Raw genomic sequence first — 144,179 nt, 5'->3', positions numbered from 1 at the left:
AAAAGATATATGAACAGTTCATTTAACGCATATTACAGCGGATAAAATGTGACAAAATACACGCCGTGTGAACAGGGCCCTATGGAGCGGTGTTATGCGACACAGAAGTACGGACGTAGTCGGGCTTTATTCTATTCTACGTCTTTTTTTGACAAACAATGAGCAGTTTACAAACCGTGTCGACGGGAGGGGAGTATTTTTGGAGAAGTGAAAAACGTGATCGGACATTCTGAAGGGTCGAAACGGGAGAAATAATGTGAAAATACAACAGTCGTGGTCACATTTTTCGCAGAGACACCTTGGTAGTGTCAATCCGAAGGACAATGTGCATTTGTATGAATCAAAATGGATATGAAGTCAGTAATGGCGGTTCCTACGCATCAGCTCAGATCAGGGTTATATTCACTTATTACTGTGTCCGACGCGCTAAAGGGCCGCAGCAATCTTCTATAAATGAAGCTTTATCATTGGACAATGAAGAGTTCAACTTTTTAATATATTTTGAGTTTCAATTCCTAACAATTTTTCAGAACGCAGCTTGTGGTCAGTGAATGGAAACCTTAACATCCAGTGTCAAACATCCCTACAGGATAAGGCCTTGTTTGCACATTAGGGTATATTCACATGGCGCTTTCAAATACAGTTTGCCACCATTTTATAGAAATGGTGGCAAAAAAACCGCACGTTGAATGAACAATGAGCAGATTTCCCATTGAAATGAATAGTGTGCGGTTTGCTGGTGGATTTTGTTGTGGCCAATTCCGCACTGATATCCACGAAAAAAAAGTCTGCAGTGTGAACGTGGCCTAATGAGGTTGAAAAAAAACCCCCAAAAAAAACGGCACCACTTCTGCAGCGAGTACATAAAATTTGGAAAAGTCACGATAACTTAAATTGCTGGTATATTTAGAAATTCACAAATACGCAACAACTCTGGCACGTCTGAACATGGCCGAATACTTCAGAGTAGTGGATTTGTTTCCGTCTTTCAAGTTGAAGTAATCTTCTTATCCAGACGGATACATTTTATATACACAGATACAATGTAGCAGATATCAGGACAGGAGAGAGGCTCGCACCGCTGATGCATTTAGTGAAGGCTTCGTTCACATCTGCGTTGGGGTCCCGTTCTAACGTTCCATCTGAGGTTTCCGTCAGAACGGGACCCTGAACAGACACAAACTGACTGACGACGCTATTGCTTCCGGCAAAACGACGGGTCCGGTGCACAACAGAGAAACGGAAACCACGGGCACTGGATCCGTCACCATTCAAATAAATGGTGATGGAAACAGAAACCTCTGGTCAGTTTGTGTCTGTTCAGGGTCCCGTTTTGACAGAAAGCGCCAACGGAACGTCAGGACGGGACCCCAACGCAGATGTGAACAGAGCCTGACAGAGGATTGTCAACACGAATACACTAAGTAAGGCCTTATTTACACGAGCGTATCCGTTTTGCGCGCATAAAAAAAGCAACGCGTTGCGTGCGTTGCAGTTCAGTGCGACATCTGTGTATGGTGCGCGTCTGCGTTTTTTACGCGCGTATGTCGCACGTTTTTTACTTCAGCAAAAAAAAACTGAAGGTGTTCTTTTTCTAAACATTTCTTTAGCAACTGTTGCGTGAATCACGGACAGGACACAGATGGGGACCCCCTGAAAAAGCTGACGGTGAAACGTACGTCGGGGTGTCTGGTTGTGGTTTGTGGTTGGTCTATTGAGGGGCAGACATGCAAAATACGGGTTGGTATTCCATATGAATTTGATCTTTGATCATTCCTTCACCTTTCACCTGTACCTCCTATCCAGTGGCGACACATTTATGGATTAATACCTATATACTATACTGCCCTATCACATGTATATATAATGTGATGCATTTTTTGACTCCTCATACCACTGCCACACTTTTATTGTTTGTTGTCTTACATCTTGTGTGATGGTCTATGTAGGTTTTTATACAAATATTTTCTAAATAAAGCTATTTTTTGATATATTGGTTAGTGCTGTATTTGTACTACTGGTGATTTATATTCTGGATTTATTGTCTATATATATTATTTATCTTGATAGGTATTCCATTTCTAGTGCTAATATATATGGACATTACTGCTGAAACAGGTTTTCTGTCTGGCTTGGAGCTTATAGGTATTGATGAATTGCCTAGGTCGGCGTGACGTCCGTTGTTTTAACGCGCGTAACACCGACGTGAAATCCACTCGTGTGAATAAGGCCTAAGTACACAGTAAGGCCTCATTCACACCAGCATGAATCACGTCCTGGGCTTCGCACGGAAATCACGCGCACACACGGACTCATTGATTTCAATGGGGCCGTTCACACATGCGTAAGTTTTCACGCAGCGTCTCCCCGCTGGGTGAAACTCACTGCATGTCCTATATTGGTGCGTTTTCACGCACCTACGCGCCCATTGCAGTCTATGGGTGCGTGAAAACCACGGACAGGACACGGACGCACATCCGTGTGCATTGCGTGATTTGCGCATCAATTCAATTTAAAAAATAAATAAAAATGATGTGCTTTGCGAGTGCGTGAGTAACGCATGCCCCTCGCAAAGCACACTGATGCAGAACGCAACACACGGACCAGATTCACACGCGTTTTGTCACGAGCGTGAATCTGATCCGCTCGTGTGAATGAGGCCTAACAAATCCTCAACTGTATGAGGACGGGAGTTTCAGGCTCTGAATGTAAACTATTTTATTAACAGTCTATTCGGAGCTTACAGAACTTCTCCGTATACAAGGATTAGGTTTTATTTATAGAGGACTGGACCTCTGCAGGGGGATTGTGGGATTTGTAGCTCAGGAGGGGCACATGTTACAGGAGAGGTAACCTCATCCCCGTCCACATTCAGCGCTGTAAAGTGGGATTTTTTGGGAATGGGTTTGGCCTCGACTGTTTACTGAACATGTTGACTTTTCAGGGAATCTGCCCCCTGTCTTCCCAGAATTGACCATCATGTGGTCTCGGGGTCATCAGTAGCAAAGTGTGACACAGCAGAACAAGTACACAGGACGTAAACCGAGGCCACAGCCAATCACAGGCCAGGAGAGCTCTGACATGGCTCCAAACTGGAAATATCAGGAAGTGATGACTAACGGGAGCGCAATGTATCAGCAGAGTAACCCCATTAACTCTTACAGCGCTGCCAGGACCAGAGCGCAGCCTTTTCCCGTACAACCCCTTTCATTGTAGAATTATTTGTTCTGCAACTTTCAGGAGCTGTGCTTGCTCTCAGTGAATGAGCACATTCCTGCTTAATTTTAGAGGTTCTCACAGCCGACAGTTTGTTATAATTGTATCCAGTCTAGACAATCCAAAGTGAGCTACACACAGCAGCAGCAGCACAAATTTCTAGTCTGCTACAATGTATCAGTGCAAGTAAAATGTATCAATCTGAAGTCCATGATGTTTATCTCCTAGATGATTGTCTAGACTAACAAATAGAACAAATCCGAAGGCTTCATTCACATCTGCGTCAGGGCTCCGTTCTTGCGTTCCGTCTGAGCTTTCCATCCGGGGAACCCATGAACGGAGCCCTGACAAACAAACAGAAGCCATAGGTTTCCATTTTCATTGATTTCAATGGTAACAGATCCGGTGCAAATGGTTTCCGTTTATCTCCATTGTGCAAGGGTTTTCGTCATTTTGACGGAATGAATAGCGCAGTCGACTACGGTATTGCTCCCAGCAAAACGACGGAACCCTTACACAACTGAGACAAACGGAAACCATTTGCACCGGATCCGTCACCATTGAAATCAATGAAAATGGAAACCTACGGCTTCTGTTTGTTTCAGTCAGGGCTCTGCTCATTGGTTCCCTGGATGGAAAGTTCAGACGGAACGCAAGAACGGAGCCCTGACGCAGATGTGAATGAAGCCTTAGCCGTAAAAGAGTATTAGGCCTCATGCACATGACCGCCTTGGTTTTGCAGTACAGACCACAAAATCCCTTTGTTGTGCATTTGTGTGTCATCAGGACTCACGGATCCACAATCATTTCACCAGTAATGTGAACGCACAAATCCAGACTGTAAAAGGACTTGTCTTGCGTTTTTGCGGTTTGAATTCGCGCCCTCCGCACAGATCTGTGAAACTCAGTCATGTGAAAGGGACCATAGAAATTAATGGGTCCAGAATTTATCAACAAAAAAGCGGAAAAATGGTGGATACAAACGCACGTTCGTGTGCATGAGACCTTAAGCCTATGCCTATTTTGAGCTTCGGGGTGTTTGAGGGTTCTCCCATTCACGGACAGTAGAGGAATTTAAATTGTGCGGAACTGATATACGTGATCTCAGAACTGTTCAATATTTAAGACTTATTTAAATAAAAGCAGAAATCTAATAGAGGGTCATCCACTGTGGTCACTATTTGGGTTGCGTGCCCCATGGTACATTCTATGCGCTTCTCTCTGGCCAGCTGATAACCCAGAACTCGTCAGGTTCTGTAATGACTGGAAATAAATCTACAGTTTTTGGGGAACGATCAAATAAAAAATAACCAAGAAACACATTAAACGGACACATTGTCGCAATTCATTTCTCTTCAACTTTTTTTTCTCTATTACAAATTGCGGAGCAACCCATACGAAATAAACCCTAGTGGCAAGTCCAGACGGGGGTCGTCTTCTGCTGGACCTTTGGGGCACATTATGGTGTTAGAGCCGAGGCCTAAAGGAGGATCCTCTGGAGTTCTATTGGGGGGACTGACCCTGGATATACGGATACCAGCCCTGTGCCGCCTCATGGATCCTGGCACCGCAGTTTGCAGTGGTCATAGACTGGCAGAGGTGAATGATGCTGCAGCTCACGTCTATACATTCAGTCCCTATATAAACACCATGATAGTCCCTAACCATTGTGCCCTATAAAGTCCCATCTTGTAGGATCCATCATAGAAGTAGGTATTTCTTCAGCTCTGTCTACAGTTCTACCATTATGTAGAGGAACTGTAACTTTTTAAAGTATTTTAGTTAAAAAAAAAAAAAATAATCCACCACCACGTGATCGTATAATCACCAGTCATGCAACGCTCTAATATACTTGGTCTTTCGATTCCTCAAGATTTTCACTTGTGTATATTCAGAATCTGAAAACCTGTCCTGCTTTTAAAGCTGTAGGGCTTGTTACAGTGTTAGGCCCCCTGCACACAACCACACCTGTAATCAGGGTCCGTGATTACAGGCACGGCCGGCCGCGGACAGCTACCCGCATTTTCAGCCCGTGCTCACATTGTAAAGTTTGGGAGCAGGGTCCGTAAAAAGCAACAAATAGGACATGTCCTATCTCTTGCGGAGCCTTTCTACGGCACGGACACCTTCCCGTAAACAAACAGGAAAGTGTCGGTGAAGCCGGGTCATTGCGAAGAGAAAATACATTATCGTGAATGCCACTACTCCTCTGTCCTGCCCGCATATGAGGGATTGAGGGTCCCGGGGCGAAAGGATTTATTTCTTGTTGCTTTTATAGCGCCAACGTATTCCACAGTGCTGTACAGAGATAGTAACCATTCACCTCAATCACCGTCTTTAATGGGATGCAGACAGTGGCGTAACTACCGCCGTAGCGGCTGCTACGGGGCCCGCGGCACGGGCCCCCACCATGGCCGGTGGCTCCGCTAGCAGCCGCTATGGCTGCTACAGCGGGACGCCACTGAACACTACGGCAGAGCAGGGAGGTATCTCCCCGCTCTGCCATTAAACATAAGACATGTATCCCCCTCTCCACAGGACATGTATCCCCTCCTCTCCACAGGACATGTATCCCCCCCTCTCCGCAGGACATGTATCCCCTCTCCGCAGAATCTCCACAGGACAGGGGATACATGTGTGATCGCTGGCACTGATAGGGAGGACGGAGTTCTCCATCACAAACCTCGGACTTCCGGGGTCTGTGTCGGCAGCTCCGTAGAAATGAATGGAGCGCCGGTCGTGCTTGTGCGCATGCGTGACCAGCGCTCCTTTCATTTTTATTGAGCTGCGCAGACGCCGGAAGTCACAGGTTAGTCATGGAGAACTTCGGGGGACTTTCGGTCCCCCGTTCTCCCTATCAATGCCAGCGATCACACATGTATCCCCTGTCCTGTGGAGATCCTGTGGAGAGGGGATACATGTCTTTTTGTTTAATGGCAGAGCGGGGAGATACCTCCCTGCTCTGCCGTAGTGTTCAGTGGCGTCGCGCTGTAGCAGCCATACAGCCCCCTCTGTAGAGGACGCCATACAGCCCCCACTGTAGAGGACGCCATACAGCCCCCACTGTAGAGGACGCCATACAGCCCCCACTGTAGAGGACGCCATACAGCCCCCACTGTAGAGGACGCCATACAGCCCCCACTGTAGAGGACGCCATACAGCCCCCTCTGTAGATGACGCCATACAGCCCCCTCTGTAGATGACGCCATACAGCCCCCTCTGTAGATGACGCCATACAGCCCCCTCTGTAGATGACGCCATACAGCTCCCTCAGTAGGTGACGCCATACAGCCCCCTCTGTAGATGACGCCATACAGCCCCCTCTGTAGATGACGCCATACAGCCCCCTCTGTAGATGACGCCATACAGCCCCCTCTGTAGAGAACGCCATACAGCCCCCTCTGTAGAGAACGCCATACAGCCCCCTCTGTAGATATCTACAAAGGGGGCTGTATGGCGTTATCTACAGGGGGGGGGCTGTAAAAAAGGCACCATCTACAAGGGGGGGGGGTTGTGTGACACCCAGGGGAGGGGGGGCCCCAGTCAAAAGTTTGCTATGGGGCCCAGTCTTTCCTAGTTACGCCCCTGGATGCAGAAGCTAATCTCCCCCACACATACATGCTCCGGTTACTTCCATAGGAAGCCATTTATTCTACCAGTATGTTTTTGGGGTGTGGGAAGAAACCAGAGAACCCCACGAGACCACGGGAAGAACATGCAAACTCCACGCAGACGGCGTCCTTGGTCAGACGACTTCAAGCTCTGCATCCCCTATAGCTGGTTCCCATGTGACATCCACTGCCCCCTCCTCTTCCTGCGGGTGCAGTCCTGAGGAAGAAGCACAAAGTCTTACACAATATCTCCTGACTTTTTTTCAGAAAAGGGAAGGTTTATCAGCAGATTGTAGTAAATGTGGCTATTTTTGGGGGAGCCCACGCATTTCTGAGGAGATTGCAAAACAGTAAAGAGAACCACAGAAGTCAGCAAAAGGGAGCGGTGTGAGGGGAGGATGACGACGGGGCGCGGGCACATCATCCTGGACCACGTCTCTACTGGATGGAAGATTCCAGCACATCACAAGCTCTGCTCACGGCCAACTCAGAAACACAGCAACTGATGCTGGTCTCACCAATACCCTGCTGGGCCGGAGGAACGAAACGCTGTGTCTGGTGATCAACCAACAAGGCAACTTATTCATCATGGCAGAGGCGGGTGCTGATCACAGTGGAAGGAGCAGGGTCCCCAGCAGCACAGAATATTTCAGGAGAGGAGTTTGCAACTTAGCCTTTGACCTCCCACAAGATCAACATAGTGCAAGGAGTAGATTCCCCAGCAGCACAGAGTATTTCATGAGGAGTGCACTGATCTTGCGGGAGTCACAGACAGAGTTACATAGAAGGAGGAAGGAACAGGATCCCCAGCAGCACAGAGTTTTTCAGGAAAAATGTTAACCAATACAAATAGCTGAAAACAGTCACTATCACAGAGATCAAAGTTGCAAGTCCCCAGCGCCATTGTGCCCCTCCTGTGCTGATCACGCTGCATTAGTTGGCAGTTTTCATTGACTAACACATTAATAATCTAAAAACATAAATCCTTTTATCTGTTTGACTGAAGCCAAGCGATGGACCTGCCAAAACATCCCCCACAGGCTGAAGACTCCAGGGAAAGCGACGCTGATATCATAACATGGATGTTGGCGGATGCGTCCTCGTAACACAGAGACCCTAATAATACACATGTCGTCTATGTACTGCACCTCATGGCCCCAGGAACTCGCAATCTAATATTCCCATCTCAAAGTGTTTTACTCCCATCATCCCTGACCAATAGTAAAGCATGGAATGGGGCTCACTCTGGTCCCCATTCTGTCCCGTGTCTTTTCCCTCCTTCCTTGCTCGTCCAGTGACATACATTTTCCCACTCTTGCCTTCCGTCATCTGTTATCACCGGCTGCACCTTACCTCGGAGTGCCTCTATAATCGTGTCACAGTGTTTATGTAATACTGGCAAATAGTTCCTATAGAATAGTGCCATGCAGTGAACATATAACCGAGCCGCACAGACGTCACATTTCTTGGCCTATGTTTAACATATACGCAGAAGCCTTAACAGTGGATACGTCGCCCCTAGACTATAATAGTAACCGTTTAATGGATACCTCATAAAAACCTATGAGATATATGTTAAACATCTACCTGTGATGGGTGCCAATCAGCGGCATCCGCCACCCATAGACTCACGGGCCGAAAACAGCCCGAACATACCCTTAGGCTATGTTCCCACACACCGGATACGATGCAGATTTTCTGCATAGAAAATCTCCAGCAGAATCTCTAGAAAAACGCCGGTAAATCTGCCACAGAAATCCACACCAAATAGTGCGTTTTTCCTGCTCATATTGCTGCGGTTTTACCTGCGGATTTAGTGTTAAACATTCGTTCTAGCAGAGTATATATGTGCACCTGCGGATTTCCAGCGTTTTATTCTGTGTTCTGCGGAATTTCTGCTCTCCATTTAAGTCTATGGGCCAAACCCGCAGCATAAATGGACTGCTGTGAATTTTTTTTCCCCGCAGCGAGGGCTGGAGATTTTCTATTTCTCATTCACTTTGCTGCTACTTTCCTCACAGAATTATGCTGCGGAAATTCTGCAGTGTTTACACTACGTGGGAACCCAGCCTTAGACGCCATCATGCTATTGGAGCCCTATGGGAGCGTTCCCAACAGTGCCATGTAGTGCACAAATAACACTATACAGCGCATCCTACCACAATTGCTGCTGCCACGTGGGATTAGAGAAGGCGGACCACCATTGAGCCGCCCTATTTTATATATTACAAGTGCACCATAACATTCAATTCATTATTTCATGTCTGTAAATTACACAAAATACAGAAGTCGTGACCCTCCCCGGATGGGTTAGTTGGGTCAGATGGACATGCTCGATCACTTCCCAGGGTCGGTCACGCCTAATCTTCGGGTGTCTTAAATTAGCGCATGCCGGATTATAGAAATGTCACATCTTCCCTGAATTTTTACCTTTCTGCCATATTTTAGTTTCAAAGTAATTTATTGAATTACAACACAAATCGGATATGCATACTTCTGAAAACTCAGCGAGTCACATGGGCTGGTATAGAAACACTCCCAGTGTAGACCAAAACGACAAATCCCTGATAACCGGTAAGGCAATTTCTGCCATATTTTACTTTTGGTTATGTTCAAACAGGGCGGATACGATACGTAAAAGTACACAGCGTAACCATCCTGGCGGCCGCAGGGAATTCTGTCCGAAAAAAAGGGCACCAAATTGTAGTGCAATTTTTGGCTGGAATGTATGCTGCAGAAAACAGCAGGTAAAAAAAAAAAAAAAATTAAAAAAAAAAGTCTCCTTACCAGTAGCCATGGCGGCGCATCCCTCGGACATCCTGCAGCCCGGCCTCCCGGGATGTCTTTTCATCCCATGTGACTGCTGCAGGCTGTGATTGGCTACGGCAGTCACGTGGAAGGGAACGTCATCCCAGGAGGCCGGGCAGGACGCGGAAGCAGAGATCTGGGTAACTAGAACTTTTTTTTTTTTTTTTGGAGAGTTGCGATTTTTGCATCAGAATCGCAGCTTTTCCACCGCTAAAATTGCAGCATCTCAATAGGGAAAACAACCCGCCACAGAAAAACAGCGAATCAGCAAATACACTTGACTATCATGCGGATTCAAAAAACGCACCACTGGTCAACTTCTAAATGTTTTTTTCGGCGGGTTTTTTGATGCGTGTGGATGAGATTTATTCAGATAAAATCTACTCTGCGGCTACTGCGTTATGCTGCCCACTTTCTGAAATACGTTGTGGTAAATCTGCAGTCTTTACGCTACGTGTGAACATGCTCAACCTTATTTTTCTTTTAAAGAAGTAGAATGAAAAATTGCACGTGCTTGGCAAACAGCGGCACCTTTTTTTCTTTAAATCCCAAAATTTGTCCTTCATTTATTTCCAATAAATCCAATCAGTAAATTAGTTATGTCAGCTATTTCTACATGGCAAGGAAGAGCGGAGATACCAGCAAGCAATAAACTAGAGCACATGGGAATTTCCCCGAGCCAGACAATGGGGGATGAGAGTGGTTATCCTTGGCACGCAAGCCGGGCACAAGACATTCTCCGACAGCTGGCACAGACCATCTGCTTTGCACATCTTCTTTCAATCAGGACTTGAGGGCCAGAATGTATGAGAACTGTAGTCATAGGACTATTAGTGGAAGTACATGAAAAGGTCTTTAGTCCAGCATCGGACGTCAAATAATAAAAAAAATCTATTCAGCCCATTTTATTCATATGTGCTGGGTGCCAACAAACATGGCTGCCTTCACAGTTCCTGCAGTGAACGTAGCAAAGCTTTTCCAGCAGCACCATCAATATTGGGGTAGGGAATATTCAGGATTCCAGGAAAGCAGAGTGACAACTTTTGTGGAAGTCACCAAGACTGATCAGCCAGTAGAGAGATTTGTGCTGATGCTGGCCCTAAACCGACAATTTATAGCAAACCCTCAGCTGTGAGAATTATTCTGTCAGGACAAGTTTTCAGCTACTGAACGTAAACAAGAATGTTACCATTCAATGTCAGCAAGCAGATATCTTGCAAATGATGAAGAAGTGAAACACAAAGTCGATTAGAAAGTCACAGAATGAGTCCTTTACGATTCTTCAGCGCTTTTCTATGGACCATAAAGCACGTGGTATCTCATGTAGGAGATTTCTTAATCCTTCCTCACAACTCTGGGGGTCATCTCAGATTTCCATACTAGATGAGGTTCCCCCATAACATCTGGCCGCAGGTTCCCCACTAGCCATGTCCTGCAGATTATTCAGTTTCTCTCTCATTTTAGTCCTGGAAACAAGAGAAATGATCTGGATTCGTTCCCTTTCTTGGAGTTTTGGAACATCCTTTGTACTCATCACATGGAGCTTTCCAAGATAACACTTTCTCCTGTCCAAACTGCTGGGAGTGTAACCTCAAAAGTCTCTGATGAGGATCCAGCCCGGAGCTTCACTCTGTGCAATCAGTTTATTATCTAGAGACGAGCTGTTTGTGAGAAGAAAGTCGTGTTCTGCAGGACCTGGACACAGATACAGAGACGACGTAGAGCGCACTTCTGTGGCCACCAGAAAGACATTCAGACTTGGCGCCCACACCCATCTACTGGGCATAAGGGTGAATGTCTGCCCACCAATACCTGGGACTACACAACCAGTTTACTACTGACTGCGCTATTGATTCCGTAGAAAAACACGGAAACCTGCCGGAATGGTGACAAACAAAACCATTAGAAATGTTTCCGTCACCATTGATATCAATGGTGATGCAAACGGAAGGTAAGGTTTTCGTTTGACTTTCCGTTGAGGGGTTCACCCGACGGAAACCTCCAACAGAACCCCTGAACGGAAAGCCAACGCTGATGTGAACAGGCCCTTACACGCGTAAAACCGCTGTGTGTTTTGCACACGATAAATGTACACGCTCATGTGAATGTAGTCCAGGGCAGAGAAGGGGCAGGACTCAAACTACAGCTTCCGCCATCTCGAACAGGCTTTTTAATACGTTTTTGAAAAAATAGATTTATGGTGAAAAACTTAGTTAAATAAGCTCTCTCCCTTAAAATATATAACCCAAATTTTGCTGATCAAGTGGCAACATTTTCCGTAGAGTTGTACAGCGACACAGGATCGGCGGAGCGTCATCACTAGATTGCCGGGGGAGGAGTGGGGGGGGGGGGTATACAGATATGTTTTGCGCCACTTTTTTTTTTTTTTTTAACTCACAAGTCGGACCACCCCTTTAAGCTGAAGACCTAAAACACCTGAGTCGGACTAGGGACCCACTGCTGGACAACTCCTATATAGAAAGATTCTGCAGTTGTTGCATTATATCCATAGCAACCAGACAGGACTCAGTGGTTCGGCTTAAAGCTGGATGGTCCCTATCTGACAACCGAGCAGATCATAAGCCGCAGAGAGACCAGGCCAGTCGCCAGCTCAAGCTGCTGAATTCAAATATTTCTAAAATTGATAAATCTACGTGGAGAGCCCCTTTAAAGGCAGTCGGGCTGTCTATTCGGACGTGGGTTTATTTCATAGTAATCAGACTCTTAATAAATGACATCCATGGTTGCAAGAACGCCCAGCGACAAGATACAATGGCTGCAGAATTCTTTTGATCGGACCAGGCATGACTTTAATGGCATTCCAGCAACGTTTGACTCGGCTCGAACATTTGGAAAAAGCCAGTGTGGTAGAAAGTTCCCATCTCTGCAGGAACTTGAAAGGATCTCTCCTGAGTTAAATTATAAGGTGCCTGACGGCCTCCTTTGCTGTGTGACAGCTTGGATCGGAATGCAAACAGAGCGGGAGATAAGACTGGATTTTTATACTTTAACCCCTGCACAGACAACATATGGACCGGAGTGGGCAATGCGGCCCGTTCCTCTACCCTCAGTCCTGCTGCAATCAGTCCACTCTTGTTAGTCGCTGATGGTACTTGCAGACCGATCAGTATCTTTAGCATTTCCATACTGGTCAGTGAAGACTTCTGGCACGACACCGTGCCGCCATAACATAATGATCTGAATAGTGACGATCTGCGGCCGTTTCTTTGGCACAATGGACTGCGCCTCTTTATCTGGCAGGACACAGGACCATCAGGCGAGCAACGCGGTTATGTAAAAGACACCTAAAATCACGTCGCGGGAAGCAGCGCTATCATTATTGTGGTCATGGCTTTCTCACATCATATGGAACTATTATAGAAGCCGCATCTGGATCTCATTCCTGCTTAAAACACGTTCAAGTAAAACGTTTCCAGAAAAATACAAGCAAATTCTGGTTATGATAAAGAAACTGAATGTGAAGAATGACACCCTCCCCTCTCAGTTTGAGGTGGTCGACTACTTACTGAAAAAGGAACGAAATGATAGAAAATAAAGAAAAGCCACTCAAAAGTACCAATTATGTGGCAAAAATAATAATTTACATAAAAGGTGGAGTCATTGTGTACATACATTACTGATCCTGTATTATACTCCAGAGCTGCACTCACCATTCTGCTGGTGGAGTCACTGTGTACATACATTACATATCCTGTACTGATCCTGAGTTACATCCAGTATTATACTCCAGAGCTGCACTCACTATTCTGCTGGTGGAGTCACTGTGTACATACATTACATTACTTATCCTGTACTGATCCTGAGTTATATCCTGTATTATACTCCAGAGCTGCACTCACTATTCTGCTGGTGGGGTCACTGTGTACATACATTACTTATCCTGTGCTGATCCTGAGTTACATCCTGTATTATACTCCAGAGCTGCACTCACTATTCTGCTGGTGGAGTCACTGTGTACATACATTACATTACTTATCCTGTACTGATCCTGAGTTATATCCTGTATTATACTCCAGAGCTGCACTCACTATTCTGCTGGTGGAGTCACTGTGTACATACATTACATTACTTATCCTGTACTGATCCTGAGTTATATCCTGTATTATACTCCAGAGCTGCACTCACTATTCTGCTGGTGGAGTCACTGTGTACATACATTACATTACTTATCCTGTACTGATCCTGAGTTATATCCTGTATTATACTCCAGAGCTGCACTCACTATTCTGCTGGTGGAGTCACTGTGTACATACATTACATTACTTATCCTGTACTGATCCTGAGTTATATCCTGTATTATACTCCAGAGCTGCACTCACTATTCTGCTGGTGGAGTCACTGTGTACATACATTACATTACTTATCCTGTACTGATCCTGAGTTACATCCAGTATTATACTCCAGAGCTGCACTCACTATTCTGCTGGTGGAGTCTCTGTGTACATACATTACTTATCCTGTACTGATCCTGAGTTACATCCTGTATTATACTCCAGAGCTGCACTCACTATTCTGCTGGTGGAGTCTCTGTGTACATACATTACTTATCCTGTACTGATCCTGAGTTACATCCTGTATTATACTCCAGAGCTGCACTCACTATTCTGCTGGCGGAGTCACTGCATATGTACATTACAGATAACAGATGACATATTCTGCAAAACTGGAACTTGATACATTTCTAGTCCTAAATGTAGCACACAAGTCGAGGGATTTGCAGATGGAAAAGGGGTTGAATTACTTGCGGAGACCATGCACTGACCTCTGCACCACACAAGCTTGCATCTGTTTACCTAAGACAAACACTATTTTCAAGGTACATTACACACAAGTGTTTGTTAAGCACAAAGTCAGGTTCGTGCTGGACAGGATACGAGGCAAAGGTCGGCAGTTTACTGTCCGAGTATCTACAAAACAATTACTAAGCAGCTCCCCCAGTGGAAATCGCATACTCGGACCAGGAAAGTGTTTTTGGGCTATTATTTCAGTGAATGATTTGTGTTGCGCTCCCTGGTTACCCGTACTTCAGTATGAACCATTTTCTTCGGGTTTCTATTGGACGAGATGCTGGAAACTAATGCAAAGCTTCTCAAAACCGAATCCACAGATAAGAAGCGATGAAGCGCCTCATTAGTATAAGGGTATGTTCACACGCTGTGTTTTCAGGCGTATTTCAGGACGTAAGCGCCTCGAAATACGCCTGAAAAAACGGTAGCTAAACACCTTCCAGCATCTGCCTATTGAATTCAATGGGAAAAATGGAGTTTCGTTCAGACGGGGCATTTTTTTTATTGCACCTTTTTTTAAAAACGGCCGCCGGGTGCGGACTCTTCCGTCGTCACGGCATCCCTGTCCATATATGGACAGTGACGTCAGGAGGAGAGAATGAGTCCCAGGCAGAGTGCTAGTAGTGCTCTGCCCGGGACTATGGCTCTCTGGTTACCCCTGACAACACTGTCCATATATGGAGAGTGACGTCAGGGGTTTCTCCTGAAGCGGAATCCCCAGCCAGAGCGTCGACAATGCTCTGGCTGGGGATTCCACTCCTAGAGCGAACCCCAAGGGTGCTACCTACAGGGAGGGTGGCTGTGCGGCACTACCTCGGGGGAAGGGTGGGGCTGCGCTGCACTACCTGGGACAGGGGGGGGCTGCGTGGCACTACCTGGGACAGGGGGGGGGGCTGCGTGGCACTACCTGGGACAGGGGGGGGCTGCGTGGCACTACCTGGGACAGGGGGGGCTGCGTGGCACTACCTGGGACAGGGGGGGCTGCGTGGCACTACCTGGGACAGGGGGGCTGCGTGGCACTACCTGGGACAGGGGGGCTGCGTGGCACGGTCTACAGAGGGCATTAAATTGATGGGGGCACAAACTGGGGGCCTAACTTTTATATTGGGGCATAAACAGGGCCGAACGTCTATATGGGGGCACAAAGTGGCGTTTTTTGCCATCTTACTCCCGCAGTGAGTTCCCCGCAAAGGGACCTATTAAGTCTGTGTCACCCAAGCGCCCACATAAACCTGGAGACGGCCCTGCCAGTATGACTCATGGATTGTAGTTAGGACGGCCGAATTGCTTACTGGTGACCGTTAAAACACAAACTACACATTCATGTCACTTTTCTACGTCCTAGCCCAATTTGTTCATCTTATCTTCCTGGTTCATGAATATAACATAGAACAACTGACACTTACACAGGCAGGGCGATGGGAGAGAAGGAGCAGAAGAGGGTTTCGTCTCACTGCATGTTCATCATACTGGGACAGTGGAGAGCTGGGTGAGAATAGTTATGGATGATGTTAGTAGTAGTCACCCAGCAGCTGTTACCGATGCAGCAGAACAAGAAAACGCGGCTGAAGGGATAGTCTTATTTCACACTAGAGCCTTGGTTCTCAACTTGTGCTATGGATTTCCCAGGGGGGTACACACCACATCTCTAGGGGGTACTCACAGTCCTCAGACTGTGCATGAATATGGAGTACTGTGTCGTCATAGCCTTGGGGGTACTTTGAAGTAATTTATGTGAGATGGGGGGGGGGGGTACTTTGCTTAGAAACGCTGCACTGGAGTATCATCCCGAGCCACCATTCATGGTTGGTGCCAAGTTCACAAAATTCCATGACTAGGCTCAATTTTCCGACTAGGGCTGCTTGCTCAATGTGTAGTCACTGGGGACTTGGCAGACTCTGCAACCTAATTTGGTGGATAGGAACGCCCAGAGTACTCCCCATGATTAGGTTTTGCCGTTCTGCAATAATCCTGTCTGAAGCATCATGGCCCAGACCAGACAGAAAGTCACAGCGGGTTCAGTACTGACGAAGGTCGGGAGTTAGAGAAACCCCCCGGGTGGTAATTTCTGTATGAAACTGCATCCTATTAATGGGTCAAGTGTGCAGGTCATCTCTATGTCAGTCCCCTTATTACTACACATGTCTGGATCGCCTCAGTGGTCACTTGTCAGGTCTTCTTGACATTCAGTAAAAAGTTTGCCCAATTCTGAAAAAACAGAATTACATATTCCTCTCCGGAACACGACGACATCACACCAGGGAAGAGAAGGGGGATAGAAGGGGGATAGCAGGGGTTATAGGGCTTCTCCACCCAAACCTATTTTAATAGACGTGTCAGCGTAGAGACTACATTGGGATAATGTTCTTGTTCATGTGGTGGTACCGATAGTGCAGGAAGCAAATGCCTCTTTAATAAGGGCCCAGACCCCATAACAACCGTTGTAGATTTCCACCAGGGTAAGGGAAAACAAAACAAGACCCTCAACCCGCATTAACCTGTGCCTGGCAGTGGCAGTAATAAAAGATAATTGTCTATCATTGGCTCACACACTCAATCATTACTGAAGAAACACCAATCATAATCAACTGGAAACACAAAGAAAAGAAACTGATTGTGCGTTCCAAGGTAAATGTTAAGGTTTATTTCCAGAAGGGAGTCTCCAGGTAAAATAACGATGCTATACTGATTTCTGCTGAAACCCAAGTAGGAGGAGAAGCTAGCTACTTCCTTAATCAATGCTGTCACCAGTGAGCTACACTTTGCCTAGAAGGCTACAAGATGACAGGTTTGCAGGATAAATCCATTAAGTAATAAGGAAGCAACAATTCAGTGCCAGGTAGGGTTCACCCAACTCATGGTGCCAATATACTTCCTCTTAATTTGTGCAGGAGGCCTCAGTCAGTACTTTTTAATCCCTGTGGGCACCAATGCTCTAATATGGACCAAAATCCAGCACACGTAGAAGTCTTCGGGGCCATACTGTACCGCCATATGTGCCACGTTCCATCAGATGCCGTGTAAGGCACCATGCACATGACCTTGCCCGTAATTACGAGCGGTGCCGGCCGTGGACAGCCGTCCGTATTTATGGCCCGTGCTCCCATTATAAAGTATGGGAGCACGGTACATCAAATAAAAAAAAATTAAAAAAAAAAGGACATGTCCTACTTTTTTTTTCGGAACGTTTCTACGGCACGGACTCCTTCCCGTAAGTATATAGGAAGGGGTCAGTCGGCTATAGCAAAGAATGGGCCCATAATTAGGCAATTTTACGGTCGGGTGCATAGGGCTTACAGGGGGATTCAAGGCACGGCTTCTAGAGGTGAATAGCTCCATAATACGACATTGCAGGAAGGCGCCATACAGCAGCACAGAACATGGACTCAAACTGCCATAATAGTGGTAAAAAAAAATAAAAAAAAAATAGGTGCCAGCGCAAAGGCAACAGAGGAGAGGCAGTAGTCACACCAGGACAGTCCTCATCTCAGGCTGCAGAAACTGAAGGCAGGAGAAGTCTGGGGAACAATCAGCTGAGGTTAAACACGTTCTCTGCTTTGGACAATTGATACTTGTAACAAGGGTTTCTTGACAAATTGTTAACAAATTGCCCCCCTCCTAGGACCCCCAGCAATCATCTGTGATCTGTGGGAAACCTGGCACTAAGTGTTCAATTTCCCTGCAGCACCACCTCAGGAGACATGACGTATTACACAGTGTTCATTCATATCAATGTGTTGTCTGTGCAATGCAGGAAAGGACAGGTCCTCCAGAGACGCTCTATGTAACCGCTCTCTACTCTGACCAAGAGATGAGGATCCTGAACAGAGGATCTATAAACCCAGAATTCCCTATGGTGTATTAACCCCTTCCCGCTCCTTGACGTACTATTACGTCATGGCAGCTGTATCGTTCGCGCTCCATGCCGTAATAGTACGTCTCGGGAGTAACGGCCGTTTCGGCCGTCCTCCCGACACATACAGGAGCTGTGACGCTGCTGTCTTGTTCAGCAGCTGTCACAGCTCCTACAGCGGGGACCGATCGCTGTGTCCCCGCTGATTAACCCCTTAAAAGCCGCGTTCTATAGAGATCGCGGCTTTTTAGGGGTTAAGCTGCCATCGCCGGCCTGCTACGCGATAGCGGCCGGCGATGGTGACTATGGCAACCGGACACCAAACAATGGCGTCCGGCGATGCCATAGACGGAAGCCTAGTGGGTCCTGACAACGTCAGGACCCACTATGCTTGCTGTCAGTGAGTAGCTGACAGTTCTAATACACTGCACTACGCATGTAGTGCAGTGTATTAGAATAGCGATCAGGGCCTCCTGCCCTCATGTCCCCTAGTGGGACAAAGTAATAAAGTAAAAAAAAAGTTAAAAAAAGTTGTGTAAAAATAAGAAAATAAAAGTTTTAAAAGTATTAAAAGTAAAAATCCCCCTTTTTCCCTTATCAGTCATTTATTATTAATAAAAATATATAAACAAACAAATAAACTATACATAATTGGTATCGCCGCGTCCGTAACGGCCTGAACTACAAAATTATTTCATTATTTATCCCGCACGGTGAACGCCGTAAAAAAAATAAATAATAAACCGAACCACAATCACAATTCTTTGGTCACTTCACCTTCCAAAAAATGGAATAAAAAGAGATCAAAAAGTCGCATGTACCGAAAAATGGTCCTGATCGAAACTGCAGTTCGTTACGCAAAAAATAAGTCCTCGCACGGCTTTATTGATTGAAAAATAAAAACGTTCTGGCTCTTAGAATAAGGTAACACAAAAAGTGAATGATTTTTTACAAAACGTATTTTATTGTGCAAACGCCATAAGACATAAAATAAAACTATAAACATCTGGTATCGCCGTAATCGTATCGCCACGCAGAATAAAGTGAATATGTCATTTATAGCGCACGGTGAACGCTGTAAAAAAAAACGAAAAAAAAAACAATCGTACAATTGCTGTTTTTTAGTCACCACGCCACCTAAAAATGGAATAAAAACTGATCAAAAAGCTGCATGCACCCCAAGAAAACTACAGTGGATTCCTCAAGGGGTCTAGTTTCCAAATTGGGTCACTTTTGGGGGGTTTCCAATGTTTTGGCACCACAAGACCTCTTCAAACCGGACATGATGCCTAATAAAAAAGATGCTTCAAAATCCACTAGGTGCTCCTTTGCTTCGGAGGCCGGCGCTTCAGTCCATTACCGCACGAGGGCCACATGTGGGATATTTCTCTAAACTGCAGAATCTGGGCAATACGTATTAAGTTGCGTTTCTCTGATAAATCCTTTTGTGTTATAAAAAAAATGGTATAAAGAGGATTTTCTGACAAAAAAAAAATTTAAAATTTCACCTCTACTTTGCTCTAAATTTCTGTGAAACACCTAAAGGGTTCATAAACTTTCTAAATGCTGTTGTGGATACTTTGAGGGGTCTAGTTTCTAAAATGGGGTGTTTGATAGGGGTTTCTAATATATGGGCCCCTCAAAGCAACTTCAGAACTGAACTGGAACCTAAAAAAATAAATAAATGAGGCAATACTTCGCTTCTTACATTATACTGATAATGAGCCGTGCCCACTCCGAGATGACCCCAGTTTTGACCGTTTGTATAAACGGAGACCCCTATTAGACCGTTCCAGTGCCCGGTTTTCCCAAGCATACACCCCCGAGAAGTGTATTTCTATTGAGGAGTCCCTGGTACATTTTAAAGGGAGGGTTCAATTCCGCCAGTACCTGCCGTGTAAGAGGGCAAGGTATGGCGTGAAGATGTATAAGCTGCGAGAGTGCATCAGGGTATACCTACAGGTTTAGGATATATGAAAGAAAGGCCACCCCCAAACCAGACTGCATCCTGGACTACAATAGGTACATGGGAGGGATGGACTTGTAAGATCAAGCCCTGAAGCCCTACAGCGCCATGCGGTGTGGTATAAGAAGCTGGCCGGGCACATCATACAGATGGCATTGTACAATGCGTACATGCTACGTCGATGTGCAGGCCAGACGGGAACTTTCCTGGAATTTCAAGAGGTGATTATCAAGAACCTAATCTTTAGGGACCAAGAAGGGGGGGCACCCAGTACTTCTGGAAGCGAGCCCACACGCATCGTACCAGGGCAACACTTTCCAGGAGAAGTTCCCCAAACTGGCAAGAAGGGAAAAAGTCAAAAGAGGTGCAAAGTCTGCTATAAGAGGGGGTAAGGGAGGACACAATATATCAATGTGACACGTGTCCCGAATAACCAGAGCTCTGTATGAAAGGGTTTTAAAATTTATCATACATCCCTTGGTTTATAATTTACCCCAATTTTACTTACCCTGATGCACTCCACACAGCTTATCCCCCCTCATCTTTCCCCTCTGGGCCCTGCTGTGTGTCCAGGCAGCTGATAACAGCCACATGTAGGGTATTGCCATATCCGGGAGAACCCACATTACAGTTTATGGGGTGTAGGTCTCCGGTCAAAATGCTCACTACACATGTAGATGAATGCCTTAAGGGTGTAGTTTTTAAAACGGGGTCACTTCTTGGGGGTTTCAACTGTTCTGGTACCTCAGGGGCTTCTGCATACATGACTTCGCACTAGAAAATCCCCAGTAGGCCAAATGGTGGTCCTTTCCTTCTGAGCCCTCCCATGGGCCCAAATGGCAGTTTATCACAACAAATGGGGTATTGCGGCCCTCAGAACAAATTGCGCAACAGAATGGGGTATTTTGTTTCTTGTGAAAATAAGAAATTTTCAGCCAAAACTACATATTATTTGAAAAAAATAATTTTGTTTTCATTCCCAGCCCAATTCAAATAAGTTCTGTGAAAAAACTATGGGGTCAAAATGGTCACAACACCCATAATTGAAGTCCTTGAGGGGTGTAGTTTCCAAAATGGGGTCATTTGTGGTTGGTTTCTATTGCTTTGATACCTCTGGGGCTCTGCAAATGCGACATGGCACCCGAAAACCAATCCAGCAAAATCTGGACTCCAAAGAACACACAGCGCTCCTTTCCTTCTGAGCCCTCCCATGGGCCCAAACGGCAGTTTATCACCACAAATGGGGTATTGCCGCACTCAGGACAAATTGGGCAACAGAATGGAGTATTTTATTTCTTGTGAAAATAAGAATTTTTGAGCTAAAATGACATATTATTGGAAAAAATATATATTTTTTTAATTCCCAGCCCAATTCAAATTAGTTCTGTGAAGAAACTATGGAGTCTAAATGGTCACATTACCCATAAATGAATTCCTTGAGGGGTGTAGTTTCCAAAATGGGGTCACTTCTGGTGGGTTTCCATTGCTTTGATACCTCTGGGGCTCTGCAAATGCGACATGGCACCCGAAAACCAAACCAGCAAAATCTGTACTCCAAAGAACACACAGCGCTCCTTCCCTTCTGAGGCCTCCCATGGGCCCAAACGGCAGTTTATTGCCACAAATGGGGTATTGATGCACTCAGGAGAAATTGGGCAACAAAATTGAGTATTTTGTTCCCTGTGAAAATAAGAAATTTTGGTAAAAAATTACATCTTATTGGAAAAAATGTCATTTTTTTAATGTGTCAGCCCAATTGAAATAGGTGCTGTGAAAAAACTGTGTGGTCAAAATGCTAACAACAACCATAAATGAATTCCTTGAGGGGTGTAGTTTCCAAAATGGGGTCACTTTTGGTGGGTTTCCATTGCTTTGATACCTCTGAGGCTCTGCAAATGCGACATGGCACCCGAAAACCAATCCAACAAAATCTGGACTCCAACAAACATATAGCACTCCTTTCCTTCTGAGCCCTCCCATGGGCCCAAACGGCAGTTTATCACCACAAATGGGGTATTGCCACACTAAGGACAAATTGGGCAACAAAATGGGGTATTTTGTTTCTTGTGAAAATAAGAAATTTTGATCACAAATGACATTTTATTGGAAAAAATGACATTTTTTTCATTTCAGAGCCCAATTCAAATACGTGCTGTGAAAAAACTGTGCGGTCAAAATGGTAACAACAACCCTAAATGAATTCCTTGAGGGGTGTAGTTTCCAAAATGGGGTCACTATTGGGGGATTCCTACTGTTTTGACACCTCAGCACCTCTTCAAACCTGGCATGCTGCCTAAAATATATTCTAATAAAAAAGAGGACTCAAAATCCTCCAGGTGCTTCTTTGCTTCTAGGGCTTGTGTTTTAGTCCACGAGCGCAGTAGGGCCACATGTGGGACATTTCTAAAAACTGCAGAATCTGGACAATACATATTTAGTAGTGTTTCTCTGGTAAAACCTTCTGTGTTACAGAAAAAAAAATGAATAAAATTGAAATTCAGCAAGAAAAATGAAATTTGCAAATTTCACCTCCACTTTGCTTTAATTCCTGTGAAATGCCTGAAGGGTTAAAAAACTTTCTAACTGCTGTTTTGAATACTTTGAGGGGTCTAGTTTTTAAAATGGGGTGTTTTATCAGGGTTTCTAATACATAGGCCCCACAAAGCCACTTCAGAACTCAAGAGGTACCTTAAAAAAAAGGCTTTTGAAATTTTCTTAAAAATATGAGAAATTGCTGTTTATGTTCTAAGCCTTGTAACGTCCAAGAAAAATAAAAAAATGTTCAAAAAACGATGCCAATCTAAAGTAGACATATGGGAAATGTGAACTAGTAACTATTTTGGGTGGTATAACCGTCTGTTTTACAAGCAGATGCATTTAAATTCTGAAAAATGCAATTTTTTCAAAATTTTCTCTACATTTTGCAATTTTTCACCAATAAACACTGAATATATCGACCAAATTTTACCACGAACATGAAGCCCAATGTGTCACGAGAAAACAATCTCAGAATCGCTTGGGTAGGTTTAAGCATTCCGACGTTATTACCACATAAAGTGAAATATGTCAGATTTGAAAAATGGGCTCTGAGCCTTAAGGCCCAAACTAGGCTGCGTCCTTAAGGGGTTAAAACAGGATCTGCTGTTGCCACTTCATGTTTGCATGAAAAGGTTACTATGTAACAGCCCAGGAAAATTCCACTGTGTAACCTGCTTCAGACATGATGACCATAGTCGAAAATCAAATACGCAAGGTTTTCAGTGGAGTTCACCTTTAAGACGCCACCTTACCGCAGCTTCTGCACTTATATAGGAATGTAATCCCGGCTTGCGTCACTATATGTTCTGTACTCGGTCTCAGACATTAACAATCATCTCATTGTCATCAGGAGCAGAACATTATTTACTCTCTGTATTCCACGTGTGGATGCCTGGGGGCCACAAACCTATTAGATAATCTGTGTGTGGCTTCCGAACAGGGAAGACAATAGGAGCCCAGACAGATGTTCTTAGAGGGAAACCGCTGCAATATGAAGGAATGTGAGCAGGGAAGCCCCAGGCGTGGAGAGCAAAGGATTTATTCATAAGCAGTTGTGCCCATGCCGTCCCGCTATCCAAAATCACATACTTCATGCAGCAAACGTGGAGTAAAAAGCCTAAAGACATGACAAGGGAACCAAACTGGCAAATAAAGACTTATACGAGAGACCAATTTGGTTATGAGCGCGGATCTTTAGTTATATCAGGTTTTATGATCCAATCACTTCCAGAGCTGCATTCACAATTCTGCTGGTTGCTGTTAAAAAACAAGCTGCTATAAATCTCCCCTCTGCAGACAGTCATGTGACCTGACATTGCCCACCATCCAGTGCTGCTTTGGATGTGACTGGAGTAGAAGAGATTAATACGAACTTAAACATTTAAAATTGACAGGAAACTATTGCTGAAAAATCCAAAAACTTAGTTTCTGAATTCTTAAAGTTTGTGATACATGTTTCCGGTACCGCCAAAGGCATCAGTGTGACTAAGCAAAACCCCAAGAATTGAGGGTGGGGTGGTAAGCAATTATGTAAATAAGGAAAGCGCTTGTTTAATTAATGATAGATCCAGTATGTATAAGGAAGCGGAAACAAAAGCACCAGGTAAGGGTTACCCAGCTCATGGTCCTACACCCATAGGAATTAACAAGTGCTGACTAATTGTGAAAAAATAAATACAATTTTCACACCAGACGTCAGATACATAAACCTCTAACCAGGTTATCATGAAATGATGCGTCGTGTGTCCCAACAAATCTAATAAATAAGGGATTAAATAGGTGTTTGCATTTGCGTCGGAGTGTCCACTCGGAGTCAAAGTGTCAAGTTTCGTCAGATTTAACAGGAAGACTGGCGCGGTTAGTCAAAACTATGGAACCCGAAACGGTACTTGACAGACCCCATTAAAAGTCATTTGGGTCCCTTGGCCACTAATTGTATTCGCTGTATGAAGGATCCGACACTGCATCAGGACTTCTGTTACAAAGGCAAGACGGAGAGGTGTACAGAGCCAGCGTCGTAACGGCCCAAACATCAAGCTGCATCTGTCCGGCCACGGAGCAGAAAGCCATTGACTCCCTGCTCCGTGGCTTACTCTTGTAGGCCAGTCTGTTTAAGGCCTACTAGTGGTTAGGAGGACATCGCAGAGCCGGCAACGCGATGATGCCACTGCGACGGGGGCGATGAAAAGGGATACAAGGGGGCCTTACCACTATATAGGGGCAAAATGGGGGCCTAACTACTATATAGGGGCACAAAAAGGAACTACTGTATAGGGGCACAAAGAGGGCCTAGATACAATATAGGGGTACACAGGAGGCATTACTTCTATATAGGAGACCAAAGGGGGCCCTAACTACTATATGGGGGCAAAAAGAACATGCTATTACTGTGTGGGCCTATAGGGGGCACTATTACTGTGTGGAGTAAAAGGGGGGCACTAATACGGTGTGGGGCACCAAGAGGGGGCATTATTTCGATCTGGCAAGTTATTGTAAAAGGTGGGGAATAGGTGGGGAGGTGCTGGAAAAACCAGTAGCCAAAGAGGTTTGCGTTGGAAATTCTGCAGAGGTGACTTGTGGCTGAAATAAGTCATCATGTCGATCTGGGCCGGATGCCGAAAAGGAAAAGTGAACGACTCCAATCTGAGAAGATGTCACCTATGAATCACTGAATTTTACTGTACTGTATTAACTTACGGTCCGCAGAGCACCTGTGTAAAACTGGTGTCTACCACTGTATGGTGGTAATATTTTGATTGTGTAGTAAAACAAAGACAGAGTGGTCGTATTATTTCTCTATAGCTGAAGGGGGGGGGGGGGGGGCTCCAGTAACGATTTCCTTTGTTGGGCACAAAATACAGCAGAACCGAACATTCCTATTCTATGGGTTTTCAAGCACGATCATTCCTGGTGATCTAAGGGGGGGGGGGGGGGCAGGGTACATGAATATAAAATCACATAGTGGCTTTTGCTTTAGACTCCCTTCCACTTCCCAGGTGACCTATTAGGGAATGAGAAGTTAATTGACTGACACATCTGTGGATTACAGAGATAAGTTTATCATTAAAGGACCATTTAAATAGAAAGAGCTTGTGAAAACGAACCACCTTATGCAGTGGTACAGAAATCTATAGTGTGACTGCCCTTACAGTAAAGAACCCTTTCCTAAGCTAATGGTGTAACGGTTTCCCCTAGATGTAGTGGATGCCCCCCAGGTCTGGGTATAATTAATCATCAGACCGTTTCCTATATGGACCGTTCATATATTTCCATAGTTATTAGGAATCTTTGTTCCTGGTAATGTAGCCCATATATAAAACCTAGAAGTTGTTTTCGGTTCTCCTTCCTAATAAAGTTGTGCAATCAAGTAATTTGTGCTCTCTGCGAGAATCTGGCACATGGTCATATAAAGCTCTGCATGATCCCTACCTAGAAGTTTGTGGGAACATCAGCGATTTACTCCTTGCAGCCAGTTGCCTCAATTTGCAGTACAATTACATGAGTTTTCCCATAAACAACATTTATCACCATGTTGGATCGCTGGGGGTGCAACCAGCGGACTGAGCCCAGCAATCATACATTGGTCCTCTATCCTGTGGATAGGCGATAAGTGATGTTTGTGGGAGAACCCCTTTAAATCCAATCTACTGTCCCCTTTTACCAGCCATTTCACTCTGTGGAGAGGCCGACTATAGAACAGGTAAATACAATCTATTGTTCTCTGTTATCAGACATGTCAGGCTGGGGGAGGATGACTGTAGGACAGGTGAATACAATCTATTGTTCTCTGTTATCAGACATGTCAGGCTGGGGGGGGGGGGAGTATGACTGTAGGACAGGTGAATACAATCTATTGTCCTCTGCTATCAGACATGTCAGGCTGGGGAGAGGATGACTGTAGGACAGGTGAATACAATCTATTGTTCTGTTATCAGACATGTCAGGCTGGGGGAGGATGACTGTAGGACAGGTGAATACAATCTATTGTTCTCGGTTATCAGACATGTCAGGCTGGGGGAGGATGACTGTAGGACAGGTGAATACAATCTATTGTCCTCTGCTATCAGACATGTCAGGCTGGGGAGAGGATGACTGTAGGACAGGTGAATACAATCTATTGTTCTCTGTTATCAGACATGTCAGGCTGGGGGAGGATGACTGTAGGACAGGTGAATACAATCTATTGTTCTCGGTTATCAGACATGTCAGGCTGGGGGAGGATGACTGTAGGACAGGTGACTACAATCTATTGTTCTCTCTTATCAGACATGTCAGGCTGGGGGAGGATGACTGTAGGACAGGTGAATACAATCTATTGTTCTCTGTTATCACACAGGTCAGGCTGGGGAGGATGACTGTAGGACAGGTGAATACAATCTATTGCTCTCTATTATCAGACATGTCAGGCTGGGAGAGGATGACTGTAGGACAGGTGAATACAATCTATTGTTCTCTGTTATCACACAGGTCAGGCTGGGGAGGATGACTGTAGGACAGGTGAATACAATCTATTGTTCTCTGTTATCAGACATGTCAGGCTGGGGGGGGGGGAGGATGACTGTAGGACAGGTGAATACAATCTATTGTTCTCTGTTATCAGACATGACAGGCTGGGTAGAGGCTGACTGAAGGACAGGTGAATACAATCTATTGTTCTCTGTTATCAGACATGTCAGGCTGGGGAGGATGACTGTAGGACAGGTGAATACAATCTATTGTCCTCTGCTATCAGACATGTCAGGCTGGGGAGGATGACTGTAGGACAGGTAAATACAATCTATTGTTCTCTGTTATCAGACATGACAGGCTGGGTAGAGGCTGACTGAAGGGTACTTCATCGGGATGTAAACCCCCTGCCGCTACTACTTCATGGCACATATCTCCAGTGCTAAGAACCGACTCACACTCCCATAATCCTTTTCACGTTTGTTTCGGTTCTGATTTGCTGTAAACAGGGAAATGCAAAGCACCAGGACACCTTCAGATTTCCTCATGACTCGGTTGTGAAAAAACAAGACAACCCTACAAGAGACTATTCCTTGTAAGGAGATTGAAGAGTTGGACAAGTTAAATCACAGCTACATGGGAGTCTCATCAGATTAATATTAGGAGCTTCCAAATTCCATATTCAGCCCTTACTACAACGCCAATCAAGTCCTGCACTATAAAGTGTACAATGGGTATAGAATGGAGCCATCAACAAATGGTTTACAACATTCTGTTTCCTCCTACACAGGTAATAGATATTTTGTGACAAATCTAATATCTGACCGTGTATTGCCCATAGTGGTTGGTACGTTTTTCACAAATCCTGAAAGGCCTACAAATCTGCCTTATTATAGAGCGTTACATTCCCTCTGCTCTGTCATTTATTTTGCTCTACCTGTGTCAGTTCATACTGCAGCGCTGGCATTTTATTCATTAACCAGGAAGTTCAGGATAAACATAGCAAAAGGCCCATCCCAGATAGTGGAGAGCTGCAGTTAGAGGCTAAACTTGAGGCTCCTGGGCCCCAATGCAAAATGTGTAACAGGACCCCCAAATTATCATGCATCATTTATAGTACTGGTCTCCTCATACGGGGTAGAGACCATTTGGGCCCCTCTTGCTCCAGGGCTTGGAATTGTGAGAGGACACAAAAAACATGAATTCAGATGCCAATAGAATGAAATCTGATCATCAACATCATCGTCATCATTATTATGTAACGCAGGAAGAAATCTATTTAAAAACTAAGGCATTTTGCTATAAATATTAGGGTATGTTCACACGTAGTGACCAAAAACGTCTGAAAATCCAGAGCTGTTTTCAAGGGAAAACAGACCCTGCTTTTCAGACGTTTTTCGACCAACTCGCATTTTTCGCGGCGTTTTTCGCGCCGTTTTCTACGTCCGTTTTTGGAGCTGTTTTCATTGGAGTCTATGAGAAAACAGCTCCAAAAACGTCCAAAGAAGTGTCCTGCATATAATGTATATAAGTGTCCTGCATATAATGTATATAAGTGTCCCGCATATAATGTATATAAGTGTCCCGCATATAATGTATATAAGTGTCCTGCATATAATGTATATAAGTGTCCCGCATATAATGTATATAAGTGTCCCGCATATAATGTATATAAGTGTCCCGCATATAATGTATAGAAGTGTCCCGCATATAATGTATATAAGTGTCCTGCATATAATGTATATAAGTGTCCTGCATATAATGTATATAAGTGTCCTGCATATAATGTATATAAGTGTCCCGCATATAATGTATATAAGTGTCCCGCATATAATGTATATAAGTGTCCCGCATATAATGTATATAAGTGTCCTGCATATAATGTATATAAGTGTCCCGCATATAATGTATATAAGTGTCCTGCATATAATGTATATAAGTGTCCCGCATATAATGTATAGAAGTGTCCCGCATATAATGTATATAAGTGTCCTGCATATAATGTATATAAGTGTCCTGCATATAATGTATATAAGTGTCCTGCATATAATGTATATAAGTGTCCCGCATATAATGTATATAAGTGTCCCGCATATAATGTATAGAAGTGTCCCGCATATAATGTATATAAGTGTCCTGCATATAATGTATATAAGTGTCCCGCATATAATGTATATAAGTGTCCCGCATATAATGTATAGAAGTGTCCCGCATATAATGTATATAAGTGTCCTGCATATAATGTATAGAAGTGTCCTGCATATAATGTATAGAAGTGTCCTGCATATACTGTATATAAGTGTCCTGCATATAATGTATATAAGTGTCCTGCATATAATGTATAGAAGTGTCCCGCATATAATGTATATAAGTGTCCCGCATATAATGTATAGAAGTGTCCTGCATATACTGTATATAAGTGTCCTGCATATAATGTATATAAGTGTCCTGCATATAATGTATAGAAGTGTCCTGCATATACTGTATATAAGTGTCCCGCATATAATGTATAGAAGTGTCCTGCATATAATGTATATAAGTGTCCTGCATATAATGTATAGAAGTGTCCTGCATATACTGTATATAAGTGTCCTGCATATAATGTATATAAGTGTCCTGCATATAATGTATATAAGTGTCCTGCATATAATGTATAGAAGTGTCCTGCATATACTGTATATAAGTGTCCCGCATATAATGTATAGAAGTGTCCTGCATATACTGTATATAAGTGTCCTGCATATAATGTATATAAGTGTCCCGCATATAATGTATATAAGTGTCCTGCATATAATGTATATAAGTGTCCCGCATATAATGTATAGAAGTGTCCCGCATATAATGTATAGAAGTGTCCTGCATATACTGTATATAAGTGTCCTGCATATAATGTATATAAGTGTCCTGCATATAATGTATATAAGTGTCCTGCATATAATGTATATAAGTGTCCCGCATATAATGTATATAAGTGTCCTGCATATAATGTATATAAGTGTCCCGCATATAGTGTATAGAAGTGTCCCGCATATAATGTATATAAGTGTCCCGCATATAGTGTATAGAAGTGTCCCGCATATAATGTATATAAGTGTCCCGCATATAATGTATAGAAGTGTCCTGCATATAATGTATATAAGTGTCCTGCATATAATGTATAGAAGTGTCCTGCATATACTGTATATAAGTGTCCCGCATATAATGTATATAAGTGTCCTGCATATAATGTATAGAAGTGTCCTGCATATACTGTATATAAGTGTCCCGCATATAATGTATATAAGTGTCCTGCATATAATGTATATAAGTGTCCTGCATATAATGTATATAAGTGTCCCGCATATAATGTATATAAGTGTCCTGCATATAATGTATATAAGTGTCCTGCACTTCTTTTGACGAGGCTGTATTTTTACGCGTCGTCGTTTGACAGCTGTCAAACGACGACGCGTAAATAACAGGTCGTCTGCACAGTATGTCGGCAAACCCATTCAAATGAATGGGCAGATGTTTGCCGACGTATTGTAGCCCTATTTTCAGACGTAAAACGTGGCATAATACGCCTCGTTTACGTCTGAAAATAGGTCGTGTGAACCCAGCCTAACGCAGCGTGTTTCCGATGTTCAATATTTTGGGTAAAAGTGGCTTCTATTTTAGGCTGACAATGCGCCTCGGTGACATCTCTGGATGCATTGGTGGAATGTGTCATTGTCTGTAATGTTTGACCTAATATTACATCAGAGAGGAGGAATGACAGCGCGGTCACGAGACGCAGATCATCATAAGGTGACTTACCTCGGGCTCCTATAACCGCCGGCTGCCGGGGGGGGGGGGGGGTAAACTCAACCATCAGGACCGGATATCACACGTGACGTCATGACTGGGGAATGCTGAACATACATGTCTATACATAGCACAAGCAGCGTTTACTGTCAACACATCCCCTGATCTTCCACAGCAGTATATATTTATTATACATATAAGTATGTGTATATAGATATATACATACATATGCACAGTATGTACCTAAGCGTCCTACACCATATATAAATAAAACTTCCATAATACACAATGACCGGGGATTTTCAGTCTTCTAGAAATAACTATTGCTTATTTTAGGACTCGGTCAGGACATACATGTTTCCATTCACTGACAGCAAGCAGAAATCTTGAAAATGATAAAAAAAAAAAAAAAAAAAAAAAGTGTACAAATTAGAAAGTTGCAGAACTTATTATTATTGCTTGTGACTCGGCTTTTTTGAACTCTTCTAGGTGGTGATGACTCTCCGGCTCTTCTGTGTGTCCAGCAGTCATTCTAAATGGCAACTAACTCAAACTGTTGAGAAATCGTGTGAGATCAGCCACACATGGACATATGTAGTAGTGAGGGTATGTTCACACGGCTTATTTTTGGACTTTTTCAGGCCGTATACGCCCGAAAAATCGTTAGCAGAACGCCTCCAAACATCTGCCTATTGATTTCAATGGGACAAACGCCGTTGTGTTGCGACGGGCCGTTTTTTTACGCGGCCGTTTTGAAAAACGGGCACGTAAAAAAACGGCCGCAAAAAAGAAGTGCAGGTCACTTCTTGGGACGTTTTTGGAGCAGTTTTTCATTGACGCTATAGAAAACTGCTCCAAAAACGGCCGTAAAAAACGCTGCGAAAATCAAGAGTGGCTTAAATAAAAGTCAAAATCAGGAGCTGTTTTCCTTTGAACCAGCTCCGTATTGTCAGACGTTTTTAGTCTATCGTGTGAACATACCCTTATGGTGAATCGCTGACATGTTTCGGTTGGCTCCAGATTAAGGCTTGCGCCGAAACGCAGGGCAGTGTTGGCACCATCCGGGTGACTTATTATAAGATCTTGCTGCTCATCCTCTATAGTTGTGGCGGTCACAGATATTATGCACTATTGCACTTTATTTCTAGTTGGACCCACGTCGTCTTTGCTGGTATTATATTATGCTGCATTTTTCCTGCAAGAAAATACGCGCGGCAAATCTGCATGTAATACGCATCATGTGCATTTGGCCTAAGTCAGATGTTAAACTAGAGCTGTACAGTAAAGACAGGATCAGAGGCATGGACAGGGCGGTCGCCTGGCATCACATTTTCAGTAACTACAAGTTGCAGTCACCAGTTACTGGTAAACAGATGAGGAAATGATGCGTTACCTAATCAAGTGCCTGTTGATGCATCAAGTCTCAAGAAGAGAGAAGTCAGATTTTCTAGGTATTCAGTGTGATTGTGCTGGGAGAGTGACTGCGTCACCAGTGACCGTTACCCTCAGAAGACACGCGCACGTGATGACCCAACGACCTGCGCCACGTCACATCATAACCCCAGTACCCTTTACAGTTTACCATTACTGCCATTCGTGTTCCACATCTTACTGCCCCCTATCCAGGAATTATAGGACTGTATGTGAGGATTAGCTGTCTGAGTCACCATGGACTGCCATATTGGCTCTTATGCATCTGCTGTTCCGGTCACTAGAGTTCTACTCGCTCACTTCTCCCTGGCAGTAAATTAGGGTTGTGGTACATTGTCCTCCACCTGCCGGGACTGGTAAAGCTTTGTTCACATCTGCGTCAGGGCTCTGTTCCGACGTTCCGTCTGAGCGAAGCCCTGACTGACACAAACCAGACGTTTCCGTTTCCATCACCATTGATTTCAATGGTGACTGATCCAGTGGCAATGGTTTCCGTTTATCTCAGTTGTGCAGGGGTTCCGGCGGGTTCCATCGTTTTGACAGAATCAATAGCGTAGTTGACTACACTAATGATTCCATCAAAACGACGGAACCCCTGCACTACTGAGACAGACGGAAACCATTGGGCACCGGATCCGTCATTTGTTAAATAAATGGTGATGGAAACCTCTGGTTTCCGTTTGTGTCAGTCAGGGCTCCGTTCCAATGCAACGTACAATAACGCAACGCACAAGGACCAGATTTACGCGCGTTTTATACCTGCGTAATTGAGTCACGCTTGTGTGAATGTAGCCTTAATGCTGCCAACGCCTCATAGCCTCAATGGCGTAAAAGGTGGCACACGAGACCTTGCAACTAGTGCAAAATTTTCAACTATGTAGGAATATTTGTTGACTGTGGCACGTTATTTTTTGGATTTCTTTTTTTAATAAAATGTTTTTCTTCACCATTTTCAACTTTTTTTTTTTTTAAACTAAGAACACCGAAGGAGAAAGGGACGGGGAACGGTCGGAAGGGAACATATGATAATACGTGGAAGTCCACGTGATTTATTTTAATTAGCCTTACGTATGACATTAATTCACAGTGTAACCGCAGACTATAGGGGGGGGGGGCACTGGCACTTGAAAACTTTCACAAGATATTTGTATCTTCTGAAGGGGACAGATGCGCCACAAACAAGCATTACACGAGGGCCCCATGCACACGACCGTATTTTTCTTCCATCCGTAAATATGGATCCGTAGTTATTTATAGTTATCCGTAAATCATCCGCATATATGGTACGGTGTTGGTAAATACTGTCCGTATTGCATACGTATTTACGGATCCACAAAAACAGGGAGGAATCTTGGGTAATCTCCTGGCGTCGCATAGCAATGCTCCCGTAATTACGGACGGCTGCACATCCGTAGCCGTCCGTTTTTACGGAAACGCCCATGCACTTCTGTAGGGAGCCCGTGCCATAATTATGGACAAAAATAGGACATGTTCTATAATTTCAACGGGACGGACACCCATCTGTTAAAATATGGAAAAAAATGCCCATACAAATGAATGGGTCTGTAATTACAGATGAAAAATACGGCAGTGTGCATGGGGCCTAAGAAGACATCGCAATCATGGCAGAGCATTCTGCTTACATTACATCACATAAAGGATGGGTCTGCAGGACAGGAATACACCATGAAGCCTGCAAACGTCTTCCGGAAGCATTCACACATATAAGAGAGATGCAAAGAAGAAGCCTTTGTGGGTGCCAATTGAAGAACATTATAAATCTCCTAGAATGGGTGAGGAGGAGGTCGGGAGCAGCTTCACAGTTTTAGATAGAAGACGGCTCTACACAACTAAATAAAAGGCCACACGGTGGGACCCTGACACGGTCGCAACGCACCCAACAACCGCGCTGGCACTATGTAGGAGCCGCTGTCAAATACCTCGTTTAGGATTATTCCAGTTACATGCGCACTGACGCTCCTTTCATTCTCTATGGGAGCGCCAGAGACAGGCGAGTGCGGTGTTCGGCTTTTTCCGGCGCTGCCATAGACAATGAATAGGGGGTAAGTTGTTGTAATTTGCAAAATCGTGCGGCCATAAAGGGTTTATTAATGCATGGCCGCATGATTTTGCAGATAAAGGGACGGTATACCCGCATTAACGTGCGGTCACTAATCGGCTATTTGACAGCCGCACCGAACATGGTGCCTGTGCGGTTATTAGCCGGGTTGAAACCGTGTCAGGGCCGCTCCGTGTGGCCTTACCCTTAGAAGACCACAATATGGCTCATTATGGGATGCCACATGTCTCTCAAGATAGAAAGTGAAGACCTCCATGTAGGGGTTGTAAATGAGGAGTCCGTTCCATTAGGACATCTATTCACATTGGCCAAGAGGGGTCAACAGCAAAATCAAATCTACAATGTGTAGTCCAGTGAAACATGAATGACTACTTCCCCCTCACTCATTTAAGACAAGTCATGGGGGGGGGGGGCTTCAAAGATATGGAAATCTCGACAGTGGCTCATTGCATGGCGTTCAACTGAGCTGTAAGGCAGCCAATATTTGCACTGCAGCCGCTGATGAGGAATGCCCAGATTAGGAGCCGACTATATTAGAGCTACTGGTGACCTCGTACTAACACATATGTCCTGTGATTCCAATGAGCGGCCTCACTTTCCCTGCAGAGTCTCTCTCGTCGTAATGAAAGTGGGTCCTAATAGCTCAGCTTGTACAAAGGATAAAAAGGAGACGTCTCCCATAAGTGAACACAACTAATGTGAAGTTCAGGGACAGAGCGGCCGCACGTCTAGCACTGCTCTAATTCCGCTTTCCTTGGCTGTTTAAAAAAACTAAATACACAGAAATTTCCTTGTAGTCGGGATGTGTACAATATTGTGCAAGATGGACTTAGTTCCTCTGCCCATTGACTGGAAGTAGCAGACGGTCAACTTCTGCCTACAAGTGCGAGGCCACGACACAATGAACATCAGTGTTATTCCCATAGTTTACTACATCTGCACTGGGACATCGGGTTTTATCAGCATAGAACTTGTATTTGTATGTTTTCCTAAAAAAATAAGAGCGGAAACTGAGAATCACACCCAGTATACAGGACAGGAGAAGTGGTACTGTGCAGTGTCCATACATACAGAATAATACAGATACTGAGAATTACACCCAGTATACAGGACAGGAGAAGTGGTACTGTGCAGTGTCCATATATACATAATAATACAGATACTGAGAATTACACCCAGTATACAGGACAGGAGAAGTGGTACTGTGCAGTGTCCATATATACATAATAATACAGATACTGAGAATTACACCCAGTATACAGGACAGGAGAAGTGGTACTGTGCAGTGTGTATATATACAGAATAATACAGATACTGAGAATTACACCCAGTATACAGGACAGGAGAAGTGATACTGTGCAGTGCATATATATACACAGAATAATACAGATACTGAGAATTACACCCAGTATACAGGACAGGAGAAGTGGTACTGTGCAGTGTCCATACATACAGAATAATACAGATACTGAGAATTACACCCAGTATACAGGACAGGAGAAGTGGTACTGTGCAGTGTCCATATATACATAATAATACAGATACTGAGAATTACACCCAGTATACAGGACAGGAGAAGTGGTACTGTGCAGTGTGTATATATACAGAATAATACAGATACTGAGAATTACACCCAGTATACAGGACAGGAGAAGTGGTACTGTGCAGTGTCCATATATACAGAATAATAGATACTGAGAATTACACCTAGTATACAGGACAGGAGAAGTGGTACTGTGCAGTGTCCATATATACAGAATAATAGATACTGAGAATTACACCCAGTATACAGGACAGGGGAAGTGGTACTGTGCAGTGTCCATATATACAGAATAATAGATACTGAGAATTACACCCAGTATACAGGACAGGGGAAGTGGTACTGTGCAGTGTCCATATATACAGAATAATACAGATACTGAGAATTACACCCAGTATACAGGACAGGAGAAGTGGTGCTGTGCAGTGTATATATACAGAATAATACAGATACTGAGAATTACACCCAGTATACAGGACAGGAGAAGTGGTACTGTGCAGTATATATACAGATACTGAGAATTACACCCAGTATACAGGACAGGAGAAGTGGTACTGTGCAGTGTATATATATACAGAATAATACAGATACTGAGAATTACACCCAGTATACAGGACAGGAGAAGTGGTGCTGTGCAGTGTATATATACAGAATAATACAGATACTGAGAATTACACCCAGTATACAGGACAGGAGAAGTGGTACTGTGCAGTATATATACAGATACTGAGAATTACACCCAGTATACAGGACAGGAGAAGTGGTACTGTGCAGTGTATATATATATACAGAATAATACAGATACTGAGAATTACACCCAGTATACAGGACAGGAGAAGTAGTACTGTGCAGTGTGTATACAGAATAATACAGATACTGAGAATTACACCCAGTATACAGGACAGGAGAAGTGGTACTGTGCAGTATATATACAGAATACAGATACTGAGAATTACACCCAGTATACAGGACAGGAGAAGTGGTACTGTGCAGTGTATATATATATACACAGAATAATACAGATACTGAGAATTACACCCAGTATACAGGACAGGAGAAGTGGTACTGTGCAGTGTATATATATACACAGAATAATACAGATACTGAGAATTACACCCAGTATACAGGACAGGAGAAGTAGTACTGTGCAGTGTATGTATATTATATATTTATATATATATACATACAGAATAATACAGATAGTGAGAATTACACCCAGTATACAGGACAGGAGAAGTGGTACTGTACAGTGTCCATATATACAGAATACAGATAGTGAGAATTACACCCAGTATACAGGACAGGAGAAGTGGTACTGTGCAGTGTCCATATATACACAGAATAATACAGATACTGAGAATTACACCCAGTATACAGGACAGGAGGAGTGGAACTGTGCAGTGTACATATATATATATATACACAGAATAATACAGATACTGAGAATTACACCCAGTATACAGGACAGGAGAAGTGGTACTGTGCAGTATATATATATATATATATATATATATACATATACATATACATATACATACACATACATACACAGAATAATACAGATACTGAGAATTACACCCACTATACAGGACAGGAGGAGTGGTACTGTGCAGTGTATATATACATAATAATACAGATACTGAGAATTACCCCCAGTATACAGGACAGGAGAAGTGGTACTGTTCAGTGTATATATACATAATAATACAGATACTGAGAATTACCCCCAGTATACAGGACAGGAGAAGTGGTACTGTGCAGTGTCCATATATACAGAATAATACATATACTGAGAATTACACCCAGTATACAGGACAGGAGAAGTGGTACTGTGCAGTGTCCATATATACAGAATAATACATATACTGAGAATTACACCCAGTATACAGGACAGGAGAAGTGGTACTGTGCAGTGTCCATATATACAGAATAATACAGATACTGAGAATTACACCCAGTATACAGGACAGGAGAAGTGGTACTGTGCAGTGTCCATATATACAGAATAATACAGATACTGAGAATTACACCCACTATACAGGACAGGAGGAGTGGTACTGTGCAGTGTATATATATACAGAATAATACAGATACTGAGAATTACACCCAGTATACAGGACAGGAGAAGTAGTACTGTGCAGTGTGTATATACAGAATAATACAGATACAGAGAATTACACCCAGTATACAGGACAGGAGAAGTGGTACTGTGCAGTGTATATATATACAGAATAATACAGATACTGAGAATTACACCCAGTATACAGGACAGGAGAAGTGGTACTGTGCAGTGTATATATATACAGAATAATACAGATACTGAGAATTACCCCCAGTATACAGGACAGGAGGAGTGGTACTGTGCAGTGTATATATATACAGAATAATACAGATACTGAGAATTACACCCAGTATACAGGACAGGAGGAGTGGTGCTGTGCAGTGTTCATATATACAGAATAATACAGATACTGAGAATTACACCCAGTATACAGGACAGGAGAAGTGGTACTGTGCAGTGTCCATATATACAGAATAATACAGATACTGAGAATTACACCCACTATACAGGACAGGAGGAGTGGTACTGTGCAGTGTATATATATACAGAATAATACAGATACTGAGAATTACACCCACTATACAGGACAGGAGAAGTGGTGCTGTGCAGTGTTCATATATACAGAATAATACAGATACTGAGAATTACACCCAGTATACAGGACAGGAGAAGTGGTACTGTGCAGTGTCCATATATACAGAATAATACAGATACTGAGAATTACACCCAGTATACAGGACAGGAGAAGTGGTACTGTGCAGTGTCCATATACAGAATAATACAGATACTGAGAATTACACCCAGTATACAGGACAGGAGAAGTGGTACTGTGCAGTGTCCATATATACAGAATAATACAGATACTGAGAATTACCCCCAGTATACAGGACAGGAGGAGTGGTACTGTGCAGTGTCCATATATACAGAATAATACAGATACTGAGAATTACACCCAGTATACAGGACAGGAGAAGTGGTACTGTGCAGTGTCTATATATACAGGATAATACAGATACTGAGAATTACACCCAGTATACAGGACAGGAGAAGCGGTACTGTGCAGTGTCCATATATACAGAATAATACAGATACTGAGAATTACCCCCAGTATACAGGACAGGAGGAGTGGTACTGAGCAGCGTTCTTCCTATTCTATATACTGCGCAGTCTGTTAAATTACAGGAAAGGACACAGCAATGAGACTACAGGACATTCATCTGAGGTACAACGTAGCAGAGCGGACACAGAATGAAATGGAAACCGACGCTGAATGATCAACTGATCAGAATGAAACTTGTAGCTTTGCCCAACCCCGACTTCCAAGAAAACACCCAAGAGTATTTCAGTCACTGATTTGCATACAGTTCAGTGAATATGAATAGTGAGTTCACAAGACGCTTTTATGGTTTTCCTCAGCCGACCTCAACTTTTAGCTCAATAAATCAACCTGATAGGGAAGCACACAGAGCGACGACCAGGACGCTCACCTCTATCCTCAATAATACTGTATGGGGGAGATGTACTGCGCCAGACTTCATAAAAAAGGTGGAATAAGATGCGCCAAATTTATTTAGAGGTAACACGCCTTTTTAATATATTTGGTGCAGCTTCGGCTGTCTGAATCTTCACTGAATGCGATCTATGCCAGCCAGGAGCGGGTGTATGGTTCAGCTAGAATTCACACCATTTTGTGGTGTAAATTGTAGAAAATGCGTCGGCTTGTGGGTGACATCACCTCTTCTCCGAAGCGCCACACGCTTTTTAAGAAGGTGGGAAAAAAAACAAAAAAAACTCTTTGCGACTTATGGGCCATTAGTGACATTTCTACACCAGAAAACTGGTAGAGAAACATTGTTAAATTCCTCCCTTAGGGCACGTTCACGCGGCGCTGAAAAAACCCGACGTGTAAGCGCGACAAATACACCAGCGTTTCTGGTGAAGCGCTTTTTAAAACAGGCGTTTACCAGTTTTCCATGTGTTGCATTTGTGTGCGCTTTTTGGCACGCAATTAGGACTCCCATTGGCTATGGGAACATTTGGCGCATTTTAAGAGTCAAATAATTAACCTGACTTATTTTTTTTAAACAAAGCGTTTTTTTCAAATACGCTTGGGTAAAAAAAAAAAAAAAAATGCATTGTATGTTTTAACGGTGTGCTTTACCATTGATTTGAACGGGAAGCTTAATGAAGCGTTTGACACGTATTTCGGTGCGTAAAATGCACCAAAAACACAAGTCGTGTGAACAGGGCCTTAGTGCATTTATACAATCCGATTTTGTGGTTTGTTTTTAGACAATGTTGCGCAATCGCGACACCACCTATTAAAGAACGGCACATGTAAATATACGCCATCATAAGTACAATGTGGGTGTGGTTTTGGCGGCGTGACCACACAGTGTGGTTTGCCACTTAGGTTTGGGAGCCTCAGACAATGGCTGTCTTTATCTTATAGCCATACATATTGGATAGCCAGTCCTCCAGGACCCCATACACACGCACGCTCGGCTTGGGTGAGCAATAGGGGGGGGGGGGGATATGTTGCTGCCGAACACCTTTGACAGCAACTTATTTCCCCTGAGAACAAATTATCGGGTATGTTGAAATCCAACAATCATTTTTTCCCCAGACGTCGGTCTTTCAAGGGGGAAAGTCAGGATACCCCCCCATGCTCAGATGGTCGGCCGGTCATGAAAAAAAATAAGAAAATATTGGTGGGTTTGGCGGACTCATCTAATGTGTATGTGCAGCTTTATTCAGTGTCCTCTTTCTCGGACCTCTGCTCTTGACTCTTAGGCCCTGTTCACACAGATTTTTTCTTTGCCGGCGGGAAAAAAAAAAAAACGCCACAAAAAAATTAGATCTCTGACTCTACTTCATGTCAATGGGAGGTCAGAAACTGAAACGCCTGAAGACAGGGCATGTCACTTTTCTAGTGAGCGTTTTTTTTACCGCTCACGGGAAAAAAAGGCCTCCGCCTCCCATTGAAGTCAATGGGAGGCAATTTCAGGCTTTTGGCACGGTTTCCGATGAGGTTTCCATGTCAAAAACCGAACCAACATTTTATTTTCCTTTACTTTTAAGCAATGTTCCTTCCCGTTATGATTACTCAGAAGGTCGGTGTACTGTGTGCTCTTCATGGGTTGTGATGCTTACCCTTCGGTTTGGGCTGTGCCCTATTTGTCATGTTTTTTTTATTATGAGACCACATTTTCTCTGAATGTTTCTGCAAATGTTTGTATTAAAACCAATTAAAAAAAATTTAATTGAAAAAAATAAATAAAACCGAGCCAAAATACTCTGAACTAACCCAGGGCTCTGCAGGCTGTAAGTGTGCACATGTGTGGCAACTGGGTGGCCGGGCAAAGGGGGAATTTCCAATTAGTCTTATGCAAAAATATCGGCACTTGCTATTACCGGTAAAAAAATGTTATATTTTTACAGGCCTCCAAGTGAAAATAACTGCTGGTGATTTAGTAGCCTAGTGGCTACCCTAGGCTGGAGCACAACATACAGGAGATGCCATCAGTACATGGACCCACCACCTCCTGACTTTACATGCACCATACTCTACAGAATCTATGCTGGTTCAACTAACCATTTTCTATATGTTCCTCCAGTGCAAAGAGCGACTGTGAAGCTCCTAGCACATTTACTGAAACGTTTGGCCCATCTATTTCACTTGAATGGGACATAATGTAACGCTACCTCTCCTCAGCAGTGACAAGCATACACCGTCAGGTATCCCCTCAGATAAGGTGCCGTCTTTTGCAGGGTCTCCTGACAATTAGCTTTTACGTGTACATTTGTGTAGTGAGATGACATCATTTAGCATTGGTATGAGGTCATCACAGTTCTGGGAACCCCAGGTTTTCAGGCTGCGTAGCAACTACTGTGTCCATAACCACAATATCTTATACCACTGACCGGGTCAGCAGGGAGCTGAATTTATAACATTTTGTTTCTTGCACAAATTTATTTATAAAAACCATTTTCCAGATGAACAATCCACTTCCAGGCTATAACAATAACCTATATACATCTCACTGCTGGTTTAGTGGACTGTGGTTTATAATCATTTTGTCTTTGCTGTAATAAAAATCAACTCTCCATGTACTGACTTCATGCTGAACTTGCGCTTATACTCGGCAGCCAATCTGAACAAGCAGAGCTGCAGTGCAAAGCATGGGGGAGGTAGAGTGGAAGCCTGAATCTCTGATTAGACAGGTCCTGGATTACAGACTACAGTACCTTAGACTGGGACTGATTAGTTGGGCAACGTTTCTGCCCTGGTTTAGCCAAAACACGGCCAAGTATCTCTTATCACATGGCTCAATTTTCTGTCCTTCCTTGGCGATAAGCGTCTTGTATGGGGAGTATATATACTACAGAGGTGCGGTTATTTCCTGAAACATGAGCTCCTGAGACGATCCGTCCTCTGCAATAAACACAGGTTCTATAAAGCAGAAACCTTGAGAACAACATCCCAGAGGATAACAATAGTCGAGTAATGTTACAGAATTAGTGCTGGGAAAATACTATAGGCCTGAAATGTCAACAGGATTACACTGCTTTATTACTACACAAACGTGAAAGCACTGAACCAAAAACTTCCTCTAATGGGAGAGGTTCCCGTGTCTTGGCTGAGGCCCATCGTTATAATGTATATTCCCATCACCATGTTATTTTTAATGGGGTCAGATCCATTTCAGGTGGTGGAGACCATTTAAAGAGTCTCTCCACAATGTCCTCTACTGGGTTTGGCTTCTTCTATTTTTTGATCCCAGGGATCGACTCCATGCCAGTTGTCCTCTTCAACTCTTCCAACCAGAATGGTCTTTCCCAGGTTTTCGAGTCTTCTAATCACGTGTCCAGAAACGGATATATCTTCAGTGTCTTCACCTGTGGTCACGCGGATCGTTTGGCTCGATTTTGTCGAGGTTCCACTCGGGAACTTCCCTCTGTATTATTAAAGTCTCCACTAACATCTTAGCCCTAATGCACACAACCGTGTCTGCCGCACGAGTCCCGTCCGTAAATCCATCGAAATAGAAGACATGCTCTACCTTTCCATGATTTGGGAAGACAAGTCTGTTTTCATGGACCCGATTCACCCACTAAAGTAAAGGAGTCTGTGAAAACTATCAGGTGCCACTCGGATGCCGTCAAAAATGTCCCTAGTGGACCTCAGTCGCGTGCAACAGGGCTAAATGATATCTGTAGATGCGGTTTGCTCTGAGCCAAATCAGATGTCCTCCCTCCTGATATACACTACCGGTGTAGGATACACAATTGGCCACTAGGGGCAGCAAGGAATAATTTGCGTGTCTCCGCTCAATATCCAAAAATGAGGTTTCAATTTCTTGGTTGTGTAGCTGTGATGGAAGGAGCACGGAAATACCTTCTGACTTACAAACTCCTGGTGTCTACCAAATTGCTTGAGAAAGGGGGCGTTTGATTCTTTCTAGTTTCCCGCACCCTAACCTTGCTGCAATCACATTTCTCTGAGTTTATTTATTTTTTACTACAGTGGCGCAACAGATAACACTTACCTGGGAATGTTCTCAGGACGCAACGACTTGTGATTGAGTGGTTGCTCTTATCAGTATGAATCACTCCGTGTTATCTACATGTACTGTGCCTACACACTTATATGATCATGACGAAGACGATGATGTCCTTCCGGGAAGAAGTCCGCCACAAACAACGCAACCGTCGAGCCTTCCTTCTAAAGCTCGCAAAATCTTACAAGGACAATATTCATCAGAGAAGTTTGATGTTGCTCAGAACAGGCCCTATTTCTTACCAAGACCTAAAGCAACCCTAATGGTCATCTACATCGTTGTTCTTTGACCAGACACATCGTCATGGTCCTTAGAATAGATAGAACAAGTTGCCATTGTTTCAATTTTTCAAGAGTCACCTAATTTTTGGTCTGTTCATTCTACAATTCTCCTGAACATTCAAAAAGATTAAAGGCCCTTTCACACAGGCCAATAATCGGGCTAAAGAGCGTTCAGATGACCGTCCTGATCATTGACGAGCAAGCACTCGTTCATCGGTTGATCGTAGCCTTTACAAGACGATCGAGGTCCCACAAATACACTACTGTTCTGAAGTCTGGCATATTAGGGGGCCAGGGAAGTACTTCGAGTTCTTGGTCGTGCTCTTCCAACCACTGTCGGACATTTCTAGCCGTGTGACACGTCACATTGTCTTGCTGGAAGATTCCACCTGCCCCAGGGAAGACAATCAGCATGTAGGGGGGACGTGATCTGGAGCGATGGATTTATACCCAAATCTCTTCAGAACGCATTCCGAATGGGAATGACATTGCCATTCCACGAAGCAGAAAACAGGACTCATCGGAGAAGACAATCCTTTACTAATCATCGGTGGTCCAATTCCGATACTGCTGCGCAATTTAAAGCCTTTTGTTCTGCTGCAGCTTTGTTACATAGGAGCAGTGACCATCCGTCGGCTTCCGAGCCCCATACGCAGTCGAGTTCGCTGAACTGTTGTATTAGACCAGGGGTCTCAAACTCGGCCGGGTAAGAGGGCCACATATAGAAAAAATGTGAAGTTGATGGGCCGCATTACTTTCAAATTGAATACATTACAAAATTATTGTTAGTTATTTGAACTACTATAGCACTATGTTACTGTAATACTACATTACTATAACACTACTACGTTACTATAATAATAGAGAAGGGTTTAAACGGACCGGAAATTCGCGAGAGTTCTCCACGTGCTTATTTCAACAATCCACTTTTACAGTTTAAGTGTCGCTAAATGCAGTCCGGCAGCTCATTTGACAGCGTTTGGCAGACACACATGTCAAAATTATCCAGCCCCATTTTAGATCGTGCCACAGTGCCCTCTGTACATGCTGCCACAGTGCCCTCTGTAGATAATGCCACACACAACCCTTGTAGATCGTGCCACAGACACCCCCAGTAGATAGCTCCATAGTGGCTCCCTCTAGGAGTGGAATCCCCAAACAGAGCGTTGCCGATGCTTTGGCCAGGGATTCCTCTGCTGGAGGAGCCTCTGATGTCACTGTTTATACACAGTGACGCGAGGGGATCCTCCTGGATCGGAATGTGATGTCAGGGGCAACCCCAGAGCCCGTGTCGTAGAGCGGAGCACTAGTATAGGCTCTACTCCGGGAAGCAAGTGTCCATATATGGGGAGCGATGTCAGGGGCTTGCCCAGAGCTGGAGTCCTGGAGCAGAGCCGCTTCTAGCACCCTGCCTGGGATTCCAGCTCTGCACCGGACGTCACTGTTCATATATGGACAGAGATGTCAGGGGCAACCCCAGGGCTGGAGTCCCGGGCAGAGCACTACTAGCGCTACTACTGGGACGCTAGTTCTCCTGAAATCACTGTTCAGTTCTGGGGAATCCCTAGACATCGCTGTCCATATGTGGACAGCGATGTCAGGGGATTCCAGAGTCCCGGAGCAGAGCCTATACTAGCGCTCTGCCCGGGACTCCGCTCTGGGGAAGACACTGACATCGCGTGTCCATTCATGGACAGCGATGTCAGGGATTTCACAGAATACCGGAGCAGAGCCGATACTAGCGGCTCTGTGTCCCGCGGGCAGCAGATGACAGCCTCAGGGGCCGCATACGGGCCGCGTGCTTGAGGCCCCTGTATTAGACACACGTCTGGTAGGCCCCTGGTTGATTTCTACGGTGAGCTACTCCACTGTAGGTGTGTTTGGCCCTCGCGCACCTTTGTAGCAGCCGTTCACCTCTCACATTAATGGCACGTGGTGCTCCGTATTTTCCACATCGGTTATTCCCAATGGCGCCATTTGTCCTCTCACGATACACTGTCACCACAGCAGCACGCGGACAGTTTACCAACTACGTTGTGTGAGAAATACCGCCACCCTGGACCGAAAGCCGATAATCAGCCCTTATAGCAACTCTGATAAATCACCCCTTTTACCCATGACAACGAGTGATATGTGATCAGACTATCGCCCACCTTATATAACCACCAAGCCCACAGAACATCACTTTATGGGTTACGTGCTGCCAACAAGGAAAGTAGGAGGTGATCATAATAATGTGACTCCACTGTGTATAAGATCTGGTAGAATCGGGTCTTAGTCTCCACGTAGTGTTAAGAGAAAATTTACAATCTCAGCAGGTTCTATCTTAATGATTTTCTAAAATACCTGCAGGACGTCCAACATGTGTATCAGACCAGTCACCCCCTAATTCAGCTCATTATTGTACCATGTCTCTGCTGCCGATGTTTGGTATGCCGATTTGAAGTTTAATAAAAATCAAAACCTGTCAAACTGACGATTTCTTTGAGACTCTGCCGGTAATTTTTTTTTATCTGCAATGGTGCAACAGGCAGCAAAGTTATAGAAATGTTGCACAGCACTTATTAACCCCTTAGTGACCAGCCCATTTTAGGCCCTAATGACCAAGCTATTTTATTCGTTTTTCTATAGTCGCATTCAAAGAGCTATAACGTTCTTATTTTTTCGTCTACATCGCTGTATGAGGACTTGTTTTTTGCGGGATTTGTTGTGCTTTTTAATGGCACCATTTTTGGGTACATATAATTTTTATATTAACTTTTATTAACCTTTTTGGGGGGGGATTATAAAAAAAACTGAAATTCCACCATTGTTCTATGCGTTTTTAAATTGACGCCGTTCACTATGCGACGTAAATAACATGTTACCTTTATTCTATGGGTCGGTACGATTACGGCGATACCACATATGTAGAGGTTTTTTTATGTTTTACGACTTTTGCACAATAAAAACACTTTTGAACTAAAATTATTTGTTTTTGCCTCGTCGCTTTCCAAGAGGCGTAATTTTTTTATTTTTCCATCAATGTAGTGATTTTTTGGGCTTGTTTTCTGCGGGACGAGACGTAGTTTTGAATGGTACTGTTTTGGGGTGCATGGGACTTATGGATTCATTTTTACTCTGACTTTTTTGGGGGGCAATGGAAAAAAATTGCAATTTCGCCATGGTTTTTTTGCGTTTTTTTTTTACGGTGTTCACTTTGCGGTTTAAATTACATATTAACTTTATTAATGGAGTCATTATGGTCGCGGCGATACCACATATGTGTACTTTTTTTTTTTTTTTACACTTTTACTAAATAAAACCACTTTTTTATGGAAAAAAATGGTTATTTATTTTTTTACTGTACTTTTTTATTAATAATCTTTATTTCACATTTATTATTTATTTTATTAGTCCCACTAGGGGACTTTACTGTGCGATCTTCAGATCGCTGCTATAATGCTTTGGTATACTTCGTATACCAGAGCATTATTGCCTGTCAGTGTAAATCTGACAGCCAATCTACTAGGATGTGCCTCCGGCGCGTCCTAACAGGCATATGTCCAGGGCAGACCTGGGGGCTTTTATCAGTCCCCTGGCTGCCATGGCACCCCATCGGAGACCCGCGATTTCATTCGCGGGCCGCCGATGGGTGACAGAGGGAGCTCACTCCCTCTGTAAACAAAGTTAAATGCCGCGGTCGCTATTGACGGCGGCATTTAACGGGCTAAACGGCCGCGATCGAAGTAAACTTCGATCGCAGGCGTTGGAGCAGGAGCTCAGCTGTTATCAGACATCAGAGCCCTGGCTCCTGCCTGCACGGGAGACCCGTGCAGGACCTAGACTAGGCTGACGTGAAAAGGCGTCAGCCTACCCTAAAGCCCATTAGTGACCGACGTAAAAAGGCGTATTAGTGGTCACTAAGGGGTTAAATGGGTTTTCACAAAAAAAAAAAAAGCAAGTTTGCCATCTACATCTGCACTGGACGCTCTGTTAGGGGCCTTCGAAAATACCGGAAACAATAGCACAGCATGCTACGCTACTGTTTCTGTTAACACCACGGACACCCTGACGGAAACCCATTAAAGTCCATCGGTTACGTCGGATGCTGATGGTGTCCATTGTACAATGGAACCGGCACGACTTGAATTTTCGTTCTGCTCTGGCAGAGGAGCTGAACAACGGAAACACCAACGTAGGTGTGAACCTGATCTGATCAGTGCCCATTTGGGTCAGTACGATGCTCCCACAAAGTGTGTATGTTACGGCTTAGTAAAACTAGTAGAGATGACGGATCACTTTTTATAGCTACATATTATGTATGGCTTCTGCAGGCAATTGCCCTGTACCTGCTAAGTAAGACTTAACTATGTGTGTTATTATTGGTGGAGGTTAGAGATAGGTGGGCGCATGGACTTTCCTATACTGGAAGGCACCTCTGTGGTTACACAGCCACGTTCTCCTTGTATTGTGTATGGCATATTGTTACGATATGCTTTGTACTTGGATGTACATATGATCTATAAACATTTGCATAAAAACGTGATGTGAAAAAAAAAAATTACTTTACAGAATTCAAAAATCTCCTTCTCGTCTGTATGGTGGAGCAAAACTGATGAGCGACGAGGGAAGAGGTTCCCACCAGGGTGTACTAAGGGTGGCCATGCAGGTAAAGAATTAAAATTACAGGATCCTGGCTCCAAGGGGCAGGAAATTGGGAAGATGACGCTGGTCTCATGGCCTGTGGAGCTGGATCTTTAAGTGGGAGGTGAGGTACTGTTCTCATCTGAATAGGTGTGAATTAGGGGTAAAATTTTTTGTAGATAAGCATTGGTGGCTTAGCAAGGGGGCCGGGGGTGCAGTTTAGCTGCTTGGAGTCGTCATCCACCAACAGCCCCATTGAAATGTTTCTGTAATGTGTTACTGGTCGTGTCCTGTTGTGGGTTAGTGTTAGTCTGATGGTACGGTGACCACGGTGTCCCATTAGCTACATGGCAGGGGACCACGCTTGGGTGGGGTTACAAAAAAAAAAAAAAATGTGCAGCCGGACCCCAGTACAAGGTTTTGGCTCAAGCAGCCATAAAAGTAGATAAGAGGGGAAAGAGTCACCCCAGATGTGCACAGGCAAGATTGGGCTGCAGTAAAAAGTGGGGATCCAGGCATATCGGCCCTGAAGTCACTGCTGTCGGGAGGTTAACATCCCCTTTTGCTGGGGATCCATTTTCAGTTAATGACGAGATGTAAGATGCAAAATGAAATGTCTTTTTCAGGTGATTAGGGTTAATGAAGTCCCAACGGGTGCGCTCCTTACAACCCTTCTAGGCTCCACTAAAGTTCATTAAGAGGGATTAAATGTTTTAGGCCCCATGCACACGAAACGTTGAAAAGTAAATTTTAAAGTACGGAGCCATTAAATTTTAAGGCCGTCAGACACCACCTCGTATATTTACAGGAAAGTACCCGGGCCATAGAAAGGCTCCGCAAAAAGAGGACGTCCTATTTTTTCTATTTTAATAACCATGCTCGCATACTTTATAATGGGAGCACGGCCCACAAATACGAGTGCTTGTCCGCAGCCGGCCGTAGCCGTAATCATGGACTGAGATTTAAGGGGAAATTCCATTTTAAAGTGAATTGTCGTGATAAGACATTTCTCGTTGGTCAACTAGGACCCATTCATCTCAAGTAGAAGACCTGAGGATCTAAGGCTTGAAGAGGAATGGCGCTCACCATTATGCTGGGCATAGTTTAGGGCGCATTAAATGACCTCCCCTAATGTATAAACATCTTATAACATGGCGGAAGATATCATGGGTGTTATAAACAGCACTGGCTCTAAGAAAGAAGGGGCCATGATGCTCAGAGATTTCCATGGCTCCATCTCGGACACAACGCTCTCTAGGGAGTCAGGAGATAGATTTGGGTGGATTTCTCTTTTCATTTAACCTATCAAACAGCAGCACAGAGGAACCAGTGAAGACTACAGAGAATTCCAGGCGGACTAAACCCATATTGTGAATGTATACAGAAGGGAACCTATATACAAATGTTACTACATCGCGGCACTCTTCGGCCACCGCCAAGGTTAGATTGATATATGAGCCCATTAGGACGGATATATACACATTTATTTCCTAGGAAAACAAAACAGAATGAGAACAGTCGTCACAGTCCAAATAACAGCGTTTTTGCGGCGAGTAATGATTTAGTTATTGTGTGAGTTGAATACACAAAACTTGTTACCGTTTATCTCCAATTATAGGCCCCTCGCAGAACAACTTCATCCTAATACCGGCAGTGAGAAGACGGCGGCTCCGCGGCATCTACCGATATGAATACAGCGAAGAGTTCCCGAAAGGGTCACCACCCCCATGCATGATCCACTGACTGGTTCTGACACCATTTTACTTTACTGGAGAGGCAACCATTATGGGCCATAGACATCAGGGCTGATTTTAAGCATTCTCCAATAATGGGTGCAGGTGGCACTCAGAGGGTGCCGTGATAGTTTTAGACGTTAACGCCACTAAGGGTAAGATCTAACAGCGTAAATACTGAAGGTTTTCCATACTGTATTTTGTTGCATAAAATCAGCAGCATAAGGGCATGTTCACACGGCAGCCTCCGTTACGGTTGAAATTACGGAGCGGTTTTCAGGAGAAAACAGCTCCGGAATTTCAGACGTAACGGCATGTGCAGGCGCTTTTCGCTGCGTCCATTACGGACGTAATTGGAGCGGTTTTTCCATGGAGTCAATGAAAAACGGCTCCAATTACATCTCAAGAAGTGACAGGCACTCCGACGCAGGCGTCTTTTGACAGCGCCGTCTTTTGACAGCGATGCGTAAAAAAAAAGACCGTCGGCACAGAACATCGTAAAACCCATTCAAATGAATGGGCAGATGTTTGCCGGCGCATTGGAGCCGTATTTTCGGACGTAATTCGAGGTTAAAACGCCCGAATTACGTCCGTAAATAGGGTGTGTGAACCCAGCCTAATACAGTAGCAGCAGAGTGGGTGAGATTTGAACTAAATAAGTGGATAAAAACTCCAAAATTAACCTTTTTTTTTTTTTAAATGCAGCATGTTAATTCTATTTTCTTGTTGCAGGTTTTCCCTATTATATTCAACAGGGGAGGTAAAACCGGCAACAAATAGCAATGTTGCGATTTTTGTGCAGGAAAAACAGATTCCGCTGCAAAAAAAGGCTTTTACTTAACAGAATGCTGCTTCTTCCTCCAATCCCAGGCTACAGCGGTTTTCCACAGAGGACATTCCAGCCGAAAAACTGCACCCCAAGTTTTTCCATAAACTAGGTTTTTATTAGAAATTTTAACATATACACAAGAAAACAAGCCAAAGAAAACAGCTCAGAATACATACATACATATCATCAGCATTACTCATAGGTAAGACATTAGTATGTTCCGTCATATTTCCCACATACAGTATCCAAGAAATTCACATAGCATATGATAAGTAAGAACTATACCCAGTAACGTCACATCTTAAAATTAGAACCAGGGACTCTGTGTAAAGTGTGTGACAGCTCTCCAGGTCTCACGAAAACTGCACCCCAATTTGGCGCGATTTTTCTGCTGGAACTCCCTGTGGCCACCAGGGCAGATACACTTATCCAACATGTGTGAACATAACCTTATACACTGGCTAGAAGTCTAAAGAACTACTAGTCCTACCATGAAGACCATACTCCTAGCAGTGCCACAGCGCTGGCCTCAAACTTATAGAAGTCATCCTCATAAGGAAGAGACGTTACACTCCGCCTCCTCTTCCGTGTTGGTCTCGGTCATTAGATATTGGCACAGGAGGAGGAGGCTCGTTTACTGGTCCACATAGCAGTCACAGTACAGGGCTTCGTGTCGGGATTTGATGACATCTGCCAAAAAGCTGCCACCTGCAGTTATGTCTTACATCAATCCTCTGCCCCCCTCTCTCTTTGATATGAGAGTTAAGCGGTCTGTACAATTTAGATGATCGCTATTCCTTCCAACTCCTGCGTACACAACACCCTTACCTGAACGAACATGCGTATTCAATGAGGAGAGGGAATAACCCGCTGTCAGACATCGCTGGTGGCGGCTGATCGAACGTTTTAACAAAGAATTCAACATGCCTGATCCTTCTCCCCCCCCAGACAACATCTGCCGAGAGTCACCCTAGGGCTGGATTCACACGAACGTGGCGTTTTTGCGGACGCAAAAACACGGCGTTTTGCGTGCGCAAAAACCATTTGACAGCTCCGTGTGTCATCAGTGTATGATGCGCGGCTGCGTGATTTTCGCGCAGCCGCCATCATAGAGATGAGGCTAGTCGACGTCAGTAAATAGTCACTGTCCAGGGTGCTGAAAGAGTTAACTGATCGGCAGTAACTCTTTCAGCACCCTCGACAGTGAATTCCGATCACAATATCGAGCAACCTGTTTAAAAAAAAAAAAAGGACGTTCGTACTTACCGAGAACTTCCCTCCCGGCCGTTGCCTTGGTGATGCGTCCTTGGTGACGCGTCTCTCTTGACATCTGGCCCCACCTCCCTGGATGACGCGGCAGTCCATGTGACCGCTGCAGCCTGTGATTGGCTGCAGCCTGTTCTTGGCCTGTGATTGGCTGGAGCTGTCACTTGGACTTAATTGTCATCCCGGGAGGTCAGACTGGAGGAAGAAGCCGGGAGTTATCGGTAAGTCAGAACTTCTTTTTTTTTTACACGTTCATGTATATTGTGATCGGAAGTCACTGTCCATGGTGCTGAAACAGTTTAACTCTTTCAGCACCCTGGACAGTGACTGTCTCCTGACGTCGCGTACCGGTAATTTTTTTGCCGGGTTCGGTCAAAACGAGTTTGGCCGAACCCGGTGAAGTTCGGTTCGGTTGTCTGGGTTCGCTCATCTCAAAGACACTCCGTTTGGATGTTTGTAAACAGAAAAGCACGTGGTGCTTTTCTGTTTACATTCAGAGTTTGACAGCTCTTGCGCGAATCACACAGTACGCACGGAAGTGCTTCCGTGCGGCATGCGTGGCTTTCACGCACCCATTGACTTAAATGGGTGCGTGATGCGCGCAAAACGCAGAAAGAACGGACATGTCATGACTTTTTTTCAGCGGACTCACGCTGAGGAAAAATCACGGACATGTCAGCACGGCCCCATAGACACATATAGGTCCGTGCAACGCGCGTGCAAATCACGCGCGTTGCACGGACGTTTTTCCCGTTCGTCTGAATAAAGCCTAATGGGGACAGGAACCCCCATACACATTACATAGGCAGTTGGTCCTGCCAAAACCAGCCGACTCATCGGATGTGTATGGACATTAAGATAACTGCAGGGTCAGGCTACACACAAGGTTTGCATGTATTTATAACCATCGACAGACACAGACACAAGCTGTAGAGACTTCAACTTACGTTAATTTTTTGCTACAGTTGCTCAAGTACTATCCCAAAGGCGGATATGCGGGTGCAAGAAAAATGCTAACGTTTTGTCATATCTAAGTATTTTTAGAAACACTATTTATAGTCAGATTTTCTAAGGCCGTATTCACAGGAACGGGTGTCAAATCGGCCATGAAAAACGTCAGTTTTTCACGGATGATTTGCACCCACGTGTGACCCTTTTTCACAGAACCTTCGTAGACGACTATTGAGGGATCTAGGAAAACCGGCAAAAATAGGACACCATTGAAGAAACGGCCGATTATCCCTGTCGTGTGAATAAGCCCTTACTAATTACTACTCAAGTTGACAGACGTTACATATAAAAACTTAACAAAACAAATACTGCTAGTATATACAAGATATATAACCACTATAATACTGCCCCCTATATACAAGAATATAACTACTATAATACTGCTCCTATATACAAGAATATAACTACTATAATACTGCCCCCTATATACAAGAATATAACTACTATAATACTGCTCCTATATACAAGAATATAACTACTATAATACTGCTCCCTATATACAAGAATATAACTACTATAATACTGCCCCCTATATACAAGAATATAACTACTATAATACTGCCCCCTATATACAAGAGTATAACTACTATAATACTGCCCCTATATACAAGAATATAACTACTATAATACTGCCCCTATATACAAGAATATAACTACTATAATACTGCTCCCTATATACAAGAACATAACTCCTATAATACTGCCCCCTATATACAAGAATATAACTACTATAATACTGCCCCCTATATACAAGAATATAACTACTATAATACTGCCCCCTATACACAAGAATATAACTACTATAATACTGCCCCCTATATACAAGAATATAACTACTATAATACTGCTCCCTATATACAAGAATATATCTACTATAATACTGCCCCCTATATACAAGAATATATCTACTATAATACTGCCCCCTATATACAAGAATATATCTACTATAATACTGCCCCCTATATACAAGAATATAACTACTATAACAATGCCCCTATATACAAGAATATAACTACTATAACAATGCCCCTATATACAAGAATATAACTACTATAATACTGCTCCTATATACAAGAATATAACTACTATAATACTGCCCCCTATATACAAGAATATAACTACTATAATACTGTCCCCTATATACAAGAATATAACTACTATAATACTGCCCCCTATATACAAGAATATAACTACTATAATACTGCTCCCTATATACAAGAATATAACTACTATAATACTGCCCCTATATACAAGAATATAACTACTATAATACTGCTCCTATATACAAGAATACAACTACTATAATACTGCTCCCTATATACAAGAATATAACTACTATAATACTGCCACTATATACAAGAATATAACTACTATAATACTACCTGCTGTGAAACTATATCAGACATGATAGTCAGACCTTAAATACACTGGCTCAGCAGCACTGTCCCTGGAGATTATTGTATAAAGTTATCAGTATTTAAACAGTAAAAAGGAGTAAACTTCAGGAGATAAAAGAGCAGGTCATGCCGATCACACGGTTATTAATAAATTCACACCTCAAATCAACAGCACAGGTGAGCTCCAGATACTGAGTGTGAAGCGCCACCTTGTGGACAACATACACATTTTCTTATTCTGTACTATATAGAGGAGCATTATAAATCCCTTAAAGGGAACCTGTCACCAGCATTTCACCTATTGAACTTCACATATCCCCCACTGGCCGCTGCGATCAAAAGTTAATTGCCATTATCCCCGCTCCTAAACTCCTCCCCCAACTGTAAATAACGGTCTGCGAACATTTTGCGCCTTTTATCGTAATAATCCGGTGTCCCTTTGTGCGCACACACCAGAAGAGGACATCAATGCACTAGCGCGGTATTGTGTGTGCTGGGGAAGGCGAGGAGCTGTCAATCAAAAGTAAGGAGGCGGGGTCAACCCGGAAAGACTTGAGGAATGAAGATTTGACTCTTTTCAAACGAAGATCTGACTCTTTTCTGCTCATTTGCATACGTTGTGGGAACACTAAAAAACTGAATACTAAAGCTACAGAGCCGACTAAGAAGATAATTATAGGTTATATAGAAATGATTTTTCACCCACTACCACCAGGTATTGCTGGTTTTATAGGTGAAATGCTGGTGACCGGTTCCCTTTAAGCATTTGCACTTTAAGACTTTACTAAAACAAAATGTAGCAGTGTTAAGAATATAAGAATACAATGTATACCTGTACGGGGAAAACTACAGTTACCAGACTCCTAGGCTACGCTCACTCAGTGATGGTGAACTACGGCGGCAGCAAAAACAGTCAGATATTCCAATTCAGTAAATCGGATTTGATATAATGCAGATAAAAACATTTAACATTCGTGGATTTGCAGTGATCATTGGTTTTCCATTGACAAAATAAGCCTTGTGAAGCTGCAATCATGGTTTCCATAGAGGCAATTTGAGGAACATCTCCCCTAAACCGTTAAAGAAAAATTGTAAATCTGCACAAAAAGCTGGTGTATGAAAGTCATTTTTGTGGTGCAGTAGTGAGGTAGGTTAGAGTTCTATCTGGATTATACTCCTGAGCTGCACTCACAATTCTGCAGGCTTCAGAGCTGAAATCTCAGCATTCCCTGCTTGTTCGGTGTCTGCACAGAGCTGGTTGTGTCGATTTGCACTTTTGGAATTTGTGCTATTTAACCCAGGCACTGAAGTCATCGGACGTAGCAGAAACCAACTGCCCACCGCACTATAGGTGCTCGGCTGAGCGGTTACAGGGGTGTCTGTCCGTCCACTAGCTTGACTGTAAATACCATCACAAATCTGGTGGTTATTTTTTGGAAACCAAGTTACGGAACCCTTTATATATGCGATATCTATATATAAACTAATCAGAAACTAAGCAGCATAGCGCTCACCCGAAGCACTTCTGCTGCTTAGTTTAAGCGATCGCTAGGGGTCTCTGTGCTAGGACCCCCACAATGAAAACTTCTGACGTCACCGTCCTGTCAGAAGTTTAGTTACCTTAAACAGTGAAATACAGCCCACAACTATGTAAGGAGGCATAGGTACATGTCAGGAGGGCACTAGTGGAGACTGAGCTCTGAACACCACCACTGATTTCCAGAATGAAGAGGTTGTGACTCTTTGCAATGATCTCCTGATCGGTCTTCCATAGGCTTTTAAAAAACCAAGTCTTCTCCCATGAAGAGGCGCATACACATGGCAAGATGGTAGGCGTTAGAGCTGCATCACCGCCACAACTCGGTGTGTAAAGACGTCTAGTAATACATACGGATATTGTTGCATTTTTGTCCTAAAATTGTAATGTAGGTTTTTCCTTAACTTAAAGGGAACCTGTCACCAGCATTTCACCTATTGAACTTTACTTATCCCTCACTGGCCGCTGCGATCAAAAGTTCATTGCCGTTATCCCCGCTCCTAAACTCCTCCTCCGACTGTAAATAACGGTCTGCAAACATTTAGCGCCTTTTATCGTAATAATCCGGCGAGGAGCTATCAAAAGTAAGGAGGCGGGGTAAACGCTGAAAGACTTGAGGAATGAAGATGACTCTTTTCAAACGAAGATCTGACTCTTCTGCTCATTAGAAGACGGTGTGGGAACTAAAAAACTGAACACTAAAGCTACAGAGCCGACTCAGAAGACAATTATAGGTTACATAGAAATGATTTCTCACCCACTACCACCTGGTACTGCTGGTTTAACAGGTGAAATGTTGGTGACAGGTTCCCTTTAAGTGTTGTCCCACAAAACACACGTGTACCCCATCCACAGGTTAGGGTATACATGCGTGATCGCTGGGGGTCCAACCGCTGGGACCCCCAGCGATAACTAGAACGGGGGACCGAAAGTCACCCAAAGTGCTCTATGAAAAGTACGGGACTTCCGGGGTCAGTGTCTGGCAGCTCCATAGAAATGAATGACGCGCAGTCACACTTGTGCGCATGTATGACTGGCGTTCCATTCACGTCTATGGAGCTGCCGGACACACAAGCCGGACACAGTCCCCGGAAGTCCCAAGCTTCGCATGGAGCACTTCGGGTACTTACGGTCCCCCAGTCACCTTATCGCTGGGGGTCCCAGCGGCCCAACCCACAGCGATCACACATGTATAGTGGCACGATCGCCCTGTCAGACTTGTGAATTACAAAGTAACCTGTGGCTGCTGCAGTAAATTAATACTGCTCCAAGAACTGGAGGAAAAAGTAACTACACCCGGAGGTCTGTTCGGGTGACCCTTCTTTCACAGGCAGATATCTTGGACTTGCGGGTCCATACTACGTGTGACTGCCGAGTACAGATGCCGCTATGGAGGACTGGACAGCCCTGCTGGGCACCATGACCCACTTACTTTTTTTCGGCTAATATTTACTGCTGCAGAGGAACAAAACAGGAATAAAAATAACCGTTGTTAACCACATATTGCTGTCACTACAAAAGATAACAGCGTGGATTTCCTCTTCCGTCATTAAGACTATGAGGCAGGAGGAGAGGTGAATGTGGCTGTCTACTGCAAGGACCGTGATGCCACTCGTGGTCGCTGTTTGCAAAACAATGCTGAAGCAGCATGCGCCATTCATCAACCACAGCAGCCGAGCAGCTTCCTGATGACCTAACAGAACCTCAGAAACAGTCCACAACAGAAAAACAAACTAATTGAGTCACAGGGAGCAACGTTATCAAATCATCTCCAGGGACCGTGTATCTAAGACTATCACGTGCGATACGGAGCAGCTGATCCAGTGTATCTGAGCCGATCACGTGCGATACGGAGCTGCTGAGCCAGTGTATCTAAGACTATCACGTGCGGTACTGAGCTGCGGAGCCAGTGTATCTGAGCCGATCACGTGCGATACGGAGCTGCTGAGCTAGTGTATCTAAGACTATCACGTGCGGTACTGAGCTGCGGAGCCAGTGTATGTGAGCCGATCATGTGCGGTACGGTCTGCTGTATCTACGCCTATCATGTGCGGTACGGTCTGCTGTATCTACGCCTATCATGTGCGGTACGGTCTGCTGTATCCAAGCCCATCATGTGCGGTACGGTCTGCTGTATCTACACCTATCATGTGCGGTACAGTCTGCTGTAGCTACGCCTATCATTTGCGGTACGGTCTGCTGTATCTACATCTATCATGTGCGGTACAGTCTGCTGTATCTACACCTATCATGTGCGGTAGCGTCTCAGTGGAGGACAGTGCGACATTCCCCACAATGACGTTTTATTGATCATTATGAAGTACTTTGTTCTACATTTTATCTACAATCAGTACAATGTCATTTTGCGTCTCATGGAAATGTCTGAGCGTCACTCTGCACGGAGCGCCAGGGACAGACAGAGCGCTGGAGAGGTTTGTGTGACGTCACGCACTTTCACACACAGTTCAGCGGTTTCCTGGGTCTGTACACAAATAAACAGCTCCTGAGTGCTGAATCAATGTCACTGCAGCCACACACTGGTGTTTGAGGCTACCGGCAAATGGGACCCCAATCATGACACTGGTGACGAGACACCGAGGCACAAAAATACATGTGTAGCAATTCGATTGTGTATTTTCAGGACATCCGACATCAACGTTTTGTTCTTTTCGGGCTTAGAATTCATAGAAGTCCCCCCCATCCTGCAGGTCTGTGGTCACCATGTCAGCTAAAAATATCCCCAACACTAATCGGTCTCCTGTCCTGATTGCTACAATGTATCAGTGCAGGTAAATAATGTCAGCCTGGAGTCAAGGCTACTCAGATCAGAGAATGATCTAAAATTGGTTCAATTGTAACAAAACCTCAGATGTATTAAAGCAGTTCTCTGGTAAGTATGTTTTACCTTTAATCACACTATAATCATTGAAGACTTAGAGGGCTTATTAATATAAGGTTTATAATAAATCTCTCTCCCTACAACACACACTAAACTGAGCACTGCTGCATGTAAACATCGCAGTCCGCACATCCCCCTTTCAGTCTGTGCAATGTGAGGGACACCAGTACATTGCATGACAGGGTTTTTGGTGTGGCCAAGGCTTTCCCTGCTGTAGCAGTGTCAAATATGTAAATAAAGGTGAGATAGTAAATAAATGTTTCCATTCACTGACAGCAAGCAGAAATCTTGAGAAACGCTGTATAATTGAATGTTGGATTCTACAGGAACCAAATAATTTTGATGTAAAGAGGTTTGCTGGGACTTTCATGTTGATAGTCTATCCTTAGGGGGTTAATAAAAGTTAATCAATAAAACTGCACGTACCTCAATATGCACCTTATGTCAGACTGGCAACTCCCCATTATTTACACAAACTACCTCAAAATGGTGACATTGAAAAATACAACTCATCCGGCAAAAAAGAAGCCCTTAGACACTTGTCGAAAAAAAATAAAAAATAAAATTAGGGCTCTTTGAATGCGACGATGAGAAAAACGGAAAAAAATTGTCATTAAGTGTCAAAGTAGGCCGATCATTAAAGGGTTAATAGTCGGATCACAACTCAAAACAGAATTTAAGCGCAGCGTGTTAGATTTTGCGTTTCCATGCTTCACCATTTTCAAGATCCCCGCTACCAGTCAGTGAATGGTAACATTCTTGATAAAGAACCTATAAACCCATTCTGACCTAGTTCTGCTCAAACAGCTGATGGTCTTGTTGCAATGTATCAGTGCGGAGGCTGAATGCCCATCCAAATCATGTCCAGCACTCCTTACAGATAGCGCTCTGATACACTAACAAGCTTAACATGTGAATATCTTGAGGTGGGGGGGGGGGGGGGGGGTTTGCGATTCTCGCAAAATCGTGGCATAAAAACGCGTTTTGACCACGAGGTGTGAACACAGCCTTCGTGTTTATATTCTTAATGCAATAATAACGACTGTGAACAGGAACAGGCGAGCTGTGTATGAGAGCGGGGCTCATTCTCCACGACGCGGCGGCGTTCAGCCAGGAGAGGTGGAACCCGCGCAGTGTAAAAAGCTTAGATACGTCGGTGAAAATTTTTATTTCGTGTTATGTTTTTTTGCTTTTGCAGCATTTTGTACGGCGAAGCAACATATTTGCGAAGACAGTCAGTGGGCTGCGACTGAGGAGATTTAGAGGAAGGGAGCGCAAGTTGCAGGTGACTCATTTCGGCGGGCAGGCGGTCGCTCCAGCATTATACTCCTCCGCAGTCGGTGGACGAGGAAGATGGAGCTTTGTACCAGCCGGTGCAGGGACACGAGAACCAAGAAGATCCGACCTGCTCTGCTTGTCGAAACGTCTCTGACTCAGCACCCACAGCTGATTATTAAGACTAATTCATCACTGTACAATGATTTACAGGGGTCGTCTGTCTAATAGAAATCTTAATCATTGTATGATGAAACAGTCTGCAAATTTCTAATATAGTTTGTGTATTCATTCCTCCCTTTGCTTGCTGTCAGTGAATGGGAACATACTCATGGCTGTATCCTGTACCAGTCCAACTGGCATTCCACATGGCTTGTTACAATTGCATTCAGTCTAGGCAATCCTGTGTGAGATATATGAGAAATCTAAAAACAACAATATATAAAAACTATTTATGTAAATGTGATAAAAAAAAATAAAACTTAATGTCCGGGACAAAACAAAAAAAATTTAACTATTGGTTATGAGTTTGACCATTCTCAGACTGACCAGCTGCATAGACTGGGCGACCTCACTGCCCCCACCCTGTAACATCCCTGTCCAATCACAGACTGACCTGTAATATAGCCTGTGACATCACTGCCCTCACCGTGACATCATCCAACTACAGATTGACCCGTTTTAGATATTTGCGGATACCGTTCCGTATATGCGGATGACTACAGATCCGTATTTACAGATGGATGAAAATACGGTCCTGTTCATGAGGCCTTACCCTGTAACATCCCTGTCCAGTCAGACTAATCTTCGCTAAAGACTGCGTGACCTCACTGCCCTCACCTTTGAAATCATCCAATCACAGACGGACCTGTTTCATAGACCGTGTGACCTCACTAACTGGCTAAATTTAAAAGTCATAGAAAAAAGCACAGGAAATTGACATCTAACAATTATGCGAGTTTTACCCATTTTGTTATTACTCCAATACAAAAAAAACTAATAAATGAAGCAGCTTTACAAGATAGATTCAAACAAAACCTGTGCCGCGCAATTGTGGAATCACGTCCCGTCGTCTTCATAATCTAGACAGTAAGGCTGGATTCACACTGAGTTTTTTGCCGGAGGAAAATCTGCCTCAAAATTCTGTTTGGAATTTTACTCTGCCTGCACGCTGATTTTGGCTGCGTTTATTGCAGCGTTTTTCCCATGATGTCAATGGGAGGTCAGAGGCGTAGATAGGGCATGTCCCTTTTTCCTGCGAGCCAGTTTTTCTGCTCGCGGGAAAAAACCGCCTCTGCCTCCCATTGAACTCAATGGGAGGCATTTTCGGCAGTTTGGCGCATTTTGCACCACGCCTTCCGCAAAAAAAAAACCAACTGTGTGAACTCCCACTAAGCAGGCAGAGGGAAAAGAGTAAAGGTCCTTTTACACGGGCCATTTATTGGGCAAACAGGCATTTATCTGCTGATCGGATCGTTTTAAATGTCCAAAATATTATGATCGTTGGCCTCACATCTTGGTGTGTAAACACGGAGACGCGCTGCCGGCATGATAACGTATGGGGACGAGAGATCTGAGTAACTACCGCTCGTCCCCATCCATAGCTCCGTGTGACAGGAGCAAAAAGTATCTGAAGGCCTCCTACATACGGCCGTAGCTGTGCGTGACATGGACGGGCTGCGGAGGATCATCCGCGGGCCGACCCCATTCATAGACCGCGCACACACAAGATGTGCATTCATTTCAATGAGCCAGAACCACAAACGCAGATCATATAATAACATGTCCTATTTATTTATTGTTTATTCGTGTGCATTCGTCGATTCTGGATAGTATACGGCCGCACAACTACGGTCATGTGCACGGCACCGGACACATGACTGCGGGGTGAGACTGCGGGAGATCATTTCTAGCCTCTAACTAGAGACACAAATCTTCGGAAGAGCTGGAGATACAAAACTGAATTTTTTTATTTTTTTTAAACAATCCTATTTGCAATAAAAATAAATTGGTGGTAAAAGCATGCATACGCTTTAAGCCCTTCTCATACATATTTTAGGCTCAATTGAATAATTATTGAAAAATCTGCAAATCATACAAATATAACATTAACGCAAACAGGAGGGGCTGAAAAAGGGAATCCCACCCATCCTCTGCTTATCTGTTTGGCGTAATCTCAACAGTTAAATACGGACGCTATACGGACGTGCATCCGTATACACAGTAGTGTTGCTACGCAACATGCTGACATCATTCGCATCCTCACTTTTATTTACGGATCCGTATATACGGATGCAATACGAGCCGAATTTACAGACAGTATTTCGGGATAGATGAAAACGTAGTCGTGAGCATGGGGCCTAAACTGGGCCCTCTGACACCTGACCTACCTTCTCCCACTGTCACTGGGCTTCGGCCACTGAGTTACGAGGTGGCCGTGAATACGGAAACAGCAGAGCTTGTGAGCTATGCTGCTTTCGTAGCTCCCGAAAACCATAAAATAAGTTACAGAAATAAAATATTATGGCGCCAACATATTCTGCAGCGCTGTGCAGAGCTCCTCACTTACTGTCCCCATTGGGGCTCACAATCTAAAAATTCCCTATTGGTATGAAATTATAGCTGTGGATATGCCATAAAGGTCTTAGATGGGAATGCCAATTTAAGAATCCGTACAAAAAAAAGTAATGCCATGTATTTACAAAGTGACTGATACAAACTATAAAATGGTGTTCATAGAGAACATGTGATAGGACCGAAAAATCAACCATAAACAGTAACTCCTGCAATGCAAACAGCAGATTGTGGGGCATAAAAAAAACCCTCGTATTAGTTCATCCTGAGCCAATTGGCTTAAAAACCAATATATTATGAAAGTTATTCAGCACAGAACTTTGGACCTAAAAGTGAAAAGATGTTAAAGGTAAATTTTATACTTTTTCTACACTAACTTTGCCAAGCTCTTTCAAATGTTACTGTATATACTGTAGACCCTGTACAGAGCGACCTATACACACACACACACACACACACACACACACACTGTAGATCCTGTACAGAGCGACCTACACAATATTCATCTATAGGTTAGTCACTGGCGTAATACAGATCAGATCTATCTGGGATGGATCCCACTAATTTATCCAGGTTGGAGGAGTAGGATTAACGACCACAGATCCCGATTACTGATCACAATTGTCATCTCCATCATACGAGACTTCCCAGAATTCACAGACACCGCACAATTCACAGGAATTTTGTCTATTTCTGCAGAAGACAGCTGTGCAGATCTGTAGTAGGTTATCAGATGAAGTGTTCTACTGAAACCTCAGCATGGACAGAACACGTCTCGTAGTGTGGGGGCTACATCAGTCAAGACGTAGAGCCAAACCCTGACACAGAACGGTTAGGAATGGGCAGCAGAGATGATCTGGAGAACACCGCACCCCAATCAAGCAGATATTTACAGCATATCAAATCAATATTCATAGAAAAAATCCTTTAATCATGCAGAGTAGTTGGAGGGTGAGTAAATAATTCTAAAAATAATATGTTCCATTCAGGGTCTGTAGAAAGCTGGGTGAAAAACTCCATGCACTGTAATGGTCACCCAGCGTGTATTACCTATAGGAAAAAACTCCGCACACACGGCTGCTGAAGACCAGAGTAACCTGAACAGACAATGGTGATCTCTCGTGGACTAGATACTGCAGTATACTGGACGTGAGGGTTAAAGTCATGCGGCTGGTCAACCTCTGTCCTAGAGGCCACTGATGGACAGCCAGCGGCCGGTTATTTGTACATCACTTCATGTGTCACGGTCAGCTACATAGGCCTTTGATCCTAGTGATTGCATCACAGAGGCGCAGCCCAGGACATTGACAAAGGTGAGAGCCCCTACCTAAAAAGGTCAGACTAGCCGTGGCTAGAAGACGACCGCTGCATCCTCCGGTTACTGCAGCCAAAGACCATATTCTAACGCAGCGGTGGTAAACCTGTTGTGAACCAAAGCCTCCTGCTCTGAGGGCACGCCGGAAGTTGTAGCTGGGAAGCCACAGGTTTAAAGGGGTTCTCCACGAACAGACAATTGATGATCTATCGGAACGGGTCCGACCACCAGACCCCGCACCGATCCGCTGCCTCCGTGCGCCGGATGTTATGAAGGGTATGCAATCGCTGGTGCAGGAAGCAGATGGCTCCGACTAATGCACAGCGGCCGTGCTGCAGAGCTGCCCCTCTGCTCATATTCACTTGCATACTAAAGTACTGCAGCTCGGTCTCTATTCCATGACTAAAGCCATCTGCTTCTGGCATGGACATCCGGGCCCCAGAGGCAGCCGGATTAGCAGATCGGTGCAGAATCCGGGTGTCGGACCCCCACCGATCATATACTGATGACATATCCTGTGGACAGGTCATCAGTTGTCTGTGCCTGGACAACCCCTTTTAAGACCACTGCTCTGGTATATCTGCCCCCACTCATATGCTTATAACACCGGGCAGGACAAAGTGTCAGGTCCTCGGCTAAGCACAGATCTAATGCATACTCTGCTCTTATCACTGTGTGGATGGGGAACAGGCGAGCAGCATGGTAAACTATTTACAGATGTTCCATTAATGAAATCCAAACACTTTCCCAAAAAGAGCAAAAGTGCTCCCAGGATGGATCCGGCACGCACTGCAGACATTGGCCAGAAACTGTATAGACTTTAATGCAATTACGAAGTATTTAACGCCCGAGTGTCTTGTTAAGATTGACGGTTAAAATGCCTCCATATCGGAATGAGAATCACACGATGATATGTGGGAGTCTGATCCAAAAAAGTAACCACAAAAGAAAAAAATATATATTTTTTTTTTCTTTTATCTCAGGGACCATGTCAAATGGGAAAAAGTAAAATTAAAAAATTAACCAGATACAAAGATTCAGGGTCCCAACCACGGTCTAGTGCCACGAGGAAATCTGGGAACATATATGGATTGTGAGCAGACAGAGGACAGGGATGTACAGATCTACTGTAATACAGAAGGTTCTTAAAGGGAAGGTGTCATGATTTTTTTTTTTATCATATTGCTTTTAATAAAATATAAACAAAATGTATTAGTGTTGTCACGTTCTAATTTTTACTGTGTTCAAACTTTTACTTCTCTATGGGGGCTGCCATTTTTTAACGACACATACAGAGATGGAATACGGCACATACAACCCCATAGAGAATGCGAAATGAAGCCATTCCATTCTCAGAAGTGTACGCGCATGCGCCGACACAGACCAAAACGAAGCTCGTTGGCAGAGCAAAATCTGGTGCCATTTTCATGTGGACCGGAAGCTGCTGCCGGACAGTAAGATGACGACTTCCGGCCGCGGCTTCCGGCCATATGTTCAGGCACAAGGAATAGGAGCGTAGACCAGCGGAGGCGGCAGGTAATTTATGTTACTGTATGATGTGTGTATTATGTTCGTGTGATACTGTCTGCTGAGCCCTGTATCTAATCCTCCTACACCGTGCATTCGCTCAGAAAATGGCGGCACACAGTGTAGGAGGTTTGAAGATTCAAACCCTTCCTTCTCCTGGCACTAGCCAGAATAAGGGAGGGGGGATTGTGTGAGGACACTAGAGCGAGTGTGTCTACCCAAAATTTGCAGCATAAGTCAATGAGGTTGCTTTACCACAGTGACCATGCTGCAATTTTGGGAACTGCTCCCTCTAGTGCCCAGAACACAGAAAGGTTATAAATTAGATTTCCAGACTTGTGAAAAAATTAAAACAGTGTAATCACTCAAATACTAAATTGTTTAACTGAAAAAAATAAAATAATTTAGAGCGACACATTCCCTTTAAGATCTACCGTGATAGAAATGCCTTTTTCACACAGAAAATAAGAGAGTCTTTTGAGGCCATACATTGTACTTGTACTTGGTGCCATTTCTCACCATGTTTTTGATTTCTCATGAGCACACACGTCCCAATCACATTAATCTGCAAATGTTTTCTAAAAAAAAAGCTGGAGCAAAAACACAGTATCTGTTCATAGAAGAATGATAAACAAGACAGAGGTTTCCTGTGGACCATGGTGACAATTTTTGCTACTTTAGTCCAAAACTTTGTGACTGAAGTTCCCTTATTGCTGAGCAAAGGCATGAGTGATCTAATATCTAACTAAACTGTACAGCGTAAAGCAAAGAAGTCGTACCTTGTATAAATTCTACCGAGTGGTGGACCCCAGCAAGAGTTGTCCGTATATGATCAGTCTGTCAGCAGCAGTGACCTGAAACGTAATAAACATCTAATTATACATTAGTCTGATATACTCGAATGCTAGTCCACCTCTGACGTACAGCTCACATATAGCATTCAAATACAAACATTGTCACTGTGTATATACATTACATTACTTATCCTGTACTGATCCTGAGTTACATCCTTTATTATACTCCAGAGCTGCGCTCACAATTCTGCTGGAGGAGTCACTGTGTACATACATTACTTATCCTGTACTGATCCTGAGTTATATCCTGTATTATACTCCAGAGCTGCACTCACAATTCTGCTGGTGGAGTCACTGTGCACATACATTATATTACTGATCCTGAATTACATGTTGTATTATATTCCAGAGCCACATTCACTATTCTGCTGGTGGAGTCACTGTGTACATACATTACTTATCCTGTACTGATCCTGAGTTACATCCTGTATTATACTCCAGAGCTGCACTCACTATTCTGCTGGTGGAGTCACTGTGTACATACATTACATTACCTATCCTGTACTGATCCTGAGTTACATCCTGTATTATACTCCAGAGCTGCACTCACTATTCTGCTGGTGGAGTCACTGTGTTCGTACATTACTTATACTGTACTGATCCTGAGTTACATCCTGTATTATACTCCAGAGCTGCACTCACTATTCTGCTGGTGGAGTCACTGTGTTCGTACATTACATTACTTATACTGTACTGATCCTGAGTTACATCCTTTATTTCACTATTCTGCTGGTGGAGTCACTGTGTACACTGTGGCTTGAAAATGCTTCCATTGAGGAAGTGAAACGTTGCATTTGCTGGGTGAATAAATGTCACATTTTTGTTGTGCTGCTTCTTTGCGCTTTTTTTCTTGTGTACATATATGACATTACTTTCACCACATATACTTGCCTTGCTGTATATATCACAGAGACGCTACAGAAGTGACAGGATTCTGAATACACATCACGTCCTGGCTGGAGGTGATGTCTATTCATTGTCAGGACACTGCAGTAATGTTATAGTGTGTTTATGTGGCTGCACATAGTGATATAACTATATCGCTATGTGCTGTGTAAATGAATGGAGAGAAGTGTATGACACTGATTGGTCAGCGTCATACACTTCTCTCCACAACTCCCACTTGGCCAAAAAGTAAAACACGCCCAGTTCATTAAGAAACTCATTAGCATAAAGCTAATATAGGTCATAACTGCGTCAAAAATGATCGTTTTTTCTAAATAAAAAATACTGCCGTTCTCTACATTACAGCGCCGATCACATCATTTACAATATAGGCTACATATAATGTGGTGACAGAGACTCTTTAAAGAGGCTCTGTCACCAGATTATAAGTGCTCTGTCTCCTACATAGTCTGATCGGAGCTGTAATGTAGAGAACAGAAGTGGTTTTTATTTTGAAAAACTATAATTTTTGAGCAAGTTATGAGCAATTTTAGATTTATGCTAATTAGTTTCTTAATGACCAACTGGGCGTGTTTTTACTTTTTACCAACTGGGTGTTGTACAGAGGAGTGCATGAGGCTGACCAATCAGTGACCAATCAGCGACCAATTAGCGTCATACACTTCTCATTGTTCCAGCCCAGCATGATCCACAGCACAGTGTGATTGTGCAGTGAAAGAAGCTGGGCTGGAACAATGAGAAGTGTATGACGCTGATTAGTCACTGATTAGTCACTGATTGGTCAGCGTCATACCCTCCTCTGTACAACGCCCAGTTGGTCATTAAGAAACTAATTAGCATAAATCTAAAATTGCTCATAACTTGCTCAAAAATTATCGTTTTTCAAAATAAAAACCACTGCTGTTCTCTACATTGCAGCTCCGATCAGACTATGTAGGAGATAGGGCACTTATAATCTGGTGACAGCCTCTTTAAGTAATTTTTATCTCTGCTTTACCGAAAACTGATTTATGAGTGAATGTAAAGAAAATGAGTGCAGGAGGCAGGGGGGGGGTGGAGAAATGTCTGATAATTGGAGAAAGCAGCATCTTTCTTTTTAATATAAGATATATTACAAAGCTTCTCATATTCACTTGTGCCAAAAATTTATTGGAAAAAGTTGAAAGAATGGTTACACTATAAGGCCTCATGCCCACGACCGTAGTGTTTTTCTGGTCCGCAAATTCCAGGACCGTGTTCCGTGAAATGTCCTCCGCAGTTCATCCATATGTAATCCGCAAAATGCGGATGAAAAAAAAAAAGCCTAGGTAAAACAGGACGACGACAGAACTCAATCCCGGTCGTCGCCTAGCAACACTTCCGCAAATCCGCAAACTGCGGTTGACACACGGAGGTGTACCCGTATTTTCCACGGGCCCATTGACTTCTATGGGCATGTCCGCATCGAATTTGTGGGCCGTAATAAGACATGTCCTGAGTTTGTGCGGCACGGATTTGCGGACATGCGGGGACCCGTGAAAACACGGATAGTGTGTATGGGCCCATAGAAATGAATGGGTCCGCAATTCTCCCGTGGATTTTCGGGGGAATTGCGGACGCAAAAACGCGTTCGTGTGCATGGGGCCTAAGCCTTGCTCTTATATTGCTATAAGACGACTGTTAGGGTATGTTCACATTGAGAATTTTGAGGCAGATTTGGACTTGCCTGCACTCTATGCAGCGTTTCTCAGCCACGGCCATTGAGCACCACGGCAAAAAAACAACAACGGAAACTGCTTTCTCTGCTTCACATTGTCGTCAATGGGAGTTGAAACAAACGCCTGAAGAGCATGACACTTTGTTCCCCACAAGTGTTATTTTACCGCACCAAAAAACGGTCAAACTCGCCTCACATTGATTTCAATGGGAGGCCATTTTGGCAGATTTTTTGGCACAATTTCCACGTCAAAAAAAACTGTGTGAACTAGGCCTTAGGAGTAATACGGAGCCCCACTAAAGTGTGAACGTCAGGCTGAAGGAGGAGGTGGTTGTGGGTAAATATGGGTTAAAGAATATGGAATCAGTTATGCAATATTGATGGCTCAGTAACATTAGGAATGGGGGGGGGGTTGCAGAAGAGAAATTGATATTTTTTTGCATATGGATGATTAAGCCAGGGGACATTTGAAATCGCAGGAATTACGACAGTGAAATGTAAAAATCGATGGCGTCATGTTGTAACGCGTCACAAAAATGCAAAAAAATTAATAAAATAAAAGTACACAGAAAATCTGTGCTAGCGCCATTATTTTGAATATTATGTTCATTTATTAGTTCTCATTCATAGCAGCAGCAACTCATCATGGATGGGATCTGCAGGGGCAGTGAAATTTTGTATATCAAGCACGAAAAAAGGACTAATATACAGAATGAAGTACTCTAGTACTAAATAAGCATTTAAAAAAATCCCTTGTATGAACCGTACAGACTGCACCCTGCTGGACATAAGGTGACATTACAGGTCCCAGCAGCATTCCATGGAATATCGCCAGGTACCACCAGACGTCACCCCACAGAGAACACAGTGTACTAGAGTATAATGGACAGACACAAAACAGACAAGCACACCGTCATTGTCACCAGCTCAATCCAAATCCACATCTGGTCACTTAGACTCTAGTTTGCAGAATATAACAGGGGGAGTGATTATATCGCAATTCTCCTATATAATGGGATTGCTAGACACAATACAAAATTGCTACAAATGTGTCGAGGGTAAACAACACTTACAAAGAGTTTCCTTCTTGTTGTTTAGGGGAGTTTATAATCTGCCAATTGGATTCAGAGAGTTGGAAATCAGAACGAGAGGCAGTAGGGAACCTCCAGAGGGCCCGCCATGTTCTTAAATTACTCCCATAGATAATTGGAGCGATCGTGGTGATAAAATTTAGAGGATTGATATGTAACGAATACTATTTTGCACTGTTAAACAAGTTTCTGGATGCAGCCTGCAGTGTAAAGAATGGAGGTTTTCAATCTATTGGAAATGGCTACGTCCAGAGACATACATAGATCTCTGCTGTATTACTGGTATAAAATTAGTCTTACTCATGTAATATAGTGTATAGCAGAACATCCAGTATAGACTAGAGGAGAACTATATGTATAAGTGTATCAGACAGGAACCACAATGTAACCATGGTAAATAGACAACCCCTCCATTCTTTACACTGCAGGCTGCATTTAAAGAACTAGAAAAAAAACGCAAAATAGGCAAGATTTATATTATTACGTGAATGAGGGGAATTTATTACGAGTTCTGCGGCAGTCACAAATGACACAATTCACAATTTCAGAAAGAATTTGAATTATAAGCCGTATACGACACTTTCTAGAAAGTGGGCAGAGCTTACCAGAAAGGGCAGGGCCACCCTCCGCCTGACAAATTTACGCCGGAAACTGGCGTAAACGGTCGCGGATATATAGACCCGCTCGTAACTGGTGTATATTTCCCTTTCTGGCAAGCAGCTATACAAAAATGTGCCTATTTATTAAGAGGCGACCTTCATACGGGGACTAGTATAAGAAACGCCAGTCCTCATACATTTCCCTTAAGGATTTTCTGATTTCAGGACTAAAAAGTTTTAATTATAAGAACGTTTTATACCCCTCTACAGTTCTGAGTGTGAAGACAGAAGTGTAGGTCAATGTCAGCACAAGTTACCCATTAACGTTATTTACCGGCACATCGGAGATGGATGTCTGGCAGGTCAATGTTCCTGATCATACAGGTAATGTCATGTTCCCTGAGTGACATTATAGATGTGCCAAGGTTTCTGTGTCATCCCCCGTCCCAATATGATGTGACCACTAACCATCGGTTCTCTCATTGAGAATCTACTGCAAAACCCAAAATAATTTATTTTTTAGGCTTTGTTCACACTTGCATTGTGGTTCCAGAAACTACGATGCCAAGCTGGAAACGCAGCATGACGGATACCAGCAGTGGCGGAAATGCACCATTGACTTGACGATGGGGTCCGTCAGGTTCCATCGTGGTGACAGTTGTTTTGACGGGGGGGAAAAAAACAAAAAACGCTGCATGCAGCATTATTTTTCACATCAGATTCAACAGAATTTAATTCTCCGACGCAAACAGAACGGAAGTGTAACTGATAAGGCTTCGTTCACATCTGCGTTGGGGTCCTGTTCTGACGTTCCGTCAGAGCTTTCCGTCAGAACGGGACCCTGAACAGACACAAACTGACACGAACGGACACCAGAGGTTTCCGTTTCCATCACCATTGATTTTCCATCGTTTTGCCAGAAGCAATAGCGCAGTCGACTACGCTATTGCTTCTGGCAAAACGACGGAACTGGTGCACAACAGAGACAAACGGAAACCATTGGCACCGGATCTTTCACCATTGAAATCTGGTTTCCGTTCGTCTCAGTTTGTGTCTGTTCAGGGTCCCGTTCTGACGGAAACCTCAGACGGACCATCGGAACGGGACCCCAACGCAGATGTGAACGAAGCCTAACAGCAATACAATAAAAGAAACTAGAAAATAATTGTATTTTTAACCTTTCACTAAGGCTCTATTCACATTATGTTTTACCATTACATTTGGAATTACCGCCATATACAGCAAACATATTCATAGGGATCCATTGAGCAAGTGTAAACGCGTGTCCATTAGGCACGTGCAGAGCCGGTATGTGTAAACGTCTGCTCCGGGGAACCTGGATGTCCATGCAGGACAGGTCAACCTGCATTTAAAAAGGACCGACTTGTAATGCTACATATCCCCTGCAGCGACTAGCAGCCTGGTAAAGACTCTCTTACAGAATACAGGCTGTGGTAATTGGTATCTGCAGAGAAGCGACGGGACATTAGATCCCCTCACAGAGGTACAGGAGTATTATCGGAATCTTTCCCACCTGCAGGAGCAGCTATTCCAATAATGAGGGGATATATACGTCATTGCTTACAACGCATTTCCTAATACAACAGTAAAATCGTCTCCAAAGCGGAGCGTCACTAACCAGAGGAGGAGCAGGGATTTAATAGATTCTCTTGCATCCATTTAAAGGCAGTAATGTCTCATAAAACGTTGGTTCCCTAATATCTCAGCCAGAAGATCGGTCTGAACATGAGGTTCTATTCAGAGATTTATTTACTACATCACGTTTTTCAGTGGAACGAGTGATTTCTGGCAGGGCCTTAACACTCCAGAGAAAGCGAGAAGATGGCGCAGAAAGGAGCGGGGGAGGGGCTGGTCATACACAGGTCAAGGTATCACAGGTAGTAGGACAACACTGACCTTAACCTTTTGGGCTTTATTTCATATCTGCATGAACGTCACATGATTGGTGGTTGGAATAAGTACGATGATGTCATAAAGTGAGGTCATAAAGTGTGTAGCAGGTTAGTGTGTGATTAGATGATGTCATCACAGGGAGAAAGCAATACAATTACACAACAGATCAATCAGTGATCGGCTGAAAGTGTGAACGTTTTTTTTTTAATTTTAAAATACAAAGTCACAGCACAATCAAGGAGGCCTCCTAACACACAAAAATAGGCTGTGGATAGATAGATATTATATACACACTATAATAACCAAGAATCCTCTCCACCCTACACCCGACTGGAGGAAAGGAGAAAAAAATCCACATATCTTGGCAATTTTTTTTTAAATAACTTGGAAAACCCCATTAACTGTTGTAATTGAGATGCCAAAAGATAAGCTAGAAAATCGGGTACTGCAAAACCACCTGAACTGGAAGGCAAAGTCTAGCATATTTAATGTGGGGTCCAAAACCCCTCCATATTAGATTGGAAGCCATTATAAAAAAATTAGGCACCCAAACCAGTGCATTACCAAAAGCATGAAGTACCGAAGGCAGAATTACCATCTTAACCAGATCTTTACGTGAGGCAAAATGGGACAATATTCTATTCCAGATCTTAACCTTCTGCCTCAAAGTTCCAAATACTGGATGGCTGTTCACATGCACATAATCTGTCAATACTCCAGATTTTTATACCCAAGTATTGTATGGCAATCTTATGCTACAAAATTAGGATCAAAGTCCATTAACTGGTGTCAAAGGTTAAGTGCAGTGAGGTCACACAGACTATGTAGCTGGTCTGTGATTGGCTGGTGATGTCAAAGGTTAAGTGCAGTGAGGTCACACAGACTATGTAGCTGGTCTGTGATTGGCTGGTGATGTCACAGTGTGAGGGAAGTGAGGTCACAGTGTGAGGGAAGTGAGGTCACAGTGTGAGGGAAGTGAGGTCACAGTGTGAGGGAAGTGAGGTCACAGTGTGAGGGAAGTGAGGTCACAGTGTGAGGGAAGTGAGGTCACAGTGTGAGGGAAGTGAGGTCACAGTGTGAGGGAAGTGAGGTCACAGTGTGAGGGAAGTGAGGTCACAGTGTGAGGGAAGTGAGGTCACAGTGTGAGGGAAGTGAGGTCACAGTGTGAGGGAAGTGAGGTCACAGTGTGAGGGAAGTGAGGTCACAGTGTGAGGGAAGTGAGGTCACAGTGTGAGGGAAGTGAGGTCACAGTGTGAGGGAAGTGAGGTCACAGTGTGAGGGAAGTGAGGTCACAGTGTGAGGGAAGTGAGGTCACAGTCTATGCAGCAGGGCAACGTGTGGTTATATTTTATCATACAACTATCTTTAAAAGTTCGTAGCTGACCCCAGGAGATGATGCGGCAGCTGAGGCGTTTATGTCCATCTATGCAATAAACTTACCAAAAATGTTGATTTCACATTTATTAAGCCAATTCATTTATTTAAAAGGAGTATTTGTGATAATTGGCCCCCCGTCTGCATCATCGTGGACAGGAATCGATGCACATCTAGTCTCCCAGCTCCATTATCCCGCCAGTTCCCAGTAAACGTCAGGGGTGTTACTCTGGCTCAGCCTCGTCATGGGAAGTAAGAGATTCATGCGAGAGGAACGTCTATTATTCTGTAAGCGGCATCCAATTATTTCTCAGACTAAGTGAACACAAATGGTGCAGACCTTTCCAACCCTGGCAGCGTTGCCACTCTGACTGCCATGCAGGGTGGCTGGGAATAATATACTATAAATACCTTATACAACCCTAAAATCACTCCCATGTTTGGTAAATAAATTCTAGCACATAGTGCCTGGCAGGAGGACAACACTGACAGAGGTTTCTGTGACGCTGCGAACCACAAAAAGATTCACCTGACACCCTCAGTACACACCAGGGACTTAGAGGTTGTCTGGGCATGTGGCGGTTTTTCATTCGGATGACCTTTCCACAGGATAGGTCCTCAGTATATGATCGGTGGAGGTCCGACACCCGGACCCCGCACCGATCAGCTGCTTCAGCTGCCTCTGGGCATCGGATGTTATGCAGTGTTCAGTGCCAGAAGCAGAGGGCTCCATACACTGCATAGCGGCCGTGCTGCAACTCACTGGAGTACTATTCACTGGAGTACTGCAGCACGGCCGCTATACTGTGACCGGAGCCATCAGCTTTCAGCATGAACATCCGGTGCCTGGAGTCAGGCGGAGCAGCTGATCGGTGCGGGGTCCGGTCATATACTGATTACCTATCCTGCGGATAGGTCGTCGGTATGAAAAACGGTCCTGTGCCCGGACAACCCTTTTTAATGCCAGACATTAATAAAGGATTTTCTGGTTCTATGTAAACAAAACAAAAAAAAACAAAGCTGAAAGGACGATTCCCACCTTAGACATTTTCGGCATATCAACGTGGCAGATGAGGGTCACAGCTCTGCACTGGGACAGAGATCTGGTATCAGATATTTATGGCATACCCCGTGGATATTTCATAAATGTGTAAGGTCGCGTTAACCCTTTATTGTGTCTGCAAACTTTTAATAGAGTTTGTATTTCAATTCCTTACCATTTCCAAAAGATCTCTGCTTGCGGTCAGTGCATGAAGACATCTCTGTTTACATTCAAAAGCTTAAAATTTCAACCTGCTCGCACAGCTCACTGCCATTCAGTATGCAGACATAACCCTGCCAAACATAAAGGAGACTCGTTTAGTATCCTGTTATGGGAACTTGCAGTATCCGAAGCTTCTTTGTAATACAATTGTATACGTAAGACATATGACAAACAACGTGATGAGAGCCGACCAGACACTGTTCAATTCTCCACTTGCACTTATTACAGAATATAATATGATTCGTTTGTCTGTAGCAAGGAACAGGTTAAGGCCTAGTTCAGACCTGCGTCGGGTCTTTCCGTTCTGCTCCGTCAGAGGAGCAGGACAAGGGAAAACGGAAGCGACGGTTCCATTGCACCACGGACATCACCAGTGGCAGATGGAACCCATTGATTTTAATGGTTTCCGTCAAGGAGTCCCTGGTTTTACTATAAACCATAGCGCAGTTTCCTAATCATGGCCGAATCTGTGATGGAGGCTCCTAACGGAATAAAGGCTAAGCTGGCCATACACTAATGAAAAGTTGACCCCCATGGAATAAAAAAAAAATAAAAAAAAAAATAAAAAAGTTAACTTGGCCAACAAAACACAGACACCTAAAGGCAGACAGAAGAGATGAGCGTGCTGTGTGAGGCTAGAGCGCCACCTTGTGTACAGAGACGGATCACTACAGGGTATGTTCCAGATATTGGCTTAAAAATACATACATTTAAAAAAAATAAAAAAAAAAAAACACAAAAAAACAAAAACGGATAACCCACTAACTTCCACCACCACAAGACCCAACATAAGAACATTTAGACCTCATGCACACGACCGTGCCGTAATTAAGGTCAGTAAAAGCCGCGCGGGCGGGTTACCGAATGTAACCTGTGGACCTCGCTCACATTAAAAAGTATTTAACTATTTTTTGCGGGTCATTTCTACGACCCGGAGACCTAATCGTAATTAAACGGGCGGGTGTCCACGGACGATAGAAATCAACAGGTCAGTATTTTATCTTTAATTATGGATCCATAATTGCGAATAAAGATTACAATTGTGTTCATGAGGCCTGAGGGTGTAACAACACGTGTAGGTTTTGATGCAGTTTTCTAGAACGCGTTCAAACTTTGCCGTCATATTGCAGTGAGAGGTACATTTCACCAAATCGCTGCAATACTAGGTGACTTTTTGTATCCCCTCCATGCGCATGCAAATACAAGCTAATACTTGTACGGCGCTTGTTAGGGTCTGTTCACACGCAGTGGTTTCAGACGTAATTTGGGTTTTTTACACCTCGAATTACGCCTGAAAAAACGGCTCCATTTCGCCTACAAACATCTGCCCATTGCTTGCAATGGGTGTTACGGTGTTCTGTTCCCACGAGGTGTCATTTTACGCGTCGCTGTCAAAATACGGCGCGTAAAAAGACGCCCGTGAAAAAGAAGTGCATGTCACTTCTTGGGACGTTTTTGGAGCTGTCATTTTTCATTGACTCTGTTGAAAAACAGCTCCAATAACAGCCGTAAAATACGCAGCGAAAAACGCGAGTTGCTACAAAAACGTCTGAAAATCAGGAGCTGTTTTCGCCTGAAATCAGCTCAGTATTTTCAGACGTTTTTTGCTAAGCGTCTGAACATACCCTAAGGGTATGTTCACACGTGCACGTCCGTTACGGCCGAAATTACAGAGCTGTTTTCAGGAGAAAACAGCCCCGTCATTTCAGCCGTAACGGCATGTGCAGGCGCTTGAACGCCGCGTCCATTACGGACGTAATTGGCGCTGCTTTTCATTGGAGTCAATGAATAACGGCTCCAATTACGCCCCAAGTAGTGACAGGTCACGTCTTTGACGCGGGCGTTCTATTTACGCGCCATCTTTTGACAGCGGCGCGTAAATATACGCCTCGTGTGAACAGACAAACGTCAACCCATTGCTTTCAATGGGCAGATGTTTGTCAACGCATTCAAGCCGTAATTTCGGACGTAATTCGGGGGTTAATATGCCCGATTTACGTCCGTAATTAGTGTGTGTGAACATACCCTAAGTGTCTGCGCAGGCATGGGTGGCTTTGGACTCCGCAAATACAGGATTGTAAATTCCATCATGGAGCTACGATACTTTACACACCCGCCCTTCCGCAGGGCACGTTGCAGATCAGATCGGGGATACACAATTTCTGAAGGCATCGTATGAGTAATATTACTTTTTCATTGTTAGGGCAAAATACATCTAGAAAGTGACCGACCCCTTTAATATATCTTTATAGTGGAAGGAGCTCCAGTTTTCTGATACAAAGCTCCAAATCCCCTACATAAAGAATAAAAATCTTAGCAACCTGCTGCCACCACTATTGACATCAGGGGGAGATCTATCACAACTAGTACAAGGCTAAAGTGGAGCAGTTGTCAATACAGGGCGCGCTCTGGTTCTGGGAAGTGTTTTTACACCAGATATGTTATTCCATATATTTACAAAGGCACACGACCGTATTGGTCTTGCGGTTCGCAAAACCACGGTTCTATTGCGGTCCGCAAAAGAACCCCTTGTGGATCCGTGTCTCATAGATCCACAACAATTCAACAGTCTTGATAAATTCGCAAATCCGAACCATAAAATAACTTGTCCTGAGTTTTTTCAGTCCGGATTGGCGGCCCCTTAATCAATCCGTGTAAATCACGATCATGTGCATGGGACCATACAAAAGAATGGGTCCGCAATTTATCTGCAAAAATGCAGATAAATTGCAGCCACAAAAATATTGTCGGGTGCACGAGGCCTTAGTCATCTATTTGCACACATTTTACCCATATATCATAGCTCCCAACCATTCAGCGGGACAGTTCCGGATTGCTGGTAGTGTCCCGCTGTCCCAGGCGGCCAGTGGTGTGTCCCGCTGTCAACTTTATCAACATCCTCAGGACGTCAGCTCCCTGCTTCAGCAGTAGTACAGAGGACTTCCCAGGCACAGCGCTCCAGGCGATGCTCTGGCTGGGGATTCCGCTGCTAGCGGGAACCCCTGACGTCACTTTCCATATATGAAAAGTGACTCCTCATGGAGCGGAATCCCCGGTCAGAAGAGGTAACCCCTGACGTCACTGTCCATATATGGACAGTGGCATCAGGGGCTCTTCCTGGAGTGGAATCCCCAGCCACAGCGTTGGATATGCTCTGGCTGGGGATTCCTCTCCTAGAGGGAGTCCCAAAGGTGCCATCTATAGGGGGTGGTGCCATCTACAAGGGGGGTGGCACAATCTACGTGGGCACTGCGGCACTTTATACGTGGGTGCAGGCAGTTAAGGGGGCATTATAGTGTATGGTGACAGCTAAGGGGGCATTCTAGTGTATGGTGGCAGCTAAGGGGGCAACAGTGTGTGGGAGGCACTATGAAAGCATTATACCGTGTGGGCTTAACTAGGTGTGTATGGGTGTGGCTTAAAAAAAACAAAAACTTGCCTCGTGTCCCTCTTTGCAAAACTTGAACTTTGGGAGGTATGTTCACATCTGCGTCAGAGCTCCGTTCCGACTGAGTCCTGAGTGACGCAAACTGAAACCAAAAGGTTTCCCTTTCCATCACCATTGATTTCAATAGTGACTAATCCCGTGCCAATGGTTTCAGTTTGACTTCGTTGTGCAAGGGTCCAGTCGTTTGGATGGGATAAATACCATAGTCGACTGCGGTATTGATCTTGTCAAAATGATGGAACCCTTGCACAATGGAGACAAACAAACCATCGCTACCGGATCAGTCACCATTGAAATCAATGGTGGCAGAAACATTTGGTTTTAGTTTGTGTCGGTCAGGGCTCCTCTCCGACGGAAAGCTCAGACGGAACGTCGGAACGGAGCACTGACGTAGATGTGAACGAAGCCTAAAACATCTAAAAGGAACAATAGACAGAGAACGGCAAGAAATCTCACGCCGTAAACGGTCACTTAGACAGAACGCTGCCATTCATCAGTGTGAACAAAGTCAGCATTCATAGACATACCAGGGACTGGTGTTCTTAAGGCAGGAGACAGACTTCTATTGTCAGGTACAGTAGCAGCGACAGGTGCCACCGCTCTCATCCACGCCAAGGTTTTACAGTTGACTTCACCAGGAAGCAGTCCTGTTGTATCTACCATCAGGTTGGAAGCTTTTCTTATGTACAGTAAACATAGCTTAAATTACAAAATCTGCCCCTCACAGTCAATCACGTGGCAAGAAAGAGGAGGGGCTGACAACTTCAGTTGTCAGACAACCAAGCTGCACGGAAAAACCTAAAAAGGTACTAAAGGGCAATAGGGCACCTTTTCTAGCTTTTCACTCCATGCTGCCACAGATCAGGCGTTCAGTGTAAAGGAGAAATCGAAGCAACAGAGATGGCAAGATAGAGCAGGGACTATGCATTTGTATAAAGCTTAGGTGACCTTGCATCCATCTAGAAGAGATACGCTTTATGACCTACACCTATAACCTACAGATCTCATCATGTTTAACAATATGACCTGCAGCCACCAGGGGGAAACAAAATTCTTAAAATTTTACTACAGTCTTAACCTAGGTCATTCATTAGGTTGTTTGTAAAGGTGCTGTGTTCAGCTTTGATGCAGCAGAAGGGCTTTTAATGCTTTTTTCCACTGGACTCGTTTATGTTTTGAAAGTTTCTAGCGTAGATTGCTGTATTCCATCCAATGCACAAAAAAAGTTTTTAGAAATATCCCACATGTGGCTCTAGTGCCCTAATAAACTGAAGCACCGGCCTCAGAAGCAAAGGAGCACCTTGTGGATTTTGGGGCCTCCTTTTTTTTTAGATTTAAATTTTAGGCACCATGTCAGATTTGAAGAGGTCTTGCGGTGCCAAAACAGTCGAAACCCCCAAAAAGTGACCCCATTTTGGAAACTACACCCCTCAAGGAACTTATCTAGGTGTATAGTTAGCACTTTAACCACACAGATATTTTGCTAAATATATTGGCATTAGCCTGTAAAAATTAAAATCTACTTTTTTGTCTGAAAAAACGGAAATTTTTAATATTTACAAGAGGAATAAAGAAGAAAAGGCACCCCAACATTTGTAAAGCATGGTCTCCAGATTACAGCACTACCCCATATGTGGTAATAAACTGCTGATTGGACCCACGGCAGAGCTCAGAAGGGAAGGAGCGCCATTTGGATTTGGGAGCACAGATTTTGCTGGAATGGTTTTCGGTGCCATGTCACATTTGTCACGTTTGCCAGGGGCAGCTAGTATACACTTCAGTGGTGTCTGACCATCAGACACCAGTGCCGTCACTGTGATCTACACACCAGTGGGGCTTGTTATGTATACTGCAGTGTGTACTAGCTGCCCCAGCTGTGAATGAATATACACCTCTGAAGATACATCCAGACAAAGGGATGTTGAAACGCGTTAGGTGTCTTACAAATGCAATAGTAGAGAAATCACATCCTCAATAACTAGTCCAGGCAGGGTACAGCTATATCGGCTCTGTTAATCTAGGTTAGGTATATCGTTACATTGAGGCGGCTAGGCTATAGTTACTTGATCCCTGCTTGGTTAGCCTGATATTTTGAATTTTTGGCTAGGTTAACCCAGATTTAAATTTAACAAAATTAAAGAGATTTTAGCAGTCCTATTTCAGGCGGTATCTATCTTATTTAGCATAGAGGACGCAAATTTATGCAATCAGATTTATATGAATTTAGTATTGTAATACATGTATTTAGTGACTAGTAAGATGTGATGCAGGCTGGCGCTGGACTAATGAGCAGCGGCGCCGGCCCTGAGGACCGAGAACATGGAGAGCGCACTGCAAAGCACCCCGCCATGTTCTGTCTTCAGTGCAGCATCTCCCGCATCCCTTCATGCTGATCGCGCAGACAGAACAAGTGTGCGGGCGTGATCAGGAATTGGGCAATGACTAATACACAGCCACAGGGGAGATAAGAGAAACCTCTGATCTCCACCACTATCCCATTGAACGACACGATCAAAACAGATGGCGGCATTCAAGGGGAAAATGAGAAGTGGGAACCCCCCCTTTAATCGAGTCACAGGGAACCCTGGTGACACTATTACCATATATGGACAGACAGCCCAGGGTCCATTGAAGTACCAGATTTCTGGTTAGGGTATATAGAGTGATGCCCTAATAACCGCCTGTGTACTATCAGTGTATAGATATATGCCAGGACATTAAAGCTGAAAAATCTAAATCAAAATGGAAAAATAAAAATCTTTAGTAAAGAATCACACAAATACACGTTTTTTTACACTAAAATATAAGATCTAATACATAAATAACACATATTTGGTATTTTCGTGACCGTAATAACCTGCACAACAAATTTATAGTGCAATTTATGATGATCGGTGAAAGCTGAAAAAAATACAACATAAAAACTGTTTTTTCTCTATATTTGTGCCAAAATAAAAATGTCTATAAAATTAAAACGTTAATGAAGTGTAGCAAAAAGGCAGCTTCAAAAAGTACAACTCGTCCCGCAAAAAACAAAGTCTCATACAACTACGCCGAGCAAAAAATAAAAGTTATGAACGGCGGGACGCAGAGAGGAAAAATTAAAAAAAAATATCCTGTCTTCAAATATCGTTTTGGTATCGAGAATCGTGGTTACACGAAACCGAAAATCTGGTATTGTGACAACCCTACAGAGACGCACGGTGAGGTCTTACAGGATTAGAAAAAGGGGGTCTGATATCTTCGCAGCAGCAGCACTCGTCTCAATGTGCTGTACTGGCCGCTAATGCAGTACAGTTGTATCAGTCACCATAGGACGCCGTGTTAAATATAAACATACTGCGGTAAACTTTTATTCTCTCTTTCCTAGGAGTCCTGTCAGGATTTACTCAAAAATTCTGTTTCAAATCATACAAAACTAATGCATCAGAGAGCTCGGCACCCCTCCCTCAGTCACACGCTGCGTTCAGATATCGCTCCATGTGCTCATATTGTGCGTCCGAGAGGCTCGCAGCTTTTCTCCACGATACATTGGAGTACGCCACAATTTAAATCTAAAGGATTCCATATGAAAACATTGCAAAAAACCATCTGTGCTGGTGTATAAATGAGGCATATGGAGGTGCAGTGTGAGCATATACAGCCAGTCTATGGGTTCTGTATTCCAGATTCTTATTACATATAATACGGCGGAGTGCCTAGGACTTCAGTCTACAGCTCATATTTTTTGCCGGAGAACAGCAGAACTGGAGGATAAAAGTTTTAGACCTCACGCACACAGCTGTATTAGGCCCTGTTCACACAGTTTTTTTTGCAGGCAGAAAAATAAACCTGCCTCGGAGAACACGCAAAATTAAAAACTGCTGTAAAATACGGAGGCTTTTCAGCCGTTTTAAAATCAAACTTTTTTTTTTTGCCATTTTTGGAGTTGTTTTTCTATTGACAATGAAAAACTGCTACAAAAACAGCTCAAGAAGCGACAAGCACTTCTCTTTACGGGGTGTTTTTTTTACAAGCCGTTTTCGCAAATGGCCGCGTGAAAAAAAAACATCCCGTCTGAACCAAACAGCGTTTTTCCCATTGAAATCAACGGGCAGATGTTTGGAGGCGTTCAGCTTCCGTTTATCGAGCTGTTTACGCCCCAAAAGACACCTGAAAATAAGCCGTGTGAACATAGCTTTAGGAATTTTCAGGCAGATTTTGACCTGGCTGCGCTTTATTCACCCGTAGCCATTGAAGCAAATGCAAAAACGCTGTGAAAAACACGCTGAAACAAGCGCCGCACGTTTTTTCTGCTTTGCATTGATTTTAATGGTAGGTCAGAGGCGGAAACCGCGGCAAAGAACGCAGCTCTTCTTTTTTTTTTTTTCTTCCTACGAGTGGCTAAAAGCCGCAGGGGCAAAAAAAGCGCCTATGCCTCGCATTGAAATCAATTTTTAGCAGTTTCCAAGTCAAAAACAGCGCCAAAAAAACTCAGTGTGAACGGGGCCCAAGACTCCTTCCTGAAGGGAAAAAAGAGAATATGATCTGGAACGATGTTAAAGTAGTCCTGAGAAGCACCGTATGCATGTAGGTATATATATATGTATGTATGTAGGTATATATATATGTATGTATGTATGTGTATGCACAGAACTAAAAGCGGCAATAATTACTCATGTACATGTGGTTTTGCACAAATGGCGGCTGTGGTTCTGTTTTTCTCATTCTTAAGAAAGAGGAATTAGGAAAAGTTCCTTTAACGGCTTCTATTGAAAACCACATTCGAGGAGGAAAGACGTATAATTTACCCGCGTCCCTTCCCTCATTTCTTGGTTGAACTTGGACATATGGCTTTTTTCAACCGTACTAATATCTATATAACCGTATGTTTTTTCCATCAGTCCCCCCCCCCGCCCCCAATAGAAGATATAAGGGAAAAAAATAAACGAACAAAGACAACTCAAACAGGAAAGTCCTGGCGCTTTGTACATTTAATGTTTATGTAATATCGAAGAACAGAAAAAATAAAACCGCCACGTTCCATCAGATGCCGCATTAGGTCTCGCGAACACGACCGTCAGAATATGGCGGCTCACAGATGGCATCATAGTCTATTCTGGGTCTATTCACACGTTGCGGACAAGTTACTGAACTACCGGCAAAACAACAGCCGGTTACAGCAATTATACAAAAATCACCGACCGTCAGGAGTCCGTTAACCCAAGAAGTTTGATCACCCAAGATTTATTGCAGGAATGTCTGCAACTGAATAACCCATTCCATAGAGATGATTGGGAGACTCAAATTTCTGCAACAGGTCTGTGAATATACCCAAAATATTTCACACAATCCCAATAGAGGGGACTCTCTGGAAATGACCAATCCCTACACAAAGAAGTAAATCACGATGCTTATAAGGATTTTTACTGGGCTCGTGCAAATTCAGCTCCGTGTTTACGTCAGTTTTCCTGAACGTGCCCCAAACTCTGCGACAGTGACATGACAGTAATAAAACGTAAGGTATCATACTCACAGCACAACCGAGCTGTAGGGAGAAGTAGAACGATACTCATACATGTGTATGGGCCCTTCTTATATCATACGACATGGCTTCTAGAGGTGAATAGCTCCGCACACATGATACCATGTACAGCTTGTACCGCAGCTCAGGAGAGCCAAACAGTCTTCATGTACCTTATCTGCGGTGTGGCTAACCCCCAACAGAGAACTCATAACCCCCTAGAGCTGAGGCCTGAGCTCCACAGACTAAACATCACCCGCACTAAACCCAGGTGAGACCCAGCAGACAGTAATAGAGCAGACACCTGTGCTGAAATACACACCCTGGCATCTATAGTGACCCCTGCAGGAACAAGCCGGTATAACACACGTGAGAAATAGTCTCCTCCTCAGTATATATGATATATGTGTGATATATCATATACACTGAGGAGAATATACATCACACATATATCATATATACTGAGGAGAATATACATCACACATATATCATATACACTGAGGAGAATATACATCACACATATATCATATACACTGAGGAGAATATACATCACACATATATCATATACACTGAGGAGAATGTACATCACACATATATCATATATACTGAGGAGAATGTACATCACACATATATCATATATACTGAGGAGAATATACATCACACATATATCATATATACTGAGGAGAATATACATCACACATATATCATATATACTGAGGAGAATATACATCACACATATATCATATATACTGAGAATATACATCACACATATATCATATATACTGAGGAGAATATACATCACACATATATCATATATACTGAGGAGAATATACATCACACATATATCATATATACTGAGGAGAATGTACATCACACATATATCATATATACTGAGGAGAATATACATCACACATATATCATATATACTGAGGAGAATATACATCACACATATATCATATATACTGAGGAGAGAATATACATCACACATATATCATATATACTGAGGAGAGAATATACATCACACATATATCATATATACTGAGGAGAATATACATCACACATATATCATATATACTGAGGAGAATATACATCACACATATATCATATATACTGAGGAGAATATACATCACACATATATCATATATACTGAGGAGAATATACATCACACATATATCATATATACTGAGGGGAATATACATCACACATATATCATATATACTGAGGAGAATATACATCACACATATATCATATATACTGAGGAGAATATACATCACACATATATCATATATACTGAGGAGAATATACATCACAAATATATCATATACACTGAGGAGAATATACATCACACATATATCATATATACTGAGGAGAATATACATCACACATATATCATATATACTGAGGAGAGAATATACATCACACATATATCATATATACTGAGGAGAATATACATCACACATATATCATATATACTGAGGAGAATATACATCACACATATATCATATATACTGAGGAGAATATACATCACACATATATCATATATACTGAGGAGAATATACATCACACATATATCATATATACTGAGGAGAGAATATACATCACACATATATCATATATACTGAGGAGAATATACATCACACATATATCATATATACTGAGGAGAATATACATCACACATATATCATATATACTGAGGAGAATATACATCACACATATATCATATATACTGAGGAGAATATACATCACACATATATCATATATACTGAGGGGAATATACATCACACATATATCATATATACTGAGGGGAATATACATCACACATATATCATATATACTGAGGAGAATATACATCACACATATATCATATATACTGAGGAGAATATACATCACACATATATCATATATACTGAGGAGAATATACATCACAAATATATCATATACACTGAGGAGAATATACATCACACATATATCATATATACTGAGGAGAATATACATCACACATATATAATATATACTGAGGAGAGAATATACATCACACATATATCATATATACTGAGGAGAATATAAATCACACATATATCATATATACTGAGGAGAATATACATCACACATATATCATATATACTGAGGAGAATATACATCACACATATATCATATATACTGAGGAGAATATACATCACACATATATCATATATACTGAGGAGAGAATATACATCACACATATATCATATATACTGAGGAGAATATACATCACACATATATCATATATACTGAGGAGAATATACATCACACATATATCATATATACTGAGGAGAATATACATCACACATATATCATATATACTGAGGAGAATATACATCACAAATATATCATATACACTGAGGAGAATATACATCACACATATATCATATATACTGAGGAGAATATACATCACAAATATATCATATACACTGAGGAGAATATACATCACACATATATCATATATACTGAGGAGAGAATATACATCACACATATATCATATATACTGAGGAGAATAAACATCACACATATATCATATATACTGAGGAAAATATACATCACATATATATCATATATACTGAGGAGAGAATATACATCACACATATATCATATATACTGAGGAGAATATACATCACACATATATCATATATACTGAGGAGAATATACATCACACATATATCATATATACTGAGGAGAATATACATCACACATATATCATATATACTGAGGAGAATATACATCACACATATATCATATATACTGAGGAGAATATACATCACACATATATCATATATACTGAGGAGAATATACATCACACATATATCATATATACTGAGGAGAATGTACATCACACATATATCATATACACTGAGGAGAATATACATCACAAATATATCATATACACTGAGGAGAATATACATCACACATATATCATATATACTGAGGAGAATATACATCACACATATATCATATATACTGAGGAGAATATACATCACAAATATATCATATACACTGAGGAGAATATACATCACACATATATCATATATACTGAGGAGAATATACATCACACATATATCATATATACTGAGGAGAGAATATACATCACACATATATCATATATACTGAGGAGAATATACATCACACATATATCATATATACTGAGGAGAATATACATCACACATATATCATATATACTGAGGAGAATATACATCACACATATATCATATATACTGAGGAGAATATACATCACACATATATCATATATACTGAGGAGAGAATATACATCACACATATATCATATATACTGAGGAGAATATACATCACACATATATCATATATACTGAGGAGAATATACATCACACATATATCATATATACTGAGGAGAATATACATCACACATATATCATATATACTGAGGAGAATATACATCACACATATATCATATATACTGAGGGGAATATACATCACACATATATCATATATACTGAGGGGAATATACATCACACATATATCATATATACTGAGGAGAATATACATCACACATATATCATATATACTGAGGAGAATATACATCACACATATATCATATATACTGAGGAGAATATACATCACAAATATATCATATACACTGAGGAGAATATACATCACACATATATCATATATACTGAGGAGAATATACATCACACATATATAATATATACTGAGGAGAGAATATACATCACACATATATCATATATACTGAGGAGAATATAAATCACACATATATCATATATACTGAGGAGAATATACATCACACATATATCATATATATTGAGGAGAATATACATCACACATATATCATATATACTGAGGAGAATATACATCACACATATATCATATATACTGAGGAGAGAATATACATCACACATATATCATATATACTGAGGAGAATATACATCACACATATATCATATATACTGAGGAGAATATACATCACACATATATCATATATACTGAGGAGAATATACATCACACATATATCATATATACTGAGGAGAATATACATCACAAATATATCATATACACTGAGGAGAATATACATCACACATATATCATATATACTGAGGAGAATATACATCACAAATATATCATATACACTGAGGAGAATATACATCACACATATATCATATATACTGAGGAGAGAATATACATCACACATATATCATATATACTGAGGAGAATAAACATCACACATATATCATATATACTGAGGAAAATATACATCACATATATATCATATATACTGAGGAGAGAATATACATCACACATATATCATATATACTGAGGAGAATATACATCACACATATATCATATATACTGAGGAGAATATACATCACACATATATCATATATACTGAGGAGAATATACATCACACATATATCATATATACTGAGGAGAATATACATCACACATATATCATATATACTGAGGAGAATATACATCACACATATATCATATATACTGAGGAGAATATACATCACACATATATCATATATACTGAGGAGAATGTACATCACACATATATCATATACACTGAGGAGAATATACATCACACATATATCATATATACTGAGGAGGATATACATCACACATATATCATATATACTGAGGAGAATATACATCACACATATATCATATATACTGAGGAGAATATACATCACATATATCATATATACTGAGGAGGATATACATCACACATATATCATATATACTGAGGAGAATATACATCACATATATCATATATACTGAGGAGAATGTAAATCACACATATATCATATATACTGAGGAGAATATACATCACACATATATCATATATACTGAGGAGAATGTACATCACACATATATCATATATACTGAGGAGAATATACATCACACATATATCATATATACTGAGGAGAATATACATCACACATATATCATATATACTGAGGAGAATGTACATCACACATATATCATATATACTGAGGAGAATATACATCACACATATATCATATATACTGAGGAGAATATACATCACATATATCATATACACTGAGGAGAATATACATCACACATATATCATATATACTGAGGAGAATATACATCACACATATATCATATATACTGAGGAGAATGTACATCACACATATATCATATATACTGAGGAGAATGTACATCACACATATATCATATATACTGAGGAGAATATACATCACACATATATCATATATACTGAGGAGAATATACATCACACATATATCATATATACTGAGGAGAATATACATCACAAATATATCATATACACTGAGGAGAATATACATCACACATATATCATATATACTGAGGAGAATATACATCACACATATATAATATATACTGAGGAGAGAATATACATCACACATATATCATATATACTGAGGAGAATATAAATCACACATATATCATATATACTGAGGAGAATATACATCACACATATATCATATATACTGAGGAGAATATACATCACACATATATCATATATACTGAGGAGAATATACATCACACATATATCATATATACTGAGGAGAGAATATACATCACACATATATCATATATACTGAGGAGAATATACATCACACATATATCATATATACTGAGGAGAATATACATCACACATATATCATATATACTGAGGAGAATATACATCACACATATATCATATATACTGAGGAGAATATACATCACAAATATATCATATACACTGAGGAGAATATACATCACACATATATCATATATACTGAGGAGAATATACATCACAAATATATCATATACACTGAGGAGAATATACATCACACATATATCATATATACTGAGGAGAGAATATACATCACACATATATCATATATACTGAGGAGAATAAACATCACACATATATCATATATACTGAGGAAAATATACATCACATATATATCATATATACTGAGGAGAGAATATACATCACACATATATCATATATACTGAGGAGAATATACATCACACATATATCATATATACTGAGGAGAATATACATCACACATATATCATATATACTGAGGAGAATATACATCACACATATATCATATATACTGAGGAGAATATACATCACACATATATCATATATACTGAGGAGAATATACATCACACATATATCATATATACTGAGGAGAATATACATCACACATATATCATATATACTGAGGAGAATGTACATCACACATATATCATATACACTGAGGAGAATATACATCACACATATATCATATATACTGAGGAGGATATACATCACACATATATCATATATACTGAGGAGAATATACATCACACATATATCATATATACTGAGGAGAATATACATCACATATATCATATATACTGAGGAGGATATACATCACACATATATCATATATACTGAGGAGAATATACATCACATATATCATATATACTGAGGAGAATGTAAATCACACATATATCATATATACTGAGGAGAATATACATCACACATATATCATATATACTGAGGAGAATGTACATCACACATATATCATATATACTGAGGAGAATATACATCACACATATATCATATATACTGAGGAGAATATACATCACATATATCATATACACTGAGGAGAATATACATCACACATATATCATATATACTGAGGAGAATATACATCACACATATATCATATATACTGAGGAGAATGTACATCACACATATATCATATATACTGAGGAGAATGTACATCACACATATATCATATATACTGAGGAGAATGTACATCACACATATATCATATATACTGAGGAGAATGTACATCACACATATATCATATATACTGAGGAGAATATACATCACACATATATCATATATACTGAGGAGAATATACATCACACATATATCATATATACTGAGGAGAATATACATCACACATATATCATATATACTGAGGAGAATATACATCACACATATATCATATATACTGAGGAGAATATACATCACACATATATCATATATACTGAGGAGAATATACATCACACATATATCATATATACTGAGGAGAATATACATCACACATATATCATATATACTGAGGAGAATATACATCACACATATATCATATATACTGAGGAGAATGTACATCACACATATATCATATATACTGAGGAGAATATACATCACACATATATCATATATACTGAGAAGAATATACATCACACATATATCATATATAGTGAGGAGAATGTACATCACACATATATCATATATACTGAGGAGAATGTACATCACACATATATCATATATACTGAGGAGAATATACATCACACATATATCATATATACTGAGGAGAATATACATCACACATATATCCTATATACTGAGGAGAATATACATCACACATATATCATATATACTGAGGAGAATGTACATCACACATATATCATATATACTGAGGAGAATGTACATCACACATATATCCTATATACTGAAGAGAATATACATCACACATATATCATATATACTGAGGAGAATATACATCACACATATATCATATATACTGAGGGGAATGTACATCACACATATATCATATATACTGAGGAGAATATACATCACACATATATCATATATACTGAGAATATACATCACATATATCATATATACTGAGGAGAATATACATCACACATATATCATATATACTGAGAATATACATCACATATATCATATATACTGAGGAGAATATACATCACACATATATCATATATACTGAGGAGAATGTACATCACACATATATCATATATACTGAAGAGAATATACATCACACATATATCCTATATACTGAGGAGAATGTACATCACACATATATCCTATATACTGAGGAGAATGTACATCACACATATATCATATATACTGAAGAGAATATACATCACACATATATCCTATATACTGAGGAGAATGTACATCACACATATATCATATATACTGAGGAGAATATACATCACACATATATCATATATACTGAGGAGAATGTACATCACACATATATCATATATACTGAGGAGAATGTACATCACACATATATCATATATACTGAGGAGAATATACATCACACATATATCATATATACTGAGGAGAATATACATCACACATATATCATATATACTGAGGAGAATATACATCACACATATATATCATATATACTGAGAATATACATCACATATATCATATATACTGAGGAGAATATACATCACACATATATCATATATACTGAGGAGAATGTACATCACACATATATCATATATACTGAAGAGAATATACATCACACATATATCCTATATACTGAGGAGAATGTACATCACACATATATCCTATATACTGAGGAGAATGTACATCACACATATATCATATATACTGAAGAGAATATACATCACACATATATCCTATATACTGAGGAGAATGTACATCACACATATATCATATATACTGAGGAGAATATACATCACACATATATCATATATACTGAGGAGAATGTACATCACACATATATCATATATACTGAGGAGAATGTACATCACACATATATCATATATACTGAGGAGAATATACATCACACATATATCATATATACTGAGGAGAATATACATCACACATATATCATATATACTGAGGAGAATATACATCACACATATATATCATATATACTGAGGAGAATATACATCACACATATATCATATATACTGAGGAGAATATACATCACACATATATCATATATACTGAGGAGAATATACATCACACATATATCATATATACTGAGGAGAATGTACATCACACATATATCATATATACCGAGGAGAATATACATCACACATATATCATATATACTGAGGAGAATATACATCACATATATCATATAAACTGAGGAGAATATACATCACACATATATCATATATACTGAGGAGAATATACATCACACATATATCATATACACTGAGGAGAATGTACATCACACATATATCATATACTGAGGATAATATACATCACACATATATCATATATACTGATGAGAATATACATCACACATCATATACACTGAGGAGAATATACATCACACATATATCATATATACTGAGGAGAATATACATCACACATATATATCATATATACTGAGGAGAATATACATCACACATATATCATATATACTGAGGGGAATATACATCACACATATATCATATATACTGAGGAGAATATACATCACACATATATCATATATACTGATGAGAATGTACATCACACATATATCATATATACTGAGAATATACATCACACATATATCATATATACTGAGGAGAATGTACATCACACATATATCATATATACTGAGGAGAATGTACATCACACATATATCATATATACTGAGGAGAATGTACATCACACATATATCATATATACTGAGGAGAATGTACATCACACATATATCATATATACTGAGGAGAATATACATCACACATATATCATATATACTGAGGAGAATATACATCACACATATATCATATATACTGGGGAGAATGTACATCACACATATATCATATATACTGAGGAGAATATACATCACACATATATCATATATACTGAGGAGAATATACATCACATATATCATATATACTGAGGAGAATATACATCACACATATATCATATATACTGAGGAGAATATACATCACACATATATCATATATACTGAGGAGAATATACATCACACATATATCATATATACTGAGGAGAATGTACATCACACATATATCATATATACTGAGGAGAATATACATCACACATATATCATATATACTGAGGAGAATGTACATCACACATATATCATATAAACTGAGGAGAATGTACATCACACATATATCATATATACTGAGGAGAATATACATCACACATATATCATATATACTGAGGAGAATGTACATCACACATATATCATATATACTGAGGAGAATGTACATCACACATATATCATATATACTGAGGAGAATATACATCACACATATATCATATATACTGAGGAGAATGTACATCACACATATATCATATATACTGAGGAGAATATACATCACACATATATCATATATACTGAGGAGAATATACATCACATATATCATATATACTGAGGAGAATATACATCACACATATATCATATATACTGAGGAGAATATACATCACACATATATCATATATACTGAGGAGAATATACATCACACATATATCATATATACTGAGGAGAATATACATCACACATATATCCTATATACTGAGGAGAATGTACATCACACATATATCATATATACATAGGAGAATGTACATCACACATATATCATATACACTGAGGAGAATGTACATCACACATATATCATATATACTGAGGAGAATGTACATCACACATATATCATATATACTGAGGGGAATATACATCACACATATATCATATATACTGAGGAGAATATACATCACACATATATCATATATACTGAGGAGAATATACATCACACATATAGCATATATACTGAGGAGAATATACATCACACATATATCATATACACTGAGGAGAATATACATCGCACATATATCATATATACTGAGGAGAATGTACATCACACATATATCATATACACTGAGGAGAATATACATCACACATATATCATATATACTGAGGAGAATATACATCACACATATATCATATATACTGAGGAGAATATACATCACACATATATCATATATACTGAGGAGAGTGTACATCACACATATATCATATATACTGAGGAGAATGTACATCACACATATATCATATATACTGAGGAGAATATACATCACACATATATCATATATACTGAGGAGAATGTACATCACACATATATCATATACACTGAGGAGAATATACATCACACATATATCATATATACTGAGTAGAATATACATCACACATATATCATATATACTGAGGAGAATATACATCACACATATATCATATATACTGAGGAGAATGTACATCACACATATATCATATATACTGAGGAGAATGTACATCACACATATATCATATATACTGAGGAGAATGTACATCACACATATATCATATATACTGAGGAGAATATACATCACACATATATCATATATACTGAGGAGAATATACATCACACATATATCATATATACTGAGGAGAATATACATCACACATATATCATATATACTGAGAATATACATCACACATATATCCTATATACTGAGGAGAATGTACATCACACATATATCATATACACTGAGGAGAATATACATCACACATATATCATATATAATGAGGAGAATATACATCACACATATATCCTATATACTGAGGAGAATGTACATCACACATATATCATATACACTGAGGAGAATATACATCACACATATATCCTATATACTGAGGAGAATATACATCACACATATATCATATATACTGAGGAGAATGTACATCACACATATATCCTATATACTGAGGAGAATATACATCACACATATATCATATATACTGAGGAGAATATACATCACACATATATCATATATACTGAGGGGAATGTACATCACACATATATCATATATACTGAGGAGAATATACATCACACATATATCATATATACTGAGAATATACATCACATATATCATATATACTGAGGAGAATATACATCACACATATATACTGAGAATATACATCACATATATCATATATACTGAGGAGAATATACATCACACATATATCATATATACTGAGGAGAATGTACATCTCACATATATCATATATACTGAAGAGAATATACATCACACATATATCCTATATACTGAGGAGAATGTACATCACACATATATCATATATACTGAGGAGAAGATACATCACACATATATCATATATACTGAGGAGAATGTACATCACACATATATCATATATACTGAGGAGAATGTACATCACACATATATCATATATACTGAGGAGAATATACATCACACATATATCATATATACTGAGGAGAATATACATCACACATATATCATATATACTGAGGAGAATATACATCACACATATATATCATATATACTGAGGAGAATGTACATCTCACATATATCATATATACTGAAGAGAATATACATCACACATATATCCTATATACTGAGGAGAATGTACATCACACATATATCCTATATACTGAGGAGAATATACATCACACATATATCCTATATACTGAGGAGAATGTACATCACACATATATCCTATATACTGAGGAGAATATACTGAGGAGAATATACATCACACATATATCATATATACTGAGGAGAATATACATCACACATATATCATATACACTGAGGAGAATATACATCACACATATATCATATACACTGAGGAGAATGTACATCACACATATATCATATATACTGAGAATATACATCACATATATCATATATACTGAGGAGAATGTACATCACACATATATCCTATATACTGAGGAGAATGTACATCACACATATATCATATATACTGAAGAGAATATACATCACACATATATCCTATATACTGAGGAGAATGTACATCACACATATATCATATATACTGAGGAGAAGATACATCACACATATATCATATATACTGAGGAGAATGTACATCACACATATATCATATATACTGAGGAGAATGTACATCACACATATATCATATATACTGAGGAGAATATACATCACACATATATCATATATACTGAGGAGAATATACATCACACATATATCATATATACTGAGGAGAATATACATCACACATATATATCATATATACTGAGGAGAATATACATCACACATATATCATATATACTGAGGAGAATATACATCACACATATATCATATATACTGAGGAGAATATACATCACACATATATCATATATACTGAGGAGAATGTACATCACACATATATCATATATACCGAGGAGAATATACATCACACATATATCATATATACTGAGGAGAATATACATCACATATATCATATAAACTGAGGAGAATATACATCACACATATATCATATATACTGAGGAGAATATACATCACACATATATCATATACACTGAGGAGAATGTACATCACACATATATCATATACTGAGGATAATATACATCACACATATATCATATATACTGATGAGAATATACATCACACATCATATACACTGAGGAGAATATACATCACACATATATCCTATATACTGAGGAGAATATACATCACACATATATATCATATATACTGAGGAGAATATACATCACACATATATCATATATACTGAGGGGAATATACATCACACATATATCATATATACTGAGGAGAATATACATCACACATATATCATATATACTGATGAGAATATACATCACACATATATCATATACACTGAGGAGAATATACATCACACATATATCATATATACTGAGGAGAATATACATCACACATATATCATATATACTGAGGAGAATGTACATCACACATATATCATATATACTGAGGAGAATATACATCACACATATATCATATACACTGAGGAGAATGTACATCACACATATATCATATATACTGAGGAGAATATACATCACACATATATATATACTGAGGAGAATGTACATCACACATATATCATATATACTGAGGAGAATGTACATCACACACATATCATATATACTGAGGAGAATGTACATCACACACATATCATATATACTGAGGAGAATATACATCACACATATATCATATACTGAGGAGAATATACATCACACATATATCATATATACTGAGGAGAATATACATCACATATATCATATATACTGAGGAGAATATACATCACACATATATCATATATACTGAGGAGAATATACATCACACATATATCATATATACTGAGGAGAATGTACATCACACATATATCATATACTGAGGAGAATGTACATCACACATATCATATATACTGAGGAGAATATACATCACACATATATCATATATACTGAGGATAATATACATGTGTGATGTATATTCTCCTCAGTATATATATGTGTGATGTACATTCTCCTCAGTATATATATGTGTGATGTACATTCCCCTCAGTTATATGATATATGTGTGATGTATATTCTCCTCAGTATATATGTGTGATGTACATTCTCCTCAGTAGATATATGTGTGATGTACATGCTTCTCAGTATATATGATATATGTGATGTATATTCTCCTCAGTATATATATATATATGTGTGTGATGTATATTCTCCTCAGTATATATATGTGTGATGTATATTATCCTCAGTATAAATGATATATGTGTGATGTATATTCCCCTCAGTATATATGATATATGTGTGATGTATATTCTCCCCAGTATATATGTGTGATTTACATTCTCCTCAGTATATATGATATATGTGTGATGTATATTCTCCTCAGTATGATATATGTGTGATGTATATTCTCCTCAGTATATATGATATATGTGTGATGTACATTCTCCTCAGTATATATATATGTGTGTGATGTATATTCTCCTCAGTATATATGATATATGTGTGATGTATATCCTCCTCAGTATATATGATATATGTGTGATGTATATCCTCCTCAGTATATATGATATATGTGTGATGTATATTCTCCTCAGTATATATGATATATGTGTGATGTATATCTTCCTCAGTATATATGATGTATGTGTGATGTACATTCTCCTCAGTATATATTATATATGTGTGATGTATATCCTCCTCAGTATATATGATATATGTGTGATGTACATTCTCCTCAGTATATATGATATATGTGTGATGTACATTCTCCTCAGTATATATGATATATGTGATGTACATTCTCCTCAGTATATATATATGTGTGATGTACATTCTCCTCAGTATATATGATATATGTGTGATGTACATTCTCCTCAGTATATATATGTGATGTATATTCTCCTCAGTATATATGATATATGTGTGATGTACATTCTCCTCAGTATATATGATATATGTGTGATGTACATTCTCCTCAGTATATATGATATATGTGTGATGTATATCCTCCTCAGTATATATGATATATGTGTGATGTATATTCTCCTCAGTGTATATGATATATGTGTGATGTATATTCTCCTCAGTGTATATGATATATGTGTGATGTATATTCTCCTCAGTATATATGATATATGTGTGATGTATATTCTCCTCAGTATATATGATATATGTGTGATGTATATTCTCTCCTCAGTATATATGATATATGTGATGTATATTCTCCTCAGTATATATGATATATGTGATGTATATTCTCCTCAGTATATATGATATATGTGTGATGTATATTCTCCTCAGTATATATGATATATGTGTGATGTATATTCTCCTCAGTATATATGATATATGTGTGATGTACATTCTCCTCAGTATATATATATATATATATGTGTGATGTATATTCTCCTCAGTATATATGATATATGTGATGTATATTCTCCTCAGTATATATGATATATGTGATGTATATTCTCCTCAGTATATGATATATGTGTGATGTACATTCTCCTCAGTATATATGATATATGTGTGATGTACATTCTCCTCAGTATATATGATATATGTGTGATGTATATTTTCCTCAGTGTATATGATATATGTGTGATGTATATTCTCCTCAGTATATATGATATATGTGTGATGTATATTCTCCTCAGTATATATGATATATGTGTGATGTATATTCTCCTCAGTATATATGATATATGTGTGATGTATATTTTCCTCAGTATATATGATATATGTGTGATGTACATTCTCCTCAGTATATATGATATATGTGTGATGTATATTCTCCTCTGTATATATGATATATGTGATGTATATTCTCCTCAGTATATATGATATATGTGTGATGTATATTTTCCTCAGTGTATATGATATATGTGTGATGTATATTCTCCTCAGTATATATGATATATGTGTGATGTATATTCTCCTCAGTATATATGATATATGTGTGATGTATATTCTCCTCAGTATAATATGATATATGTGTGATGTATATTCTCCTCAGTATATATGATATGTGTGATGTATATTCTCCTCAGTATATATGATATATGTGTGATGTACATTCTCCTCAGTATATATGATATATGTGTGATGTATATTTTCCTCAGTGTATATGATATATGTGTGATGTACATTCTCCTCAGAATATATGATATATGTGTGATGTATATTCTCCTCAGTATATATGATATATGTGTGATGTATATTTTCCTCAGTATATATGATATATGTGTGATGTATATTCTCCTCAGTATATGATATATGTGTGATGTATATTCCCCTCAGTATATATTATATATGTGTGATGTACATTCTCCTCAGTATATATGATATATGTGTGATGTACATTCTCCTCAGTATATATGATATATGTGTGATGTACATTCTCCTCAGTATATATGATATATGTGTGATGTACATTCTCCTCAGTATATATGATATATGTGTGATGTACATTCTCCTCAGTATATATGATATATGTGTGATGTATATTCTCCTCAGTATATATGATATATGTGTGATGTACATTCTCTTCAGTATATATGATATATGTGTGATGTATATTCTCCTCAGTATATATGATATATATGTGATGTATATTCTCCTCAGTATATATGATATATGTGTGATGTATATTCTCCTCAGTATATATGATATATATGTGATGTATATTCTCCTCAGTATATATGATATATGTGATGTATATTCTCCTCAGTATATATGATATATGTGATGTATATTCTCCTCAGTATATATGATATATGTGTGATGTATATCCTCCTCAGTATATATGATATATGTGTGATGTACATTCTCCTCAGTGTATATGATATATGTGTGATGTATATTCTCCTCAGTATATGATATATGTGTGATGTATATTCCCCTCAGTATATATGATATATGTGTGATGTACATTCTCCTCAGTATATATGATATATGTGTGATGTACATTCTCCTCAGTATATATGATATATGTGTGATGTACATTCTCCTCAGTATATATGATATATGTGTGATGTACATTCTCCTCAGTATATATGATATATGTGTGATGTACATTCTCCTCAGTATATATGATATATGTGTGATGTATATTCTCCTCAGTATATGATATATGTGTGATGTATATTCTCCTCAGTATATATGATATATATGTGATGTATATTCTCCTCAGTATATATGATATATGTGTGATGTATATTCTCCTCAGTATATATGATATATATGTGATGTATATTCTCCTCAGTATATATGATATATGTGATGTATATTCTCCTCAGTATATATGATATATGTGATGTATATTCTCCTCAGTATATATGATATATATGTGATGTATATTCTCCTCAGTATATATGATATATGTGTGATGTATATTCTCCTCGGTATATATGATATATGTGTGATGTACATTCTCCTCAGTATATATGATATATGTGTGATGTATATTCTCCTCAGTATATATGATATATGTGTGATGTATATTCTCCTCAGTATATATGATATGTGTGTGATGTATATTCTCCTCAGTATATATATATGTGTGATGTATATTCTCCTCAGTATATAGGATATATGTGTGATGTACATTCTCCTCAGTATATATGATATATGTGTGATGTATATTCTCCTCAGTATATATGATATGTGTGATGTATATTCTCCTCAGTATATATGATATGTGTGATGTATATTCTCCTCAGTATATATGATATATGTGTGATGTATATTCTCCTCAGTATATATGATATATGTGTGATGTATATTCTCCTCAGTATATGATATGTGTGCTGTATATTCTCCTCAGTATATATGATATATGTGTGATGTACATTCTCCTCAGTATATATGATATATGTGTGATGTATATTCTCCTCAGTATATATATGTGTGATGTATATTCTCCTCAGTATATATGATATATGTGTGATGTTTATTCTCCTCAGTATATATGATATATGTGTGATGTACATTCTCCTCAGTGTATATGATATATGTGTGATGTATATTCTCCTCAGTATATATGATATATGTGTGATGTATATTCTCCTCAGTATATATGATATATGTGATGTATATTCTCCTCAGTATATATGATATATGTGTGATGTATATTCTCCTCAGTATATATGATATATGTGATGTATATTCTCCTCAGTATATATGATATGTGTGATGTATATTCTCCTCAGTATATATGATATGTGATGTATATTCTCCTCAGTATATATGATATATGTGTGATGTACATTCTCCTCAGTATATATGATATATGTGTGATGTACATTCTCCTCAGTATATATGATATATGTGTGATGTATATTCTCCTCAGTATATATGATATATGTGATGTATATTCTCCTCAGTATATATGATATATATGTGATGTACATTCTCCTCAGTATATATGATATGTGTGATGTATATTCTCCTCAGTATATATGTGTGATGTATATTCTCCTCAGTATATATGATATATGTGTGATGTACATTCTCCTCAGTATATATGATATATGTGTGATGTATATTCTCCTCAGTATATATATGTGTGATGTACATTCTCCTCAGTATATATGATATATATGTGATGTATATTCTCCTCAGTGTATATGATATATGTGTGATGTATATTCTCCTCAGTATATATGATATATGTGTGATGTATATTCTCCTCAGTATATATGATATATGTGTGATGTATATTCTCCTCAGTGTATATGATATATGTGTGATGTACATTCTCCTCAGTATATATGATATATGTGTGATGTATATTCTCCTCAGTATATATGATATATATGTGATGTACATTCTCCTCAGTATATATGATATATATGTGATGTATATTCTCCTCAGTATATGATATATGTGTGATGTTTATTCTCCTCAGTATATGATATGTGTGATGTATATTCTCCTCAGTATATATGATATATATGTGTGATGTATATTCTCCTCAGTATATATGATATATGTGATGTATATTCTCCTCAGTGTATATGATATATGTGTGATGTACATTCTCCTCAGTATATATGATATATGTGTGATGTATATTCTCCTCAGTATATATGATATATGTGTGATGTATATTCCCCTCAGTATATATGATATATGTGTGATGTATATTCTCCTCAGTATATATGATACATTTGTGTGATGTATATTCTCCTCAGTATATATGATATATGTGATGTATATTCTCCTCAGTGTATATGATATATGTGTGATGTACATTCTCCTCAGTATATATGATATATGTGTGATGTACATTCTCCTCAGTATATATGATATATGTGTGATGTATATTCTCCTCAGTATATATGATATATGGGTGATGTATATTCTCCTCAGTATATATGATATATGTGTGATGTATATTCTCAGTGTATATGATATATGTGTGATGTATATTCTCCTCAGTGTATATGATATATGTGTGATGTATATTCTCCTCAGTGTATATGATATATGTGTGATGTATATTCTCCTCAGTGTATAGGATATATGTGTGATGTATATTCTCCTCAGTATATATGATATATGTGTGATGTACATTCTCCTCAGTATATATGATATATGTGTGATGTACATTCTCCTCAGTGTATATGATATATGTGTGATGTATATTCTCCTCAGTATATATGATATATGTGTGATGTATATTCTCCTCAGTATATATGATATATGTGTGATGTATATTCTCCTCAGTATATATGATATATGTGTGATGTATATTCTCCTCAGTGTATATGATATATGTGTGATGTATATTCTCCTCAGTATATATGATATGTGTGTGATGTATATTCTCCTCAGTATATATGATATATGTGTGATGTATATTCTCCTCAGTGTATATGATATATGTGTGATGTATATCCTCCTCAGTATATATGATATATGTGTGATGTACATTCTCCTCAGTGTATATGATATATGTGTGATGTACATTCTCCTCAGTATATATGATATATGTGTGATGTATACTCTCCTCAGTATATATGATATATGTGTGATGTATATTCTCCTCAGTATATATGATATATGTGTGATGTATATTCTCCTCAGTATATATATATGTGTGATGTATATCCTCCTCAGTGTATATGATATATGTGTGATGTATATTCTCCTCAGTGTATATGATATATGTGTGATGTATATTCTCCTCAGTATATATGATATATGTGTGATGTATATTCTCCTCAGTATATATGATATATGTGTGATGTATATTCTCCTCAGTGTATATGATATATATGTGATGTATATTCTCCTCAGTATATATGATATATGTGTGATGTATATTCTCCTCAGTATATATGATATATGTGTGATGTATATTCTCCTCAGTATATATGATATATGTGTGATGTATATTCTCCTCAGTGTAATGATATATGTGTGATGTATATTCTCCTCAGTATATATGATATGTGTGATGTATATTCTCCTCAGTATATATGATATATGTGTGATGTACATTCTCCTCAGTATATATGATATATGTGTGATGTATATTCTCCTCAGTATATATGATATATGTGATGTATATTCTCCTCAGTATATATGATATATGTGTGATGTATATTCTCCTCAGTATATATGATATATGTGTGATGTATATTCTCCTCAGTATATATGATATATGTGTGATGTATATTCTCCTCAGTGTATATGATATATGTGTGATGTACATTCTCCTCAGTATATATGATATATGTGTGATGTATATTCTCCTCAGTATATATGATATATATGTGATGTACATTGCTCCTCAGTATATGATATATATGTGATGTATATTCTCCTCAGTATATATGATATATGTGTGATGTATATTCTCCTCAGTATATATGATATATGTGTGATGTATATTCTCCTCAGTATATATGATATATGTGTGATGTATATTTTCCTCAGTGTATATGATATATGTGTGATGTACATTCTCCTCAGAATATATGATATATGTGTGATGTATATTCCCCTCAGTATATATGATATATGTGTGATGTATATTCTCCTCAGTATATATGATATATGTGTGATGTACATTCTCCTCAGTATATATGATATATATGTGTGATGTATATTCCCCTCAGTATATATTATATATGTGTGATGTACATTCTCCTCAGTATATATGATATATGTGTGATGTACATTCTCCTCAGTATATATGATATATGTGTGATGTACATTCTCCTCAGTATATATGATATATGTGTGATGTACATTCTCCTCAGTATATATGATATATGTGTGATGTACATTCTCCTCAGTATATATGATATATGTGTGATGTATATTCTCCTCAGTATATATGATATATGTGTGATGTACATTCTCTTCAGTATATATGATATATGTGTGATGTATATTCTCCTCAGTATATATGATATATATGTGATGTATATTCTCCTCAGTATATATGATATATGTGTGATGTATATTCTCCTCAGTATATATGATATATATGTGATGTATATTCTCCTCAGTATATATGATATATGTGATGTATATTCTCCTCAGTATATATGATATATGTGATGTATATTCTCCTCAGTATATATGATATATGTGTGATGTATATCCTCCTCAGTATATATGATATATGTGTGATGTACATTCTCCTCAGTGTATATGATATATGTGTGATGTATATTCTCCTCAGTATATGATATATGTGTGATGTATATTCCCCTCAGTATATATGATATATGTGTGATGTACATTCTCCTCAGTATATATGATATATGTGTGATGTACATTCTCCTCAGTATATATGATATATGTGTGATGTACATTCTCCTCAGTATATATGATATATGTGTGATGTACATTCTCCTCAGTATATATGATATATGTGTGATGTACATTCTCCTCAGTATATATGATATATGTGTGATGTATATTCTCCTCAGTATATGATATATGTGTGATGTATATTCTCCTCAGTATATATGATATATATGTGATGTATATTCTCCTCAGTATATATGATATATGTGTGATGTATATTCTCCTCAGTATATATGATATATATGTGATGTATATTCTCCTCAGTATATATGATATATGTGATGTATATTCTCCTCAGTATATATGATATATGTGATGTATATTCTCCTCAGTATATATGATATATATGTGATGTATATTCTCCTCAGTATATATGATATATGTGTGATGTATATTCTCCTCGGTATATATGATATATGTGTGATGTACATTCTCCTCAGTATATATGATATATGTGTGATGTATATTCTCCTCAGTATATATGATATATGTGTGATGTATATTCTCCTCAGTATATATGATATGTGTGTGATGTATATTCTCCTCAGTATATATATATGTGTGATGTATATTCTCCTCAGTATATAGGATATATGTGTGATGTACATTCTCCTCAGTATATATGATATATGTGTGATGTATATTCTCCTCAGTATATATGATATGTGTGATGTATATTCTCCTCAGTATATATGATATGTGTGATGTATATTCTCCTCAGTATATATGATATATGTGTGATGTATATTCTCCTCAGTATATATGATATATGTGTGATGTATATTCTCCTCAGTATATGATATGTGTGCTGTATATTCTCCTCAGTATATATGATATATGTGTGATGTACATTCTCCTCAGTATATATGATATATGTGTGATGTATATTCTCCTCAGTATATATATGTGTGATGTATATTCTCCTCAGTATATATGATATATGTGTGATGTTTATTCTCCTCAGTATATATGATATATGTGTGATGTACATTCTCCTCAGTGTATATGATATATGTGTGATGTATATTCTCCTCAGTATATATGATATATGTGTGATGTATATTCTCCTCAGTATATATGATATATGTGATGTATATTCTCCTCAGTATATATGATATATGTGTGATGTATATTCTCCTCAGTATATATGATATATGTGATGTATATTCTCCTCAGTATATATGATATGTGTGATGTATATTCTCCTCAGTATATATGATATGTGATGTATATTCTCCTCAGTATATATGATATATGTGTGATGTACATTCTCCTCAGTATATATGATATATGTGTGATGTACATTCTCCTCAGTATATATGATATATGTGTGATGTATATTCTCCTCAGTATATATGATATATGTGATGTATATTCTCCTCAGTATATATGATATATATGTGATGTACATTCTCCTCAGTATATATGATATGTGTGATGTATATTCTCCTCAGTATATATGTGTGATGTATATTCTCCTCAGTATATATGATATATGTGTGATGTACATTCTCCTCAGTATATATGATATATGTGTGATGTATATTCTCCTCAGTATATATATGTGTGATGTACATTCTCCTCAGTATATATGATATATATGTGATGTATATTCTCCTCAGTGTATATGATATATGTGTGATGTATATTCTCCTCAGTATATATGATATATGTGTGATGTATATTCTCCTCAGTATATATGATATATGTGTGATGTATATTCTCCTCAGTGTATATGATATATGTGTGATGTACATTCTCCTCAGTATATATGATATATGTGTGATGTATATTCTCCTCAGTATATATGATATATATGTGATGTACATTCTCCTCAGTATATATGATATATATGTGATGTATATTCTCCTCAGTATATGATATATGTGTGATGTTTATTCTCCTCAGTATATGATATGTGTGATGTATATTCTCCTCAGTATATATGATATATATGTGTGATGTATATTCTCCTCAGTATATATGATATATGTGATGTATATTCTCCTCAGTGTATATGATATATGTGTGATGTACATTCTCCTCAGTATATATGATATATGTGTGATGTATATTCTCCTCAGTATATATGATATATGTGTGATGTATATTCCCCTCAGTATATATGATATATGTGTGATGTATATTCTCCTCAGTATATATGATACATTTGTGTGATGTATATTCTCCTCAGTATATATGATATATGTGATGTATATTCTCCTCAGTGTATATGATATATGTGTGATGTACATTCTCCTCAGTATATATGATATATGTGTGATGTACATTCTCCTCAGTATATATGATATATGTGTGATGTATATTCTCCTCAGTATATATGATATATGGGTGATGTATATTCTCCTCAGTATATATGATATATGTGTGATGTATATTCTCAGTGTATATGATATATGTGTGATGTATATTCTCCTCAGTGTATATGATATATGTGTGATGTATATTCTCCTCAGTGTATATGATATATGTGTGATGTATATTCTCCTCAGTGTATAGGATATATGTGTGATGTATATTCTCCTCAGTATATATGATATATGTGTGATGTACATTCTCCTCAGTATATATGATATATGTGTGATGTACATTCTCCTCAGTGTATATGATATATGTGTGATGTATATTCTCCTCAGTATATATGATATATGTGTGATGTATATTCTCCTCAGTATATATGATATATGTGTGATGTATATTCTCCTCAGTATATATGATATATGTGTGATGTATATTCTCCTCAGTGTATATGATATATGTGTGATGTATATTCTCCTCAGTATATATGATATGTGTGTGATGTATATTCTCCTCAGTATATATGATATATGTGTGATGTATATTCTCCTCAGTGTATATGATATATGTGTGATGTATATCCTCCTCAGTATATATGATATATGTGTGATGTACATTCTCCTCAGTGTATATGATATATGTGTGATGTACATTCTCCTCAGTATATATGATATATGTGTGATGTATACTCTCCTCAGTATATATGATATATGTGTGATGTATATTCTCCTCAGTATATATGATATATGTGTGATGTATATTCTCCTCAGTATATATATATGTGTGATGTATATCCTCCTCAGTGTATATGATATATGTGTGATGTATATTCTCCTCAGTGTATATGATATATGTGTGATGTATATTCTCCTCAGTATATATGATATATGTGTGATGTATATTCTCCTCAGTATATATGATATATGTGTGATGTATATTCTCCTCAGTGTATATGATATATATGTGATGTATATTCTCCTCAGTATATATGATATATGTGTGATGTATATTCTCCTCAGTATATATGATATATGTGTGATGTATATTCTCCTCAGTATATATGATATATGTGTGATGTATATTCTCCTCAGTGTAATGATATATGTGTGATGTATATTCTCCTCAGTATATATGATATGTGTGATGTATATTCTCCTCAGTATATATGATATATGTGTGATGTACATTCTCCTCAGTATATATGATATATGTGTGATGTATATTCTCCTCAGTATATATGATATATGTGATGTATATTCTCCTCAGTATATATGATATATGTGTGATGTATATTCTCCTCAGTATATATGATATATGTGTGATGTATATTCTCCTCAGTATATATGATATATGTGTGATGTATATTCTCCTCAGTGTATATGATATATGTGTGATGTACATTCTCCTCAGTATATATGATATATGTGTGATGTATATTCTCCTCAGTATATATGATATATATGTGATGTACATTCTCCTCAGTATATATGATATATATGTGATGTATATTCTCCTCAGTATATATGATATATGTGTGATGTATATTCTCCTCAGTATATATGATATATGTGTGATGTATATTCTCCTCAGTATATATGATATATGTGTGATGTATATTCTCCTCAGTATATATGATATATATGTGATGTATATTCTCCTCAGTATATATGATATATGTGTGATGTATATTCCCCTCAGTATATATGATATATGTGTGATGTATATTCTCCTCAGTATATATGATATATGTGTGATGTACATTCTCCTCAGTATATATGATATATATGTGTGATGTATATTCTCCTCAGTATATATGATATATGTGTGATGTATATTCTCCTCAGTGTATATGATATATGTGATGTATATTCTCCTCAGTATATAGATATGTGTGATGTACATTCTCCTCAGTATATATGATATATGTGTGATGTACATTCTCCTCAGTGTATATGATATATGTGTGATGTATATTCTCCTCAGTATATATGATATATGTGTGATGTATATTCTCCTCAGTATATATGATATATGTGTGATGTATATTCTCCTCAGTATATATGATATATGTGATGTATATTCTCCTCAGTATATATGATATATGTGTGATGTATATCCTCCTCAGTATATATGATATATGTGTGATGTATATTCTCCTCAGTGTATATGATATATGTGTGATGTACATTCTCCTCAGTATATATATGTGTGATGTACATTCTCCTCAGTATATATGATATATGTGTGATGTACATTCTCCTCAGTATATATGATATGTGTGATGTATATTCTCCTCAGTGTATATGATATATGTGTGATGTATATTCTCCTCAGTGTATATGATATATGTGTGATGTACATTCTCCTCAGTATATATGATATATGTGTGATGTACATTCTCCTCAGTATATATGATATATGTGTGATGTATATTCTCCTCAGTGTATATGATATATGTGTGATGTATATTCTCCTCAGTGTATATGATATATGTGTGATGTACATTCTCCTCAGTGTATATGATATATGTGTGATGTATATTCTCCTCAGTGTATATGATATATGTGTGATGTATATTCTCCTCAGTGTATATGATATATGTGTGATGTATATTCTCCTCAGTGTATATGATATATATGTGATGTACATTCTCCTCAGTGTATATGATATATGTGTGATGTACATTCTCCTCAGTATATATGATATATGTGTGATGTATATTCTCCTCAGTATATATGATATATGTGTGATGTATATTCTCCTCAGTATATATGATATATGTGTGATGTATATTCTCCTCAGTGTATATGATATATGTGTGATGTACATTCTCCTCAGTATATATGATATATGTGTGATGTATATTCTCCTCAGTGTATATGATATATGTGTGATGTATATTCTCCTCAGTGTATATGATATATGTGTGATGTATATTCTCCTCAGTATATATGATATATGTGTGATGTACATTCTCCTCAGTATATATGATATATGTGTGATGTACATTCTCCTCAGTGTATATAATATGTGTGATGTATATTCTCCTCAGTGTATATGATATATGTGTTATGTATATTCTCCTCAGTATATATGATATATGTGATGTATATTCTCCTCAGTATATATGATATATGTGTGATGTACATTCTCCTCAGTGTATATGATATATGTGTGATGTATATTCTCCTCAGTATATAGATATGTGTGATGTATATTCTCCTCAGTGTATATGATATATATGTGATGTACATTCTCCTCAGTGTATATGATATATATGTGATGTATATTCTCCTCAGTGTATATGATATATGTGTGATGTATATTCTCCTCAGTATATATGATATGTGTGTGATGTATATTCTCCTCAGTATATATGATATATGTGTGATGTATATTCTCCTCAGTATATATGATATATGTGTGATGTATATTCTCCTCAGTGTATATGATATATGTGTGATGTATATTCTCCTCAGTGTATATGATATATTTGTGATGTATATTCTCCTCAGTATATATGATATATGTGTGATGTATATTCCCCTCAGTATATATGATATATGTGTGATGTATATTCTCCTCAGTATATATGATATATGTGTGATGTATATTCTCCTCAGTATATATGATATATGTGTGATGTATATTCTCCTCAGTATATATGATATATGTGTGATGTATATTCTCCTCAGTATATATGATATATGTGTGATGTATATTCTCCTCAGTATATATGATATATGTGTGATGTATATTCTCCTCAGTATATAGGATATATGTGTGATGTATATTCTCCTCAGTATATATGATATATGTGTGATGTATATTCTCCTCAGTATATATGATATATATGTGTGATGTATATTCTCCTCAGTGTATATGATATATGTGTGATGTATATTCTCCTCAGTATATATGATATATGTGATGTACATTCTCCTCAGTATATATGATATATATGTGTGATGTACATTCTCCTCAGTATATATGATATATATGTGTGATGTATATTCTCCTCAGTGTATATGATATATGTGTGATGTATATTCTCCTCAGTATATATGATATATGTGTGATGTACATTCTCCTCAGTATATATGATATATGTGTGATGTACATTCTCCTCAGTATATATGATATATGTGATGTACATTCTCCTCAGTATATATATATGTGTGATGTACATTCTCCTCAGTATATATGATATATGTGTGATGTACATTCTCCTCAGTATATATGATATATGTGTGATGTACATTCTCCTCAGTATATATATGTGATGTATATTCTCCTCAGTATATATGATATATGTGTGATGTACATTCTCCTCAGTATATATGATATATGTGTGATGTACATTCTCCTCAGTATATATGATATATGTGTGATGTATATCCTCCTCAGTATATATGATATATGTGTGATGTATATTCTCCTCAGTGTATATGATATATGTGTGATGTATATTCTCCTCAGTGTATATGATATATGTGTGATGTATATTCTCCTCAGTATATATGATATATGTGTGATGTATATTCTCCTCAGTATATATGATATATGTGTGATGTATATTCTCTCCTCAGTATATATGATATATGTGATGTATATTCTCCTCAGTATATATGATATATGTGATGTATATTCTCCTCAGTATATATGATATATGTGTGATGTATATTCTCCTCAGTATATATGATATATGTGTGATGTATATTCTCCTCAGTATATATGATATATGTGTGATGTACATTCTCCTCAGTATATATATATATATGTGTGATGTATATTCTCCTCAGTATATATGATATATGTGATGTATATTCTCCTCAGTATATATGATATATGTGATGTATATTCTCCTCAGTATATGATATATGTGTGATGTACATTCTCCTCAGTATATATGATATATGTGTGATGTACATTCTCCTCAGTATATATGATATATGTGTGATGTATATTTTCCTCAGTGTATATGATATATGTGTGATGTATATTCTCCTCAGTATATATGATATATGTGTGATGTATATTCTCCTCAGTATATATGATATATGTGTGATGTATATTCTCCTCAGTATATATGATATATGTGTGATGTATATTTTCCTCAGTATATATGATATATGTGTGATGTACATTCTCCTCAGTATATATGATATATGTGTGATGTATATTCTCCTCTGTATATATGATATATGTGATGTATATTCTCCTCAGTATATATGATATATGTGTGATGTATATTTTCCTCAGTGTATATGATATATGTGTGATGTATATTCTCCTCAGTATATATGATATATGTGTGATGTATATTCTCCTCAGTATATATGATATATGTGTGATGTATATTCTCCTCAGTATAATATGATATATGTGTGATGTATATTCTCCTCAGTATATATGATATGTGTGATGTATATTCTCCTCAGTATATATGATATATGTGTGATGTACATTCTCCTCAGTATATATGATATATGTGTGATGTATATTTTCCTCAGTGTATATGATATATGTGTGATGTACATTCTCCTCAGAATATATGATATATGTGTGATGTATATTCTCCTCAGTATATATGATATATGTGTGATGTATATTTTCCTCAGTATATATGATATATGTGTGATGTATATTCTCCTCAGTATATGATATATGTGTGATGTATATTCCCCTCAGTATATATTATATATGTGTGATGTACATTCTCCTCAGTATATATGATATATGTGTGATGTACATTCTCCTCAGTATATATGATATATGTGTGATGTACATTCTCCTCAGTATATATGATATATGTGTGATGTACATTCTCCTCAGTATATATGATATATGTGTGATGTACATTCTCCTCAGTATATATGATATATGTGTGATGTATATTCTCCTCAGTATATATGATATATGTGTGATGTACATTCTCTTCAGTATATATGATATATGTGTGATGTATATTCTCCTCAGTATATATGATATATATGTGATGTATATTCTCCTCAGTATATATGATATATGTGTGATGTATATTCTCCTCAGTATATATGATATATATGTGATGTATATTCTCCTCAGTATATATGATATATGTGATGTATATTCTCCTCAGTATATATGATATATTTGATGTATATTCTCCTCAGTATATATGATATATGTGTGATGTATATCCTCCTCAGTATATATGATATATGTGTGATGTACATTCTCCTCAGTGTATATGATATATGTGTGATGTATATTCTCCTCAGTATATGATATATGTGTGATGTATATTCCCCTCAGTATATATGATATATGTGTGATGTACATTCTCCTCAGTATATATGATATATGTGTGATGTACATTCTCCTCAGTATATATGATATATGTGTGATGTACATTCTCCTCAGTATATATGATATATGTGTGATGTACATTCTCCTCAGTATATATGATATATGTGTGATGTACATTCTCCTCAGTATATATGATATATGTGTGATGTATATTCTCCTCAGTATATGATATATGTGTGATGTATATTCTCCTCAGTATATATGATATATATGTGATGTATATTCTCCTCAGTATATATGATATATGTGTGATGTATATTCTCCTCAGTATATATGATATATATGTGATGTATATTCTCCTCAGTATATATGATATATGTGATGTATATTCTCCTCAGTATATATGATATATGTGATGTATATTCTCCTCAGTATATATGATATATATGTGATGTATATTCTCCTCAGTATATATGATATATGTGTGATGTATATTCTCCTCGGTATATATGATATATGTGTGATGTACATTCTCCTCAGTATATATGATATATGTGTGATGTATATTCTCCTCAGTATATATGATATATGTGTGATGTATATTCTCCTCAGTATATATGATATGTGTGTGATGTATATTCTCCTCAGTATATATATATGTGTGATGTATATTCTCCTCAGTATATAGGATATATGTGTGATGTACATTCTCCTCAGTATATATGATATATGTGTGATGTATATTCTCCTCAGTATATATGATATGTGTGATGTATATTCTCCTCAGTATATATGATATGTGTGATGTATATTCTCCTCAGTATATATGATATATGTGTGATGTATATTCTCCTCAGTATATATGATATATGTGTGATGTATATTCTCCTCAGTATATGATATGTGTGCTGTATATTCTCCTCAGTATATATGATATATGTGTGATGTACATTCTCCTCAGTATATATGATATATGTGTGATGTATATTCTCCTCAGTATATATATGTGTGATGTATATTCTCCTCAGTATATATGATATATGTGTGATGTTTATTCTCCTCAGTATATATGATATATGTGTGATGTACATTCTCCTCAGTGTATATGATATATGTGTGATGTATATTCTCCTCAGTATATATGATATATGTGTGATGTATATTCTCCTCAGTATATATGATATATGTGATGTATATTCTCCTCAGTATATATGATATATGTGTGATGTATATTCTCCTCAGTATATATGATATATGTGATGTATATTCTCCTCAGTATATATGATATGTGTGATGTATATTCTCCTCAGTATATATGATATGTGATGTATATTCTCCTCAGTATATATGATATATGTGTGATGTACATTCTCCTCAGTATATATGATATATGTGTGATGTACATTCTCCTCAGTATATATGATATATGTGTGATGTATATTCTCCTCAGTATATATGATATATGTGATGTATATTCTCCTCAGTATATATGATATATATGTGATGTACATTCTCCTCAGTATATATGATATGTGTGATGTATATTCTCCTCAGTATATATGTGTGATGTATATTCTCCTCAGTATATATGATATATGTGTGATGTACATTCTCCTCAGTATATATGATATATGTGTGATGTATATTCTCCTCAGTATATATATGTGTGATGTACATTCTCCTCAGTATATATGATATATATGTGATGTATATTCTCCTCAGTGTATATGATATATGTGTGATGTATATTCTCCTCAGTATATATGATATATGTGTGATGTATATTCTCCTCAGTATATATGATATATGTGTGATGTATATTCTCCTCAGTGTATATGATATATGTGTGATGTACATTCTCCTCAGTATATATGATATATGTGTGATGTATATTCTCCTCAGTATATATGATATATATGTGATGTACATTCTCCTCAGTATATATGATATATATGTGATGTATATTCTCCTCAGTATATGATATATGTGTGATGTTTATTCTCCTCAGTATATGATATGTGTGATGTATATTCTCCTCAGTATATATGATATATATGTGTGATGTATATTCTCCTCAGTATATATGATATATGTGATGTATATTCTCCTCAGTGTATATGATATATGTGTGATGTACATTCTCCTCAGTATATATGATATATGTGTGATGTATATTCTCCTCAGTATATATGATATATGTGTGATGTATATTCCCCTCAGTATATATGATATATGTGTGATGTATATTCTCCTCAGTATATATGATACATTTGTGTGATGTATATTCTCCTCAGTATATATGATATATGTGATGTATATTCTCCTCAGTGTATATGATATATGTGTGATGTACATTCTCCTCAGTATATATGATATATGTGTGATGTACATTCTCCTCAGTATATATGATATATGTGTGATGTATATTCTCCTCAGTATATATGATATATGGGTGATGTATATTCTCCTCAGTATATATGATATATGTGTGATGTATATTCTCCTCAGTGTATATGATATATGTGTGATGTATATTCTCCTCAGTGTATATGATATATGTGTGATGTATATTCTCCTCAGTGTATATGATATATGTGTGATGTATATTCTCCTCAGTGTATAGGATATATGTGTGATGTATATTCTCCTCAGTATATATGATATATGTGTGATGTACATTCTCCTCAGTATATATGATATATGTGTGATGTATATTCTCCTCAGTATATATGATATATGTGTGATGTATATTCTCCTCAGTGTATATGATATATGTGTGATGTATATTCTCCTCAGTGTATATGATATATGTGTGATGTATATTCTCCTCAGTATATATGATATATGTGTGATGTACATTCTCCTCAGTATATATGATATATGTGTGATGTATATTCTCCTCAGTATATATGATATATGTGTGATGTATATTCTCCTCAGTGTATATGATATATGTGTGATGTATATTCTCCTCAGTATATATGATATATGTGTGATGTATATTCTCCTCAGTGTATATGATATATGTGTGATGTATATTCTCCTCAGTGTATATGATATATGTGTGATGTATATTCTCCTCAGTATATATGATATATGTGTGATGTATATTCTCCTCAGTATATATGATATATATGTGATGTATATTCTCCTCAGTATATATGATATATGTGTGATGTACATTCTCCTCAGTATATATGATATATGTGATGTATATTCTCCTCAGTATATATGATATATGTGTGATGTATATTCTCCTCAGTGTATATGATATATGTGTGATGTAAATTCTCCTCAGTATATATGATATATGTGTGATGTATATTCTCCTCAGTATATAGGATATATGTGTGATGTATATTCTCCTCAGTGTATATGATATATGTGTGATGTATATTCTCCTCAGTATATATGATATATGTGTGATGTATATTCTCCTCAGTATATATGATATATGTGTGATGTATATTCTCCTCAGTATATATGATATATGTGTGATGTATATTCTCCTCAGTATATATGATATATGTGTGATGTATATTCTCCTCAGTATATATGATATATGTGTGATGTATATTCTCCTCAGTGTATATGATATATGTGTGATGTATATTCTCCTCAGTATATATGATATGTGTGTGATGTATATTCTCCTCAGTATATATGATATATGTGTGATGTATATTCTCCTCAGTGTATATGATATATGTGTGATGTATATCCTCCTCAGTATATATGATATATGTGTGATGTACATTCTCCTCAGTGTATATGATATATGTGTGATGTACATTCTCCTCAGTATATATGATATATGTGTGATGTATACTCTCCTCAGTATATATGATATATGTGTGATGTATATTCTCCTCAGTATATATGATATATGTGTGATGTATATTCTCCTCAGTATATATATATGTGTGATGTATATCCTCCTCAGTGTATATGATATATGTGTGATGTATATTCTCCTCAGTGTATATGATATATGTGTGATGTATATTCTCCTCAGTATATATGATATATGTGTGATGTATATTCTCCTCAGTATATATGATATATGTGTGATGTATATTCTCCTCAGTGTATATGATATATATGTGATGTATATTCTCCTCAGTATATATGATATATGTGTGATGTATATTCTCCTCAGTATATATGATATATGTGTGATGTATATTCTCCTCAGTATATATGATATATGTGTGATGTATATTCTCCTCAGTGTAATGATATATGTGTGATGTATATTCTCCTCAGTATATATGATATGTGTGATGTATATTCTCCTCAGTATATATGATATATGTGTGATGTACATTCTCCTCAGTATATATGATATATGTGTGATGTATATTCTCCTCAGTATATATGATATATGTGATGTATATTCTCCTCAGTATATATGATATATGTGTGATGTATATTCTCCTCAGTATATATGATATATGTGTGATGTATATTCTCCTCAGTATATATGATATATGTGTGATGTATATTCTCCTCAGTGTATATGATATATGTGTGATGTACATTCTCCTCAGTATATATGATATATGTGTGATGTATATTCTCCTCAGTATATATGATATATATGTGATGTACATTCTCCTCAGTATATATGATATATATGTGATGTATATTCTCCTCAGTATATATGATATATGTGTGATGTATATTCTCCTCAGTATATATGATATATGTGTGATGTATATTCTCCTCAGTATATATGATATATGTGTGATGTATATTCTCCTCAGTATATATGATATATATGTGATGTATATTCTCCTCAGTATATATGATATATGTGTGATGTATATTCCCCTCAGTATATATGATATATGTGTGATGTATATTCTCCTCAGTATATATGATATATGTGTGATGTACATTCTCCTCAGTATATATGATATATATGTGTGATGTATATTCTCCTCAGTATATATGATATATGTGTGATGTATATTCTCCTCAGTGTATATGATATATGTGATGTATATTCTCCTCAGTATATAGATATGTGTGATGTACATTCTCCTCAGTATATATGATATATGTGTGATGTACATTCTCCTCAGTGTATATGATATATGTGTGATGTATATTCTCCTCAGTATATATGATATATGTGTGATGTATATTCTCCTCAGTATATATGATATATGTGTGATGTATATTCTCCTCAGTATATATGATATATGTGATGTATATCCTCCTCAGTATATATGATATATGTGTGATGTATATTCTCCTCAGTGTATATGATATATGTGTGATGTACATTCTCCTCAGTATATATATGTGTGATGTACATTCTCCTCAGTATATATGATATATGTGTGATGTACATTCTCCTCAGTATATATGATATGTGTGATGTATATTCTCCTCAGTGTATATGATATATGTGTGATGTATATTCTCCTCAGTGTATATGATATATGTGTGATGTACATTCTCCTCAGTATATATGATATATGTGTGATGTACATTCTCCTCAGTATATATGATATATGTGTGATGTATATTCTCCTCAGTGTATATGATATATGTGTGATGTATATTCTCCTCAGTGTATATGATATATGTGTGATGTACATTCTCCTCAGTGTATATGATATATGTGTGATGTATATTCTCCTCAGTGTATATGATATATGTGTGATGTATATTCTCCTCAGTGTATATGATATATGTGTGATGTATATTCTCCTCAGTGTATATGATATATATGTGATGTACATTCTCCTCAGTGTATATGATATATGTGTGATGTACATTCTCCTCAGTATATATGATATATGTGTGATGTATATTCTCCTCAGTATATATGATATATGTGTGATGTATATTCTCCTCAGTATATATGATATATGTGTGATGTATATTCTCCTCAGTGTATATGATATATGTGTGATGTACATTCTCCTCAGTATATATGATATATGTGTGATGTATATTCTCCTCAGTGTATATGATATATGTGTGATGTATATTCTCCTCAGTGTATATGATATATGTGTGATGTATATTCTCCTCAGTATATATGATATATGTGTGATGTACATTCTCCTCAGTATATATGATATATGTGTGATGTACATTCTCCTCAGTGTATATAATATGTGTGATGTATATTCTCCTCAGTGTATATGATATATGTGTGATGTATATTCTCCTCAGTATATATGATATATGTGATGTATATTCTCCTCAGTATATATGATATATGTGTGATGTACATTCTCCTCAGTGTATATGATATATGTGTGATGTATATTCTCCTCAGTATATAGATATGTGTGATGTATATTCTCCTCAGTGTATATGATATATATGTGATGTACATTCTCCTCAGTGTATATGATATATGTGTGATGTATATTCTCCTCAGTATATATGATATGTGTGTGATGTATATTCTCCTCAGTATATATGATATATGTGTGATGTATATTCTCCTCAGTGTATATGATATATTTGTGATGTATATTCTCCTCAGTATATATGATATATGTGTGATGTATATTCCCCTCAGTATATATGATATATGTGTGATGTATATTCTCCTCAGTATATATGATATATGTGTGATGTATATTCTCCTCAGTATATATGATATATGTGTGATGTATATTCTCCTCAGTATATATGATATATGTGTGATGTATATTCTCCTCAGTATATATGATATATGTGTGATGTATATTCTCCTCAGTATATATGATATATGTGTGATGTATATTCTCCTCAGTATATAGGATATATGTGTGATGTATATTCTCCTCAGTATATATGATATATGTGTGATGTATATTCTCCTCAGTATATATGATATATATGTGTGATGTATATTCTCCTCAGTGTATATGATATATGTGTGATGTATATTCTCCTCAGTATATATGATATATGTGATGTACATTCTCCTCAGTATATATGATATATATGTGTGATGTACATTCTCCTCAGTATATATGATATATATGTGTGATGTATATTCTCCTCAGTGTATATGATATATGTGTGATGTATATTCTCCTCAGTATATATGATATATGTGTGATGTATATTCTCCTCAGTGTATATGATATATATGTGATGTACATTCTCCTCAGTATATATGATATATGTGTGATGTATATTCTCCTCAGTGTATATGATATATGTGTGATGTACATTCTCCTCAGTATATATGATATATGTGTGATGTATATTCTCCTCAGTGTATATGATATATGTGTGATGTATATTCTCCTCAGTATATATGATATATGTGTGATGTATATTCTCCTCAGTATATAGGATATATGTGTGATGTATATTCTCCTCAGTATATATGATATATGTGTGATGTATATTCTCCTCAGTATATATGATATATATGTGTGATGTATATTCTCCTCAGTGTATATGATATATGTGTGATGTATATTCTCCTCAGTATATATGATATATGTGATGTACATTCTCCTCAGTATATATGATATATATGTGTGATGTACATTCTCCTCAGTATATATGATATATATGTGTGATGTATATTCTCCTCAGTGTATATGATATATGTGTGATGTATATTCTCCTCAGTATATATGATATATGTGTGATGTATATTCTCCTCAGTGTATATGATATATATGTGATGTACATTCTCCTCAGTATATATGATATATGTGTGATGTATATTCTCCTCAGTGTATATGATATATGTGTGATGTACATTCTCCTCAGTATATATGATATATGTGTGATGTATATTCTCCTCAGTATATATGATATATGTGTGATGTATATTCTCCTCAGTGTATATGATATATGTGTGATGTATATTCTCCTCAGTATATATGATATGTGTGTGATGTATATTCTCCTCAGTATATATGATATATGTGTGATGTATATTCTCCTCAGTGTATATGATATATGTGTGATGTATATCCTCCTCAGTATATATGATATATGTGTGATGTACATTCTCCTCAGTGTATATGATATATGTGTGATGTACATTCTCCTCAGTATATATGATATATGTGTGATGTATACTCTCCTCAGTATATATGATATATGTGTGATGTATATTCTCCTCAGTATATATGATATATGTGTGATGTATATTCTCCTCAGTATATATATATGTGTGATGTATATCCTCCTCAGTGTATATGATATATGTGTGATGTATATTCTCCTCAGTGTATATGATATATGTGTGATGTATATTCTCCTCAGTATATATGATATATGTGTGATGTATATTCTCCTCAGTATATATGATATATGTGTGATGTATATTCTCCTCAGTGTATATGATATATATGTGATGTATATTCTCCTCAGTATATATGATATATGTGTGATGTATATTCTCCTCAGTATATATGATATATGTGTGATGTATATTCTCCTCAGTATATATGATATATGTGTGATGTATATTCTCCTCAGTGTAATGATATATGTGTGATGTATATTCTCCTCAGTATATATGATATGTGTGATGTATATTCTCCTCAGTATATATGATATATGTGTGATGTACATTCTCCTCAGTATATATGATATATGTGTGATGTATATTCTCCTCAGTATATATGATATATGTGATGTATATTCTCCTCAGTATATATGATATATGTGTGATGTATATTCTCCTCAGTATATATGATATATGTGTGATGTATATTCTCCTCAGTATATATGATATATGTGTGATGTATATTCTCCTCAGTGTATATGATATATGTGTGATGTACATTCTCCTCAGTATATATGATATATGTGTGATGTATATTCTCCTCAGTATATATGATATATATGTGATGTACATTCTCCTCAGTATATATGATATATATGTGATGTATATTCTCCTCAGTATATATGATATATGTGTGATGTATATTCTCCTCAGTATATATGATATATGTGTGATGTATATTCTCCTCAGTATATATGATATATGTGTGATGTATATTCTCCTCAGTATATATGATATATATGTGATGTATATTCTCCTCAGTATATATGATATATGTGTGATGTATATTCCCCTCAGTATATATGATATATGTGTGATGTATATTCTCCTCAGTATATATGATATATGTGTGATGTACATTCTCCTCAGTATATATGATATATATGTGTGATGTATATTCTCCTCAGTATATATGATATATGTGTGATGTATATTCTCCTCAGTGTATATGATATATGTGATGTATATTCTCCTCAGTATATAGATATGTGTGATGTACATTCTCCTCAGTATATATGATATATGTGTGATGTACATTCTCCTCAGTGTATATGATATATGTGTGATGTATATTCTCCTCAGTATATATGATATATGTGTGATGTATATTCTCCTCAGTATATATGATATATGTGTGATGTATATTCTCCTCAGTATATATGATATATGTGATGTATATCCTCCTCAGTATATATGATATATGTGTGATGTATATTCTCCTCAGTGTATATGATATATGTGTGATGTACATTCTCCTCAGTATATATATGTGTGATGTACATTCTCCTCAGTATATATGATATATGTGTGATGTACATTCTCCTCAGTATATATGATATGTGTGATGTATATTCTCCTCAGTGTATATGATATATGTGTGATGTATATTCTCCTCAGTGTATATGATATATGTGTGATGTACATTCTCCTCAGTATATATGATATATGTGTGATGTACATTCTCCTCAGTATATATGATATATGTGTGATGTATATTCTCCTCAGTGTATATGATATATGTGTGATGTATATTCTCCTCAGTGTATATGATATATGTGTGATGTACATTCTCCTCAGTGTATATGATATATGTGTGATGTATATTCTCCTCAGTGTATATGATATATGTGTGATGTATATTCTCCTCAGTGTATATGATATATGTGTGATGTATATTCTCCTCAGTGTATATGATATATATGTGATGTACATTCTCCTCAGTGTATATGATATATGTGTGATGTACATTCTCCTCAGTATATATGATATATGTGTGATGTATATTCTCCTCAGTATATATGATATATGTGTGATGTATATTCTCCTCAGTATATATGATATATGTGTGATGTATATTCTCCTCAGTGTATATGATATATGTGTGATGTACATTCTCCTCAGTATATATGATATATGTGTGATGTATATTCTCCTCAGTGTATATGATATATGTGTGATGTATATTCTCCTCAGTGTATATGATATATGTGTGATGTATATTCTCCTCAGTATATATGATATATGTGTGATGTACATTCTCCTCAGTATATATGATATATGTGTGATGTACATTCTCCTCAGTGTATATAATATGTGTGATGTATATTCTCCTCAGTGTATATGATATATGTGTGATGTATATTCTCCTCAGTATATATGATATATGTGATGTATATTCTCCTCAGTATATATGATATATGTGTGATGTACATTCTCCTCAGTGTATATGATATATGTGTGATGTATATTCTCCTCAGTATATAGATATGTGTGATGTATATTCTCCTCAGTGTATATGATATATATGTGATGTACATTCTCCTCAGTGTATATGATATATGTGTGATGTATATTCTCCTCAGTATATATGATATGTGTGTGATGTATATTCTCCTCAGTATATATGATATATGTGTGATGTATATTCTCCTCAGTGTATATGATATATTTGTGATGTATATTCTCCTCAGTATATATGATATATGTGTGATGTATATTCCCCTCAGTATATATGATATATGTGTGATGTATATTCTCCTCAGTATATATGATATATGTGTGATGTATATTCTCCTCAGTATATATGATATATGTGTGATGTATATTCTCCTCAGTATATATGATATATGTGTGATGTATATTCTCCTCAGTATATATGATATATGTGTGATGTATATTCTCCTCAGTATATATGATATATGTGTGATGTATATTCTCCTCAGTATATAGGATATATGTGTGATGTATATTCTCCTCAGTATATATGATATATGTGTGATGTATATTCTCCTCAGTATATATGATATATATGTGTGATGTATATTCTCCTCAGTGTATATGATATATGTGTGATGTATATTCTCCTCAGTATATATGATATATGTGATGTACATTCTCCTCAGTATATATGATATATATGTGTGATGTACATTCTCCTCAGTATATATGATATATATGTGTGATGTATATTCTCCTCAGTGTATATGATATATGTGTGATGTATATTCTCCTCAGTATATATGATATATGTGTGATGTATATTCTCCTCAGTGTATATGATATATATGTGATGTACATTCTCCTCAGTATATATGATATATGTGTGATGTATATTCTCCTCAGTGTATATGATATATGTGTGATGTACATTCTCCTCAGTATATATGATATATGTGTGATGTATATTCTCCTCAGTGTATATGATATATGTGTGATGTATATTCTCCTCAGTATATATGATATATGTGTGATGTATATTCTCCTCAGTATATAGGATATATGTGTGATGTATATTCTCCTCAGTATATATGATATATGTGTGATGTATATTCTCCTCAGTATATATGATATATATGTGTGATGTATATTCTCCTCAGTGTATATGATATATGTGTGATGTATATTCTCCTCAGTATATATGATATATGTGATGTACATTCTCCTCAGTATATATGATATATATGTGTGATGTACATTCTCCTCAGTATATATGATATATATGTGTGATGTATATTCTCCTCAGTGTATATGATATATGTGTGATGTATATTCTCCTCAGTATATATGATATATGTGTGATGTATATTCTCCTCAGTGTATATGATATATATGTGATGTACATTCTCCTCAGTATATATGATATATGTGTGATGTATATTCTCCTCAGTGTATATGATATATGTGTGATGTACATTCTCCTCAGTATATATGATATATGTGTGATGTATATTCTCCTCAGTGTATATGATATATGTGTGATGTATATTCTCCTCAGTATATATGATATATATGTGTGATGTATATTCTCCTCAGTGTATATGATATATGTGTGATGTATATTCTCCTCAGTATATATGATATATGTGTGATGTATATTCTCCTCAGTATATATGATATATGTGTGATGTATATTCTCCTCAGTATATATATATGTGTGATGTACATTCTCCTCAGTATATATGATATATATGTGATGTATATTCTCCTCAGTGTATATGATATATGTGTGATGTACATTCTCCTCAGTGTATATGATATATGTGTGATGTATATTCCCCTCAGTATATATGATATATGTGTGATGTACATTCTCCTCAGTGTATATGATATATGTGTGATGTATATTCTCCTCAGTGTATATGATATATGTGTGATGTATATTCTCCTCAGTATATGATATATGTGTGATGTACATTCTCCTCAGTATATATGATATATGTGTGATGTATATTCTCCTCAGTATATATGATATATGTGTGATGTACATTCTCCTCAGTATATATGATATATGTGTGATGTATATTCTCCTCAGTGTATATGATATATGTGTGATGTATATTCTCCTCAGTATATATGATATATGTGTGATGTATATTCTCCTCAGTATATATGATATATGTGATCTATATTCTCCTCAGTATATATGATATATGTGTGATGTATATTCTCCTCAGTGTATATGATATATATGTGATGTACATTCTCCTCAGTGTATATGATATATGTGTGATGTATATTCTCCTCAGTATATATGATATATGTGTGATGTATATTCTCCTCAGTATATATAATATATGTGTGATGTATATTCTCCTCAGTATATATGATATATGTGTGATGTATATTCTCCTCAGTATATATGATATATGTGTGATGTATATTCTCCTCAGTATATATGATATATGTGTGATGTATATTCTCCTCAGTATATATGATATATGTGTGATGTATATTCTCCTCAGTATATATGATATATGTGTGATGTATATTCTCCTCAGTATATATGATATATGTGTGATGTATATTCTCCTCAGTATATATGATATATGTGTGATGTATATTCTCCTCAGTATATATGATATATGTGTGATGTATATTCTCCTCAGTATATATGATATATGTGTGATGTATATTCTCCTCAGTATATATGATATATGTGTGATGTATATTCTCCTCAGTATATATGATATATGTGTGATGTATATTCTCCTCAGTATATAGGATATATGTGTGATGTATATTCTCCTCAGTATATATGATATATGTGTGATGTATATTCTCCTCAGTATATATGATATATATGTGTGATGTATATTCTCCTCAGTGTATATGATATATGTGTGATGTATATTCTCCTCAGTATATATGATATATGTGATGTACATTCTCCTCAGTATATATGATATATATGTGTGATGTACATTCTCCTCAGTATATATGATATATATGTGTGATGTATATTCTCCTCAGTGTATATGATATATGTGTGATGTATATTCTCCTCAGTATATATGATATATGTGTGATGTATATTCTCCTCAGTGTATATGATATATATGTGATGTACATTCTCCTCAGTATATATGATATATGTGTGATGTATATTCTCCTCAGTGTATATGATATATGTGTGATGTACATTCTCCTCAGTATATATGATATATGTGTGATGTATATTCTCCTCAGTGTATATGATATATGTGTGATGTACATTCTCCTCAGTATATATGATATATGTGTGATGTACATTCTCCTCAGTATATATGATATATGTGATGTACATTCTCCTCAGTATATATGATATATATGTGTGATGTACATTCTCCTCAGTATATATGATATATATGTGTGATGTATATTCTCCTCAGTGTATATGATATATGTGTGATGTATATTCTCCTCAGTATATATGATATATGTGTGATGTATATTCTCCTCAGTGTATATGATATATATGTGATGTACATTCTCCTCAGTATATATGATATATGTGTGATGTATATTCTCCTCAGTGTATATGATATATGTGTGATGTACATTCTCCTCAGTATATATGATATATGTGTGATGTATATTCTCCTCAGTATATATGATATATATGTGTGATGTATATTCTCCTCAGTGTATATGATATATGTGTGATGTATATTCTCCTCAGTATATATGATATATGTGTGATGTATATTCTCCTCAGTATATATGATATATGTGTGATGTATATTCTCCTCAGTATATATATATGTGTGATGTATATTCTCCTCAGTGTATATGATATATGTGTGATGTACATTCTCCTCAGTATATATGATATATGTGTGATGTACATTCTCCTCAGTATATATGATATATGTGTGATGTATATTCTCCTCTGTATATATGATATATGTGATGTATATTCTCCTCAGTATATATGATATATGTGTGATGTACATTCTCCTCAGTATATATGATATATGTGTGATGTACATTCTCCTCAGTATATATGATATATGTGTGATGTATATTCTCCTCTGTATATATGATATATGTGATGTATATTCTCCTCAGTATATATGATATATATGTGATGTATATTCTCCTCAGTGTATATGATATATATGTGATGTATATTCTCCTCAGTATATATGATATATGTGTGATGTATATTCTCCTCAGTGTATATGATATATGTGTGATGTACATTCTCCTCAGTATATATGATATATGTGTGATGTATATTCTCTCCTCAGTATATATGATATATGTGTGATGTATATTCTCCTCAGTGTATATGATATATGTGTGATGTATATTCTCCTCAGTATATATGATATATGTGTGATGTACATTCTCCTCAGTATATATGATATATGTGTGATGTATATTCTCCTCAGTATATATGATATATGTGTGATGTATATTCTCCTCAGTGTATATGATATATGTGTGATGTACATTCTCCTCAGTATATATGATATATGTGTGATGTATATTCTCTCCTCAGTATATATGATATATGTGTGATGTATATTCTCCTCAGTGTATATGATATATGTGTGATGTATATTCTCCTCAGTATATATGATATATGTGTGATGTATATTCTCCTCAGTATATATGATATATGTGTGATGTATATTCTCCTCAGTATATATGATATATGTGTGATGTATATTCTCCTCAGTGTATATGATATATGTGTGATGTACATTCTCCTCAGTATATATGATATATGTGTGATGTATATTCTCCTCAGTATATATGATATATATGTGATGTATATTCTCCTCAGTATATATGATATATATGTGATGTATATTCTCCTCAGTATATATGATATATGTGTGATGTATATTCTCCTCAGTGTATATGATATATGTGTGATGTACATTCTCCTCAGTATATATGATATATGTGTGATGTATATTCTCCTCAGTGTATATGATATATGTGTGATGTATATTCTCCTCAGTGTATATGATATATGTGTGATGTATATTCTCCTCAGTATATATGATATATGTGTGATGTACATTCTCCTCAGTATATATGATATATGTGTGATGTATATTCTCCTCAGTATATGATATATGTGTGATGTATATTCTCCTCAGTATATATGATATATGTGTGATGTATATTCTCCTCAGTATATATGATATATGTGTGATGTATATTCTCCTCAGTATATATGATATATGTGTGATGTATATTCTCCTCAGTGTATATGATATATGTGTGATGTACATTCTCCTCAGTGTATATGATATATGTGTGATGTATATTCTCCTCAGTATATATGATATATGTGTGATGTATATTCTCCTCAGTATATATGATATATGTGTGATGTATATTCTCCTCAGTATATATGATATATGTGTGATGTACATTCTCCTCAGTATATATGATATATGTGTGATGTATATTCTCCTCAGTGTATATGATATATGTGTGATGTATATTCTCCTCAGTGTATATGATATATGTGTGATGTATATTCTCCTCAGTATATATGATATATGTGTGATGTACATTCTCCTCAGTATATATGATATATGTGATGTATATTCTCAGTATATATGATATATGTGTGATGTATATTCTCTCCTCAGTATATATGATATATGTGATGTATATTCTCCTCAGTATATATGATATATGTGTGATGTATATTCTCCTCAGTATATATGATATATGTGATGTATATTCTCCTCAGTATATATGATATATGTGTGATGTACATTCTCCTCAGTATATAGGATATATATGTGATGTATATTCTCCTCAGTATATATGATATATGTGTGATGTATATTCTCCTCAGTATATATGATATATGTGATGTATATTCTCCTCAGTATATATGATATATGTGTGATGTATATTCTCTCCTCAGTATATATGATATATGTGATGTATATTCTCCTCAGTATATATGATATATGTGTGATGTATATTCTCCTCAGTGTATATGATATATGTGTGATGTATATTCTCCTCAGTGTATATGATATATGTGTGATGTACATTCTCCTCAGTATATATGATATATGTGTGATGTATATTCTCCTCGGTATATATGATATATGTGTGATGTACATTCTCCTCAGTGTATATGATATATGTGTGATGTACATTCTCCTCAGTATATATGATATATATGTGTGATGTATATTCTCCTCAGTGTATATGATATATGTGTGATGTATATTCTCCTCAGTATATATGATATATGTGTGATGTATATTCTCCTCAGTATATATGATATATGTGTGATGTACATTTTCCTCAGTATATAGGATATATGTGTGATGTATATTCTCCTCAGTATATATGATATATGTGTGATGTATATTCTCCTCAGTGTATATGATATATGTGTGATGTATATTCTCCTCAGTATATATGATATATGTGTGATGTACATTCTCCTCAGTATATATGATATATGTGTGATGTATATTCTCCTCAGTGTATATGATATATGTGTGATGTATATTCTCCTCAGTATATATGATATATGTGATGTATATTCTCCTCAGTATATATGATATATGTGTGATGTACATTCTCCTCAGTGTATATGATATATGTGTGATGTATATTCTCCTCAGTGTATATGATATATGTGTGATGTACATTCTCCTCAGTATATATGATATATGTGTGATGTATATTCTCCTCAGTGTATATGATATATGTGTGATGTATATTCTCCTCAGTATATATGTATGTATGTATATATATATATATGGTCAGTGTATTAGTACAGTATGTGTCCGCCATGTTTCGGAGGATAACGGCCGTGCTTTTGCAGCTACCGAGCAACCGCAATCGTTCCCCGAGTCCGCCGCCGCCGCCACCGCCACATCCGGGTACGTAACTCCCCCCCGCGCTGTGTTGTGATTGGTCGCACAAGGGGCGGAAGTGACGTTGTGGTGTCCGGGGAGGTGGGAGTGCGCGCTTCCGGCTGCGTGCGGTGGTGTCAGGCGGCGGCCGGAGCGGACACACAGGGGCCAGACATGCAGATAGAGCGTGAGTTCCGGGAGGCTGACAGGAACAACAGCTGGATGTCCATCTACCAGGTGAGGGGGCCACCGCACGTCTTCCGTTATCTCACACATTCCTCCACTGACAAGAAGGGGTTAATGACTGACAGCTGTCAATCACCCGGCCCGCTATGTGCCCCACGTCCCATCACCCATGTTACAGTCTGGTGACCCCTATACATATAGGGGTATAAGTATTATTACACTGCCCACTATGCTACATATAGATCACGATAGAAAATATCATTTATATTATGTTATGTTATATTATATCACACACTGATTATACTGTAATAATGTTATTATATCACACACTGATTATACTGTAATAATGTTATTATATCACACGCTGATTATACTGTAATAATGTTATTATATCACACGCTGATTATACTGTAATAATGTTATTATATCACACACTGATTATACTGTAATAATGTTATTATATCACACGCTGATTATACTGTAATAATGTTATTATATCACACGCTGATTATACTGTAATAATGTTATTATATCACACGCTGATTATATACTGTAATAATGTTATTATATCACACACTGATTATACTGTAATAATGTTATTATATCACACGCTGATTATACTGTAATAATGTTATTATATCACACTGATTATACTGTAATAATGTTATTATATCACACTGATTATACTGTAATAATGTTATTATATCACACTGATTATACTGTAATAATGTTATTATATCACACTGATTATACTGTAATAATGTTATTATATCACACTGATTATACTGTAATAATGTTATTATATCACACGCTGATTATACTGTAATAATGTTATTATATCACACTGATTATACTGTAATAATGTTATTATATCACACGCTGATTATACTGTAATAATGTTATTATATCACACGCTGATTATATACTGTAATAATGTTATTATATCACACGCTGATTATACTGTAATAATGTTATTATATCACACACTGATTATACTGTAATAATGTTATTATATCACACGCTGATTATATACTGTAATAATGTTATTATATCACACACTGATTATACTGTAATAATGTTATTATATCACACGCTGATTATATACTGTAATAATGTTATTATATCACACGCTGATTATATACTGTAATAATGTTATTATATCACACGCTGATTATATACTGTAATAATGTTATTATATCACACACTGATTATACTGTAATAATGTTATTATATCACACGCTGATTATACTGTAATAATGTTATTATATCACACGCTGATTATACTGTAATAATGTTATTATATCACACGCTGATTATACTGTAATGTTATTATATCACACGCTGATTATACTGTAATAATGTTATTATATCACACGCTGATTATACTGTAATAATGTTATTATATCACACGCTGATTATACTGTAATAATGTTATTATATCACACGCTGATTATACTGTAATAATGTTATTATATCACACGCTGATTATACTGTAATAATGTTATTATATCACACGCTGATTATACTGTAATAATGTTATTATATCACACGCTGATTATACTGTAATAATGTTATTATATCACACGCTGATTATACTGTAATAATGTTATTATATCACACGCTGATTATACTGTAATAATGTTATTATATCACACGCTGATTATACTGTAATAATGTTATTATATCACACGCTGATTATATACTGTAATAATGTTATTATATCACACGCTGATTATACTGTAATAATGTTATTATATCACACGCTGATTATACTGTAATAATGTTATTATATCACACGCTGATTATACTGTAATAATGTTATTATATCACACGCTGATTATATACTGTAATAATGTTATTATATCACGCTGATTATACTGTAATAATGTTATTATATCACACACTGATTATACTGTAATAATGTTATTATATCACACGCTGATTATACTGTAATAATGTTATTATATCACACGCTGATTATACTGTAATAATGTTATTATATCACACGCTGATTATACTGTAATAATGTTATTATATCACACGCTGATTATACTGTAATAATGTTATTATATCACACACTGATTATACTGTAATAATGTTATTATATCACACGCTGATTATACTGTAATAATGTTATTATATCACACACTGATTATATACTGTAATAATGTTATTATATCACACACTGATTATATACTGTAATAATGTTATTATATCACACGCTGATTATACTGTAATAATGTTATTATATCGCACGCTGATTATACTGTAATAATGTTATTATATCACACGCTGATTATACTGTAATAATGTTATTATATCACACGCTGATTATACTGTAATAATGTTATTATATCACACGCTGATTATACTGTAATAATGTTATTATATCACACGCTGATTATACTGTAATAATGTTATTATATCACACACTGATTATACTGTAATAATGTTATTATATCACACGCTGATTATATACTATAATAATGTTATTATATCACACGCTGATTATACTGTAATAATGTTATTATATCACACGCTGATTATACTGTAATAATGTTATTATATCACACACTGATTATACTGTAATAATGTTATTATATCACACGCTGATTATACTGTAATAATGTTATTATATCACACGCTGATTATACTGTAATAATGTTATTATATCACACGCTGATTATACTGTAATAATGTTATTATATCACACGCTGATTATACTGTAATAATGTTATTATATCACACGCTGATTATACTGTAATAATGTTATTATATCACACGCTGATTATATACTATAATAATGTTATTATATCACACGCTGATTATACTGTAATAATGTTATTCTATCACACACTGATTATACTGTAATAATGTTATTATATCACACGCTGATTATACTGTAATAATGTTATTATATCACACGCTGATTATACTGTAATAATGTTATTATATCACACGCTGATTATACTGTAATAATGTTATTATATCACACACTGATTATACTGTAATAATGTTATTATATCACACACTGATTATACTGTAATAATGTTATTATATCACACGCTGATTATACTGTAATAATGTTATTATATCACACGCTGATTATACTGTAATAATGTTATTATATCACACGCTGATTATACTGTAATAATGTTATTATATCACACACTGATTATACTGTAATAATGTTATTATATCACACACTGATTATACTGTAATAATGTTATTATATCACACGCTGATTATACTGTAATAATGTTATTATATCACACACTGATTATACTGTAATAATGTTATTATATCACACGCTGATTATACTGTAATAATGTTATTATATCACACGCTGATTATACTGTAATAATGTTATTATATCACACGCTGATTATACTGTAATAATGTTATTATATCACACGCTGATTATACTGTAATAATGTTATTATATCACACGCTGATTATACTGTAATAATGTTATTATATCACACACTGATTATACTGTAATAATGTTATTATATCACACGCTGATTATACTGTAATAATGTTATTATATCACACGCTGATTATACTGTAATAATGTTATTATATCACACACTGATTATACTGTAATAATGTTATTATATCACACGCTGATTATATACTGTAATAATGTTATTATATCACACGCTGATTATACTGTAATAATGTTATTATATCACACGCTGATTATACTGTAATAATGTTATTATATCACACGCTGATTATACTGTAATAATGTTATTATATCACACGCTGATTATATACTGTAATAATGTTATTATATCACACGCTGATTATACTGTAATAATGTTATTATATCACACGCTGATTATACTGTAATAATGTTATTATATCACACGCTGATTATACTGTAATAATGTTATTATATCACACGCTGATTATACTGTAATAATGTTATTATATCACACGCTGATTATACTGTAATAATGTTATTATATCACACACTGATTATACTGTAATAATGTTATTATATCGCACGCTGATTATACTGTAATAATGTTATTATATCACACACTGATTATACTGTAATAATGTTATTATATCACACGCTGATTATATACTGTAATAATGTTATTATATCACACGCTGATTATATACTGTAATAATGTTATTATATCACACACTGATTATACTGTAATAATGTTATTATATCACACACTGATTATACTGTAATAATGTTATTATATCACACGCTGATTATACTGTAATAATGTTATTATATCACACGCTGATTATACTGTAATAATGTTATTATATCACACGCTGATTATACTGTAATAATGTTATTATATCACACGCTGATTATACTGTAATAATGTTATTATATCGCACGCTGATTATACTGTAATAATGTTTGTTATTGGCCGATCCCGCGCTCCCGGCTGCCGCTCTGTGTTATTGCCAATGAGTGCATGTCGGAGACAAGCGGCGTTGTTGCTGCTGCTCTGTGTGGAGTCCTTTATTGTTTCCTGATTGTATTATAATGTTTGGTCTATAATGATGGCGCGTCACATGACCTCCGCAACCAATTGTGAGAGGACGAGAAGGAAGTGATTATTATATGAAGCTTATATTTAGCCAGGATTTGATATTAGGCGGTCACGTGGCTTATGTGGCGTGTTACTAGCGCCTGTCACTGTTAGGACTTCAACAGGGGATACGTTGTTATCGTACTCGTGTTGTCACACTGGACACTACTGGCGGTCCCTGTCGCTGCTCTGATGTAGTAGTGCCGTGTTGTCATGCGCTGGACACTACTGGCGGTCCCTGTCGCTGCTCTGATGTAGTAGTGCCGTGTTGTCACGCTGGACACTACTGGCGGTCCCTGTCACTGCTCTGATGTAGTAGTGCCGTGTAGTCATGCGCTGGACACTACTGGCGGTCCCTGTCGCTGCTCTGATGTAGTAGTGCCGTGTTGTCATACGCTGGACACTACTGACGGTCCCTGTCGCTGCTCTGATGTAGTAGTGCCGTGTTGTCATGCGCTGGACACTACTGGCGGTCCCTGTCGCTGCTCTGATGTAGTGCCGTGTTGTCATGCGCTGGACACTGCTGGCGGTCCCTGTCGTTGCTCTGATGTAGTAGTGCCGTGTTGTCATGCGCTGGACACTGCTGGCGGTCCCTGTCGCTGCTCTGATGTAGTAGTGCCGTGTTGTCATGCGCTGGACACTACTGGCGGTCCCTGTCACTGCTCTGATGTAGTAGTGCCGTATTGTCATGCGCTGGACACTGCTGGCGGTCCCTGTCGCTACTCTGATGTAGTCGTGCCGTGTTGTCACGCTGGACACTACTGGCGGTCCCTGTCGCTGCTCTGATGTAGTAGTGCCGTGTTGTCATGCGCTGGACACTACTGGTGGTCCCTGTCACTGCTCTGATGTAGTAGTGCCGTGTTGTCATGCGCTGGACACTACTGGCGGTCCCTGTCGCTGCTCTGATGTAGTAGTGCCGTGTTGTCATGCGCTGGACACTACTGGCGGTCCCTGTCGCTGCTCTGATGTAGTAGTGCCGTGTTGTCATTCGCTGGACACTACTGACGGTCCCTGTCGCTGCTCTGATGTAGTAGTGCCGTGTTGTCATGCGCTGGACACTACTGGCGGTCCCTGTCGCTGCTCTGATGTAGTAGTGCCGTGTTGTCATTTGCTGGACACTACTGGCGGTCTCTGTCACTGCTCTGATGTAGTAGTGCCGTGTTGTCATGCGCTGGACACCACTGGCGGTCTCTGTCACTGCTCTGATATAGTAGTGCCGTGTTGTCATGCGCTGGACACTACTGGCGGTCCCTGTCGCTGCTCTGATGTAGTAGTGCCGTGTTGTCATTCGCTGGACACTACTGACGGTCCCTGTCGCTGCTCTGATGTAGTAGTGCCGTGTTGTCATGCGCTGGACACTACTGGCGGTCCCTGTCGCTGCTCTGATGTAGTAGTGCCGTGTTGTCATTTGCTGGACACTACTGGCGGTCCCTGTCGCTGCTCTGATGTAGTAGTGCCGTGTTGTCATGCGCTGGACACCACTGGCGGTCTCTGTCACTGCTCTGATGTAGTAGTGCCGTGTTGTCATGCGCTGGACACCACTGGCGGTCTCTGTCACTGCTCTGATGTAGTAGTGCCGTGTTGTCATGCGCTGGACACCACTGGCGGTCTCTGTCACTGCTCTGATATAGTAGTGCCGTGTTGTCATGCGCTGGACACTACTGACGGTCCATGCACTTTACGCTGACGGTCTGAACCATCAGATCGATGTTATAGCACATGACCAGAAACAGGGGTGAGGGGCAGTTGTCAATGGTCGTTTCCCTCCCCCCCCCCCCCCACCCCACGCAGCATTGTAGAGGTTTACTTATCATTGCTAATATCTGCCTAATAAGTCAGTGAGAGATGATGGTGGTTGTGGTTCAGCTCCTGTCGAGCCTCCTGACACTTCTGTCAGCTCAGCGGCAGTTCTGAATCAGCTGAGATGGACTTGTTGCTATGGAGACGATGCCTGACAACCTCATTGAAAAACTCTGCTTAATGTTTTCCCAGCAACCAAAGTGTCAGACAGGACCCCGTGCTGATAACAGAGAGAAGCAGCGGTCACTCGTACCAGTCCTCCCCACGACACACTTTGGGTCAGTTCACACGTAGCCTAAATACTGCGGATTTTCCTCAATGTGTTTGCTGAAAACCCGCAGCTTAATACAGGAGCGGCCGAGCGGATACGATAAAACAAATCCCCTCCGCGCTGCGTTCAAAAGCGGAAGAAACTTTCAGAAATCGTCATGAGGTGCGTTTTTTGAATCCGCAGAAGGTCATTTGTATTTGTGGAATCGCTGCTTATTTCCTGCAGGTTTTCCGCATTGAATTCTCTGGGAGGTAAAACCCGCGACAAACAGCAGATGTTGCGATTTTTGAAGCGGAATCTCCGCTTTTCTGCCTAAAAAATGGCAACATCTGCTGTTTGTCGCGGGTTTTACCTTCCTATTGAATACAACGGGGAAATCCTGCAAACAAAATATCAGCGATTCCACGGATACAATTGACAGGCTGCGGATTAAGAAACCGCGCCGCAGGTCCGTTTCTGAGCTTTTTTTCCGCTTAGCATTTACGCAGCGGGTGGATGAGATCTGTTCACATCTCATCCACTCTGCCTCTCCTGTGTAACGCTGCGGATACGTTGCAGGAAAATCTGCAGTGTTTATGCTGCGTGTGAACTGACCCTCAATCAGACTTTCTTTTTCGCCGTGACTTTGGGTGACAGCCACAGCGAGCGGCGCCCCCACAGGAATAATTTCTGCCACTGTGTCTCTGCAACAAAATCTCTAGAGACTTAAAATCCACCCTGACCTAAAACATCACACAGCTGAGCGTTTGTTACAATTGCATACAGTCTAGACAATGTTCTGAGCTAAACACAGCAGCATGACCGATCGCTCTAATGCCCTGTTTGTTACAATGTATCAGTCCAGGTACGGCTGTGTTCACGTAGCGCTTGAGCGTTCCGTTGGCGGTTTACGTCTGGTGGGTTTCACAGAAAATACTTCCAACACAAATCTGCAACGTATGGCGCTGTACGGGCACCCGGTCGACGTCGCCAATTTCCTCCTGTTCTAAAAGTCCCACTGTAGAGGATAGCGCCGTCTACCGCACCGTTCTCCTGCATATAATGTATACATGTCGGGTGAATGGAGACCTAGGGATATGTTCTGCGGATGTGCTGGGAGCAGACGCCGAATGTAGTTCGTAAACCTGATGTGAACAGAGACTAAGGCCTCATGCACACAAACGTGTTTTTGCGGTCGCAATTCACCCGCAAATCTGCAGTTGAATTGTGGCCCTATTCATTTCAATGGGCCCATGCACACGAGCGTGGTTTCCGTGTCACGATCCGTGCATTGCCCGGGAGCCTGGACCGCAAAATGATTGGACATGTCTTATTACGGCCGTATTTTACGGTCCAGGCTCGTTGAAATGAATTCATGCGGCAATGTGCACGGCCCGCGATTTGCTGGCGGCCGCGGCTCACACTCTGCGGCCGTTCGAGTCGCAAATCACGGCCTGTGCGCACCACTACGGTCGTGTGATTAAGGCCTAACATGTTTAAGTCTGGAGTCTGAGCTATGTCGTTCACAAGGAATTATCTAGATTGGATACATTTAAGCCTCTTGATGGCATAGAATACATATATTCACTGACAGCTAGCAGTGATCTTAAGAAGGGTGAGGAATTGAAACACACAGGCTATTTGAAAGTTGCAGGATTTCTCATTCTACAATGTTTACGTCTCATTTACATAAAATCAGAAACCTTTTGATCTAGATTTCTGCGGGGGATTTCCAGCAGATGAGCACTTTCTTCCATACCACCGCTACATGTCAGTTCATCACGGCGGAGGAGTCTGGAGACTTACACCGCAGCCAATGTTTAGCACCGGTCTGTCAGGTGATCACTTGGAGATTTCCCCTTTAAGTGGGATGTGATGAAATGTAGTTCTGTAATGCTGAAGATGACAGACAACTGAGAACAATAGCTGTCACGCGGCGTCCACGCAATGACTGTTATTCCGGTGCAGGCGCTTCTGTTCTGCATCTTCTTGTGTCTGGGGCTCAGTTGCCCTTTTACAGGTGGCTGCGGCCGCCTCATTCATTTTGAGGGCTGGTGCTTTGCGTGTGAGCTGCGTACTCTGGGCTTTTATTATGGTCCCGCTGGTAAATCCTTCAGCCTGAGCTCTCAGGAGGTGCCGACGTGTTGTCAGCAGTCTCTGCTCTGGGGTCATTAGGATGCTGAGACATAGCCGCCTGTCATCACCTGGGCACTCTCTCACTAATGTGACGCTATAATGGCCGATGATGGCGCTTCTCGTGTCCCCGACCCCCTGAGCTACAGATGGAGGGGTCTTCATTGTCTCATCACATGTGGAGGTTGTGGTCACTCTACTATAGAAAGAATGCATCTATTACTTGAAAGTGGACTTGTATAGATATATGTGCCTGTATATATGATATATGTGCCTGAGATATGCAGACTGCTGGAACGTGTGACCCTGCTCTCCCTGCTTGCTGATGGTTTCCTCAGTGTGTACTGTTTTTACGTCTTGTCCTGTAGCAGTGACACCTGCAGGCTGTAAATCGCAGCTGCACCACACTGTCCAACACCTTTATTTTCATATTGTCATTTTGGCCCACTGAGAGTCTGCAAGCCATTTACAAATTAATAGAAGGAATTGTGACTTGGAGGGATTCTCCCCATGTAATATCCTGACCCGAACCCCAGAATCCTCTCTGCTCCATGTAATATCCTGACCCGCATCCCAGGATCCTCTCTGCTCCATGTAATATCCTGACCCGCATCCCAGGATCCTCTCTGCCCCATGTATTATCCTGACCTCCATCCCAGAATCCTCTCTGCCCCATGTAATATCATTACCCTCATCCCAGAATCCTCTCTGCCCCATGTAATATCATTACCCTCATCCCAGGATCCTCTCTGCCCCAGGTGATATCATTATCCTCATCCCAGGATCCTCTCTGCCCCATGTGATATCCTGACCCGCATCCCAGAATCCTCCCTGCCCCTTGTAATATCCTGTCGGCTGGTTGCGCGCCCGTGTCGGCGTGTTGTGAGCACAGTCGCTCCTCTTTCCCCCTCCATGATTCATTGTGTATTGTCAGGACCTGTTCACACACACAGCAAGTCCAGACCCATCAGACATTGAGACGCCCCCACCCTGCACTGTTACCTCGCTTCTCACGTCACGCTCTGTAAAGATTCCCCCCTCCCCCCGTCTGCGTGTCCGCTTTCATTGTAGGTATAACATACTATTCATGAACCAGGAGGCGCAGGATGAACAGTTCTAGTTCCCTCCTAGATGGTAGAGCTACAAGTTGCACGCTGAACCAGTAAGAATATGTGTAGTGTGAGATAACCGTGACCATACGTCACCCTTCATTCAGGTGATTGACATTACTGTGATCTAGAGGCCGGATTCTACCAAATTATAAGATCGGTCTCTTAAAGGGCCCCTCCTGGACCCGTAGTTCCTGTTTATAGCCACTATCCTTTGTTCCCCTCCACAATTCCATGCTGGGCAGGCGCCTTAAGATTTGTTTATCCCAAGCTTTCTAATATATGAATAGAATGGCAAAACTGCAGTGAAGACTGACACACGGACAGTGCAGAGAGTGCGCCACTGCCACATCTAAACATTGTATGAATGGTAGACTGGGAACTTTTTGGGTTCTCTGTCAGCAGTGGTGTCGGACCAGCTTGGATGGCTATAGTATACTGCGACGTTACTGCGACACACGGACGTTACACAGCTTGAGTGAGTGACCTGAAACTGTTAGGCCATGTTCACACGCAGTAGCAAAATACGTTTGAAATTACGGAGCTGTTTTCGCCTGTAAACCGCTCCTGATTTTCAGACATTTTTTAACAACTCGCGTTTTTCGGGCGTATTTTACGGCCGTTTTTGGAGCTGTTTTTCAATGGAGTCACTGAAAAACGGCTCCAAAAATGTCCCAAGAAGTGACATGCACTTCTTTGACGCGGGCGTCTTTTTACGCGCCGTTTTTTGACAGCAACGCGTAAAATGACACCTCGTGGGAACAGAATACCGTAAAACCCATTGAAAACAATGGGCAGATGTTTGTAGGCGTATTAGGGGCGTTTTTTCAGGCGTAAAACGCCCGAATTACGTCTGAAAACAGTGCGTGTGAACATACCCTAAAGGGTTGTCCTGTGAGCCTTGTAGCTTCAGTGCTAGCTGCCTCCCTGATTTATTATTGGAAACAGTCAGTAAGCTTGTTGTCAGATGCCTCCCTAATAGCTTAACTGAGATCATAATGAGGGGGCATTTACTTTTTTCCTTATAAATACATAATATTAAAAAAAATATTTTATATATATATACACACACACACACACACACACACACACACACACACACACACACACACACACACACACACACACACACACACACACACACACACACACACACACACGGTACAAATGAACACAGCACTCCAACAAATCCAAAAATTAGGCCATGTGCTCGTCACCAGGGGATGAATCAATTCCCCAATTTAAATAGAGAGAAACCATAGAACGCAGTAACGGCACCAGGACTTCAAAGTAGATGAAAACAGGGTGGATTTATTCACCTCAAGACATCGACGTTTCGGTTCAACAGGAGCTTGAGAAAGGTTCCCGTTGAACCGAAACGTCACTGTCTTGAGGTGAATAAATCCACCCTGTTTTCATCTACTTTGATATATACTAAGTTACAGCCTTTGTTATACTCCAGAGCTGCACTCACTATTCTGCTGGTGGAGTCACTGTGTATATACATTACGTTACTGATCCTGTACTGA

The 144,179-nt window shown here is 38.7% G+C and overlaps 1 long non-coding RNA gene across 2 annotated transcripts; it reads right to left on the bottom strand.

Moving 5' to 3' along the window:
• Positions 1-62,347: 62,347 nt before the first annotated feature.
• LOC142666425 (uncharacterized) lies at positions 62,348-132,633 on the bottom strand. 2 transcript variants are annotated; one of them, XR_012851682.1, is made up of 4 exons: positions 132,581-132,633; positions 75,625-75,742; positions 66,753-66,827; positions 62,348-62,502 (listed from the first exon to the last, which is right to left on the bottom strand). It is a non-coding gene; the product is annotated as an uncharacterized LOC142666425 (long non-coding RNA). The 2 variants fall into 2 exon arrangements; XR_012851683.1 differs by lacking the exons at positions 75,625-75,742; positions 132,581-132,633 and adding an exon at positions 73,037-73,104.
• Between the last annotated feature and the right edge of the window lie 11,546 nt (positions 132,634-144,179).

Source organism: Rhinoderma darwinii, chromosome 13 (assembly GCF_050947455.1).
Source record: "Rhinoderma darwinii isolate aRhiDar2 chromosome 13, aRhiDar2.hap1, whole genome shotgun sequence".
Classification (NCBI taxonomy): domain Eukaryota; kingdom Metazoa; phylum Chordata; class Amphibia; order Anura; family Rhinodermatidae; genus Rhinoderma; species Rhinoderma darwinii.
The sequence above is the reverse complement of the archived record's forward strand: the minus strand, read 5'-3'. Positions and strand labels throughout refer to the sequence as shown.